The sequence below is a fragment of the Ictidomys tridecemlineatus genome, chromosome 2 (genome assembly GCF_052094955.1).
Source record: "Ictidomys tridecemlineatus isolate mIctTri1 chromosome 2, mIctTri1.hap1, whole genome shotgun sequence".
NCBI lineage: Eukaryota > Metazoa > Chordata > Mammalia > Rodentia > Sciuridae > Ictidomys > Ictidomys tridecemlineatus.
The window spans coordinates 225,501,481-225,645,659 of NC_135478.1; the positions used below are offsets into that span (position 1 = coordinate 225,501,481).

Below are 144,179 nucleotides of genomic sequence, written 5' to 3' on the forward strand. Positions count from 1 at the left end.
CACGACCCCCCTTGCCCGCAAGGAAGACGCGACTCAGGAATCTTCTTTCAGCAGTTTATTCAGGCCCTTGATATTCTTTTAATAATTCTTCTACTCCTACTTCTACTCTCTCGGATGCCCCTCCCAGCCTTAATAAAGCACCGCGAACCCCAATGCAAAGCTGCCACGTGTACCCTTCTCACAGGGTGCTAGAAAATGACACGCCAACTTTCTCTGATAAGGAGCTGGGAACACGCCAACTCTCTTTGATATGGAGTTGTCCTTCACAGACCACAGTGGAGCCAGCGCCATCATGTAATGGCGACCACAGTCTGCAGGAACGGCTCACCACAATAGGTGGAGCTGTTGGCTGGACACTTACGCCTTCTGGTGATAGAAGGGTGTTAGTAGCAGCCTCCCATTGTAATTTCTCTCCTGATGGCTTTTTCTGCTCTAAACTTTCTTCCCCTTTCTGACTATCTCAAGAGACCTCCTCTTTTTCCTGATCTAATATGTCTTCTACCATAATCTGAACCGAAAGCTTTGGACTAGGCAAAAAAAATCATATCATCATCCACAATGGCAATGTGCAACTGGCAAAGTTCCTGGGTTTTTCTTTTCCCTCTTCCTTAAGTCTTCACCATGATGGTCCCATTGTGATATATTCAACAACTCCTCCTTAAAAAGCCATGGGCTACATTTTTGTATCGTATCAACATATGCCCTGACTGTTCTTGATTTATTGGGGTGCCTCTTTCCTCTAACAATTTACTTAAATTCTTTTGGTTTGTTTTTTGCTACTTTCTGACCCCATATTTCTGCTACAAGGATAACACAACCCAACAAGATAATACAAAACAAAACTGAAACAGAATGAAACAAAAACGGAACAAAAATTTGTTGTATCAGTTTTTCTATTTTCTTGATATGTGTATCCATGTTTTATCTCTATCTCTTCCTCAGGGCCAAACAACTTCAAACCCTGAGCCAACCACTTTCCCCAGTTTGCCTGAGAAAGTTCTAGGGACAGGCAACTTGAAATAAAAACAAAATAAATCAAAACAAGAACACATTGTTTTTTGAAATGGTCACCCATTCTCTCGCCCTCCCTCAGGGGCAAGCAATTTCACTTACCCCCAAGCTTTAGGCATTCCCCGCACGGGCCATCAAATGCTGCCGTCTGGCTGGGTACAAATTAACTGAGCTGCCACGAGGTACTTGTAGGTTCAAACAGAAACTCCTTTATTCCATGAAATCCACCAGCACTCCACGCGCACTCCCAGGGAACTCTCTCACCTCTTCATGGGGCTTCGCGCGAACTCAAAGGGAACTCCAAAGTTGCGGACAACCATGGCAGCAGGAGCCGCCCTATTCCCAGAGCCGCCCAATTACCAGACAGCAGGGTCCATATACAACTCAATACACAGCCTGTTTCAATCCAGCATCATCCAGTTACAGCAATTATAATTATCATCATCTTAATGGCTCGCTGGCGTCACCTCTTAACCATTCCTTCTGGTGCCATCCTGACTAAGCTGTGGCTCTCAACAACACAGTAGAACAGAGATCTAGCTTTCTTGGAAGGCCACTTGGGATCCTGCCCAGCTGCTCCTTAGAGACCAATCACCCCTCATTCAAGGAACATACACACGCACACACACTCAGGCATACACATATGCACACACATACTCTGGCACACACAAACAGAGCATGGTGGCTAGATACCAAGTTTATTCCCAGCTTCTCCTAGTTACAAGTCTTGTTCTTCTAGTTACAAGACCTTTATAAAGACTTTGCTTTATTTAATCTGAAGAATAGCAAGGATTCTCTCATTTTTGGAGAGATGGAGATTACAGGTGCAGGTGGCGGTGGGTGAAAGGCCCCCTCGCCTGCAAGCATGACCCACTGGCCTTGAGCCATTTCCACACTGCGATGGGGATTTGAACTTCTACCAAGAGGATAATACTGATGATAATTGAAGGTATGAACTCCAAAAGTCCTCATTCTACTGCATTAACACAAGTGGGGACTTTCCTCTAACATTGTCATCTCCTCTCCTTCTTACTAATGCATTAGTCCTTATCGACTCTGGGTGTGTGGTGATTATGACTGGGTTCCTGTTGTTGGGACCCATCCATTAGCACAGTGGCTCTTTTTCCACTGTGGGCCCATCAGCTCTGACTTCCCCCATCAGCACCTCAGCACTTTGTTTGCCTTTAGTGCAGAGCAGAGTGGAATGGACAGCCAGAAGACGCAGGTTGTGGGCTTGATTCTGCCTCACATTATGTCCTTGGGCAAGGCATGTACAGCCTCTGAGCTTCACTTGTTTTATGGTTAAAGTGAGGATTATGGTATTTGACCTCTCTTCCTCTTTCAACATCTGAAGTCTTCCAGTATTTTTGGCCATCCCACAGGAGCATGAATCTCCTGCTCACCCATGACACAGTGGGCCCACCAACCCATCATCCTGACCCAATGCTCAGAGAGCTGGTGTAACACAGCTCCTCGGGCCTTCTCTCAAGAACTGGTGATCACAATGGAGACCAGGGTAGTGACCAGGCCAGGGAGAGACAAGAACACTGTTGGGAGAGCAGTGTTAGAAACAGCTGTGTAGTCCTGGGGGTTTGACCCCAAGGGGTCATCACAGAAATGCTGATTTGGAGGCAATGGCAGGTCATTAAGTCAGCTTTGTCCCTACCCCATCCCCAGCCCACCTACCCCACTTAGCATAAAATACCCAAGGAGGCAGGTTGAGCTGGAAGACATGGGTACTCAGCCCCTTCGTCCTGGTGGGCCAAGTATCTCTGCACCCCACCCAGACCACACCATGTCCTCTCACAGCCCCTGGCTTCGTACCTAGCCCTGGACACTGTGGAGGGAGCAGAAGTGGGACAGGACGAGAAGCAGTGCAGCAACTGCAGCACCCACACGGTAAGCTTCCTCCTGAGGCTGCAGAAGGCTTCCGCCATTTTTCTCTTGTACTTTCACACCTTCTATTTACCCCTTTGTTGCACGTTATGTGGGTTTTGTTCATGGGCGTCTCAACATGTCCCAGGAAGTCTGTGGTCTACAGGTGATATCAGCCCGTCTTCCACAACCGTCTCAAACCATGAAAACAGAACTTGTTTCTTGTCAACTTACTTGTGTGCAAGGCCACACTTCCTGTCATCTCTGCCACAGCCACTGCCTGCCTTGCCTCCTTCATCTGTAGTCTAGCTAGTCACAGAATATTATGGCGCCCACAGGACAGAGTTAAAGTGGGGCCACTCTCCCCTCCTCTGTTCTTGGGATGGTGCTCAGGATGGGTCAGGGGGCAGGCTCGGACAGAGAGGGAGCTTACTGTGGAGGGACAGTTCACTGGGCTGGGGTCAGGCTCTGCAGACCCCACCTCAGGCTGGTGCTGGCCTGGGGTGCAGCGAGGGTCTTCTCCTGAGTGTCCAGCAGGGCCTCGCTCGGGAGGGAGCAGCAGGAGCACCCTGGCTCCCTGGGGGTGCAGCATGTTCTTCCGCCTCTACCTGGCCCCTGAGCTGAGCTCTGGGAGCCTGAACTGCTGTCATTTTCATTTTTTAGGTTAACTGTTTATTTTGAAGCAATTCCAACTAGAAATTCATAAGAAAAATTATTTCAAAATTGGGGACATCCACAACGATTGTGTGTGAATATAGACAGAGAGGCATGGCCCTGTGTGTAGGTATGAATCATTTCTTCACAGTTAAGTGGAGGTTGGGGAGAGCAGGGTCAGCTCCTCTGCTTCCAGGAGCAGGACTAAGTTAATAGCAGTGAGGCAGAAGCTCTTACAACACAGAGACAACGAAAACCAGGCATCAATGACAAGGGATTCACCCAAATTTCTGAAAGACAGAGAGAAGCGAGGATGCATGGGGCAGAGCCTCCACATCTACCTGTGCCCAGAGAGGCTGCAGCTGAGGTGGCCATAGGGGGGTTTGTGGGGGCTGGGGGCTGAAAGTGGATCCCATGACCCTCCCTCCTTCCAAGTCAGGACCCCACACTTCTCAGCATCTCTAAGGTAGACATTAGGGGGTTCTGCTCTGAAGGCGAGAAAACCTCTGGAAACCCCGTGCATTCTGATAGTTCTCAAGACTTGTCCTTGTGACCACATCCTAGTCCTGGCACCTGTGGCCATGTTTCATGGCATGGCAAGGAGCAGTTAAGGGCTGATAAGTGACCTGGAGGCAGGAAATAAGGCTGGACTGGGCAGAGAGACCAGGGCAGTCCCAGGGTCCTTAGAGATGGAAGTTCCTATTCCACATAGGCCAAGGGCACTCTCACCAGACGTGCCCCGGGCTGGGCTTTGAGGTTGAAGTATGAAGCACCAGAGCCACCTTTAATTTTAGAAGGGAACACAGAGGTGTGGAGATGAGGGAGAGTCCTCCATATTTTTTATTAGAGATTTGATTTTATCCAAAATGGAAGCATAAATGGATATTTAAAATATTTATTACTAAGTTGCTCATACTCAGACAAATATTGCTTTCACCTGTTGAATCTTATGATGCTATCAGTTTCAAAGCAAGAAATTCCAGTTATTCCAAAAATAAAAACATTGACCACACATGGAAGACCACATTAAGAACTGCAAACAAATTCATGTGACACCTTCAGCCAGGAAATAATAGCACAGTAGGCTTCTGCGGTGTGAGTGGAGGGCAGGGTGCCGGAGGGCCAGGGGAGCAGGGCACGCTGCCTGGCCCCGCGCTGACCACGGATGTGGCCTGTGGAGAACTGGGGTAGGACTTCTGTGAGAGGCTCTGAGTTCGCAGCCCCTGGTGGACACGCTAGGAGTTTAGCTCAGCATCCAGGCAGCCTGCATTTCACTAGCTCCAGCAGCCGGACAGCACAACATCAAGGATCCTTGGCTCCTGATTGGCTCCCAGAGCCCCCAGGGTGCTGCAGAGGTGGCAGGTGGATGGAGAAAGGGACAAGCAAGACTTCGGCTTCAGAAATACACTCTTAATTCTAAATGGTTTCCCTCACTGTTGCCGTCAAACTAACCCTTCCAACAAACACTGCTCTTCGTACTCCTATTATTCTAAGGAAATGCCACTGGGACCAGAAAGCAGAATCCAAAGCCGCCCACAGATGTCCTCCGTGTCGGGTAACTGGGGGCTGCGGGGCGCCCTCTTCCCCACTCAGCATCTCGCCTCACCCTCAGGCCCCCAGTTGTGGGCTGGGGGAGGGCAAGGCCGCTGCGCACTGTCTCCCAGCCCCCTCCTTTCGCCCTCTCCTGGGCCCTGCCAGCTTAGCCTCTCGGTACCCAGCCCCATGAGCGCCAAGCCAGGCCTGTCTGGGGTCAGAATCAATGAGACCCTTGGCATGAACGCAGGAGGGGATCCCTGGAGGAAATACTCGGGGGTGAAGGCGGCAAATTTAAAAATGTGGCTCTGGAATCCTGAATGGAAGTCCCTCTTTTTTGTCCTGATATGACCACTGGCCTGCTGTTAGACCGCAGTGAGAATGATAAACCCGTAGGCAGGAGAGGACGTGGGCCCTCGCTGCCTGCTCTCTCTGTCCTTGGTTGAAAGCCCCAAGCTTCACAGTTAAAAGCATCAAGCTGGGAGCGTGCGCAGAGTCCATGGGGGCGCCGGCCCTGCGCAGCCCGGGGTCGCCATGGCCGAGGTCCAGCAGCTCCAGGTGCAGGAGGCAGCGGACTCTGTGGTGAAGAGTGTGGAGACGGAGAACATCCGCGAGAGGCAGGGCCTCAGGATTCTGCTGCTGTGAGGACAGCCAGGCTATGTCACAGGACGGCTCCAGGGCACCGAGTCCTGCCATGCACCTCCGGCCCAAGCCCAGGCCCTGGTGACCACTGAGCTCGAGAATTCCAGGACCGCCTGACCCCCTGTACCATGCACCGCTACGACACAGCCAAAGATTCAATAGATGCTCCGAGTAAGGAGCTTTAGGTGAAGTGGGTGCTGGACAGTTGTATGACCAAGGGTGTGGATGACCACGTGCACCTCATCCCAACTGTGACCGAGAAGATGAAAGAGTCTCTCTCATCCACTGGGAAATAAAAGTCCTTGCCAGTGGCCACTGGGGCTGAGAGCAGGAATCTATTTTAACAGAGGAATGGGAATTTTAGTCTCTGAAGCAAAGTTTATGAATGAAGAAGCCAAGGATGGCAGCAAGTTTAAGGCACGTATTACTCTGGACACTGGTTCCTTTATGTTTTGATCCAAGAAAGTGAAATGGAAAAAAAATAGTGCTAAAATATGAGTAAAAAACAGCAGAGCCTTTTAAGAGCCTAAATTTCACGTGGCCAGTGGTTGTCCTGACAGCAGGGAACTCCCTTGTACCAAGCCAGAGCTCTCCAAGGTACAATTCCTACAACATAGGCACCTACAGGATGGCGGGCTCTTCCAGGATGGCGGGCTCTTCCAGGATGGCGGGCTCTTCCAGCCTGCCAGGGTCCTGTGGAGTTGGAGGAGAGGAGTTTCTGCTTGTTGCCAACCTCCTATATACCCGAGGTATCATCATACCATCTTCCATAGACTGTAAACAACATCCAGGCGATCACTAGTCCTGAAGGGGGAAAAGTTTCCAGGTCTTTGTTTTGTTTTTTATATACAAGGCATGAAGTGGATTGAAGAAGTGAATTTGAGAGGGGAGTAGTTTGAATAAGAACTTGGAAAGCTTCCTTGTGTATATTCTTTATGGCCATCAAGATATGGATTTCTTGGGGCTGGGTTGTAGCTCAGTGTTAGAGTGCTTGCTTCGCATGCATGGGGCACTGCGTTCGATCCTCAGCACCACATAAAAATCAATAAATAAAAATAAAGATATTGTGACCATCTACAGCTAAAAAAACTGAAAAAAAAAGATATGGATTTCTTGAAATTCTTATTGCATCTCTCAGCTGGGAGATCACTGCAAAAACATGAGAGGCAATGTCACATTAAGTATGGAAAGCAGGGCTTCCTCCACCAGCATAGGAGCCCTGAGGCTTTCTGCAGCAAAGTGACAGGATAATCCTTCTGCTTTGAAGAGAAAGGAATTTTGATTGTGATACCTATACCAGTATCTGGAAATAAACAGTAAAATAGTGAAAGTTCACTCGCTAAGAGAGTTGTAATGTACTGTCCTTGGAAGAGAAAAAAAAAACACCTTGTTTTCAAGGAACAGAATGGAACAGAAGCCTTGCTAACTTAGTTCCCTGAATGAACAGAGCCTTATTAAGATAATATCTGGGCAACAGGAAGGTTACAAAGTAAACAGCTTGGGCTAGGACAAGCTCCAACACTACCCTCCCTCTGAGAGCAAATGAAGGGCCCCCCACACAGAACCCTTTATCAAACACCATTTTTGCCTGGGGCCTTTGCACGGTGCAATGTTCCTGCCCCAGCCTGGTACCTTATCTTCTGGATAAGGAGCTCCTTGTCTTTTAATCAGTTTATTACTTGAAATGATGATGTAGCCTGTCTGTGTGCTCTGTCAAGGCCATGATATATTTTCCTAGTGGTTTGGTTTTACAATAAATACAATAAATAGTTTCATTCTCTCCCCCCCAAAAGTATCAGGCTTTATAAGGCTCTTTGTTGGATCCCAGTGGCTGTTTCTGGGCGCCCTTCAAGGATTTCCTTATGTGGTGAGGAAGTCAGCATCCTGCGCCATGGAGCAGGTGTCGGTTTTCTGCTTTGCATTTCATTGGGTAGCAGATTTCTTCACTCAGCATCTGCTCCCTGCAGCCCTTGAGTTTGTTCACTGTTGTCTGTGTAATAATCTCACACGGGCCTCAGCCTTCTTTGCTTCACCCCCCGGGATGCTCCAGCTTATCAATACTTTCCAAAGACTAGTCCCTGGAGTGGCTGTGTTTTTATGTGGCCTGGCAACACTGAGAGAGTTGGGGGTATTATTTCTAGGAAATAATAACTTTTTTTTTTTTTCATGACTGGTTCCTATTGAGTTTTAGCTTAACCAAATACTCCAGGTCATTTCTACTGAAATCGCCCTCTTTAGAATGCCTCCTGACTACCTCTCTAATATTTAATTTGGGGAAACACTATCACTAAAGGATTTTCAAAATCATCATCCCTATGGTGTTAGTTTAGTGTTTAAGCTAGTCTAGGTTATTTTGTTTCTTGTTTTTAGTATGTCTCATGCAAATATTATTAATAATTTTTTTCTGGATAATTAAGGAGAACATATCAAATCCATAACTAATGGCATGATTTTAATAGATCTTTTGATACTGTTTCCCAACATTTTAAAAACAAACCTTATATTTGTTTGGAATATATCATGGTGATGCTGGAAGAACAATTAAACAATAGAGACAAAATTCTCAAAAAATGTAAATTGTACAAGCAGAAAAGTGGAAGATGGTCCCGCCGATGACCTTGCTGACATTCACTAAACCGGCATCTGCAAAGTGGTTCTGTGTGGATTCCGAACCCCAGAGAAGCAATCCAGTTTGGAAAACATTAACATAATAAACATAGTTTTAGGAACCTGTCCCTTCTTGGGGACCAGCACTGTAGACTCTCCCCTGGCTCTGTGCTGAGAAGCCCACATTTCCCCCGAGTGCAGGAACAGCCCTGGGAGACTGTGTGAGCGCCCGGCTTGTCTTTTCCACTAAGACTCACAAGTGCCCTTTTCTCATCCTGGCTCCCCAGGGGGAAGGGGGGAACCAGGCAGCCGGTTAGCTGGGTCACCTGAGCTTGTCTGTGAGCAGGCAGGTGGCACAGGAAGGGGGAGGAGCTTGGCCTGAGGTGGAGCTCTGTCAGGAAGCCCTGGGCATCCAGGACCTGAGGGGGGTGAAGGTGAGCGTCCTGGGGGACCGCCATGAGCACAAGGGGACTCAGGTGACGTGTTCCAGGGATGGGTGCTGAGCAGACGGCCTGCGAGGACTGGGGTGGATGCAGTGGGGGTAGCCAGAAAATGAGAGTCCCTGCTTGGGAGCAGTGCTCCTCCCAGACTGCTCTTGCCCTCTGTCTGTGACTCGTGTCTCCCTAAGGAAGCTGAGGATCCTGTGCCCAGCGTAGAAACAACCCCATGAGCACGTTGCTCCCTCCACCGTCAGCAGGAAACCTGGCCTTTGTTCTCCTGGACAGGCTGGGCCTGTCCTCCACCCCTTCCCGTCTTACCCCATTTCCTCTCATCTTCGGGGTGCACGGCCTGTGTTCAGCTCTGGCAAGTGTTGACAAGAAATGATCTCAATCTGGTTGGAAGGACGAGACTTACCCTTGTGACCTAATGAGGGATAGAATGAGTCAGGACCGGCTTTTAGGGCCCACAATGAATGGGACAGAAGTCAGTGCCAAGGGGGTTGTGGGAGGAACCAGGTAGGGGGCCCTGTTGCAGTGGAGTGGGGAGGGGGAGGGGTGGGTGGTCCCAAGGGGTGGGGGGCATTGTTACTATCGCTCACCTTGCCTCCCCTCAATCTGAGGTGCTCACTCTCACACTCTTGTCCCTTCTCAATATCCGGGCATCTCTTCCCATGGCATTGCTCTGGGACTTGCGAGCCCCAAAGGAAAACCAGTCTCTGTATCTTATGGCAAAATCTTATAATTCATCAGTTTACCTAACCACCAAATTGGGGCTCTACAGAGAAATAAAATTGGATGTCAGAGCAAAGTGTGATCCTTGAAAACAATAAAATTTTTTGACACAGACATCCCCCTAATGCTTCCAATCCGAGGGCCACTGATGCCTGTGGCTGGCCTTGGGTTGAGAGTGGCAGCAGGTCAGCTCTGCAGGCCCAGTTGCACAATCAGGACCATAGGGTGGGGCCCTGGGCAGGAGTGGAGGACACGCCAACTGACCTCCTGCAGGTGGTGTCCAGGCTCCCGCCTTGGGGTGTCGGCATGGAAAGCAATCTCCCCTTCCATTGCCTGGATGCTTCCGGCAGGTCTTGGTAACAGTGTGGGCGGCAATTTTGGAAACAAGTTTATTTTCTCCAGGGACAGTGCTTGCTGTGGCCCTTCACCCACTTCCAGTGTTCCCCCCCAGAATGATCCTCAGATCATAGGCAGTTTTCTTGGGGCCTTCACATCAGAAATTTCCAAGGGAGGTGTCTCCACTGTCCAGGAGAGTTCAAAGCAATGATTCATTCACCGCTCCCCACACTCTCTCACTCTAAGAAGTTACCTACCGACCTTTTTTTTAAAAAAATAAAAAATGTTGAATCCCCTTGATATCTCCACCAATCCACACTCAGGATTTATTCTACCTTCCCTACTTCCTCATGTGTAACTTGTTTGTCCAGTGTTATTTGTGATATATTTACACATTTGTTCAATTCTTATACATATTATTAACCCATATACACATGAGAAACAGATTTGCCAAACAGAGCACAATATTTGTACAGTTTGTTCTACAGCTTTGAAAACACATTATGTCTTTGCTTCTAATTTCTTTTTGTTGTTGTTGTTACCTGCATTGACAAATTTCTCAAATGCCCTTAGTAAGTGAGGTGGAGATATTAGGATTTTAGTACAAAACTGTTTCCCCATTACATAAATTGCTGGCTTTGGTGCTTAGTAGATGAAAGAAAGAGAGAGACAAAGAGACAGAGAGAGGGAGAAGGAGGAGGAAATAGATGGAAAAATATGTTTCATTTCATATTTTACAGAATGTTCCTCACCTGGGCAGTTGTTGGTGGATTATATTAATAATATTTCTCTTGGTGAACCTCCTACCTTACTCTAGATTTCTAAAATAAATCCCATTTGGTCATGATGTATCATTTAAAAAAAAGTTGTAGGATCCACTTTGATATAATTTTATATTAAACTTGGCACTGGTATCATACATGAGATTCATCTGTAGTTTTCTTCTTTTTTGCCTTCTATTTTTTAATTAAAAATCACATTTACTTAGAAGCACTCAGAATATCAATAAGATGATTGTAGCTTGTTTTTGGTTTTGCTTTTGTTTCTTTGCAATTAGAATTGTATTCGTTTAATAAAATAATTTTATATAAGCTACATCTGAGACAACTGAAGATGAAAACCTACAAACCTCATATGTAGCCAATTTGTGCTGGGCCCCAATATGAGCCTGCTTTAAGTTTCCATGCCAGTTTTAATCTTCAAACTATACCAGTCCAGGTTAGTGGCTACCAAGACTGGACTGTTTAAAAAGACATGTTATGTTGCATTGACTATACAAAAAAAAAAAAAAAAAAGACAAAGCACAGTTTTAAAATAAATCTTTTTTGTTGTTGTTTTTAGAGAGAGAGAGAGGGAGAGGGAGAGAGAGAGGGAGAATTTCAATATTTATTTTTCAGTTTTTGGCGGACACAACATCTTTGTTTATATGTGGTGTTGAGGATTTGACCCGGGCCGAAGGCATGCCAGGCGAGCGCACTACCGCTTGAGCCACATCCCCAGCCCCATTAAAATAAATCTTTCACAGCCTTACATTTCAATATTTTTTTCTTTAAAAGGAATGAAGTATGAATGAAATTATGGCATTTGCCAGTAAATGGATGGAGCTGGAGAATATCATGTAAGTGAAACAGCCAGTTCCCCCAAACCAAAAGCTGCATGTTTTCTCTAATATGTAGTTACTAATTCTCAATAAGGTGTGGGGGGTGCTAGGGAAGAATAGATTTACTTTGGATAAGGTAGAGGGGCATGTTGGGAAGGGAGGGGGCCCAAAGACACTGACAAAAATATAAAAATAGAGTGTAAAAGTCTATTTCCAAGGCTATTATTTATAAAAGCCAAAGGAGAGGAGGATCCTATCACCATCCTCAAGGATGGGTAGAATAAGCTCATCACAGGCTCCTGAGTTGTGCGAGCTGATCACAGCTCACCAGGAGCAATGCTGCACACGACTGGAACATCTCCAGGTTACACTGTGGAGCAAAGCCTGCGAGGCAAATAAAGTCATGCCTCAGATGCCACCACCCAGCTAATAAGGGGTACAAGAAAAGTTCTTACTGTGTCTGGAGGAAGGGGACGAGGTGACAATCACAAGGACAGAAGCCAAACTTCTCCCAACTGACTTTTGTAGATTTAGAACAATACAAATGTTGTATATGATTTCATGGAAAATTATATTGAAATTAATTCTCCAAAATAAAAAATAAAAAGAGACAAGTGGCCATAACTGTTACCCATGTGTAACACACTCATTTCACTGACCATCCCTAGCACAATACCCAGAGATGAAAAAGAACTAAAAAATGCCTTTAAATTCTTCATTGTCATAATGTTGGCAATGACATTGGTCTCACTATCCTCAAAGCATCATGTGGTGTCTGTGTTGGACACACACACACACACACACACACACACACACACTGAAAAGGCCGAGGGCAAAGCAAGCCACACCCAGTTGCCTAACTAGCTCCTGTGCTCAGAGTGGTCATCAGCACTGCTTCCCTACAAAAGAAGTCAAGGATTCCTGGGGAATTGACCAACTCAAAGCCTCTCATGACGTGGGACCATCTTATTGGAGTTTCGCTGCATCCTGATTCAAACAGAATAAACTGAATACAACATGAATAATCCCGAGATCCATTTCAGAACCTAAGCCCAAGTTCCTAGGCTGGCGGTAGTGCTGATGGCCAACAGCTTTCAGCTGACCCTGTCCCCTCCCTTGGCCATCTCCTGAAGGTTGCCTTCAGATGCACAGGGTCGCCTCATCCAAGGTCATGCCGATGCTCAGGACAGCTCAAATCCCATGTCTGGTCAGTACAGAGGTACAGAGGCCTGCCCTGGCCCTGGTGTGGGATTCTCCAAGGGCCACCTTGGCTCCTGGGTCTCAGTGAGCTGGTTCAGGGGCCTGTGAATCATCACAGCCTGGTGCCCCCCGCTTCCTTCACTTCCTTCTGTGATCCTTGTGATTTTATACTTGTATATCATTGCAGAATCTGCCCCCTGCTGCACTCAGCCTGAGACTCCCAGAAAGTGCCTAATTGTCCTCCCTGAGCTAGCGGGAAGCTGTGGGGTCAGCTGGGGAGGAGGGGTTCAGGCGGGCATCTCTGGGGCTGAGGAGGTGGAGAGAGCCTGGGGGTGCTCTCCAGTGGCTGTGTCGTGTGGTCAATGATTTCCCTCATAAGGAGCTGCTTTCACCGGCAGGGGATTTAAACCTCTCCAGATTAAAACCATTCCAGAGGCTTTGAAAGTGCAGACTCTGAATTAAATTCATAGATGCACTTATGAAGAATTTATGGACATTTTTATGCTATCGAGTTTTCCTTTAGGTATTGTGTACTACTTTGAATTTTTTTTTCTGTAATTTTTGTTGGGGAGATACAGTTGCACATAATGATGGAATTTGTGGTCACATATTAATGCATGCACACAATGTAACAATATAATTTAGCCAGTATCATTCCCCTGTGTCTCTCCCCTCCAACCCGCCCTCCCTCCCACTGGTGTCTTTCCTCTACTGATTTTCATGAGATATCCTCACCTTTCCTTAACTTTCTTTTTGCCACTTTGGCTTCCACATATGAGGAAAACACATGCCCCTTGACTTTCTGAGTTGGGCTTATTTCACTTAACACAGTGTTCTCAAGTTCCATTCATTTTCCTGCAATTGATATAATTTCATTCTTCTTTATGGCTGAATACAATTCCATTAGGTACATATAGCACACTTTCTTTTTCTGTTCATCCATTGACAGACACTTGGGCTGGTTTGATAGTTTGGCTATTGTAAATTATGCTGCTATAAACATGAGTATACATGTATCACAGTAGTTAGATGACTTTAATTCTTTGGGACAAATACCGAGGAGCGATAGAGCTGGGTCATAAGCATAATCTTTTGGGGAGACTGTACTGATTCGTAGTGGTTGTACTAACTTACAATCCCGCCCACAGTGTAACAGTGTTCTTTTTCCTCCACATCCTCTCCAGCATTTATTATTGTTGGTATTCTGATGACTGCCATTCTCACTGGTGTGAGATGAAATCTCAGTGTAGTTTTGATTTGCATTTCCCTAATTGCTAATGATGTTGAACATTTTTTCATGTATTTGTCAGCCATTTATATTTCTTCTTTTGAGAAATATCTGTTTAGTTCATTTGCCCACTTATTAATCAGGTTATGTGGTTTTTAGGTGTTAAGTTTTTTGAATTCTATATATATACTAGATATTAATTCTCTGTCAGGAGAGTAGCTAGGTTCATTGCTACTTCTCCTATTCTGGAGGTTCTCATTTTATATTCTTCTTTCCTTTGTTGTGCAGAAGCTTTTTGATTTTATGTCACTCATTTATTAACTTCTGACATTACTTCCTGAGCTTTAGCGTCCTATTGAGAGTGACGTTGCCTGTGTCTACATAAAGGATTGTTGATCTTCTGTTTTCTTCTGCAAGTTGCATAGGTTCTGGTCTAATTCTGAGGTCTTTGGACCATTCTGAATTGATCTTTATGTAGCATGAGCAATAAAGGTCGAGTCTCATTCTTCTACATGTGCATAACAAGTTGTCCCAGCACCATTTGTCTCCAATGTATGTTTTTGGCATCGATGACTGTAGATGTGTGAGTTTGTCTGTCTTCTGTTCTATACCTTTTGTCTGTGTATCTTTTCATGCCAGTACCATGCAATTTTTGTTACAATAACTCTGGGGTATAATTTGAAATCAGGTATTGGGATGCCTCCAGCATTGCTCTTTTGGCTTAGAATTGCTTTGGCTATTCTGCGTTTATTATTATTATTCCAGGGATTGAACCCAGGGGTGCTTAACCACTGATCCATAGTCCCAGCCCTTTTTTATATTTTATTTTAGAGACAGGGTCTTTCTGAGTTGTTAGGGCCTTGCTAAGTTGCAGATCATGGCTTTGAACTCATGATCCTCCCGCCTCAGCCTCCTTAGCTGCTGGGATTCAGGCATGCACCACTGAACCCAATTGGTCTTTTAGTATTCAAAAGAATTTTAGGACTGTTTTCCCTAGTTCTGTGAAGAATGTCATTGGTATTTTGATGGGGACTGCATTGAATCTGTATATTGCGTTTGGTGGCATGGCCACTGTAACAATATTAATTCTGCCCATCTGTGAACATAGGAGGTCTTTTCATCTTCTTGTGTCTTCTTCCATTTCTTTCTCTCAGAGTTTTAATAAAGAGGGCCTGAGAGCAGATGCCATCACAGTGAAGGGAGTGCAGGGAGGGAGAGATTGGATGGCAAGATAAGACTACATGAGGATTCAGTCCTACTCCTTATAACAAGTCAATTTGGGAGACCCATCTCAGGGTTGCAGGTGACCCACCTTAGTCTCTTCTGAGGACATGTCCCCCCTTAGCTGAGGGATCCCCCACTAGACCCCACCTCTTACCTGTCCCACATCTCTTAACATCATCATGGGGAGGACCAATTTTCCATATAGGGAAGTGATGTCTACTGCATGAACCTTGGGGCACACATTTAAACTAAGCCGTGGCAGTTCCAAGCAGATGTTCAAGCTGTGCTCCTTTTGGATATGTTATCACCATGAATTGTATTTATAAATGTCCTAATATCCAACTATCTTTGCAATTTTACTTAGTAATTCAGGGTTAGTCTTTTAAATGACTGTTGTTTGATATTTGTTTATCATTTTTATAAATATTCATAAGTGAACCCACCTTTGCTAGTTAATAGCACTTCAAAAATTTGTTTGTTTGTCCTAGCCTCTGCTGACCCATGTTCTCAGAGTCCCACCTTCATGAAAAATGATAGACATGGCAGTAGCCTGTATTTTGACGTAGTATCATACAGACACGGAGTGTAACTTGCCATTCTTGTGGTTGTACATGGCATGGAGTTACTGGTTGTGTATTCATATAGGAACATAGGAAAGTGATGTCTGATTCATCCTACTGCCTTTCCCATTCCCATCCCTCCTTCCTTCCCCCCATTCCCTGTTCCAATATTCTAATGTCTTCTTCAGTTTCTCTCTGTAGCCTTCTGTAGTTTTCATTGTAGAGGTCTTCACCTCTTGTTAGATTGATTCTCAATATTTTTTTTTAGGTGGTTGTGAATGGGATAGCTTTCTTAACTTCTCTTTCAGCTCATTCATTGTTGGTGTAGAGGAACATGATTATTTATGTGTGTCAATTCTATATCCTGCTACTTTGATGAATTCATTTATGAGTTCTACAAGTTTTCTGGTAGAGTGTTTTGGGTCTTCTAAATATAGAGTCATGGCATTGGCAAATAGGTATAGCTTGAGTTCTTCTTTTCCTTTTCGTATCCTTTTAATTTCTTTCTTTTGCCTAATGCTCTGGATAGAGTTTCAAGGACTATATTTAGTAGGACTAGTGAAAGAAGGCATCCCTAATTGTTCTAATTTTTAGAGGGAATGCTTTCAATTTTTCTCCATTTAGAATGATGCTGGCCTTGAGTTTAACATACATTGCTTTTACAATGTTGAGGTTTACTGCTACTGTCCCTAATTTTTCTAGTGTTTTCAAAATGAATGCATGCTGTATTTTGTCTAGTGCTTTTCCTGCATCTGTGGAGATAATCATGTGATCCTTGATTTTAAGTCTGTTGAGTGGTGAATTATATTTATTTATTTCCATATGTTGAACCAACTTTGCATCCCTGGGATGAGCCCCACTTGGTCATGGAGAACTATCTTTTTAATATGTTTTTGGATGTGATTTGCCAGCATTTTATTAAGAATTTTTGCATCTATGTTCATCAGGGATATTGGTCTGAAGTTTTCATTCCTTGATGTGTCTTTGTCTGGTTTTGGTATCAGGGTCATATTAAATTCACAGAATGTTTGGAAGGTTCTGAGGAAGGTTTTTGGGAGACAGTTAGTATTAGTTGAGGTCAGGAGGATGGGTCTCCACATGGTATAAGTGACCTCCTTTGGGGGCCATATCAGATCCAAATCATAACAGTATTTAAGTACAATCCATTTTCATCATGGATATTTATTAACTTTCATGAGTGTGTTTGATGGGCATGAATGACTCAGGCTTTCTGATGAGTTTAGAAGCTACTGAGGGAGTCTGTGCCTGTAAAACCCCACATTGGCACATGTGACCACTGTTGTTGTATGAATAATGAACTATTTTTTGTGTCTGATCCAGAAGTCTGATGTCTTCTAACAGAATTCATGGAACTGTCAGCAGGCCAACTTGTTGGCTTACAAGTGGCATAAGTCATACCCTTCACTGTTCCTGACAGTCCTTAGTCTGATACAATGTAGATGGATGTCTCAGCAGTGGGTCCATGACACTGTGATCCCTCAAGATAGTATATTACTGAGACTCCACAGGGAGAAGAGGCAGGTGAGAGAGTAAACCTCATTACATTTCTAAATCTAGTTGGTGTGGGGCCAATAAACTATAGCAGTGGTTAACTGCACAGATAGTCCCCCAAATATGGGTATGCTACTTCTAATTTTTAAGATGCAGGTCACTGTCTTCTGTATAGGTTATAACTTTGACACATAAACTAGATAACTATTACACACACACATACACACAAAAGAAAATGCAGCTGGTAGGGTGGTGTACATCTATAATCCCAGCAGCTTGAGAGGCTGAGGCAGGAGGATCACAAGTTCAAAACCAGCCTCAGCAACTTAGCAAGACCCTAAGCAACTCTTGAGACCCTGTCTTTAATAAAATATAAAAAGGACTGGGGGTATAACTCAGTGGTATGGCACCCCTGGATTCAATCCCTGGTACCAAAAAAAAAAAAAAAAGAAAGAAAGAAAGAAAAAGAAAATGCATCTGATTTCACTTCTAAGTATGAATGGAAATTGAACAAATATCAGAAATGAAATTCAACAATGTAATAAAAAGTGATATATCAGGACCAATAAAGTTTCTTTTAATGAAAACATGGATTAAACTATTGGGGAACCTATACAGTTCATTGTATTAATAAAGATAAGGACAAAATCATTTGGTTATCTTTCATTGATGAAAGACATCAAGCAAAATTCAAACAGTGTTTTATGTCAAGATAATTAAATAGGGGTTCGTGGTATATTTATTATCTTTAGCCACAATAATGCTTCCAAATCAATGACTGGCTCCCCTGTCTGTCACTTGCATGTTTGTGTTTGGTTGGGTTTCAGTGGACTGAAGCTGGCCCAGCTCAGCAGCTCTGGACCTCTCTGTGGCTCTCTTGGGTATTAGTCAGAGTTAGAGAAACAGAATCAATTGCATCCATCTATATTTTCTCTGTATCTGTGTCTACATTTAGATACATACAGCCTTCCTCTGTGTCCACAGGTTCCACAGCAACAGATTCAGTTAATTGCAGATCAGAAACGCAATAGGCACACATTGTTGCCTCTGAGCCTTTTCCTTGTGCTTATTCTCTACAAAACAACAATGGACACACAGTTACAATTGTATTAGGTATCATAAGTAATGAAAAGATTTCTTAAAGTGAAGGGATCATGTGTGCAGGTTATACTGAAATGCAATGCCATTTTATATAAAGGTCTGAACACCTACAGAAAATTTTCGGCAGAAACCAAGGAACAATTTTTTTTCTGGTTTATTTATTTTTATTCTTATCTGTATTGAAAGAGAGAGAGAGACAGGAAGATGAAGAGAAAGAAGGGAGAGAAAGAGAGACACTTATTTAAAGGAATTAGCTCACACAATGGTGGGGACTGGCAAGTACAAAGTCCAACCGGCAAGCTGTCAAGTGTCAGGCTGGAAAGCCTGCTCAGAGTTAAGGTCTTGAGTCCACAGTCCACAGGGCAAGCCAGCAGTCTTAATCTCAGGCAAGGCTTTTACTTTGCAGTCTTGAGGCTGAATTCCTTGTTCTTTGGGAAACTTCAGTCTCTGATCTTAAGACTTTCAACGGATTGGATGATGCCCACCCACATCATGGAGGGTGACGTGCTTTGCCCAAAGCCTCCTGGCTTCTTGTCGATTGCAGCTAACAGAGCTTCATAGGAGCATCTGGGGAGTATTTGACCCAATACCTGAGTGCAGCAGCCTAGGCAAGTTGGCACACTAAGCCGACCATCACATCACATGTGGGCTGTCTGGGGTCCCTCTGCTCTGTGTCATTTGTCCTCTTCCTGACAAATGACAGACTGTTCCCACTCCCACAGAAGTAACACGCATGTGAAAAAAGAACAGAGAATCTTGTCCAGTAAGCAAGGGCCTGTAGGAAATGTCTGGGTGAAGGACTTTTGCAGCATCGCAAATTAAAGACTGCACCTTGCTGCTGCTCAGCTCTTACTATTGCTTTGGACAGAGTAGGTGAGGGCGGGGAGGACTCTGCTGTGACATCGGGTGCTGTGAACTTGGGGTCATTCTTTCTGAACCACAGGGTGCTCCTGGTGGGACCCGTGCACTGTGTTCAGCACTTCAGACTGTTCAGATTTGGGCTGTGGGTTCAAATCCCAGGAGGACGGCCTGCAGTTCTGCCTTGGCTAAGAAGTGTGACCGTCCACTGCCTCCAGTCCTCCACTTCAAAAACCAAGGATAGGGTGTGCTCCCCTCCCAGGACGCCTACGTGGTTTAAGTGAGTTAACTTATGTAAAGTTCTTAAAGCAGTGCCTGGTACACAGAAAGTGCTCTTTGCATATTAGTCATTATTGATCATCATTCTTTCTGTAAACCACATTTTTGTTTTTCTGTAGCTATTTCTCTGTAACTGGGACTGACCTTTTCTTGCAAAAATCCAAGGTTGGATGGTGAATCCAAAGCTGTGGGTGTTGACCTAAAACCATGTGTTCCTCCAGTCCTCACTGCTCTTGCAGTCAGTTGGGCCAGGTATCCGGGTTGTGGTCAAGAGATGTGGTTTAAGAAGCAGCAATGAGAAAGGCCACAGCTCAGGTTCTGTGTAGATGTGTTCTGTTTAAGAGCTTAGCACACAGGGGTGCTTCCTCAACAAAACAACATGACTTGGATGGCAGGAAATGAGGGCCAAATACAAAAAGAAATCAATAACACAACAGAACGTAAAGTGAAATGGGACCTGTGAGCCATAAACTTGAAGTGAAGGCTAGTTGCAAATCAAATGTCTGCCGTGCCCTCTGGGACCTAAGTTGCAGATGGAGCCAGAGATCCCAGGATGGGGCTAATGTGGCCTCGCTACAATAGCACCAGCACCTGCCTCTTACTTATGCAAACCCTCCCCGGAGTAAAGTCATTTGATTTCAGTCCCTGGAATTTCCATATTGAACTTACAATAAGATCTTCCAGAAAAAAAATCACCAAAAGTGAGAGTCTGAGCTGGGCCTGGTGGTTCACTCCTGTATCTGGGAGGTTGAGGCAGGAGGATCGTGAGTTCAAAGCCAGCCTCAGCAACTTAGAAAGGCCCTAAACAACTCAGTGAGACCCTGTATTTAAATAAAATACCCCAAACAACAGCTGGGTATGTGCCTTAGTGGTTGAGTGCCCCTGGGTTCAATCCCCGGTGCCAAAGAGAAGAAAGAAAAATAAGTGACAAGCTGGAAAAACATTCAACATTAGGTTTACATTCTGCATCAGTCAGGTTAGGTCCAATTATGCTGCAGTAATAAATACTTCCAAAATCTCAGTGTCTGAATGCTAGCCTGATCTTTGCACTGCTCTGCTGCAGGTCTGGGTAACTCCAAGTTCAGCTTGCAGAAAATGCCAAATATTGGAATTAAAATTAGATGACTGTTTCAATTATGGGCTAAGCAACAACATTTTCATTACTTAGGCAATGGAAGACATGGTAAATAGCTACATAATACCTTTAAGAATTGACCAAGTGAAGGCATTTGCAGAATAATTTAAATTAGATGATTAGAAGATTTATATACTGTGTAATGATTGTGGCAAACACTTTGTTCAATCAGAAGAGGACAAGAAAATTAGAACCACCGTCTTAGACTAACATTTTGGAGAGAATCTTCACAACCTAAATTACATGGTAGCTGTATCACTACCTATGGTCAGAGGGTCTCAGGTCCGTCCTGCAATGGCCTCCTGTTAATCACTGTGGTCACATCTGTGGGGAATGTCTTAGAAAACATATTTTTGATTATTTCTTTTGCTGAGAAGAAACTTTTTAGTTTGAATCCCTCCCATTTATTGATTTTTGATTTTATTTCCTGTGGTTAGGAATCTTGTTAAGGAAGTCAGAGCCTAATCCAACATGATGAAGATTTGGGCCTACTTGTTCTTCAATTGGGCATAGGGTCTCTGGTCTAATTCCTAGGTCCTTGAGCCACTTTGAGTTCCAGTTTCCCCGGCAACATTTGTTGAAGAGGCTAGCTTTTCTCCAATGTAGGGCTTTGGCGCCTTTGTCTAGTATGAGATAACTATTTGTTAACTATATTTGTCTCTGTGTCCTCTATTCTGTACCATTGGTCTACATGCCTATTTTGGTGCTGATACCATGCTGTTTTTGTTACTGTTTCTCTGTAGTATAGTTTAAGGTCTGGTACTGTGATGCCTCCTGCTTCACTCTTCTTGCTAAGGATTCCTTTGGCTATTCTAGGTCTCTTATTTTTTCAAATGAATTTTTGGACTGATTTTTCTATTTGTATAAGGAATGAAATTGGAATCTCATTGGATCTGTATAACACTTTGGGTAGTATGGCCATTTTTTACAATACTAATTCTTCTCAGCAAAAGAAGCAATGATTGAGGAGAAGAAAGCCTACATTTTGGGAGCACATTTTTGCCAAATGCACATCAAATAGAGAACTAATCTCCAGGATATATAAAGAACTCAAAAAAATAACACCAAAAAACCCCACAAACAACCCAGTCAACAAATGGGTTAAGAAGCTGAACAGATACTTCTCAGAAGAAGATATACAATCAATCAATAAATATATGAAAAAATGATCAACTTCTCTAGTAAATTAGAGAAGTTTAATTGATTTGTGTTAAACAAATCAAAAGTACTCTAAGATTTCATCTCAATCCAGTCAGAATGGCAAACAACAATAAGGATACAAACAACAGTAAGTGTTGGCGAGGATGTGGGAGGAAAGGTGCACTTATACATTGCTGGTGGGAGTGCAAATGGGTGCGACCAATCTGGAAAGCAACATGGAGAATCCTTGGGAAACTGCGAATGGGACCACCATTGGACCCAGCTATCCCACTCCTAGGTTTATTCCCAAAGGACTTAAACATGGCATACTGCAGGGACACAGCCACATCAATGTTTATAGCAGCACAATTCACAATAGCTAAACTGTGGAACTAACCTAGATAGATGAACCAGCCCTTCAATAGCTGAATGGATAAAGAAACTGTGGTGTATCTATACACAATGGAATATTGCTCAGCATTAAAAGAGAGTAGAATTATGGTATTTTCAGGAGAATTGATGGAATTGGAAAATATCATGCTAAGTGAAATAAGCCAATCCAAAAAGCAAGGACCGAATGTTTTCTCTAATCCATAATGGGGGGGGCATGGAATGAGTGGAGAAACTTTGGATGGGGCAAGGGGAGGGGGGTAGGAAAGACGGTGGAATGAGATGGACAACATTGCCCTAGGTACCTGTATGATTGCACAAATGGTGTGACTCTACTTCCTGAACAACCAGAGAAGTGAAAAAGTCTGCTCCATCTTTACAATGAATCAAAGAGCTTTCTACTGTCATGTATAACTGATTAAAACGAATAAAAAATAAATGAAAAAATCATACAAAAACATATCTTTGAAGTTCCTAGGTTTTTTCTTCCTTAGTTTGTCTCTAAAGCACTGTCCTTCCTCATAACATTGTTCTCCACAAGCCTACTGCAGTTTTCCTCTTGTCAGAGCAACATAAAGATTCTTCCCAGACACTTAAGCCTTAGAAGGAATGAGAAGCGGGTCTTTCCTGCAAGAAGGTCTCTAGGGAAGAAGCGACCCGGGAAAGAACAGAAACAGGGAACATCTGCCCAGGCCTGAAGCAGGAGCCCTGGACGTGGACAAGCCTCCAGAAGGACAGGCCAGTCATTGTGTCTCTGGCACAGACTTTTCTGAGCGACCCACTGCTCCTCCAGCCTCTGGGCTCCTTATCCCAGGTCAGGGTTCAATGGCTCCAGCAGGGGAATTCTGGTTTGTTCCATTTCCGAGGTTTCAAGTACAAGCGCCTGGTTTCCTGCCGTGGCCTCCTGCCCACTTCCTGCTCTGGGCCTCACAGCTGATGCAGCCCTTTCAGGGTGTGCGGGAGTTGGCTAGCATTGTGCTGAAAAGTGAACAGCAGAGTTCTCCATGAATTCCCTCATCTTTGCACTTTCCCGCTTCCTTGATTTACTCTCCCAAGGAGATGGCCACGTGTGGACCCCAGCAGAAGAGATAGAGAGGAGTGCACAGGGCTGTGTGGCCACAGAAGACCAGAAAGGAGGCCATTCCTCTTGTCTGTTGGCCAGCCTGGCGGTGAGTCTGCTTGTGTGTACATTCTTGTGTATGCCTGCATTTTGTTTGTGTGTATGTGTGTGTTATGGGCGGGTGTGTGTATCCATTTCCGTATTTGTGTATGTTGTGTGTGAGAGCTGTTTGTGTATGTGTGTTAGGAATCTTTGTGTGTTTGTGGTTGTGTGTACCCTTCTCTGTGTGTATGTGTGCAGGTGTGTGGGAGTGGTTCGTGTGTTGTGTGTGCCTTTGTGTTTCTGTGTGTGTTCCATGTGTGTTTGAGGTATTATAGGAAGAACTGTGACTCAGAAGTTAGGAGCACTGTGTGCCCTGTGACCGGCTCCCTGCTTAGTGTGTGTCAAGCTGCTTCTGTGAGTTTCTCTTTCTTCCTGAGCAGCACAACAAGCTGGTGACATCTGCTCCATCTTCTGGAGACAATAAACACAGTGGGACCAGCAGGGTGGGTGCTGCTCAGAGCGGGGCCCTGGGAGGCTGCCTGGTTCAGAGGGTGAGTACCCGTCCTCGGGCTGTGCTGGACACGGTGCAAACACAAGTCCCGCTCGCAGTGCCTCAGGTGCTCCTCACCCCCTCCGCTCTGTCCTGCTGGCCACAGGCCGCTGCTAAGCTGCCTGTGTCCTTAAAGTGGAATGAGGTTGCATTGGCACAGAGCTGCTTCAGTTTCCACTGGACGTAGGGAAGCTGGGGACAAAGCGCCTGGGAGGTCTACAGTTAGCCGGCCACGTTCTCAGGGGGAGGATGCAGTGGCCTGCTTGTCCCCTGGGGCCCGCTGACTGGTGGAGGACTCTGTTCTTGCCACCGTGGGGCTGGCCATGACCGAGTGTGGCTGTCCACCTGTCCAGCTTCCTCTCTCCTTGAAGTCACCAAATCTTCCTGGGCCACCTCCATCCCAGCCTAGCCTGTGAGAGCTGGCCTTCACTAAATGAAGTCACTGCTACAAAGCCCTGTCCACAGTGGTCCTCCCCTGGCCAGGCCTTGGGATTTGCCTGAGGACTAAGTAATCTGCCAGGTGAACAGAGCAGGAGAGACAGCCCACAGTGCTGTGTGGATACAAAGCTGTGTCGGTCAAGGTCTCTGTATCTGGGCTTCCACGGTTCCCCTAGATTAACGGGGCTGTGCCGATGCTCCCATGTTCTGGAAAAGCAGTCATGAGCCTTGTAATCTCCTCAATCCAGAGAAAATGACCCAGACACAGCACCTGGGCTCTTGTCACACAGGACCCCATTCAGCCCTGCAGAAGTGCACAGCGCCTCCCCGTGTGGCTGATGGAAGTCCTGGTTGACATAATGTGACTCTCATTTTCAAAGAGGTCTAGGAGTTAAAAGGTTATAAATATGTTGGGACCATGTGGGGAGGGGCCTTCATGGTATCTTCCATGTCAGGCCCAACCTTCACCGTGAAGGGACCTTGAGGCACAGGCTGTGAACTGATGGCCACATCACTGACACTGAGGTGTCTGGCTCACAGCAGGGCATTGTGAAGGTCCCATAGCTGTCTTCTGGGCCAGCTCTCAGCCCTCCCAACCTTCACTGTTGCGCCTTCTCCAAAGATCATGCCCAGATGGCTCTGTCTGTCCCCAAGAGTCAGCCCCTCCCCACAGCTTCCTGCCCAAGCCCTGCAGGCCACTGAGCCATGGGAACCTACCTGCCACTCCAGGACACACAGGGTTAGGGTCACGCCTGCCTCTGTGTCTCTTCCCCCCTCCTCTCTCCCTGCACAAAGGCTCCTGGACCCTGTCCACCCACCCTTTCAGGCTCCAGGCCAGCAGCCCTTTTCTCTGGGAAATCTCTTCAACTCATGATGGAGACCACCATGAGTCGGGCAGGGCAGGGGCTAGGCCTCTTCTCATGCAGTCCTCCCCCACCCTAAACCAACGCAGACATCTTCTGTCTGGCAAAGGAAGGCAAAAGGCAGGGTCCCTTGAAATGCAATTGAAAAATCAGTCCAATGGATCATTGCTTTCTCTAGGTGGAGGAAGACTATGTCCAGATTACCAGAGAGATTTCTCCAAAAGAGCTGTGCCAGGAACCTACAGCAGAGCTGTCAGGAGGTAAAGCCCCTTTCCCAGCAGAGGGGGGCGTGTGGTGTGCAGGTGGGACATGCTCACCTCCCTGACCTTGGCTAAGGCCAGCAAGCCCTCGGTCCTCATGTCAGTGCTTATCTGCTGTGAGTGACTGCTGCCAGGGCCATCAGGTGACAGTACCCTATGAACAAGCAGAATGGACTCCCTGGCTGCTGCCCATAACAGGGTTCAACCCTCTCCAAGCTCAGCTTGTCATGTCACCTGGGAGGGCGGAACTTAGGAATGCTGAACACTCCAGAGGAGATCCCTCATGGTGTTTTAATGTGCTGTACCAAGATGATTTTTTTACTTTATGAACTTGAAGAGCCTGGGCCATCAAGAAAAAGTCTATCACATAGCTCTGTGATCTGAATCCATCAATGCCTTTCATGGGGACCAGACTTGGAAACTAACTAATATTCGCCACTTCTTTATGTGCATTTGGCCTTGGTGCCTTGCAGTCAGGAGAGGAGATTTCCCACCTGGCTCCAGCCCCAGTGGTACTAAACATCTAGGTCCAAATTCCCAGGGTTAGGTGCACATCTCCAAGTCTCCCCTCTTGACCGATGGACCTGACATTCTACTGGAGGAGAATGTTCAGCCCCACCTTCAAGGACACGGGTTAAGCATGAGAGTCCAGGACAGGTCGCAGAGAGAGATCTCAGCCTGTGTCTCTCCCACCCCAACCTGGGACCTCCTGCCCTGTGGGATGGAGTGCACCTACGGGCGTGGCTCATGATAAGTGGAGAGGATGGGCCCTAACCCTGTTTCCTGTGTTTTTATGAATTTGTTTAATGCTTCTAGGTCTGAGGGATACAGAGCCTACTCCAAGGAAACTGGGGCTCATCCTGGTGGGGAAATCGGGAAGTGGGAAGAGTGCGACAGGAAACAGCATCCTTGGCAGGAAAGAATTTGAGTCTAAACTCAGCAGCAGACCAGTGACCACAACCTTCCAGAGAGGCTGCCGAGAGTGGGCAGGGATGGAACTGGAGGTGATCGACACCCCCGACATTTTGTCTCCTGGGGTCCAGCCAGGAGCGGAGGCTGCAGAGGTCTGTCAGGCCTGCACCTTCTCCTCCCTGAGGCCTCACGCGGTGCTCCTCGTGACACAGCTGGGCCGGTTCACCAGGGAGGATCAGCAGGTCGTCAGGCGCCTCCAGGAGGTCTTCGGAGGGGGGGTCCTGGCTTACACCGTCCTGGTGTTCACCCGGAAGGAAGACCTGGCGGGGGGCTCCTTGAAGGAATATGTGCGAGAGACCGACAACCGAAGCCTGGCCTCGCTGGGTGTGCTGTGTGAGCAGCGCCACTGCGGCTTCAACAACAGGGCAGAGGGCCCGGAGCAGGAGGCCCAGCTGCAGGAGCTCATGCAGCAAGTGGAAGGCATCCAGTGGGAGAACGACGGCTGTCCTTACAGCAACAGGCTTCCCAATACCACCAGCAGAGCGCTGCTCAGAGAGGCACAGAAGGACTAATGACCCCAGAGCAGGGTTCTCAGGAGGCGATCAGCGAGGGGTCCCGGCTGGAAGTGCTTCCCAAGTGCAGAAAACACTGAGAAGACTGACAGGTGCCTCCTGAGGGCAGGCCCATTCTGCCCTGCTGGACGGGAGCAGGAGATTTGCTCAGCCCTCCGTGCCCCTGTGTCCAGCAGGGCTACTTGCTCTATTCATGGAGCACCGCCTGGTCCAGGTCACAGCATCTGGTGGTTCTAGGTGGTGGAGCCTTGTTCCAGGGGAGCTGCTCAGAGCCTTCCCTCCTCTCCATCCCAAAGCCCACTGTCCTCATAGGGAACCTTCCATCCCATTAGCGTTTCCTGGGGCCCCTTGTCTGCACCCTAATACAGCCAAAGCATCTTGAGGGCAGGCTTGTTGCTCTTTGCCTTCGCAGGCTTCCTGGCCATTGGAGTCGGTTAGCATGGCCACCACCCAGTGTAGCTGTTGGCCTGGTGACTTCCATCTCCTGGGTTTGCTCTGGTGTCCAGCAGGGGTGGGTAGAATGGCTGTTAAGTCACCTGCTGTGTGGAGGGAGGAAGGGACAGTGGCTCTGACACATGGGGAGGGATGGGCCTGGGTCCAGGGAGGAGAGTGAGCAGGAGCAGAGAGGGAGAAAGTTTCTCTTGGGCTCTAACAAGTGAAGTCAGGGTCAGAGTATTGAGAAGCTGGCCTTGGGCAAGTGTGTGGGCCCTAGCCCTGGCTGCAGGGTGTGGTGGCCCTCGAGGGGCCAGGTGGGCAGAGTGGGCAGGCAGCCCGACTCCCCCAAGGTGGGCTTAGACTGGGGGTTACAGGTTTCTTCCCTCTTCCCTCGGGTCCCATGCCCTTCGTTAGCTCTGCCCTGTGCACTGGAGGCTGAAGGCAGTTTTCAGCCCTGTGCCCAGCTTCTCCCTTGACAGTGGGGAGGGTCTGCAGGTGAAGGGGCTCCCCAGCAAGGTGTCTGTGGTGGGTTGACTGGAGGGAGGCAGGGGAGAAAGGGAACCTGCAAAGGAAGGTGATGGGTGCCCTAGACATCTTGGGAGCACCGTCTGGTTATAGGAGAACTCCCAATGCACGGGTGTCTTCCTGGGTGAGCCCCCTCGAGGCTGTCCTGCACACAGGCTGTCAGGAGTGACAGCAGGCATGCTGAGGAGGGAGGGGGATGTTAGCCTGCCTCTGGCTTCTGATAGGAAGCCGTTCAACCACCTAAGCAAGCAGAGCTGTCTCAGAGGCACCTCGAATTCTTTGAGGCTCAAGGTATTCCTGGGGGTTTTCACCAACTGAAGGGAAGCCACAGGGAAAAGATCTCCCAACACAGTCCCCTTCTCCATTCTTGGAGCCACGGGGCAGAGGGCTCTGGTGCCTTCCTCTGGAAGGGCGGGAAGTGGAGGTGCTGGTGACCCTGCTGAGGACCGTGGGAGGTCACAGACACAGCCTCATCTGCCTGGTGGCTCCTCTGCTGGTGGAGGTCCTCACAGACCCCAGGACCTGCACCTACCACTCAGGCCTGCCTCCCCAGGCTCTCCCAGAGGGGCAGCCTCCAAGAAAGTGTAAATGTGTCCTTGGCTCTTTCAGAGCAGAGCAGAGTCATTTTGGTGGACGGTTGAGAGAGTCTTTGTGCCAGAGCATTTGTTGACTCGGCCTTCCACTTCCTGGTGGACCTACTGTGCAGCACTTATCACCGATTCAGTTCTCACAGTTCCTAAGACTTCTGTCAAAGTTTTTATTTCTGTCCACATCTTCTACTTTTCCTTTTTGAATAAAATATCGATTTGATGAAAGTAGCCTTGATTTATGATGGTGAGCCAATTTCCTCCTCAGACTACATTGTTGTTTTTTTGTGTGGGGGGGTTAGGGTTACCAGGCTACCAGGGATTGATCTCAGGGGCACATCCCAGCCCTGTTTTTGTATTTTATTTAGAGACAGGGTCTCACTGAGTTGCTTAGTGCCTCACGGTAACCGGTGCGGAGAAGTGGTCCTGACCCTAGGGTGCCTCACGGGACCCCATGGGGTCGACTGTTAGGGCTGCGTCTGGGGGAAAGGCTGTTTCTCCTTGTGACAGGCACTCAGCTGAACCTCCAGCCAAAGAGGTTCCCGGCTTCGCAGCCTTTGGCCCGGTTCAGAGCTCAGCATGCCCATGGCACTGTCTCGTGCCCAGGTAGAGTTCCCTTTCCCGGGAAGCCCTTGTCATGTGTGCAGAGCCCAATCCCTTAATGGCCTCCCAACTCCATTTAAAATGAGCTCTGGAAGCATTTTTATTGACATATTTTTTGGGGGGATTTCTCAAAAAAACAAGGGACTCAAAGCCATCTTGTTTCCGAGTCAACGGGCTCTCCACCCATGGCAGCTTCACAGTGAAAGCCAACACCATGTGCATTTGCATTAGGATAGGAGGTGCATTCCTTTAATTTAGATGATGAACTGAAAACTCCAAACCTGGGAGCTGTCCCCCTTTAAAAGTGGATTCCTAGTTATTTTGTTATAGTAACAGAAGCTGCCTCACACGGTAACTAAATGGCAAGTCACTCAAAATATGACATTCATTAAAAATTTTTTAATTACCTCAAATATATATATTTTTCTCTTTGTTTACTAAATAGTAAGGAAGACACTGCCCACATTTCAGAAAGAAAGATAAATGTTACTCATTGCTATCACTTCTTCGGCCTCAAAGAAGCCTGGGGAAGGTCTATGTATGTTCTAGAAAATCCACAGTGTGTCTCAGAAGAAAGGGGAGGTGGATGAGAAAGGGTTGACTAGGCCAAGGGTGTGGTCATAGCAACCTTTAAGAGATGTTATTTCTCTAAGGGGAGTGAAAGAGGAAAAGCAGGGATTGTGCTTGCGGTCGAGTCAGCTCAGCCTCAAGGGAAGTCTCCAGGCCTCCTGTGATAATGTCTGTAAACTATATAGAAAACGCAAAAGAACCACTCAAAAAATAACTCTGGAGTCTCTGGGGAGTGACCCAAGGCATGCAGACACACTTGGGGACTGGGCACCTCAGGTGAGGAGACCACACAGGTCAGCACTGAGGCAGCTTTTCCTGAGGGCACTGCCCAGTCCTGCTGAGCACAGGCAGCACTCAGGCCAAAGTTCAGGGCCCTGGAGAGCAAGAAGATGGAGTTTGGGGGTGACCAGAGGAGGCAGGAAATGGTGCAGAAGCCCCCTTCCCCAAAATGTCCAGAGGTGGAGATGGGGAAAGGTGACTGAAGATTCTGTATTTGAAGTAGATTCAAATCCTTGGCTGGCCCCGGACAAGCCCAGGGCAACCTCAGAGGATCCAGAGGAAAACCAGGTGGAGAGAGAAAGAGCTGATCCCAGGCCTCAGCAGCGGCCCCCGGCAACGGGAATTTGAAGTTCCAGTTCCCCAAGTGAGAGGTCTCAGGAAACGTGGAGATCTCCACTGGACACCAAGGGGTCCTACCTCGCAAGGAAGACATGTTTGCCTTCACCTGGACGGATCCAGAAACTAGACATTCCCGACAGTTAACCTGGACTGTCCTGCCCCAGGGGTTTTGAGATAGCCCATATATTTTTGGACAAGTCCTCCATGGAGATCTTGAGGATTTTTTCCCTCTATGCCCCACCTCAACCCTCCTACAATAGGTTGATGACCTCCTCCTCTGTAGTCCCTCATTAGAAACCTCAAAGACTGACACAGCCACCCTTCTGAATTTTCCTGCTCACCGAGGATATAGGGTTTCTCCGCAAAAGGTGCAGCTCTCTCTCTCTCTCTGAAGTTGTTTACTTAGGGTTCCACATTTCCCCAGGAAAGGAAGCTATCACAACCAATAGAAAAGGCCTTATTGAAAGCCTTCCAGTACCAAAAACTAAGGAGGAGATTCCTTCGTTCCTGGGTCTGGCAGGCTATGTTAGGGCATGGGTACCAAATGACTCATTACTTGCCAGACCATTATAGGATCTAGCAAAGGGGAACAAGCATGAGCCCTTGTTACTTTCAGCTGCACCACATTGCAGAACCTTCCAGAAGGCCCTCTTACAAGCACCGGCTCTACACCTGCCAGATGATATAGGCCTTTTACTCTCTATGTTCATGAACTCAAAGGGCACCTCTACAACCAAGTCCAACACATCACCCAGCTACTACAAGCCGCCCTCCCCGCTTCCTAAAAACCTTGGAGTTGTCCATTGCAGATCACACCAGAATGACTCCTCCCCGTCACACAGGGGAATTCAAAAGCAGATCAGGCAGCCAGGTCAGCCGCCCTTTCAGAACCCACTGGATCTCTCATTGCCACGTGCTCTCCATCATTACCCAATAACAGAGACCCAACAAACCTGCCCTCTTTACTTACCTCCACTCCATTTTCCACCCAGTCCACAGACTCTCAAAGCCTTTCTCCACTCTTTCTTTACTCTGACTCCCCAGGATAAAGAAGTGACATAGCAAATCACAGCCTCATGCCAGATATGCAAAAGAGTGAATTCCTATACATCTTTAAAACCCGGAACCTTCCCTTCTCATCAGGCTAGGGGCCATATTCCCAGGGCAGATTGGCAAATTGACTTTACCAAATGCCCAGAGTAAAAATCTTCAAATACATACTAGTTTTAATAGACACATTCTCGGGTTGGGACAGGCCTTCCCCACTTCAAATAAGCGGGCTACCACAGTTGCTAACGTCCTCCTAACGGAAGTCATCCCTCCGTTTGGGATGTCCGCTTCAATCCAATCTGACAACGGGCCTGAGTTTGTCTCTCAAGTAACCCAGAATGTGGCAAAGACATTGTCCACCCCATGGCACTTTCATTGTCCCTATCGCCCCCAAGCCTCAGGTAAGGTTGAGCGAGCCAACCGCACAGTGAAAGACATCATAACGAAACTATCTTTAGAGACTCATTTAGATTGGGCTAAACTCCTGCCTCTGGCCCTACTACGACTGTGGGCTTTACCAAAAAAGCCATCCCTTGCCTCCCCCTTTGAGATACTGTGTGGTGGTCCCCTTCTCCCCCCGGGAATCTCACCAGAGCCTTGGCCCTCCCCGACCAATATGCTCTTCCCGTCCTCTTCCCTATTCGCTCTGAGCTATGGAAGCAACAAGATTTGTTGATTCTGGATCCAGAGAACTCAGCTGCCTCCTTTCCACTCAAACCAGGAGAATGGGTCTACTTTTCTTCCCCAGGGGAAAGATCCCCCCAACCCCAAAATGGGAAGGGCCATCACAGGTAGTGCTGTGTACACCCAATGCGCAAAACTCCAACAGCAAGGAAAGAACCTCACCCCCTGGATTCATATTTCTACGTTAAAAACAGCAGCGAGCCCTCCAGAGGACAATCCCACCCCAGCTCCCAACCTTGCAGGACCCCCACAATTGCCCAGAGCTACCTGTGAGATATCCCCAGATAATCCTGGAAAGCTCCATTTTTCAGACATGCACCACCCTTCATCCCATTCTGCAGAAGAACATACATAAGAATGGGCCTCCTGATAGGATCTAGGAACACAGGGCAACACAGTACAGCCACACCCTTTTTAGAAATCAGCAACTGGCACAACAGTCCTATTGGGACCTCTTCATAAACCCCATCAGCTGCTGGATTCTCCCGATTCTGGGACCTCTAGTTGGAGTCTCTTTATTCTGTGCCTTCCTTCCTTGCATTTTAAAATTCCTTCAAGGACAAATTAACAAAATCTCTAACCGAACTTTCAGTCAGCTCCTCCTCAGGGATTACCAGCTACTTGCCATCGAGCCGGCGACATGCACATGCAGTCATCCCAAGAAACCTCCACCGCGTGCTGAAAGATGAAGATACCCAATGACAACGCCACCGAGGGGGCATCTCTACCCACCATGCCAAAGAAATAAGCCCTTGGTTTTCAGCTTTATGTTCTCATCTGCCTTCTCCTGGGCACAGGCTTTTCTCCCAGCCCTACAGACTGGATGACATTAGTGCTGTTTCTTCTCATAGCCGCAGGGCACATTCATGGACTTCTCCCAGAGGAAATCCATGCCTTCAGTGCATGGATATGGGGCCTCCTGGCTCTGCTTCTCCAACCAACTGACCTCCCTCCCTCCCTCCCTCTAATCCATGCCCCTACTCAGCAGGAAGTAGCCCCATTGAGTATGATGCCCCCAAACCAAAACAAAAAAGGGAGGAATGTTGGTAAAGATGGCGCCGGGAGCGCTTCTCGTCGGGGAGTTGAGGTCCATGATGCACTGAATGGTGCACGAACCATCACCTCCAATCCCTGTGAATGGCGAGAACTGAAGAAGTAGCAGCCCACTTGCCCTGCTCCTCCTCATCCTGTGTTATGCCCATAAATATCAACACCCTGTTCGGGTTCGCTCTCTTACTCTCTCCTCTCTTACTCTCTCTTACTCTCCCTCTCCATCTTACTCTCCCTCTCTCTCTTACTCTCCCTCTCTCTCTTACTCTCCCTCTCCCTCTTACTCTCTCTCTCTCTCTCTCTCTCTCTCTCTCTCTCTCTTACTCTCCCTCAACCTCTTCTCTCCCCCACTTCTCCCCCCTGCATTCAAATGGCTGCGATGGTCCTGCTAATAAAATCTCAGACAGGTTAAAAAAAAAAAAGAAAAAGAAAAGGAGAAACAGAGGTGCCATGAGGGTAGGCCTAGTCTAGCTCCAAAATCATCTTGAACTATTACCAAAAAACTGAAAATCATCTCTGTTTTATTAGAAGTAGCAGTGGTATCTTCCAAGACAAAACAGAGTCCAATGCTGTACAAACATGTGAGAACTGAGAAGTTTCATTAGAAGTACAGATAACCTGCCAAGCGTTAAGTGCTCAAGGTGTGATATGAAGGCGTGGGGTGGCAACAGTTAGTTGTTTCTGAAGAAAAGGACAGATCTGGTTACTCATCAAGTTGGTTAAGAAGGGATGGACAGAGAGTCTACAGACACACCTGAGCATATCAAACACTGTGCACTTATTTGTTGAAATGCTGTCTTTCTCTCTTTCTGGCTTTTGGGGATCACTACATAGTTGAGTTCTGAGAGAACTGTTTTCTAAACAACTCCTTGTTCCTCAAAGAGCAGATGATAAGGAACAATTCTAGTCCTTTTATGAATCATAATTATATAATTTGATGTTCACTGAGAAAGAATCGTCTCCAGCTACAAGACTGCCTAATGCAAACAAAGAATTATGCTTTCTAACAAACTATGCAGGTAGCTTATTGTTAGCACCCTAAAGGCAAAGATAAGTGTGTAGGAGCTATGGACGGAGAATATCTACCAATCTAAAAGAATTTGGGGGAGAAAGTTTTACTAGAAACTAGTGGATACAGCTTGGGGTCATGTTCTTTGGTCTCCTGCATCCCTCTCTCCGTGTCTCTAAGGAAGAATTCCCTGGCGGCAAGCATCATTACTTTTTGCTTTTGAGCTTCACAACTTGAGGATTTGCCCCTCTCCTGCTAGGTCAAACATCTGCCTATTGCCAAGGGTGAACTTTCCTGCACCCCCTGGTCCTGAGAGCCTGAGAGACAGAAACTAGAGCACTCAGACTGCGGGGAACAAGTCACATGGGGAGGGTCATCAGGTAATATGCAGAAAATATAAATGCATTTTTCTTTTTTTAACATTTTTTAAAATTTTTTAGTTGTAGTTGGACACACTACCTTTATTTTATTTATTTATTTTTATGTGGTGCTGAGGATTGAACCCAGTGCCTGGCACGTGCTAGTTGAGCACTCTATCGCTAAGTCACAACCCCAGCCCCAAGTGCGTTTTTCTTTAAGTCTAGTCATCCGTAAACAGATGGAAGAACAAGGAAACCACATCCAAGGCTTTCAAGATTAATTCAATTATCCAACTCTGGTTCTCGACCTCCACTCTGGCATTCTGCTGCCTCAAGGCATAGACAGACTCCGTTTCCTCTAGTGTCCTCTCCATTTGGCCCTTTTACCTTCTACTTTTCCTATTTGAATAAAATATCGATTTGATGAAAGTAGCCTTGATTTATGATGGTGAGCCAATTTCCTCCTCAGACTACATTGTTGTTTTTTTGTGTGTGGGGGGGAGTGGTACCAGGCTACCAGGGATTGATCTCAGGGGCACCTGACCACTGAGCCACATCCCAGCCCTGTTTTTGTATTTTATTTAGAGACAGGGTCTCACTGAGTTGCTTAGTGCCTCACCATTGCTGAGGTGGCTTTGAATTGTGATCTTCCTGTCTCATCTTCCTGAGTTGCTGGGATTATGGGTGTGCACCAGACTAAGATTTTATGTATTTTTTTTTAATTCTCAGGCATTTATTTTTCTACATGGAAGTTAAAATCACTTGTCTAATTTAAAAAGAAAAAGAAGAAAAGTCCTACTGGAATTCTAGTTGGAATCATCTTCCATTTACCTATTAAGTCTGAGAGAATTGGCAAATACCTCAAGCTCAGAAACTGTAAACACAAAAGAGCTTCATTCAGCATCTGAGACCTGCAGTTTGGGAAAACAAAGATTCAGACATTTAGAGTCAGTGCTAAGTGCTGCCGGGTCGCTGAGATTGTCCGACCTTCCCCAGGCTTCTTTGAGGCCGAAGAAGTGATAGCAATGAGTAACATTTATCTTTCTTTCTGAAATGTGGGCAGTGTGTTCCTTACTATTTAGTAAACAAACATAAAAAAATATATATTTGAGGTAATTTAAAAATTTTTAATGAATGTCATATTTTGAGTGACTTGCCATTTAGTTACCGTGTGAGGCAGCTTCTGTTACTATAACAAAATAACTAGGAATCCACTTTTAAAGAGGGACAGCTTATCCTGGCTCCCAGGTTTGGAGTTTTCAGCTCATCATCTAAATTAAAGGAATGCACCTCCTATCCTAATGCAAATGCACATGGTGTTGGCTTTCACTGTGAAGCTGCCCGTTGACTCGGAAACAAGATGGCTTTGAGTCTTTGTTTCCTTGTGAAATCCCCCCAAAAAATACTACGATAAAAATGCTTCCAGAGCTCATTTTAAATGGAGTTGGGAGGCCATTAAGGGATTGGGCTCTGCACACATGACAAGGGCTTCCCGGGAAAGGGAACTCTACCTGGGCACGAGACAGTGCCATGGGCATGCTGAGCTCTGAACCGGGCCAAAGGCTGCGAAGCCGGGAACCTCTTTGGCTGGAGGTTCAGCTGAGTGCCTGTCACAAGGAGAAACAGCCTTTCCCCCAGACGCAGCCCTAACAGTCAACCCCGTGGGGTCCCGTGAGGCACATAGGGTCAGGACCGCTTCTCCGCACCGGTTACCATGCTTCTCGGCTTTTCCTTCCCTTTCCAAGTTCTAGAAAATGCAAGTTCTAGAAAAGCTTCTCGGCTTTTCCTTCCCTTTCCATGTTCTAGGAAATCCACAGTCTGTCTCAGAAGAAAGGGGAGGTGGATGAGAAAGGGTTGACTAGGCCAAGGGTGTGGTCATAGCAACCTTTAAGAGATGTTATTTCTCTAAGGGGAGTGAAAGAGGAAAAGCAGGGATTGTGCTTGCGGTCGAGTCAGCTCAGCCTCAAGGGAAGTCTCCAGGCCTCCTGTGATAATGTCTGTAAACTATATAGAAAACGCAAAAGAACCACTCAAAAAATAAGTCTGGAGTCCTTGGGGAGTGACCCAAGGCATGCAGACACACTTGGGGACTGGGCACCTCAGGTGAGGGGACCACGCAGGTCAGCACTGAGGCAGCTTCTCCTGAGGGCACTGCCCCGTCCTGCTGAGCACAGGCAGCACTCAGGCCAAAGTTCAGGGCCCTGGAGAGCAAGAAGATGGAGTTTGGGGGTGACCAGAGGAGGCAGGAAATGGTGCAGAAGCCCCCCTTCTCCAAGATGTCCAGAGGTGGAGATGGGGAAAGGTGACTGAAGATTCTGTATTTGAAGTAGGTTCAAATCCTTGGCTGGCCCCGGACAAGCCCAGGGCAACCTCAGAGGATCCAGAGGAAAACCAGGTGGAGAGAGAAAGAGCTGATCCCAGGCCTCAGCAGCGGCCCCCGGCAACGGGAATTTGAAGTTCCAGTTCCCCAAGTGAGAGGTCTCAGGAAACGTGGAGATCTCCACTGGACACCAAGGGGTCCTACCTCGCAAGGAAGAGGTCTGCACCAGGGAAGAGCACAATGAAAGCAGGCCCTTGCTAAAGACAGGGAAACCAGGTCGGTCCTCCGGGTCAAGGGGATCCAGGAGTTTAGGTGCCTGCTAGCACAATCTGAGAAGAAAGCAGTATCCAGAGTCCACAATACGTTACCAACAACATCTTCAACACTACTAAAAATTCTTCTTTTATAACACAGAGATATAAAGCTGTAAAATTTCCCCTCCACGCATAACTCACAAATTTTTGTATATTCTGTTTTCATTATCATTCCATTTAAAGTATGTTCTATACTCCCTATGATATCTTTTTTTTACTCATGGATTATTTAGAAGTGTGTATGTTTAAGTTCTAAATGTTTATTTTCTGGAAACTACAGCATTCAACACAGTGGCCATGATTCACCTGGTTACTGAGCACCTACAGAGCTGGTGCACCTGAGAAGCTACAGTACTATGCAGAAGTTTTGTAGTTATAATTAATTTAAAATTTAAAATGCAACTTCACTGGGTTGGTGGAAACATATCTCACTCTAGCTGTTGTGTCACTAAAGAGAGAGCTATTCAGCGCTGCAGGTATGTTACCCCATGCATGGAGTCTGGTCTCACCTGCAAACAATGGAAGCAATTCACTGAACAACTCAGTGTCAATGGATTGCTTCATTCTGAATGATCTTTAAAGCACTAAATAATGTCTTTGAATGTTTGTAAATATCTAAATATTTTATCTAGATAGCACAAGTCACATTATACCTAGCTACATGGAAACTGAAAATTAAATTTAAATACTAATTATAATTTTATTTATAATATAATACAATTGATATTAGTTTAAAAATAAGTATGAAAACATTTTAAATTTAAAAATGAAAACATATTACAAATACAGAAAGTAGCTAGTATTTATGATGGAATAGAGAAAGACATACAGGCTGGAAGATCTGTTTCAAATTTCACCATGAATAACAATTGCAATATTCTGGTGTACAGAAAAAAAAAAACCCTATCTATAGTGATTTTTTTTGTTTGGTTTTGGGGTTTTTTTTTGGGGGGGATACTGGGGATTGAACTTAGGAGCGCTTGACCACTGAGCCACATCCACAGTCCTGTTTTGTATTTTATTTCGAGACAGAGTCTCACTGAGTTGCTTAGGCCTTGCTAAATTGCTGAGGCTGGCTTTGAACTCATAATTCTCCTGTCTCAGCCACCCCACCCACACTAGTTGCTGGGATTACAGGAATGTGCCACTGTGCCCAGCCCTATCTGTAGTTTTAATAAATGGAAAGGTAGTCAAGCATACCATAGCAAGAGATTTTTGTGTGTGCGCATCGTACTGGAGATTGAACCCAGGCTGTGGTCTTTGGTCAGTAGAAAGGTTGAGGATATAGCACTAATCTTTCAGGGAAAAGGAGAAACAGAGCTTTTACTCCCTCCTCTCTTAACTCTCTCTTACTCTTACTCTCTCTTACTCTTCCTCTCCCTCTTCCTCTCCCCCTCTTCTTTCTCTCTCTCTCCCCTTCTCTTCTGCGTCTGGCCACTAGGGCCCTGCTACTAAAATCTCGGACAGGTAAAGGCTTGTTTTGGCTTGTCGAGTTTACGGAGCTTTTCCATCGTCCTTTACATTGGTGCCGAAACCTGGACGGGGATCCCGGTCGCTCAGGGGGAACCCCGTTCCCAAACTCTGAGCACAACCATTCCTGTCGTAGTCTACTCCTCTGATCGCCTGCCTGACATCCACCAACGGCCTGCAGATTGGTGAGTTCCCCATCCCATGAGCGCCTGAACCTAACTCACCAGAACGAGGGAATTGGCCTCTGAGTGTCCAGCAATCCCTCAGGGTGTTTTAGGGGAGAAATGCACCCCACCCAGACCCATCAGGTTTGCGATGGACCCTGGGCGCTCTGCTAGGACACCCCTGGGAATTGACCACCTGGGACGTAGGGTTAATTCTCTCTTTCTAACTCCTCCATCTCCTTCACTCTTATCTCCCAAGGACGGGGTAGCGTAATTGCTTGGAAGGGATATATTATCCATCTTGAAGGCCTCCATAACCTTACTCTTATTGTCCTTCCCTACTTATATCTTCATCATGGCTTTACTCCCCAACGAAGAAGAGACATTACCCCTTTGTCTGGTGTGGAGACCCCAGCGGCCACTAGAACACACACTTTCCCCTCCCCTGTAAAATGGTAGATCCAATTGTATGGGACACTGAAACCCCGTCCTCTGCAAATTGCTCTCCCGTGGAAGTGCATCTTAAAGACCCTAAGCACTTCCCAAACCAGGCTCCATATCCACTGCCAACTGCCAGTCATAAGGGCCTAAAGCCAATCATTGAGAGCTTACTAAGAAAGGGGTTCCTCCGTCCCACACACCCTCCATTCAATACCCCAATTTTAGCAGTAAAAAAGCCTAATGGAACATACTGTTTGGTGCAGGACTTAAGGTTAATAAATTCTTCAACCAGGCCCATACATCCCCTGGTTCCAAACCCTTATACTATCCTTTCCTCCATTCCTGCAAACTCCACCTGTTTTCCAGTTATTGATCTTAAAGGTGCCTTCCTTTCAATTCCACTATCTGTCTCTTCCCAAGACATGTTTGCCTTCACCTGGATGGATCCAGAAACTAGACATTCCTGACAGTTAACCTGGACTGTCCTGCCCCAGGGGTTTTGAGACAGCCCACATATTTTTGGACAAGTCCTCCATGGAGATCTTGAGGATTTTTTCCCTCTATGCCCCTCCTCAACCCTCCTACAATATGTTGATGACCTCCTCCTCTGTAGTCCCTCATTAGAAACCTCAAAGTCAGACACAGCCACCCTTCTGAATTTTCCTGCTCACCGAGGATATAGGGTTTCTCTGCAAAAGGTGCAGCTCTCTCTCTCTGAAGTTGTTTACTTAGGGTTCCACATTTCCCCAGGGAAGAAAGCTATCACAACTTATAGAAAAGGCCTTATTGAAAGCCTTCCAGTACCAAAAACTAAGGAGGAGATTCCTTCGTTCCTGGGTCTGGCAGGCTATTTTAGGGCATGGGTACCAAATGACTCATTACTTGCCAGACCATTATAGGATCTAGCAAAGGTGAACAAGCATGAGCCCTTGTTACTTTCAGCGGCACCACATTGCAGAACCTTCCAGAAGGCCCTCTTACAAGCACCGGCTCCACACCTGCCAGATGTTATAGGCCTTTTACTCTCTATGTTCATGAACTCAAAGGGCACCTCTACAACCAAGTCCAATACATCCCCCAGCTACTACAAGCCGCCCTCCCAGCTTCCTAAAAACCTTGGAGTTGTCCATTGCAGATCACACCAGAAGGACTCCTCCCCGTCACACAGGGGAATTCAAAAGCAGATCAGGCAGCCAGGTCAGCCGCCCTTTCAGAACCCACTGGATCTCTCATTGCCACGTGCTCTCCATCATTACCCAATAACAGAGACCCAACAAACCTGCCCTCTTTACTTACCTCCACTCCATTTTCCACCCAGTCCACAGACTCTCAAAGCCTTTCTCCACTCTTTCTTTACTCTGACTCCCCAGGATAAAGAAGTGATACAGCAAATCACAGCCTCATGCCAGATATGCAAGAGAGTGAATTCCTATACATCTTTAAAACCCGGAACCTTCCCTTCTCATCAGGCTAGGGGCCATATTCCCGGGGCAGATTGGCAAATCGACTTTACCAAATGCCCAGAGTAAAAATCTTCAAATACATACTAGTTTTAATAGACACATTCTCGGGTTGGGAGAGGCCTTCCCCACTTCAAATAAGCGGGCTACCACAGTTGCTAACGTCCTCCTAACGGAAGTCATCCCTCCGTTTGGGATGTCCGCTTCAATCCAATCTGACAACGGGCCTGAGTTTGTCTCTCAAGTAACCCAGAATGTGGCAAAGACATTGTCCACCCCATGGCTCTTTCATTGTCCCTATCGCCCCCAGCCTCAGGTAAGGTTGAGCGAGCCAACCGCACAGTGAAAGACATCATAACGAAGCTATCTTTAGAGACTCATTTAGATTGGGCTAAACTCCTGCCTCTTGCCCTACTACGACTGTGGGCTTTACCAAAAAAGCCATCCCTTGCCTCCCCCTTTGAGATACTGTGTGGTGGTCCCCTTCTCCCCCCGGGAATCTCACCAGAGCCTTGGCACTCCCCGACCAATATGCTCTTCCCGTCCTCTTCCCTATTCGCTCTGAGCTATGGAAGCAACAAGATTTGTTGATTCCGGATCCAGAGAACTCAGCTGCCTCCTTTCCGCTCAAACCAGGAGAATGGGTCTACTTTTCTTCCCCAGGGGAAAGATACCCCCAACCCCAAAATGGGAAGGGCCATCACAGGTAGTCCTGTGTACACCCAATGCGCAAAACTCCAACAGCAAGGAAAGAACCTCACCCCCTGGATTCATATTTCAACGTTAAAAACAGCGGCAAGCCCTCCAAAGGACAATCCCACCCCAGCTCCCAACCTTGCAGGACCCCCACAATTGCCCAGAGCTACCTGTGAGATATCCCCAGATAACCCTGGAAAGCTCCGTTTTTCAGACATGCACCACCCTTCATCCCATTCTGCAGAAGAACATACATAAGAATGGGCCTCCTGATAGGATCTAGGAACACAGGGCAACACAGTACAGCCACACCCTTTTTAGAAATCAGCAACTGGCACAACAGTCCTATTGGGACCTCTTCATAAACCCCATCAGCTGCTGGATTCTCCCGATTCTGGGACCTCTAGTTGGAGTCTCTTTATTCTGTGCCTTCCTTCCTTGCATTTTAAAATTCCTTCAAGGACAAATTAACAAAATCTCTAACTAAACTTTCAATCAGCTCCTCTTTAGGGATTACCAGCTACTTGCCATCGAGCCGGACGACATGCACATCCAGTCATCCCAAGCAACCTCCACCACGTGCTGAAAGATGAAGATACCGAATGACAACGCCACCGAAGGGCCATCTCTACCCACCATGGCAAAGAAATAAGCCCTTGGTTTTCAGCTTTATGTTCTCATCTGCCTTCCCTGGGCACAGGCTTTTCTCCCAGCCCTACAGACTGGACGACATTAATGCTGTTTCTTCTCATAGCCGCAGGGCTCATTCATGGACTTCTCCCAGAGGAAATCCATGCCTTCAGTGCATGGATATGGGGCCTCCTGGACCTTCTTCTCCAACCAACTCACCTCCCTCCCTCCCTCCCTCTAATCCATGCCCCTACTCACCAGGAAGTAGCCCCATTGAGTACGATGCCCCCAAACCAAAACAAAAAAGGGAGGAATGTTGGTAAAGATGGCGCCTGGAGCGCTTCTCGTCCGGGAGTTGAGGTCCATGATGCACTGAATGGTGCACGAACCATCACCTCCAATCCCTGTGAATGGCGAGAACTGAAGAAGTAGCAGCCCACTTGCCCTGCTCCTCCTCATCCTGCGTTAAACCCATAAATATCAACACCCTGTTCGTGTTCGCTCTCTTACTCTCTCCTCTCTTACTCTCTCTTACTCTCCCTCTCCATCTTACTCTCCCTCTCTCTCTTACTCTCCCTCTCCCTCTTACTCTCTCTCTCTCTCTCTCTCTCTCTCTCTTACTCTCCCTCAACCTCTTCTCTCCCCCACTTCTCCCCCCTGCATTCAACTGGCTGCGATGGTCCTGCTAATAAAATCTCAGACAGGTTAAAAAAAAAAGAAAAAGAAAAGGAGAAACAGAGGTGCCATGAGGGTAGGCCTAGTCTAGCTCCAAAATCATCTTGAACTATTACCAAAAAACTGAAAATCATCTCTGTTTTATTAGAAGTAGCAGTGGTATCTTCCAAGACAAAACAGAGTCCAATGCTGTACAAACAGGTGAGAACTGAGAAGTTTTATTAGAAGTACAGATAACCTGTCAAGCGTTAAGTACTCAAGGTGTGATGTGAAGGCGTGGGGTGGCAACAGTTAGTTGTTTCTCAAAAAAAGGACAGATCTGGTTACTCATCAAGTTGGTTAAGAAGGGATGGACAGAGAGTCTACAGACACACCTGATCATATCAAACACTGTGCACTTATTTGTTGAAATGCTGTCTTTCACTCTTTCTGGCTTTTGGGGATCACTACATAGTTGAGTTCTGAGAGAACTGTTTTCTAAACAACTCCTTGTTCCTCAAAGAGCAGATGATAAGGAACAATTCTAGTCCTTTTATGAATCATAATTATATAATTTGATGTTCACTGAGAAAGAATCGTCTCCAGCTATAAGACTGCCTAATGCAAACAAAGAATTATGCTTTCTAACAAACTATGCAGGTAGCTTATTGTTAGCACCCTAAAGGCAAAGATAAGTGTGTAGGAGCTATGGACGGAGAATATCTACCAATCTAAAAGAATTTGGGGGAGAAAGTTTTACTAGAAACTAGTGGATACAGCTTGGGGTCATGTTCTTTGGTCTCCTGCATCCCTCTCTCCGTGTCTCTAAGGAAGAATTCCCTGGCAGCAAGCATCATTACTTTTTGCTTTTGAGCTTCACAACTTGAGGATTTGCCCCTCTCCTGCTAGGTCAAACATCTGCCTATTGCCAAGGGTGAACTTTCCTGCACCCCCTGGTCCTGAGAGCCTGAGAGACAGAAACTAGAGCTCAGACTGCGGGGAACAAGTCACATGGGGAGGGTCATCAGGTAATATGCAGAAAATATAAATGCATTTTTCTTTTTTTAACATTTTTTAAAATTTTTTAGTTGTAGTTGGACACACTACCTTTATTTTACTTATTTATTTTTATGTGGTGCTGAGGATTGAACCCAGTGCCTCGCACGTGCTAGTTGAGCACTGTATCGCTAAGTCACAACCCCAGCCCCAAGTGCATTTTTCTTTAAGTCTAGTCATCCGTAAACAGATGGAAGAACAAGGAAACAACATCCAAGGCTTTCAAGATTAATTCAATTATCCAACTCTGGTTCTCGACCTCCACTCTGGCATTCTGCTGCCTCAAGGTGTAGACAGACTCCGTTTCCTCTAGTGTCCTCTCCATTTGGCCCTTTCTCCTTTCCCGCTCCAACTCATTTTTCAGGTGTCTGATTTGCCTTTCGTACTCCTCTCTTATCTGTGCTTTCTCTCTCTCCAACTCTGCTCTGTACCGTTCTTGGACTGCTAGGACTTGATGCTGAATTTCCTCCTCAGCCCTCCGGTACATCTTATTGGTGAAGTATCTTCCCCCGTTCTCCCTCACCACCTGCTGGACCAGGGTCATCAGCTCCACCCTCTGTGCCTCCTGCTCGGCTCCTGTCGACTTGTTGTTGAATGCACAGTATCGATGATGGAACTTGGCCACCAGCTCTCGAATGCCTTCCGGACCTTGCCTTAAGTAATCCTGGAAATCGGTGCTGTCCAAGTCATCTTTCCTAGTGAACAAGAGAATCATGAAACTTCGAGCGCTGTCTCCAAACATTTGCAGGATCTTCCTTGTGGCCTTTTGCTCTTCCACAGTGTAACGGCCTAATGGGACCACCAGGACCAGAACATGAGGCCCTGGGGAGGTCAGGAGGACACAGCGAGCAATCTCCTTCTGTGTGTCAGCATCCTGTGCCTCGGTGTCAAAAATGCCAGGAGTGTCAACAACGACGAGTTCACTTCCCTTCCACACACTGCACTTTTTCTCGCAGGACTTAATAACGGATTTTGCTGAAATGCCAGATTTAAATGCTTTCTCTCCAAGGATGCTGTTCCCTGTGGCACTTTTTCCTACTCCAGTTTTACCAATTAATACAATTCTCAATTGGGAAATTCTGTGATCTTGGTGTCCGGGCCCTGGGACATCAAGGAAATAGACACAGAGTTAGAATCTACCTCCGATGGTTTCCCATGCTCTCTCTGTTGAGGCCAGCCTGTCCTCCCAGGGTCTATAGATGGCCTTCTGGGCCGTTTCCATCCTGGACAACGGGCATATCCCTTGATCTCCCATTTTCACTCGCTTTTCAGGATTCCCTTGAGCTCCTTACTGTGACCACATGTGGCTTCCCAGCCCATGGAGGAAGACATAAATGGTTTCAGAAGAGAACTATGAACCCTGCTGAGAGCTATCCCAGCACAGTAATTTAGGAAAGAACACAAAACTTGGCTTTGGCGCTTCTGCAGTGGGAGATTGATTTCCCAATTTATATTCCAAATGGAGCTCCCAGTACGGAACCAGTAGCAGGTTACAGAACTCATCACTATTTTATGGCGAAGTTTCCTATGTTTGAGATCCAGAATTGGGAGATGAAAGAAATATATTTCCAAAAGTTCTATGTGTGAGAACACAGGATAAAGGAAGGCAAAAGTTATCTAAGGAGAAACGTGGGTGGACATTCACATTGTTACTTAGTTAGCATCAGGGAGGAAGTCACCCTCCTTGGAATCTCCTGGGAGCACTGGCCTGCTGGCCATGGGCAAGGGGAGCAGGAAAATCACGGCAGGTGGAATTTAAGGGCACCAGAGCCCAGCTCCCACACTGCCCCAGTCTGCCAGTGTTGACAGTGTATGAATGGCAATCCATGGCTGATTGCCCCACGTCATTCCCATCCCTGTGTGCACGCCTGTCTGGGATATGGATTTGTAGCTCCTCCCACTAAAAAGCAACTGATGAATCAAGATGGTCCAAGTGACATGCTTTGGACAATGCCACAATGGAATGCATAATTCAAGCAGAGACTCCCAAAGTGCTCCTGTACTATGGTTCACCTTCTCTGTGCTCTTCCTGCAACTGCTGTGTGAAGACGCCTGGACCGGCCTACTTGAAGACACCTTGGCCTGCCCGAGAGCTAGTTAACCCCACACAGGTCCATGAAGCTATCAAGGCCGAGACCCAGAAGCTGGCTCAGACCGGAGAGCTGTCTGCCTGACCTTCAGAACGAACTCAATAGTTGGTGTTTTAAGCTACTAAATTGTGGGCTAGGTTGATAAATCAGTTCAACTGACATAATCAATTTCTATGGGTAAAAGAGTAAAGAGGGGGTTTGTGATGTGCTGAGTCAGCCTGTTGACTTTGTTGGTCGTAGGGGACCCCAGCAACAGGCAAATCAGGGACCTGGATGAAGGATTGATTACTCCCACATTTCTCCTTCTCAATCCCCCTCCAGGCTGAGGAAAGGAGCAGAAGAGCAACAGAGAGGCCTCCCCGCTGTTGTGCAGTGTCTGTGCTGTGGGAAGCAGGGAGCAAGAAGTGGTGCTGAGCCCTGGATCTATGGGGGCCCCTTTCTGTTTCTCCCCGAAGTAGCTGTTATGGCCATCTCGGGAGGAAATGGAGAGGGTGGAGGGAAGGAAAAGATGTGGGTCAATGGAGAGAAATGAGGAGCAAGGCTAGGGACATTGCTCTCCTGCTGAAGTGGGGACTGGCCGTCAGAACCAGAGGGGTCCCCACCGCCCAGCCCTCTTCCCAGCGGACAGGCCTGGGGCCCTGCGCACGTCTCACCATAGCTGGTCCCTGGTTTGCTGTGGTAGAAATCCACATCATGGTACTGGGCTGACATTATGGTTTGGATTCCTGTAGATAAAGAAGAAAATCGCACAGTGTGGGGAAGGCAGAGGGACTGCAGCGTCTGATCTGGCTGTCAGTGTTTTCTCCTGCTGTAAACCTCTCCTCTGAGGGCTCCTGCCTCATTTCCCAAAACCTCACCTCAACCCTCTGCTCTCAGTTTCACTTCTAGGTCTTTCCATCACCTCCCCCCCCAACACACACACACACACAAACCTCAGCGCTTCCTGGGTGCGGGCTCCAGCCAGGCCCCTCTCTCCCTGGTGGGCTGCTCTCACCAGCCTCTGCAGGCTACAGACCCCCTGCTGCGTGTTCCAAACCTCTGCCCTGCACTTTGGCCTCATTTGGCTCTTGCATGGGCTTCTCAGACAGAAGCTGGCCAAAAGGGAGCCCGGGTCCTCCACCTCCCACAGGATTCCTCTTCAGCCAGGGGCTCCCGCCAGACCCAGGGTCATGTCCTGCTCTTCTTTCCTCACCTGCATCCGCCCGCCCCGCATCCTGTTGATTCTGGCCCCCCAGATCTCAGAACTATTCGTGTCTCTCCGTCTCCCTGCTCCTCCTCTGCCACTGGTTTGCACGTATCACTTTCCTGACTGATCACCTTGTCTTCCTTCCCTTTCCAATTCCACCAGTCTTTAAAACTAAAATTTTACTTTTTTCTTTTCTTGCTTCAATCCCCGAGTTGCTGCCTACTGCCTTTAGAAAGCAGTTTAGATCCTCAGAATGACCCGGAAAGCCCTGCGCCATAACTTCCTTCTCCCATAGCTTTAGCCACAGCGGCTCCTTCAACGTTCCCAGAACCCTCTGGATTCCTTCAACTCTTAGCCCTTTGCAGACTCTTTTTTCTCCCAATTCAGACCAGTGCCCAGCTCATGCCCGCGCAGCCCTCAGGCCTCAGAGGTCTTCCACACCTCACCCAGCGCCATGGCTGACCACAGGCCAGCGCTGGTGAGCTCCCTGGCTGTGGGCTCTAACAGGGCCTCTTCATGTCAGAAGAGGAAGCTATTTGTAGGATGTTCTACTGGCCCCCCATAAGCTTTGTGATGGGAAGACCATATGTCACCCCCCTTTTCTCTGGGGACAAGCATAATACTGGACAAAGGGTGGTCTCGATAAATGTTTGCTAAATAAATGAATTGATCAATAATCCCTCAGCTTCTGGCCCCTGTCTGATCACTATATCCAACCCTCGTCTACTCTGTAAAAATGACAATTCCTTCCTTGATGGTCAGCTCTTGGTGGCATAGAAGCTTGGTGGTCTTTTTTAAATGTTATCCTTCATTGCTACCTCTGAGCATTTTGAAAAAATGTCACAGGTGCAGACTTGAGCCAGGACAGTTTGAAAATGCTCTTGTTAAGGACAAGGTCACCAGGCAGGGAGCCATAAATTATAGATTTGAAACAGAAAGTCAAGCACTTCTTTTTGAAAAAGGAAAAAGGGGGTAAGTATACCTTTATTCTTTAGGAATAGAGAGGAAAAAGTTTCCTGTAAACCTGGAAGAGAAATCATAGAACTTTTAAAAATAAGCTGAAACCACAGAGTTGATCTTGGTGATTGGTATCAGGAGTGGATACAGGAGGCCAGCATTAGGAAAACAGAGGGTTTCTGGCTGTTTGTGTTTTGTTTTGGGTACCGGGTTGAACTCAGGGCCTAGAGTCACTTAACCACTGAGCCATATCCTCAGCCTTTTTAAAAAAATTTTTGTATTTTATTTCAAGGCAGCACCTCACTGAGTTGCCGAGGCTGGCTTTGAACTCCTGATCTTCCTGTCTCAAGCCTCCCAATTGGCTTTTCCACATTTGGGATTATAGGTGTGTGCCACCACATCTGGCCTGGGTGTTTCTTAAGGTCCTGCGCTCCACACATGGGCTCTCTAATGCTGCTCTACTGACCCTCATCTAAATGCAAAACTAGGGGAAAGTGCTTTTGTGAGTCTGATCTTGGGTAGCTAAGTTCTCCTACTCTGCCTAAGGAATAAACACCCATCAGTCCCAGCTTCTCCTGAACTGCGAGTCATACAGGAAAGCATACCCCTTCTCCCCGCTCCTAGGGAGAGCTCATTTCTGGCTGAACCCAGGAAGGGACTGTCTCTGAGGCGGCAGGTCCCTAGCAGGCAGCTCTGAGCAGACAGTTAGTGGGGTCACAAGGCCTCCGACTACACAGCCTCTGAGCCTGACCTACGGGTCAGTTCTGGGGAGCTGCACACCAAGCTCTGCCCTTTACAGGTATCAGTGTTCTTCCCACCAGCCCCTCAGGGCTAATTGGGTCCACTCACCCGACTCTAACCCTGGAACAGCCAAGTTTATTCATAAATTCTACAACCAGGGCAGGAATAATTTATTTGTATGAAAAGTATCCTCTAAACAGTAACCCCTGAAAAAGACATCAATTGTAAGGCTCAGCCTTCAAAACAGATTACAACCTCAAATCAGCAAAGACAGGAAACAAGAAATATATTCTGAAAACAAGTTTGCCAAGAGGTTTAGGACAAAGAGCCAATAGAGAGGTCCCCTCCCCACCAAATTTAACATTTTCTTCCCCAAAACAGACAAGCATTCCCTTACCTGGAAAATCTGGGTCTTGTACCCTTTTCTGATTTTGCAGGCAATGCTGAGCCAGAATATTGAGGAGGAGGAGGAGGAGGAGCAGAAAGGAAGTGAGGGGAGGAGCTATCTAAACTTGCTTGTGCAAGGGACCTGCACACCTTATTCCTCAATTGCACCAACAGAATTTTCTGTAATGATGGGATTGTCCTGTGTTGTCCAGTCCAGAAACCATGAGCCACATCTAGGTACTGAGTACTTAAAATGTGAAAAGTTGTGATTGCAGGGCTGAACTTGAAATTTTGTTTCACTTTCATTCATTAATTTCAATAGTCACATATGCCTGGTGGCTATATGCTGAACCTCCCAAAGACTCTGCATGGGTCATGTTGAACAATTCTGGAAAAATCTAGATCAAAACCAGAGAGTTGCTAGTTATTCTGAAGGACCCCTGGGTCCCTGGATCTGCTGCTCAGAACAGCAGGCCTCCGAGCCAGCATTTGCTCCTAGTACCTCAGTCCTAAGCACTGATGTGAGAGAAGGAACAAAATCCTGTTTTCAGCCAGGCATGGTGGGGCACGCTGTAATCCTAGCTACTCAGGAGCCTAGGCAGGAGGGTTGCAAGTTCAAGGCCAGCTTCCAAAACTTAGCAAAGCCCTAAGCAACTTAGTAAGACCCTGTCTCAAAATATAAAAGAGCTGGGGATGTGGCTAAGTGGTTAAGCACCCCTTGGTTCAATCCGAGTACCAAAAAATTTTATATATATCTATATCTTTTTCCATCCTTTTACTTTTCTTTTATGTTGGCTTTATATTTAGAGTGGGTTCCTTGTAGGTAGCACATAGTTGAATCTTCTTTTAACTTGGGCAATTAGATCTTTTTTTTTTTTTTTCATACCAGGGATTGAACCCAGGGGTGCTGAATCACTGAGCACATCCCCAGCCCTTTTTATATTTTACTTAGAGACAGGGTCTTGCTAAGTTGCTTAGGGCCTCACTAAGTTGCTGAGGCTGGCTTTGAACTTATGATGCTCTTGCCTCAGCCTCCTGAGCCGCTGGGATTATAGGCGTGTGCCACCACACCTGGCATAATTATCACATACTTTATGTGATTCGTGATAAATCTGTCATTTTACTATTTATTTTCTATTTGTCCTATGTAGTCTTTTCCCTTTTTCCTATTTTTCTTCCTTATTTTGGATCGAATTTGTATGATTTCATTTTTATTTCTTTTTGCTGGCTTGTTAGCTACAAGTCTTTGTTTTGTTCTCTTCTCGGCGGGGGCTTTGGGGTTTAACTCCCCAAGTGCACCTTTGAGCACTCTCAAACCTCTTCATGTATGTAGCAGCAAAGGAGACCCATTGCTTCAGTGACTTTGATTGTCTAGTTTCTCTGGAGAAGTGCTGAACTGGGGACCTCTGTGGGTAATTTTGGCAGTCTTATTCATCAGCTGGTGCAGAATAATCGAGAAACCACACGTGTTGGGACACAGGCACTGCTTGCCATAGCCATCCACAGTCCCTCAGCTGTGGGTCTCCCAGGCCCTCCTCTCCCCTCTTGTCACCAGGCCCCAGGGTGTGGCCCTTCAGGGATTCAGACGATGAAAACAGAATCTTCTATTTCCCTGGAATCTGGCAGGTATTTTAAAAACGTCCTGTTGAGGAACACCGCCCTCCCCCCAAAGAGTTCCAGTTTGTTTTTCTACAAGTTCTTCACAATTTGATGTCTTTCTTTGGAACCCATACTTTCCTTCTTCACACATATGTGAATATCTGCACCACTTTATTGAGACATCATTGCCAAACAGACCAGGGACAAGTTTACAGCAGAAGCAAGTGTCCAGACTATGTCTCCTCTCGGCTGTGGGGGGAAACACAACCTGTGCCCCTGTGGGGCTAATATCAGCCACAAAGTTGATGGCCACCTCCAGGACAGGTGCCAGCCACTTCCTGTCTCATCTCCTTCACACACAGTTGTGGCCACCTCACAGGACAGAAAGTTGGGGTGCAGGGGCCACACCACGTATGCAGCAAGGTGCTCAGAACAGACTGGAGAGAAATACTGCGAGAGGGAAATTTAATCCCAGGGAGGTCTCGGAATTCTGAACTGGGCTCAGCATCCGTCTGGGGTGACCCTTTGGGCTGATCTTAGCCACAGGGGAACGGTTGTGTCTCCCACAGGAGAGGAGACCTAGTCATGGACACTTGCTTCTCTGTCTTGCACTGAGTGGAAGGACTGTACAATAAAGTGGTGCCAGCTGTATTTTATTTAGAATCCTGAGAATGGAGCTTTTTAAAGCCTCAATTGCATTTAGAAAATGTAGCAGGTTTATTATCAAACTCATCAAGATAATTTTTGATTATTGCTTATTTTGAAACAACTGCAACTTGAAAAGTGCATGAGGATGTGTGAATGGCCACCATGGTTCTGTGTGAATGAGAAGACAGAAAGCATTGTGCATGTTTTCTCTGGCTCTGTCTTACTTCCGTTAAACAAGAGTTCAGGGATTGCAGAGGCAAGGCAATGTATGGGCACATGCTGACCAATCTGTAAAATGGGTTAACGTCTATCTTAGATCACAGGCAGCCTCTTTCTGCAAACCCTCTTCAGGTGAGAATGGAGTGAAGGTTACAAAGCCCTGGTGTTAACGAGGACTTGGGTGTATGAGCATCACTGGTATGAGATTTAACCAGATTTCTAGAAGGCAGAGAGAGGTGAGGATGCGTGGGGCAGAACCTCCACATCAACATGAGCCCAGAGAACCTGGAGCTGAGGTGGCCACAGAAGCTGAGTGCCCAGAGAGGTCCAGGTCTGCTGGCTGGCAGTGGGGATTAGTGGAAGATCTGCACATGAAACAGTGGGCCCCATGGTTCTCCCCCTCCCCCTAATTCAGGACCCCACATTCCAAGGTACCTTTTCCCAAGTAAATCCTCAGAAGGTTCTTTTCTAAAGACTAAACCCTCCCCGGGAAATCCTCACCTTCTGGGACTCAGGGCTGCCTTCCCATGGCTGCCTGCACCTGTGCTATGGCCTCAGTAAAGTCTGCAGTGCACCCCTGCCCGCTGCGGAGCTTCCAGTTAGCTTCTCCAGTGATCTATTCTAAATATGAAAAGATGACCAACCAGAGCTGACATGTGAAGACATATTCCAGCATGAAAGAGAGAGAAGAGGTGAATTAAAGGGAAAAAATAACCCTGAAGAGAACTTCTAATTCAGGACCCAAAACCAGGAAAAACCAAACATGCAACCTTAACTATGAATCCTCCCCTGGAGTTAGCTAAAAATATTGCCTTGGTGAGCAGAAAGGAAAATGGGCCCTTACAGGCCTGGAGCTCAGGCAAGGTGGATCCAGCAGGCAGAGGGAGGAAGCAGTAGCTGTCACTCCCAGATGTTTCAGCAACCTGGGGGAGTTCAGCTTCGCTTTTCTAAGCCATATGGATGAAAATAAGAGACACAGGAAAGAGCTCTCAAGGCGAGCATCTAAAAGGGGTGTCCCTACCATAAAACCCAAAGGCCACTTCCTCGGTGAAGGGTGAGCAGAAAACCAGTGACTTCCGGTTAATAAAGGATGACTGAGTTTTTACAATGTTCAGAATGCAATTTAAAGACGCAAAATATGCTGCTGGGTGCAGTGGCTCATGCCAGGAATCTTAGTAAGAGGATGAGACAGGAGGATCCCAAGTTCAAGGCCAGTTTAGCAATTTAGTGAGCTGCTCAACAACTTAGTGAGAGCTGTCTCAAAATTAAAGGGACAAACAGATCCTGGGGGTGCAGCTCAGTGGTAAAGTGCCCCGGGATAAATCCCCAGTGCTTGAATAAATAAATAGGAAAAGAAAATGACGAGTAGAAAACAGAGAACAATAGGAAGGTGAAATCTTTAAAGTGATAACGGTTCTCAGTTTTTCTCCCTTAACTGGTGAGATTCACCAATGTACAAATTCTAGAAATCTAACAAACACCAAAGAAGAAAACTAAGGGAACTGCAGAACATCACAGCAGGGAAAACATCTTAAAAGCTGGGAGAAGGAACAAATCAGACCTTGGGGGGAGGTGTGGCTTCCACTACTCTGGTTTCTTCACAGTAACAAAGGAAGAGACAACAACAGTGAACCTGAAAGTAATGGAAGGGGAGGCCACAAGGGGTGGACTGTCCAATGCAGGAGCAGGAGGGAAATAAACACCTTTCAGACAACAAAGATTGAAAGCTACCAACACAACCTCATTAAAGGAACTTCACACTCCAGGCAAGAGGAAAGTAGTCAGAGAGTCACCTGGAGAGAGTGAAGAGGGACAGAGACCAATCTAGACCACATGAACTGTCCCAGGATTAAGAAATAAATAAATGAATAGAGTTCAAATACACAACAGCAATATATAGTTTGGGGAGGCAGTGGGAAAGGGATCAAAATTCCTAATTCAAAATTCCTGGATGAAAAGAGGATAAAAATATAGATTTCTTTTAGGTTTTCATTAAAAATGTGCATTCTAATCACAAGGAGACCACTAAATAATCAGGAAGAATGTGTATAACTTCTCAACTAGTAGACAAAAAGTAGCATGTGAAAAAAAAAAACACACAAACAATTCAAATTAAGGCTAAGGAAAAAAAGAAGGAAGCATTAAATCGTTTGGCTATGTAGAATGCAAAAAAATAAAGTTTCATATGTGCATCAAATAGAAACTATACTGTAAATGCACCAATCCTCCAGTCTAAAAAAATAAATAAATAAAGATTTTCAGAGTATGTAAAAAATCTTGAAACTTAAAAATTGAGAAAATTGAAAGCAAAGTACTGAAAACTAGAGCAACCAAATGCTAACAAACCAAAAAAATCAAGCGAATTAGACCTTTCATTTAATATTGATTGATAGCCTTCTATGAACCAGGCACTGTTCTAGGCAACTGAACACACCAGCAAATAATAGCACATGAGAATCTTGCCCTATTGGATCTTTAGTGTTTAGTGAGGAGACAGAAAATAAACAAAAGAAAATGCTTGTAAATTATTAAATGTATTAGATGTTGACTTACATAAGCAAGAAGATAATAAAGTATGGTAAATAAGACTAAGAGTCAGAGAAGGCAAGTTAGACTTTTAGATAGTGTGGACAGGGACTAACCCTAATGATTTTATATTTACAGGTACCACTAAAGAGTTGTCACCTACATAAATAAAGGGAACAACTGAATGACTACAGCAAACTGATCTTCATAAATGTACATTAGTGATGACAGATTTTAGCACATATCTCTCAGTCATTGCTAGAACAAGCAGATAAACTAATCAAAAACTACCTAGAAGAATCAATAAATGCAGTTCATCAACTTGACCTAATGAACATACAATAATCCCCTTCATCTCAGAAGATGCCCCCCAAGACCTCAGATGGGTGCCTGAAATTCCAGAGTACCAAACCTGTATACCCTAGGTTCTTCCTACACACACACACACACACACACACACACACACACACACACACACACATACACACCCCTATGATAAAATTTAATTTACAGATTGGGCAGAGTAAGAGATTAACAACAATAACTAATCATATAATAGAGTAATTATATCCTTATGCTATAAAAATTACACAAATGTGGTCTCTCTCTAAAATCTGATTCCACCTTTCTCACTCCTCCTCCTCCTCCTCTTCTTCCCTGAGATGACTACAGGAAACTTAAACCAAGAACAGTGAAACTACGGACGGAGGACATCACTATGTGTAAAATATTTCATAAAACTTCCATCAGTGGTTTTCAAGAGCACAGGGAACACCTGTGAACAGTGGTCTTATGTTTTTCCATGAGGTAATGCTCTAAAAATGTCATAGGATTAGGAATGAAATATCACCGGTCAAATTTCCTGACCACAATGTAATTAAACGACAAACAAATGTTTAGAAATTAGAGAACATAGTTCTAATAATTCATGAATGATATAAAATATGATAGTAGAATTGATAAATACATAGAACTAAAGGAGAATTAAAATACAGCATATCAAAATGTCTGAGATGCAGCCACAGAAGTAAGTACAGATTAAGTCTTAGCTTTAGGTGTATATATTAGAAAATGAATAAAAATAAATCTTTAAAATATATACTTTAAGAAAAGAAGAAAGGAATAATAAAAATCAGAGTAAGTCACAAAGTGGGATAAAATGTTGCAAATCATAAATCTAATGAAGAACTTAATGAAAAAGAACGAAATATATAAAGACCCTTCCTGGGAGATCCAAGATGGCGGGCCACAGGGAGGCTGCATTCTGTGTCACTCCAGGACCTGGGATTCAAGTAGTGGGAATATTGTTTCTCTGAGAGTGATTAGAGGACCCCCGACAGCTGCTTCCACGCAGGACTCCCAGGCACTTGCTCACGCAGGACCTCTGGGTGCACGAGCAGGACCACCAGCATCAACACCCACACAGGACTCCTGGCCCCAGCTCCTGTGCAGGAATCCTGGCTGCTGCTCCCATGCAGGACACCCATCTGCTGCCCATGTGCAGGAACTCCAGCCACCACTCCCTTGTGGACCCCCACCCACCAACATGGGGCTCCTCCACCCCCATTGCCTCCATCTTGAGACACTGAAACCACTGCCATAGTCCCCTACACATGGCAGCCTGCACCTGGGGACACTGCACAGGGGCTGAAGACAGCCGTCAGCCATAACATGTCATGCCACAGAGCTGCATCTCTGAACACACCGCTCAAGGCCACCACCCAGCCCCATCCTACCCAAAACCCCATCCCAGAAAGTACCCACCTCTATCTTGGGACGCCATCTTTAGTTGGGACAACTCCCAGCTGGGGCTTAGAAGCAATTTCAAGGTAAATTTAGTCCCCAACTGAACCCTCTCCTGGCAGCCACTAACCCAGCACAGAGCTTGTGGCTACACGGCCGGTCTATAGCTTGCAAAACCTGGTCCTGAGCTGCCCAATACAAAACTGCTCTCCACAACAGCGCGCTGCCCCCAGAGTGCAGCCAACAAGACCTCTGGAATGAAAAGTTCCTGTTTAGGAAATAAAAAGGGGTGGGGGGCAGTGGGTGAGATACAGTTTAGAGACTAACTTAGAGACCAAGAATTGTGAGGTTTACAGGAGATATAAGGAGGTAAGACCGGGGCCTCACATCACACAAGCAGGACTGGCAAGTGCTATACCCCACATACACGAGCTCTACCCCCAAGACCAACCCTCCCACCCTAATAACTTTCACCTTCCTGAGGGTGGAGATGCCAGCAAACAACAGACAACTCCACCTGTTGGATGGGAAGGCAAGCAGGGAAGACACTGAACTCCAACAAAAACAGTCCTGTACCTTCCTTGGAGATCTCTATCTCTCTCTCTCTCTCTCTCTCTCTCTCTCTCTCTCTCTCTTTTCTCTGTACATCCCCAACATTTTTAAAACCAAGTACTTTTCATGACTTAGGCTGCTGAGGGCTGGGATGTGAATAGTACATTACAGTTATGTTGTATATTCGTTTATCTTCTATTTTTAAATTTTATATTTTTCTTAACATTTCTATTTGTTTGTTTTTTGTATTCTATTGTCTTCCCACTTTTTGTCTCTCCAAAATCACTTTCTCTCTCTTCTCCTGCTACTAATCAATCTCTTTAGATTCCTCTTTCATGCTAAAATCTAATGACACTTTATCCTCACCTCTACCCCCTTAACATCTCATCCTACACCTCACTCCCAGTTCTTTGTCCACCATCAGAAACTGTAGACCTTTTTGCAAACCTACTGTTTATATTGTAGATAATAAGTGAACTCAACATTTCTGCATATTGTGACAAAACCGTAAATGTCTTAATAGGAGCTATTTGGTATAAGGCTGTATACTGTTTGTGTTGGGATCTGTTCACATTGTTCTCCCCCTTAAAGGAAAGATATTGAAACCGTGCAGGGACACTATAAGCCTATAGGGTAAAAAATGTAATGCCTCAGATCTGCAGTGGTAGAAAGAAAGACACATAACAACATGAAAAAACAAGGGAAGAAAGTGTCCCAAACAAACCAAGATACTACATTATTAGAACCCATGGCCAGAAAAACAGAAGAAATTACAGAGAAGGAGTTCAGGATGTACATAATTAAAATCTTCTGTGAATTACAGGATGATATAAGAGCAAGTGCAGGCAGCAAAAGATCATTTCAATAAAGAGCTACATAAGCAAATACAGGAAGAAAAAGATTACTTCAGTAAGGAGACAGAGGTAGGTTCTGAAAAGAAAATCAAACAGAAATACTTGAAATGAAAGAAACAATAAATCAGAAATAAAAACTTGATAAAAAGCATCACCAACAGAGTAGATCATTTTGAAGACAAGACCTCAGACAATGAAGAAGAAATACATATAATTTTGAAAAGAATGTTGACCACACAGTGAAGATGGTAAGAAACCATGAACAGCACATTCAAGAATTATGGGATAGCATAAACACACCAAATTTAAGAATTATTGGGATAGAGGAAAGCATAGAATTCCACACCAGAGGAATGAACAATCTATTCAATGAAATACTATCAGAAAACTTTCCAAACATTAAGAATGAACTGGAAAATCAAATACAAGAGGTCTTCACGACACCAAATGTACAAAATCACACCAAGACATATTATAATGAAAATGCCTAACATACAGAATAAGGAGCGAATTTTAAAAGTCACAAGAGACAGGAATCAGATTACATATAGGGGGAAACCAATTAGGATATATGAAGATTTTTCAACCCAGACCCTGAAAGCTAGAAGACCCTGGAACAACGTATACCAAGCTCTGAAGGAAAATGGATGACAACCAAGAATCTTATAACCAGCAAACTTAAGTTTTAGATGTGATGATAAGTAAAAATCTTCTGTGATAAACAAAAGTTAAAAAATTTACAGTGAGAAAGCCTGCACTATGGAACATCCTCAGCAACATATTCCATGAGGAGGAAATGAAAAACAGCAATGAAAATCAGCAAAGGGGGGTGTTACATTGAAGGAAAAACCCACTCAAAGGAGAAACCAAGTCAAGTTAAACAACAAAAATAAACAAAAATGATAAGGAAAACAAATCATGTCTTAATAGTAACCTTAAATGTTAATGGCCAAAACTCACCAATCAAAAGACATAGACTGGCAGATTGGGTTTAAAAAAAACCATCAATACGCTGCCTTCAAGTGATTCATCTCATAGGAAAAGACATCCACACACTGAGGTGAAAGGTTAAGAAAAAACAAACCACTCACATGGACTGCAAAAGCAAGCAGGGGTTTCCATCCTCAAATCAAATGAAATAGACTTCAAGCCAAAGTTAATCAAAAGGGATAAAAAAGGACATTTCATACATCAACAAGACACAACAATTATAAATATACATGCTCCAAACAATAGAGCATCTAAATTCATTAAACAAACTCAAGTTTAAGAGTCAAATAGACTACAACACAATAATTCTGGGTGACTTTAACACACCTTTTATACCACTAGATACATCTTCCAAACAAAAGCTGAACAAAGAAACTATAGAACTCTATTGAGTTCAATACAATCAATAACTTGGACTTAACTCACATATATAGAACATTTCATCCTTCAACAAGTGAATATACTTTCTTCTCAGCAGCACATGGATCCTTTTCTAAAATAGACCATATATTAGGCCACAAAGCAACTCTTAGCAAACACAAAAAAATAGAGATACTACCCTGCATTCTACCAGATCATAATGGAACGAAATTAGGTATTAATGATAAAATTAAAAAATGGAAGCTACTCCAACACCTGGAGACTACATAACATGCTATTGAATGAACAATAGGTTGCAAAAGACATCAAGAAGGAGATTAAAAATCCTTAGAGGTCAATGAGAAAACTGATACATCATATCAAAATTTCTGGGACACTATGAGGCAGTGCTAAGAGGAAAGTTCATTGCATGGAGTTCATTTCTTAAAAGAAGAAAAAGTCAACAAATAAATGACTTAACATTACATCTCAAAGCTCTAGAAAAAGAAGAACAAATCAACACCAAAAGCAGTAGAAGACAGGAAAACATTGAAATCAGAGCTGAAATTAATGAAATTGAAATAAAAGAAACAACTGAAAAAGTTGACAAAACAAAAATCTGATTCTTTGAAAAAGTGAATAAAAATTATAAACCTTTATCCATGCTAATGAAGAGAAGGAGAGAGAAACCTCAAGTCACTAACACCTATGATGACAAAGGAAATATTATGGTGGACACAACAGAAATACAGAATATAATTAGAAATTATTTTGAAAATTTATACTCCAATAAAATAGAAAATATCAAAGTCATTGACAAATTTCTAGAGTCATAGGATTTGCCAAACTGAATCAGGGTGATATACACAATTTAAACAGATCAACTTCAAGCAATGAAATAGAAGATGCCATCAGAAGCCTACCAACCAAGAAGAGCCCAGGACAGACGTATCCACAGCTGAGTTCTACAAGACCTTCAAAGAAGAACTAATACCAATTCTCCTCAAGTTACTCCATGAAATAGAAAAAGAAGGAACACTTCCAAACTCACTCTATGATCCTGATTCCAAAATCAGACAAAGACACAACAAAGAAAGAAAATTTCAGACCAATATCTCTGATGAACATAGATGCAAAAGTTCTCAGTAAAATTCTGGCAAATTGAATTAAAAAGCATAAAAAAGATAGTGCTCCATGATCGAGTCAGATTCATCTCAGGGATGTAAGGTTGGTTCAGCATATGGAAATCAGTAAATGTAATTCATCACATCAGTAGACTTAAAGATAAGAATCATCGGCCTGGGGTTTTAGCTCAGTGATAGAGTGCTCGCCTAGCACATGCGGGGTGCTAGGTTTGATTCTCAGCACCACATGAAAATAAAATAAAGGTATTGTGTCCAACTACAACTAAAACAAAATATAAAAATGACAAGAATCATATGATCATCTCAATATAGAAGAAGCATTTGACAAAATACAGCACCCCTTCATGTTCAAAACTCTAGAATAACTAGGGATATAAGGAATATATCTCAACATTGTAAAAGCTATGTATGCTAAGCCCCAGGCCAATATAATTCTACACGGAGAAAAATTGAAAGCATTCCCTCTAAAAACTGGAACAAGACAGGAATGCCCTCTTTTACCACTTCTATTTAAAATAGTTCTTGAAGCTCTAGCCAGAGCAATTAGACGAAAGAAATTAAAGTGATATGAATAGGAAAAAAAGAATTCAAACTAACAATATTTGCCGATGACATGATTCCATACCTGGAAGACCCAAAAAATTCTACTGGAAAACTTCTAGAACTAATAAATGAATTCAGCAAAGTAGCAGGATATAAAATCAACACTCATAAATCAAAGGCATTTCTGTATATCAGTGACAAATTCTCTGAAAGGGAAATGAGGAAAACTACCCCATTTACAATAGCCTCAAAAAAAAAAATCTTGGTAATGAACTTAACAAAAAGGTGAAAGACCTCAACAATGAAAACTACAGAACACTAAAGAAAGAAATTACAGAAGACCTTAGAAGATGGAAAGATCTCTTTTGTTCTTGGATAGGCAGAATTAATATTGTCAAAATGACCCTACTACCAAAATCACTATACAGATTTAATGCAATTCCAATCAAAATCCCAATGACTTTACTCATAGAAATAGAAAAAGCAGTTATGAGACACTCAGAATAGTTAAAGCAATCCTCAGCAAGAAGAGTGAAGCAGGTGGCATTACTATACCAGATCTTAAGCTATATTACAGAGCCATAGTAAAAAAAAAAAAAAACAGCATAGTATTGGCACCAAAATAGACAGGTAGACCAATGGTACAGAATAGATGACACAGAGACTAACCCACATAATTACAGTTAGCTCATTAGACAAAGGCACCAAAAACATGTATCAGAGAAAAGATAGCTTCTTCAACAAATGGTGCTAGAAAATCTAGAAATCCATATGCAGCAAAATGAAGTTAAACCCCTGTCTCTCACCATACACAAAACTGAACTCAAAGTGGGTCAAGGATCTAGGAATTAAACCAGAGACCCTGCACCTAATCCATCCAACTTCTTTATCAAGACTCCTATAGCCTTGATAGAATCTAGAATCAATAAATGGGATGGAATCAAACTAAAAAGCTTCTACACAGCAAAAGAAACAATCACTGAGGTGAATAGAGAGCCTACAGAATGGGGGAAATTTCTACCACACACACATCGGATAGAGCACTAATCTTTAGGATATATAAAGAACTCAAAAACCTTAACATCAAAAAAAAACCAAATAATCCAATCAATAAATAAACCAAGGAACTGAACAGACCTTTCTCAGAAGATGATATACAATCAATCAATAAATATATAAAATTTTTCAACATCTCTAGCAGTTAGAGAAATGCAAATCAATACTCTTCTAACATATCAACTCACTTCAGTCAGAGTGGCAGCTATTAAGAATACAAACAAAGGTTGGCAAGGATACGAAGAAATTGGCACACTCATACATTGCTGGTGGGACTGCAAATTGGTACAACCAATATGAAAAGTGATATGGAGATCCCTTGGAAAACTTGGAAAGGAACCACCATATGAACCAGCTATCCCTCTCCCCAGTTTATACCCAAATGACTTAAAAACAGCATACTATAGTGATGCAGCCCTATCAATGTTTATAGAAGCACAATTCACAGTAGCTAAATTGTGGAACCAACCTAGATGCCCTTCAGTAGATGAATGGATAAAGAAACTGTGGCATATATACACAATGAAATATTGCTCAGCATTAGAAGAGAACAAAATCATGGCGTTTGCAGATAAATGGATGGCATTGGAGATATTATGTTAAGTGAAGTAAGCCAATCTTAAAAGCCAAATGTTTTCTCTGATATGTGGATGCTGACCATAATGAGGATGGGGGTAGCATGGGAAGAATGGAGGAACTCTAGATAGGGCAAGGGGAGGGAGGAAAAGGGAGGGGGTATGGGGGTAGGAAAGACGGTGGAATGAGATGGACACCGTTACCCTAAGTACATGTATGAAGACATGAATGGTGTGAAAATACTTTGTGTACAACCAGAGAAATGGAAAGTTGTGTTCTATATGTGTATTATGAATTGAAAAACATTCTGCTGTCATGTATAACAAAACAGAATAAATAAATAAATTTTAAAAATAAATCATCATTACACATTAAAGAACCCTTACAACTTAATAAGAAAGGCAAATAATTTCATTGTAAAATAAGAAAACTGAATAAGTGTTTCTGACATTCAGTAAACTACAGGATGGCGCAATGGATAAGTTTTAACAGATGTATGTCAGAGTGAAATGGCAGCATGGTCAAGATGACACACATGCCTGTCCGTCCCCATAGCTTCCTTATGCCCTCTGTGACCCATCTCTACTCACCCCAGCAGCCTCCGACAGCCATGCACTGACGTCCCTAATGACCGTTCCTTGCTGTGGACATGGGAAGGGCTTAGGCCCGCTGCAAACCTGAGACCTCAGATCTGTCTCGGAGGAGGAGACGATTTTCATCACCATCGTCAACACATTCCACAACAGGGCTTTTGTTGGTTCCAAATTCAGAGAATGGAAGCCAATTTAGAAGGAATTTTGGGTTGTCAAGACACTACTTTAGCAGGAACAAAGAAAATCACATTTGGGGCTAAGCAAGGTGTGGGATCTCTCAAGTCCTGGGACTGGGTGAAAAGCTCACTCTCCCTGTGCTGGCGGGCAGGACCAGCCCTAGAGGAATTATCTGGGATGTGAGGTTTAGCATCTCAAGTCCCCACCGCGCCCTTCTCCCCGGCCAGTGCGTCTTCCCCACTGGACACCCCATCCTGCCTCATCCACTCTGCGTTCCTCCCCAGGCCACTACTGTGTGTTTGCCAGAGAGGCTCTTGGTTGTGTTGGAAGCGTGAAATTTGCCAACCTGACACAGGCAGAAACAGGTGGAGGATGATACAGCGAGAGACAGAATTGAAGGCCTGTGCACAGCAAGGTGCTCAGCAGGGTCCCTTGGCCTGCATCCACCAGATGCCAGAAGCAGCACCCCAGCTGTGCCAACAAAATGTGCCTCTAGAGTTTGTTCAATGTCCTCTGGTGGCCAAAATTGCCCCCACTGGAGAACCACTGCCTTCGATATTTCATATGAAATGTGGATTCCATACACAATGGGGCTTCACTCAGCCGTAGAGAGAGTGAGATCACGGCATTTCAGGAGTGGAGAACATCATGCCAGTGAAGTAAGCCAGGCTCAGAAGGTCAAGGATGGAATGTTTTCTCCCACATGTGCAAGCTAGAGCAAAGTAAGGGGATCAAGGGGAAATAGAAGGGAGAGCAGGGGAGCAGTGGAAGGGATTGGGGAGGAGGGAAGACGGCAGGAAGAGAGAGCAATGGTGGGATGAAGTTGACCAACATACACCTATGGTGGGATTCACTGGTGTGTGTGTGTGTGTGTGTGTGTGTGTGTGTGTGTGTGTGTATCAGATATATATGTATGATATAAAAATCTGCAAGTAAATAGAGAAGACCAGTAGGGTACAGCAAAGGGGGAGGAGGATGGAGGGAGGGAAAAGGAAAGTACGTGAACTGAAGGGAAGCAAATTATATTCCATAGATTCCATTTCTATTTCATAGAATTATGTCAAAATGAACCCCATATTGTGAATAATGATCATGCACTACTAAAATAATTTTTTTAAAACAACACAGACCTATGTGTTGATGAGACCATTTTTCTAAAAAGCATTTGCACCCATAATCAGCGAATCTTTTCCCATAAGAACTCCTGGTTGTTATTCATGGACTATATACACAGCATTTTGGCAAATGACCACTTCCTCTAGAAGTCAGTCCTGCCATCTTGGGAGGCTCAATATTCCCAGTTTTTCTGGTACTCCTCTGGTGGAGTTGTCTTCAGGGTTATCAGCACAATGGAAGACAAGTCTCTAGAACAATAGTTGCAGTTTATTTTTAACCATAAGCACACTTTCAAGTTTGGTGATATGCTACCGACCAGATAGAAGTTCTGTCTAAAAAGGAAGTGCATTCTCAAGAAGTTACACTGTGGTCTCTAGGAATGGGGAAGGTCCACGGTCCTTCACTGCAGATCCCTTCACTGCCTGTCCCCTCTTCTCCGCCTATGAGGACATGGAGGACTCCTCAGCATGGGGTATTAGCTCATCAGGGCACATCCCTGACTGGCCTTAAGAAAACAGGATTCAAGTTTCATAAGGGACACTTTTCCCACATCAGATATTGCAGCCCACCACGTAAGCAGAGCACTGCTCTGAAACCTGCCCCTCACAGGGACTCCTGCTAACCCCACTCACTTGAAACTTCTCAATTATAGGAAGGATGACCCTTAAGATTGGCACGTTCTCAGGTCCTCCCTGGAATAATCTCCAAAGGGAAAAAAACTGAATGGAATTGATATATAACAGTGCAATTAAGTAAGAGGGCTCTGCAGTCAAGGGGAGACGAAATTTATTATTTTCCTCTCGTCTCTTCAAACTTGCCCCCTAGAGCTAGCTGTTCCCTGCCTCGTGAAGGAAATCTTGGACAGATTCTTCTCAGAAAAAAAAATATCCAGTCACCACTAGTCACCTTTGCATCATCAAAACATCCAGGGGTCCAACGCTGACCTTCACTTCAGGGCAAACCTTCCCCAGTTGTGCCTGCTCAGGTTCAAGGGCCGCAGTGTGTCCAGGTCTCCTTAACCCTCTCCCAACGCTGGATGCTTCTCCTGATCCAGCCACTAGAGTCAATGTGAGGGGTGCAGTCTGGCCCTGTTGGGGACAGAGGCACATTTAGTGGCTTTTCTTGGGGGGCATTGTTGTTCCAAGTTCCAGCACCCCGGGACAGCAAGGTGGCAGTCCATGATATTCCTCCATCCTAAGCTTGAAGACACATGGTGTCCCTGCAACCATCCTGGGTTTTTCAGGACACTCACAGAAGCCCACCCAGTTTCAAAGGAGGAGACACAGACACCATAACTCAATGAAAATAGGGAGAGGGTCAAATGTTAAGAAGATTGTCACAGGTGAGACTTTCAAGATGACTAAATAGAGAGGTCGCTTTCCTGGCTGCTGCATGAAACCAAGAGAGCACACAGGCAGCTTCTAACAAGGTGAGTGAACACAAAAATGGGCTGGGGGCTTTAGTGGAATCTCAAAGTGGACACTCAGAGCAGATCAGGACTCAGGTGGTTGGATATAATAAAATAAGGAAGAAATAAGGGAATTAAAGAAAACTTCATTTTTTAGGTGTGAGGCATGTCTGTGTCTAGAGTTTAGAGATCAAAGACACTTCCGGACTAAACTGAAAGGCCACTGCAGGATCTCCTTGTGCGGGGAAGGAGCTCCATCTCTTCAGGCAGTTTAAGAAAGACAAAGGGAGGAACCGTTTTGCGGCTGTGGCCCAGGGCTGGCAGTGGAGGGAGCTGATTCCTGGCAAACCAGAGTTGGCCCAAAATACAGGCCTGGCAAACCCACACCGCATGACCTAGAGTGTGCCCAAAAGACCAGGAGAACATCAAACACCGAGAGACGTTGACAGAGGGAAAAGCTGGCTGTGGAAACCACCTGGCTCTCCCCCTCCCCCTCTAATCTGGCTGCTTGGAGGACTGGCTGGGAGAGATGTGTCTGGCTGAGCCTGACCCCAGGGGTCTGTGAAAAAGCACCAGAGAGCACATGCTGAACCCTTTTATTGAGGAGAAGCCATTCAAATGAGGCAAGGGGTCAGGTTTCAAGGGGCTGAGTCTAGCTTCATGATGTCCACTGTCAGCAGGTTGACTGACATCTAGGAAGGCCACACCCAAAGGCAGAGCAAGAGAAGGGGACACACAAAGGGCATTTCCATGGAACATTCTATCCCAAACAGGGCAAAGGGGTAATATCACAAAGGAACAGGTGAGTGTAGCTCGACCCCAGGGGTATGCCTGCTCAGAAGACCGGCCTTGCTATCTGAGCAGGGGTGGGGGGTACCGAGTCATGAGTCACCAGACTACAGTGATCTTTCAGATCCCCGTGGTGCATCAGGACTGGAAGGCCTGGTGACTCAGTGTGGCTCCCTGCAGCTGGGCGTTCAAAAGGGGAGGGGTTGGAGATTGAATCCCAGACCAGGGAATGTAAGGTTCGCAGGGTTCCCTAGTGGACAAAGTATCGGCTCCTCACCATGAGTGGAACCCAGGGGAGACCTCTGGGGTACTGTCTTCCAGCAGTGACTGGCAATTTCTGGGCCTGGAGGGGTGCTGATCTAAATCCCCAGGTGAACTGGCATCCAGCAAAGAGCCTGGAGCCCACTGAAGCCTAAACCCTGTCTCAGGATTTCCATCTTGGGAATTGCCTCTCTCCCTCCAGCAATCCAGAGAGTGGAGCATGAATCTCCAGATGACCCTACCTAAACTGCTGAGAAGCTGTTTTAACTTTTAACTCCAATGGAAATGATTCTTTAACTTTTTATCCAGATATTCATTCTCTCTCGTTCTCCCTCTCTCTTTCCCTCTCTCTTTTTCTTTTCTGTGTTTAATCATGACCTTAATGTTTTGAGTACATTTATGCATACTCATACATACTCATTTAGCCCGAGGCCAGCACAGGCTTCATAAATGAAGGTTCTGCCATGTGAGAAATCCTCAGGGAGTTTGAATTAAAGAGACAGGCTCTACTGACCTTTAAACCAGCCCCAGGTTTAGACAGGCTCTAATGACCTTTCAACCTAGCTCCAGCCTCCCGCTACCTATTATGGTATGAGGTTTACTGAAGAGGAGAGAGAGAGAGAGAGAGAGAGAGAGAGAGAGAGAGAGAGAGAGAGGGAGGGAAAGAGAACACGCAGGGAATGGACTTTTATTGAAGAACAAAAAATAATTCTGGGGAAAAAAACCCTCCAATGGGGATTAAGGGGGCAGTGTCCCAAGGACAGGTGCAACAATTGGGTCTTGGGCAGTGGCCAGACACGCCTACACATGGACCTGAGAAGGGTGGGGAAAGCTCTGGACACAAAGATGTGTCTAAGCGCCTCTCACCCAGCCAGGGAGGTAACTCAAATCACTTACAAGGATGGCCTCCCACATACTCATATTTATTTTTTTCCCCAATTTGTAGCATTTTTGAAGCCAGTTATTTTTCATGGATCAGTTTTTTGATGACTAGGATGTTTGATTAACATATTTCAGTTTTGTTTTATACTCTTTGATTTTTACACTTTAAAAATTTTACTTTATGGGGCTGGGGATGTGGCTCAAGCAGTAGTGCGCTTGCCTGGCATGCCTGCGACCTGGGTTCAATCCTCAGCACCACATACCAACAAAGATGTTGTGTCCACCGAAAACTAAAAAATAAATAAATAAATAAATAATAAAAAATACTCTCTCTTTAAAAAAAATTACTCTCTCTCTATTTTTTTCTCTCACTGGTTTCCCTCAATTCTCTTTCTCTCTTCTCTTCTGCTAATTATTAATCACTTTTGTTCTCTCTTTCACTCTCCCATTAATTTTTTACTTCTAACATCTCTCTTCTCCCATTATCCTCACATCCTATATCACTTCCGTTCTCTTTTTGTTCACTCTTCAAAATTGTAAACTCTTCTCAAAGCTTCTGTTTTTATTGTAGGCAATAACCCATCATATCATTTCTGTTTATTGTGACAATTAACATTGTAGACATCATAGCAGGAATATTTAATTTTATGCTTTACATCGTTTGAACTGGCTTTTGTCATTATTTGTCTTCCCCTAAATGATGAGGCACTGAAAACCTTCATAGATGCTATAAGTCCACAGGGTAGGGCTGCCTGTGCCTTCCAAACCTAGATGCTACAAAACAGGAGACATGAATGCCCAGAGAGGCCTCATATTGAAGGCTGTGCTCCTCATGAGCCACAGCTGTGCTCTGGGCTGCCCCATGTGCAGCCCCATTACGCTACAGCATGGTGTGTGCTGCCCCAGCAGAAAGTACTGACAAAAATCTCTGTAGGGGTGAGGCTTTCCAAAGCTGGGCAGTGGCAAATCTTCAGAGGCAGGGCTGCTGATATTAAGGGTCCAAAAGACAGGACCCTGGGGGGAAGGTGGCTCAGTCGTGAGCACTTGTCTGGCCTGCGTGAGGCCCTGGGTTCCATCCCGGTACTGCAAAAAAACCAAAAAACAATCAAACAATCCTCCATGTCAGTGGGCTTGAGGGGCAAGGTATCAAATCAGAGGAAATAATTCTTGGGATTTAAGATTTTGAACTTGCTTGAGAATGATTACACTTTTCCTTTTTTCCAGAATGGGAATGTCTATCCCATGCCTGCCCACGGTTATATTTTGGATGTGCGTGACATATATGATTTCACAAGTTCCCAACTGGAAAGCAGTTTACCTCAGAATTAATTGTAACTTCTCACACCCAGATCTGATTTACATAAGAATTACCTAACACTTTGCGTTTAGTTTTTAAAATTGATGCTGAAACAAGCTAAAACTTTGGGGTGAGGCTATTGGAATGGAATCGATGTTGTGTTATGAAAGGACATGTATTTGGGAAGCCAGGACCTGCACTATGGTTGAATGTTTACATCCCCCTCCAAATTCATATGTTGAAATTCTCCCTCCCAAGGAGGAGGTTGGTTCTCAGGGAGGTGATCAGGTCCTGGAGGCAGAGCACTAATGAATGAGATTGGTTCCCTTAAAAAAGAGTTACGAGGGGGCTGGGGATGTGGCTCAAGCGGCTCAAGCAGTAGCATGCTCTCCTGGCATGCGAGGGGCGCTGGGTTCTATCCTCAGCACCACATAAAATAAAATAAAGATTTACGAGGGACTCTGTGTTCCTTCTTCCGAGTGAGGCTAGTGAGGTGGATGTCTAGGAGGAAGCAGGACCTCACCAGATCTGAATGTTCCAGTGCCTGGATCTCACACTTCCCACCCTTGACGTTTGTGAGAAATAACTCTGTTGTTTATAAGCTGCATCATTCATGGAATGTTGTCAAAGCAGCCCAAATGGACTGAGACAACAGTCAGAAGAAACGTACTAGGCATCGAAGACACATCTGCACTCCCAAGTTCATTGCAGCATTTAGACCAGACAAGTGCATGCATTCAAATGAATGGAAAGGGTGATGTGGCATGCATATGTGTCTGTGCACACTCCCATACAATATTATTTAGAATTTTAAAAGGATATTTTTTTAAAAGATAGAGAGAGGAGGTAGAGAAAGAGAGAAGTTTTAATATTTATTTATTTTAGTTTTCGGCAGACCCAACATCTTTGTTTGTATGTGATGCTGAGGATCGAACCCGCACACATGCCAGGTGAGTGCGCTACCGCTTGAGCCACATCCTCAGCCCTAAAAGGATATTTTTTTTTTAACTCAGTGTTCCTAAAGGAAGAGAACCAACAGGAGGTATGATCATAAAAAACGGATTTATTAGATAGGCTTATACAACTAGAAGCTGGATAGTTCACAATGGCCATCTGCAGGCTGGCAAGCTAGAGGAACCAGTAGCTGCGCAATCTAAAGCCTCACAACAAAGGTGTCAACAATGCTACCCCAGTCCAAGACCGAAGGCTTCTGGAGAATCAGTGGCAGAGTCCACTTTGGAAGAGTGAAGGAGCAAGACTCTGATATCCTCAGATGATCGCAGCAGCAATCGAGAACCTAGAAGAACATAAGAAGAACAGAGCTTGCATCTGCTGCTGCTTCCATATTCTTCCAACCTTTATTCCACCCAAGTCTCCAGCCTATTGGATGATGCTGCCCATCTGAAGGAGGGTCTCCTCTTTAGTTTGGTATGCCACATGCCAATCATTCCTAGACACACCCTCATTTGACACACACAGAAGCCTCTTAATCTTCCACATCTATTAATCCAATCAAGTTGACAATTCAAATCAACTGTTGCAGATATCCTGTCATTTGCAGCAATATGGATAAACTAGAGGACATTATGCCAAGTGAATTGAGTTAAACACAAACACTGCATGGTCTCACATATACATGGCATCTGAAAAGTCAAAATCATAGAGGCCAAGAGTACAATGTTAGGTTCCAGGGACTAGAGATTTGTGGAAATGGGGAGATGATCATCAAAGAGCACACATGTTCAATTATGCAGGAGGAATCAGTTCAGGAGATCTAAAGTACAACACAGTTACTATAGTTATGATGCAATCTTGGTGTTTTTTTTTAATTTGCTAAGAAAATAGACTTTAGATTGTTTTCACTAAAAAGAAGACCTACATGAGGTGACAGGTGTATTACTTGCCTTGAATCAATAATTTCACAAGGTATACATATGTCAAAACATCACACTGTACACAGTAAATATATGCAATTTTTATTTGTCAACTATATCTCCATAAATCAGGAGATGGGAAATATTTTCGTAGTCAACTTTGGAAACATACAGTAATTCACTACAGTAACAAATGGTACTAAATTAAAAGGAAAGAATGAAAATTACATTACTTCCAAAACGTATGCCATACTCTTGAAATTGTCTTCCAAATCACATCTAACACATCTTTGAATATATTCTTCTCAGCTTCTGCCCTTATATTTCTAATTTTTTCTTCATATCTCCTCTTTGTTAATTTTATTTGTTCCTCCTTTTCTTCCTCTAGCTTAGTAGCACATTCCTGTTCTATTAGTCGGATTTCATTATCTCGTTCTTCAGCATAAATTTTCTTCAGAATCTCTCCACGCTTTTGCAGCTTTTCCTCTATGTTCTCATATACGCGGTCAGAAAAGTAAGCCCTTCCATTGTTCTCCACCATCTTATCTATCAGCTCCACCAGCATCCGCACTTGAACTTCCTTCTGCACCTTGTCTGCTTTGTTGCTAATGGCAAAACAGCGGTTCCCGCACTCCTTGATGATGCTTTTTAGGTTCGCATCCGCATTTTTCAGGAATCTATCGAGGCTACCATCCTCCAACTCTTCCTTGCGAGTGAACAAGACTATCATGTTCTTTGTGACTTCCGTCCCAAAGACTGTCTTGATCAATGCAACGGTGTTCTGCTCTTCCACTGTGTAGCGGCCCAGCTGCATGACCATGATGATGGCGTGAGGTCCTGGGCAGGAGTAAAGGACACATCGACTGATCTCTTCACACGTGGTCTTCAGACTCTCCTTGGTGTCAAAGAGCCCTGGAGTATCCACAACAAGAAGCTGTCCTCCCTTCCATGCTCGGGTTGCTCTTTGACAGGTCTTGGTCACAGCTTGGGCAGAAATCTTAGATTCAAACTTCTCTTCCCCAAGGATGGTGTTTGCCGAGGCACTTTTCCCACTTCCAGTTTTCCCGACCAGAACAATTCTCAGAGTGTCATTTTGGTGGTCAGCCATCTTCCTGGAGAGAGGCCCTGGAGCTTGGGCACACACCGAGCTGAAAGAGTGAAAGGAGAGGAAAACGCCAGTTTAGCTCTATGGGGACGATTCCCAAGTAACACGATTCCCTCCCAGGAACACATTGACTCTTCAGTCAGAGACCCCACGGAATGATATTGATGAAATGCCTGATAAAGAATTTGAAAGAGCTGGGTTCGCTTGCGCACCTCAGTAATCCCAGCTGCTCGGGAGACTGAGACCAGAGAATTGCGAGTTCAAAGCCAGCCTCAGCAATGGCGGGGTGCTAAGCAACTCAGTGAGATCCAGTCTCTAAATAAAATACAAAACAGGGCTGGGGATGTGGCTCAGTGGTCCAGCACTCCTGAGTTCAATCCCTGGTACCAAAAAAAAAAAAAAAGAATATGAAAAGAATGGTTATGATGAAATTCAATGAGATATAGGAGAATACCTACAGTCAGTTCAGTAAATTTAAGGAATTTAGCAAAGAGATGGGAATCTTGAAAAAGAACCAAGCAGAAATATTGGAAATGAAGAGCTCAGCAAGTTGCAAAATACAACTGAAAGCCTCAGCAACACACTACGTCAATCAGGAGAATTTATGTAATCCCAACTACTCAGGAGTCCGAGGCAGGAGGATCACAAGTTCAAGACCAGCTCTGGCGATTAAATGAGACAGGTCTCAAAAGAAATCATAAATAAAAAATGTCTAAACTTGAAATCAGGTATTTTGAAATAGCCCAACCAGACAAAAAAGAAAGAAAAATCATAAATAATGAATACATCCTCCAAGCCTTGGGACACCATTAAGCAAATCGTCACATGTTGAGAGTTCCTAAATGGGAAGAAAAGGAGAAAGGCATAGAAAATCTATTCAATGAAATAATAGTTGTAACGTTCCCTCATCTTGTGAAAGATATGGACATCCATGTACCAAAGACCCATAGGACTCCAAATAGACATGACCAGAAAAGATTCTCAATATGGCACACAGTCATAGTCAGCCCGTCAAAAGTACAAGACAAAGAAAGAATTCTAAAAGCTGCAAGAGGAAACAGCAAGTTCACCTTACAGGCTCAGAGGGAAATAAAATGACATATTCCAACTTCTGAAAGAAAATCACTGTCAACCAAAAGCACTATACCCAGAAAATCTAGGTTTGGGAAATGAAGGAGCAACAAAGATGTTTCAAGACAAGCAAAACTGAAGGAAATCAACACCACAAGACCAGTTTAATAAAAGAAGCTGAAGGGAATCCTGTGTCTAGAAGCAAAAGAAAAGGAACTAACAGCATTAGTTAGTTCCTACAGAAGTATTAAAACCACTGAAAGAGCAGATGACAGAAGGGGAAGAGAAAAGAACCAGAAGTTATCAATAAAACAGACCACCAAGCCACCTAGTTGAGTAAGGGGCAAGAACAGAACAAAGTGTATTCAAAACCATTAAGCCCTTACCTGTCAGTAATGACCTTGAGTGTAAACAGAGTAAACTCCTCAAGTAAAAGACACTAGCTTCATAAAGGGGTACAGAATCAACAACCAGATATATGCTGCCTGTAAGAAACCCTTTCCACCAGTAAAGACACACAGACTAAACGGGATAGATAGAAAAATATATTCCCATGCAAACAAGAACCAAAAACGAATAGTAGAAGCTAATTTTATATCAGGCAAAATAAAGAAGACAACGATAAAGAGGCAACAGAGGTGATTCACCATGATCAAGTGGAATTTATCCCAGGATTCAAGAATTACTCAACATACAGAAATCAATAAATGTTTTACAGCACATCAATAAATAAAAAACAATATGTAAGGAACTAAAATAACAAAGGAACAATCTGATTCTAAATGGGCAAATGATCTGACTAGACTTATATAAAAAAAGAAATACAAATGACGAACAAATAGATGAAAAAATGCTCAATATCCTTATTCACCAGGGAAATGCAAACAAAAACCACAATGCAAAATTATTATTTCCCTCCAGTTACAGTGACTACTATCAATTAGACAAAAAGAACAAGTGTTGGTAAGGATGTGGAGAAAAAGGAACTCTCACAGGCTGTTGGTGGAAATGTAAATTAATACAGCCATTGTGGAGAAGAGTAGGAGGGTCCTCATAAAACTAGAATAGTCCACCATATGATCCAGATGTTGTATTTCTGGGTATGTATCTAAATAACATAAAATCAATATACAAAAGAAATTCCAGCACTATCATGTTTCTTGCACCACAGGTCACAATAGCCAAGATTAAAAACCCAATGTAGCCAGGTGTGGTGGTGCACACCTGTAATCCCAGCAGCTCGGGAGACTGAGGCAAGAGGATCACAAGTTCAAAGTCAGCCTCAGCAATTTAGTGAGGCCCTAAGCAACTTAGCAAGACCCTGTCTAAAAATAAAACAATAAAAAAGGGCTGGGAATGTGGCTCAGTGTTTAAGCAATGCTGGGTTCAACCACTAGTATGAGGAGAGAAAGGAAGGAAGGAAGGAAGGAAGGAAGGAAGGAAGGAAGGAAGGAAGGAAGGAAGGAAAGAAGGAACAAACGAACGAAGAGGGGTGGGGGAGGGAGAGGGAGGAAGGGAGGGAGAAAGAAAGAAAAAAAGGGAGAAAGACAATAAGGAAAACACCGAGGTCCCTATGAATGGATAAATGAATGAAGAGAATGTGGTATAGATGTACAATGAAATATTACTCAGTCATAAAAAGGGGGAAACCTGACATTTGCATGAAAATGGATAGACCTGGAGGACGTTGTTAAGTGAAATAAGTCAGACCCAGAAAGATAAGTGCTGCATGTCCTCTCTCATAGGTGAGAAATTAACAGTCAGCCTGAATGTGGACTAGTGATCCCTAAGGCTGGGGAGGTTGGGGGCACAGAGCATAAAGAGAGGATACAGAGTGGGGCCACCGAGGTGGACAGGAGGAATGAGTTCTAGTATTCTGCAGCACAGTGGGATGACTGTCGCTCCCCAAACCTCTTATACATTTTAAGAGGAAATAGAAGAGAGGAGTTCCAAGGCTCCAAGAAATGACAAGGAAGCCAGGCACAATGGTGCTCAAGCCTGTGATCCAAGCTCCCAGGCAGGCTGGACAACTTAGGGAGCCCAGTCTGGACAACTTAGGGAGCCCCTGAATTTAAAAACAAAACACTAAAAACTGGTAGGAGGTGGCTGGGGATGAAGCTCAGTGGTAGAAAGCTTACCTAACATGAGGAAGGCCCTGGGCTCTATCTCCACTACCAGGAAAAATAAATAATAAAATAAAACAAAAAGGAGTTGGTGGTGTAGCTCAGTGGCAGAGCAAAAGGAAATGATAAGGATTTGATAAGTACACATTGTATACATGTGTTGCAATATCATGCTGAACCCCAAAATGTATACCATTATTTCATGTTAATCAAAAATACAAAGAAAGAAAAAATTTAATTCCTTCCACGAGGCTAGTATACTATTGATTCTAAGAGCTGGTAAAGATTTTACCAATAAAGAAGGCTACAGTTGTATCTCATTTAATACTGATGTAAAAATCCTAAATGAGTTATTAGATGCCAAAAAATAATATACCATGGTTGTGATTCAATGCAAAAATACTAGAATGGTTACTTATAAGACAATTGGCTGTTATAATACATCCCATAAATAGATTCAGAAGAAAATTACCTAGATGCAGAAAAGATATTTGACCAAATTTCACATTGATTCATGTTTAAAGCATTTTACCTAATAGTAAATTTGCAATTAATAGGCACTTCTTTTAATATGACTTAACATACATACAAATTTCAAAAATTTTATTATCATTTTTTTCTTCTGGAGGTTAAAAAATTCATTATAAAGTTCATTTGGATGAAGAAAAGTGAGTTATCCTGAACATCAGAAAAGAAAAGTATGTCTATCTGACAGAAAATGATTCCAGTCTCTGTAATTCCAGCAGGAGGACGCTCGGGCAAGAAGAGTCACAGAGAAAATTGTCCGTCTGGTTTTCTTTTATATTGGTCTAACCATACTAAGCTACATGTATATTCCATAAGGCAGCATCTCTTTTCAAGATAAACAATTTTATAAGCAACACTGGGGTACCTATATAATCTTGCAGAAAATGATTAAATTGCATTCATTTTCTCACACCACAGGACTTCCAAATAGGTTAGAAATGTAAAAATGTTAACTTGTTTTTCCCAAAGTGCCTTTTGAGAGATTCAAGATGGCAGAGTAGAGAAAGCCGCATTCCTAGTTGCTCAGTGACTGGGTATTCAAGCAGCAGAGTGCAGCTTCTCAGTGAGGTGGGTGAAGGAGGGGTTTCACTAAAATTTAATCCTGGACAGTCAGAATGTCTTGGAGACTCAGAAATTCAGGTGCGTTGAACAAAGAAGAAGGTTCACTGGAGCCAGGCTGGTTGTGGCAGTGGCAGGGCAGCTGTGGTGGCACTGGGTCACCAGGGAGGGGAGGGAGAACAGAGAGAGAAACACAGGGATCAGAGTCGGCATGGGAACCCCAGATCAGAAAAGCAGCAGGCACTTAGCTGAACCAGAGGCTGCACCTCAAGCTGGTGTCTGAACACTGCAGAGTTGCTCAGCTGCTGTGGAGAGCTGAGGCTGGGCCATCCTGAGGCGGCCATGCTGCAGCTGCTGCTGTGGGAACCCTGGAGATCAGAGCAAACAGCCCCACAGTGCCCCACAGTGCCCCACAGTGCCCCACAGTGCTCCACCAGGGCCCCAGCAGTGCCCCCCGTCCCCGTGGGGCCCAGGGTGTACCTAGCAGAATGAGAGTGAAGCAGGGAGACAGAAGAGTTCATCCAACAACAGCAGAATACACTTTCTTCTCACCTCTTCATCTCTCTGGGAACCTTCTCCAAGATATTTTAGACCTCAAGGCAACGCTTAACAAATACAAAATAACTGTTATAATTCCTTGTATCTTATCAGATCAACAAAATTAGAAATTAACACCAAAAACCCTATGGGAAACTATATGAATTCATGAAGATTGAACAATACACTTTGGGGTTTTGTTTGTTTGCTTGTTTTGCTTTTCATACTGGAGATTGATTGAACCCGGGGGCATGGCACCACTGAGCAACATCCCCACCCCTTTTTAGTTTTTATTTTGAGACAGTATCTCATTAAGTTTCTTAGAGCCTCACTAATTTGCTGAGGCTGGTCTCAAATTTGCAGTCCCCCTGTCTCAACCTCCCAAATCACTGGGATTACAGGTGTGCACCAAAACATCTAGTTAGAATAATGCACTTTTGAGTGATGAATGGATAATAGAACAAACTGGGAAAATCCAAAAATTCTTACACTCAAATGAGAATAGCGACACAACATACTAGAACCTCTTGGTCATTCTAAAGGCAATTCTTTTTTTAAAAAATGTTTATTTTTTAGATATAGGTGGACACAATATTTTTATTTTTATTTTATTTTTATGTGGTGCTGAGAATCGAACCCAGTGCCTCGTACATGCTAAGCAAGAGCTCTACCTCTGAAGTTCTAAAAGGAAATTTATAGCTATGAACACCTACATAAGAAAAATCAGAAACATCCCAAATAAACAGCCTAATGATACATCTCAAGGTCCTCAAAAAAGAGAATGAAACTACTTCACAACCAGTAAAACAAAAAAAAAGGAAATAATTAAAATCATAGCCAAAATCTATGAAATTGAGTAAAAAATTACAAAGAATCAATGAAACAAAGAATTGGTTCTTTGAAAAGATAAACAAGATTGATAAAAACCTTAGCTAAAAGAGCAGAAGGAAAAAGAGAGGTGACCCAAACTATTAAAATGAAAGATGTAAAAAAGGAAATCACCACAGACATCACAGAAATCCAGTGGATCATTAGGGACTAAATTGAAAAAACTCCAAGAAATTAGAAAATCTAGAAGAAATGGATACATTTTAGTGCACATTCAATTTGCCAAGATTTAATTAAGAGGACATAAAAATGGAATAACTAGTAATGAGAAGCAGTAATAAAAAGTCTTCCAACAAAGAAAAACTCCAGACCAGATAGGTTCTCAGCTGAAGTCTACCAGACCATTAAAGAACTAATGTCAACACTCCTCAAATTATTGTGTGGAATAGAAAGGAATGGAACACACCTGAATTCATTGTATGAAGCCACATTGACACTCATACCCAAACCAGTCAAGAACACATCAAGGGAAGAATACTACAGACCAAAACTTAGACTCTGATGACCTTGAATGCAAAAATACTTAATAAAATATTAGCAAAAAAATTCAACAACATCTAAGAAGGTTTTGCATTCTGATCAAGTTGGTTGTATCCCAGAGACACAAGAATGTTTTAACATATGCAAGTCAGTCAATGCAATTCATCAACTAAATAGAATTAAGAACAAAAAACTCAGTCACCTCAAATGCAGAGAAAACCTTTGACCAAATCCATCAATCATTCATGATAAAAGCACTGAAGAAACTGGGATAGAGGTGACCTACCTCAACATCATAAGACAAAACCCAAAGTGGGAGAAAACTGAAAGTATTTCCTTTAAAATCCAGGGCAAGATAAGCATGTCTCCTCTTACCACCCCTATTTAATATAGTGCTAGAAATCAAGTCAGAACAATTAGGCAAAAGAAGGAAAGAAAAGGAATAAAAATGGGAAAGGAAGAAGTCAAATTATCACTGTTTGCAAATAATATGATCCTTTAATGGGAAGATCCAAAAAATTCCCCAGAAGATGACTGGAGCTAATAAACAAATGAGCAATGTAGCCGGTTACAAAAGCAACAATACAAATATCAATAAGCTCTCCTATTTGCCAACTATGAATCTGCTGAGAAAGAAATAAGGAAAACAATCCCATTCACAGTAGCCTTAGGGAAAATATAAAACTAGGAATAAATCTAACCAAGGAGGTGAGAGAACTCTACAATGAAAACTATAGAATACTGAAGAAATTTAAGAAGACCCAAGAAGATGGAAAGACCTCCCACGTCCATTAATAGGCAAAATTAATGTTTTTAAATGTCTTCATTAAATGTTTTTAATGTTTTTATTACCAAAAGCAGTTTACACATTCAATGCAGTCCTCACCAAAGTATCAATGACATTCTTTACAGAACTAGAAAAAAGAGTCCTGAACCTCATTTGAAAAAATAAAAGACCCAGAATAGCCAAAGTAATTCTTGTTTGTTTGGTGCTGGGGATTGAACCCAGGGCCTTGGGCACCGGAGGCAAGCACTCTACCAACTGAGCTATCTCCCTAGCCCAAGCCAAGCTAATTCTAAGCCAAAAAAGCAATCTGGAGAAATCACAAGACCTGCCTTCAAATCATACTACAGCATTACAATACAAAAACTACATGGCACTGGCATAAAAACAGACGCCTGGATCAATGGCCAAGAACTGATAGAGACGAACGTAATACAGATAGGGTCATCTGATCTTTGACAAAGGTGCCAAAAGCATACACTGGAGAAAAGACATCCCTTTTAACAAATGGTGCTGGGAAAACCCATGATCCCTGTGCAGAAGAATGAAACTAGAGCCTTATCTCTCCCCCTGCAAAAGGGGGATCAACTCAAAATGCATCAAATGCCCAGGAATTAGACCAGAACCCATGCAACTCCAAGAAGAAAACACAGATCAACACTCCAAAATGTAGGCACAGGCAATGACTCTCATGGGACCCCTGAAGCTCAGGAGAGAATGCTAAGAGTTAGTAAATGGAAAGGAATCAAATTAAAATCTTCTGCACAGCAAACAAACAAAAAATAGTTAAGAATGTGAAGAGAGACGCTACAGAATGGGAGAAAATCTTTGCTAGCTACTCTTCTGACAGAGGATTAATAGCTAGAATATATACAGAGCTCAAAAAACTTTACCCCCAAAAGTCAAGCAACTCAATTAATAAATGGGCAAATGAACTAAACAGACACTTCTCAAAAGAAGAAACATAAATGGTCAGCAAATACATAAGAAAGTGTTCAACATCAACAGCAATTACGGAAATGCAAATCAAAACCACCCTGAGATTTCATTTCACTCCACTCAGAATGGCAGTCATCAGAATACAAACAATAATAATTGCTCAAAGGGATGTGAAGAAAAAGGAAGACTCTAACACTGCTGGAGACCGTAAATTATCACAAACACTATGGAATTAGGATGGAGGCTCCTCAAAACACTAGGTATGGAACCACCACATGGCCCAGCTAGGCCACTTCTGGGTATTTACCCTGAAGCATTAAACTCCTCTCACCACAGTGATATCATGCATATCCATGTTTATGGCAGCACGATTCACAATAGCTGAATTACGGAAGCAGCCCAGGTGTCCATCAATGCATGAATGGGTAAGGAAACTGTGGTCCATAGGCACGATGGAATTTTATTCAGCCATAAAGAAAAGTGAAATTAAGTTATTTACAGGAAAATGGATGGAACTAGAGAGCATTATGTTAAGTAAGCCAAGCTCAGAAGGTCAATGGTTGTATGTTTTCTCTCATATGTGAAAGCTAGAGGGGAAAAAAGGAAAGAAGGAGTTGGAGGAGAGGGATGCAGGGGACCTCATGAAAAAACAAAAGACCCAACAACTTAATGAGATCGTTTCTCAAATTAAAAAAAAAAAATGTTACAGGCTAGCGCAGAGTGGCTCAGAGGTAGAAAATGAAAAGGAAATCAGTTGAAGAAAGGGACCAAGGAGTAGGTGGGAGGGAGTGGGGGAGTGCTGGGAAAGGATGTTGGCGGAATTACATTGTTACATTGTGTACATATTCTCACATGTAAGAGCATATTATCATGTGTAAGAACTATACTGCACCAATTGAAAAAATGTGGAGAAGAAAGTTAACTCAGATTCTTTGCAACCTGGGGATGATGAAAATGTTTGTAATGTAAGACTTAAAATTGTATAAGGAAACACTGATAAATTGTTTACATAAAAATAAAAAAAAATAATAATGTACGGCCAAAAAAAAGCAGACAAATTAAAATACAAATGTAAAACTACAAAAAAAATCTTCCTAAATTATATCAAAGAGATTTAATTTTACTAATACACAAAGAATATCTAAACGCAGAGAAAGAAAACATCAACAACTTGATTTTAAAAAATGGACAAGAAACTGCCAGTGAGGTGGCATACAATTGTAATCCCAGCTACTGGAGAGGCTGAGGCAGGAGTATCACAAATTGGAGGCCAGCCTCAGCAACTTAATGAGATCCTTTCTCAAAATTAAACAAAAGAAAAAATGTTAAAGGCTAGGGCAGAGTGGCTCAGAGGTAGGGTACTTGCCTAGATTGTATGAAGCTGTGGGTTCACTCCTTAGTATAAAAGAAAGAAAAAAGCAAACAAGAAAGGAAGGAAGGAGAGAGGAAATAAAAATAAAAATTGAGCAAGTGATATCAGTAAATTTTAAAAGATTCCAAATGCATAGAAAATGCATAAACAGAGCAAAGCGACTCTCCTGGGTCCTGCTATTTCTTCAGAACAGCTAATTCTCCGTCCACAGCAGCCCTCCCCCACCCACAGGTCACACTGCTAGGACACAGCTTCCATCTGTTGAGTGCTGGGAAAGAGTCTGAGTGACTCACGGAGGGTCACCAAACTTGCTGGGATCCTGGTTCTTTTTCAGTAAAAAGAAGGATTTCAATAGACAGTGTCTAAATGGACTTCCAGTCCCCAAATTCTACCTTGAGCACAGGGAACCTCCTGGGGAGAAAAACCAGGCAGGCTGTGTGGAGCGCACCCTGCTGCCCGGAGCCTGCCCCGCCCAGCAAAAGTTGGCCCTGTGAATGTCTGGATGAAGGACACCACGCCAATAAATCTCCTTGCCTCCCCCGACCCCTGCCGGCCACCACCACCGGGAAGCACACTCCTGGGGTGCTGCTGGCGCTCAGTAGGGGGGAGCCCGACCTTGCCCCTCTGCAGACCAGAGCCCACCCTGTGCAGACGCCCCTGACTGCCCCTCTCAGCTCCTTGGCTCCGGGTCCCCTTCACAGGCAGCCTCACCTTAGAGTGTGTTGACAAGTTCTCAGGTTTTCTCCAAGACAGTTGCTTGAGTGGATGCCTCTGCTTCACCGGTGACAGAAATGCTTGCTCCCCCAAACCTCGGGGTCAGGAAACCCAATTGGGTGGAGCCAGTGAAAACACTCTTGCCTTTAAGGAAACAGAAATACTCTCTAAAATTGAGTGGGAGCTTCCGTTTTGCCAAGTTGAAATATTGTGTCCCGGTGCCTGCTATAACACCAAGATTTTCAAAGTTCTATTATTTGTTTGAGGTCACATTGATTTTGCCCAACTGTAGACAAATGTCAGTGTCCTCAGCAGGTAGGCTAGGCTAGGCTGTGACACTCAGGGGCTGTGTGCATTTTCAACTTATGGTGTTTTCAACATGAGATGAGTTTGTCAGACATAACCGTACTGTAAGTTGAGGAGCATGTGTGTGTGTGTGTAAACCCACATATCCATATATAACATATATATATTAAAAACTCAGAGCTTTTTCTGATGCTTGTTAGGTGCAGGACAGGCTGAGTAAGCTGTCTGCAGGGCATGCCAAACAAAGTTAGCCGCAGGATGACCTGGCCACTCAAACCCTCTGTCTGGTTCTTTATGGACTATTTGCTTCAAGCCCAAAGGCCCAAGCCCCGGCTCAAGGCTGAACACTTAACCCCCCTTGTGCCAACAGGCAGCTTGCAGACCAGAGACCTCATTAGATTTGGGCTATAAAAACTCCCTCCTGCCGGGCCCTTCTCTCTCTTGCTTCCTCTGTCTCTCTTGCGCCCGCTTTCCCCCATCCCCTCTCTCTCTCTTTCTCTCTTTTCTCCTCTGTTGCACTGCTGCAATAAAGCTCTCTTGGTCACTCTGAGTGTTGTGGTCACTTTTCTTTCAATGCTATGATGTAAGACAAATTCAAGTTTAACTTATTAAGACATTGCAAAAATAATACCAGGAGATGAAAAGAATAGCATCCTGACTCTTACACAAATGCATTCAACTGTCAGGAAAAACGACTTAGGATATATTAAAAAATAGAAAATGTAAAAAAACAAGTAAAGTAGTTATTGCGGTCAGCCTCAGGGTCACAGCTTCCTCTTCTGAAGTTCACATATTGTGCACTTACATCACGGGTGCCCCAATATGTAAATAGAACCAAATAGCCTTCTAAAGAGGCAAAGGTGGAAAGCTTGTCAAATCTTTACTTCATGTCACCACACACTGCAGACAGCTTTGCCCTCCATCTCTGGAAAGCACTGCATCTTACTAAAACAAATATGAAATTTCTCGGTCACTGTTGGCTCCTGGTCCAGCAGCTCTTCCCCTGTGTGTCTAAAGACACTTCCCCCATAAGTCTGAAAAAAGGCACAAGCCACCAGCTTCTCCCAGGAAACTCCTCCCTTCAGTCAAGCGTCGGTGTGGGGACAGACACTGCCCCTGGCCCTGCCTGTCTTCGCAGGACTGGCAGATCTCGGGTGATGAAAGCAGTGGGGGATCAGCGGGGACACCCAACCTGCCACCTAACACGGCGGCCTTAGTTCATTCCATGTTCAGCACAGCTTCCTTCCGGTTTCCTGCTCTGCTTTGGGGTATTGCTCAGGCTTCCTGGATTGTCCCTCTCCTTTCTCACCCAAATAGGGTCTGCATGAATAGGAAGATCTGGTGCCTGCACCCCTGGGACTATGACAAGGAATCTAGAGAGTTTGTAGCTCCACACCCATTGGTTTTTGATGAAGTAGTCTTTGGCTTCCCAGGTGCTCAGGAAAACTGTCTTCTGCAGCTGGGGTGGGGCAGACTGTAAGGAAAGAAAACGGGTGCGAAAGCACTCCTGAAGCTGGATCCCCCAAAGAAGCACTGACCCAACTCTCAACAGAGTTGAACGCCATGCCCAAAAGAGACCTTCACTGTCCTCCCCTCTGGTTCTTGTTGCTGTAGTAAGACAGCCACAGACATTCAGTCTTTTTTATTGCTTGCCTGAAGACTCCGCTATAAGCTTCCAGACAGGACTGTGCCGTCAATAGAGAAGGACTCTCTTGGAGCTTCATGCAGAGAATTGTACTAGGTCCTGTACTAGTCTTGGTCCTCTAGAGGAACAGGATTTTGTGATTTATTAGGTTGGCTTACAGGATCAGAAGACAGTTCCACATGGCCAACTGCAGGCTGAGATGCCAAGAAACCCGTGACAGCTCAGTCCGAGAAGCTGGAGCCTCAGAGAAAGAGGGACCAATGAGGCAGCCCCAGTCTGACTGAAGGCCTGCAGACCCCCTGGAGAACCGCTGATCCGAGTGGGCTTTGGAGAGAAGGGCCTGGAACCTGATGTGATCGCAGCGGCCATCCAAGCACCCTTTCAAGAAGCATCAAGCTTGGGTCTGCGTCAGCTTTCTCCTTCCTCCACATTGTGTCCCATCCAACCCCCTAGCCTACTGGACAGGGCCACCCACATTCAGGAAGGGTCTCCTCCCTCAGTTGGCTGTCCCATATGTCAATCATTTCTGAAAACACCCTGCATCTACAGTTCCAGAAGTGTCTCCGTCTTGGGCATCCATTGATCCAATGAAGCCCACAATCCAGATGAAGCCTCACAGTTATCCTCAGCTATTGTTCCTTCACAGATATCCTGAACTATGGGTTCTCCAGGGGGTCTGCAGGCCATCATTGGTCTCTCTCTTTCTGAGGCCCCAGCTTCTTGGACTGAGCTGCTGCTGACTCCTTGGCATCTCCAGCCTGCAGTTGGCCATGTGGAAGTGTCTAGGGACAGGTTTCCAAGACCGCAACACTTAGCCAACTTTCACGCTGTGCCAGTGAACTCAGCCTGGATTTCCAGGATTCTTTCCATCTGAAAGCAGATGTTCTTGAAATCAGATTACTGACCCAAGATCTGGTAGAATAAGAATTAATAACAAAGTATTGAATGAAACATTTAAGAAATATTCTTGTGGTTAGTTGTTTGGAATACTATTGGTATTATTTCTAGCAGTCTATCTCTCACAATTAAGTAGACTATGTACTCAGAAACATACTTTATATACAACCAGAGATATGAAACATTGTGCTGTATATGTGTAATAAGTTGTAATGCATTCTGCTATCATTTGTTTTTTTAAAAAATCAATAAAAACGAAACTACTTATTATTGTGTGTTTTCCACTAGCTCTCAAAATTCAAAAACAAATACTTGTGCTGAGTCTTCTTATTTTTCAAGGTTATATAATCATATGTTCGGTATCAGATGGGCACAATGGTGCCCACCTGTAATCCCAGTTACTCAAGAGGCTGAGGCAGAAACATCACAAATTCAAGGCCAGCTTCAGGGACTTAGTGAGACCCTGTCTCAAGATAAAAAGACCTGTGGAGGTAGCTCAGTGGTAAAACATCTCTGGGTTCAACCCCCAGTACCAAAAAAAAAAAAATCTATACTGTTTTAAGTGAAGATATAACCACACAAAGCAATTTTGCATCAACACTGTATCTAGAGTGTGATATTTGATGGACACTATGCCTATAATCTGAGTGGTTCAGGAGGCTGAGGCAGGATAATTGCATGTTCAAAATCTGTCTCAGCAACACAGCAAAGCCCTAAGCAACTCAGTGAGACCCTCTCTCAAAATAAAATGTAAAATATAAAAGTTATGGGGATATAGCTCAGGGGCTAAGTGCCTTTGGCTTCAATCCCTGGTACCATAAAAAAAAAAAATCACTCCTAAGGAACAGTGGTGATGTTACTGGTGGAGCTAATGTCTCCAAACCCCCATCACAATATCAATGAGGCACCTGGCTTCCAGGGTCCCAGTCTATCAGGCATTAAGTCCACTCCAAGGCAGACCTCAAGAAAAGGGAAATTCATGCAGATTTATCGAAACTGCATGCCAAATTTACTGGGGGAAAATAGTTTCTTTCCTATATTGTGATAGAAGAACAAATAATAGAGTTTTTAAAAGCCTAATTCTAGATTTTGGAAATTTTGGAAAATCTCCAAATAGAAGTTAATTCTTTGTGCTTGGTAGTTACCTAATATTCTTTGTCGGGGAATAGCACCCACACGTCTGGCCAGATGCAACTTGAAATCTCAATGATGAGAGAGGCAACTCTGGCTTTCTCAGGAGGTCATTTGAGACCCTGCCAGAGGCTGTGCCTTAGGGACCTTGCCTTTCCCAGGTTTTCTACTCTGTAGTTGCCGCCATCCCTCTTGTTTGACCTTGACTTCCTCCTATAAATAAAGCATTCTCGGCTTTCTTACAACTGAAGGATGCTATAGATCAAAACTTAGCAAGGGATAAAGGAACCATTGCAGCCTACATCTCAGCATAACATGGCATGAAAACTTTTATTTCCTATAAACCTTCATATCTTCAAGAAATGAACCACAAATGGTTTATTGTGAATTCGTTTGTACATAGAAAAACATGTATCTTAGCTCGGCCACAATCATTTCCTGCCTCACCTCCTCCTCATTCTGTCTCCTCTGTCACTCACGTTTGTGGTCAGACCACAGGAAGAAAGGCCAGGTAATAGGGCCCATGTCCCCTTCCTTGTACTGCTAACGCATTCAGCAGAACTGGAGGAGGAGGGTTGGGCCAAGAAGAAATACCACCATGAAGGTCCAACCCACACAGTGGCCTCATTCAGAGCAAGCACAACAGTTGAACTTCTGACTCTGACTCAAGTGCTTAATAGGTTTGGATGCCTTTCTAGGTCCTACCAATTCTATTCTCAAAACCAAGTAGCTAGTAACCAGCTGAGCAGACTCATTATTTTTGACTACTGTTTATTGTGGGAAAAAAATGACTTGAGGCCAGATGCAGTGGCACTGGCCTGCAATACCAGCAGTTTGGGAGGCGGAGGCAGGAGGATCACAAGTTCAAAACCAGACTCAGCAAGTTAGCAAGGCCCTGTCTCAAAAATAAAAAGGGCTGGGGATGGGGAGCACACCCCTGCCACCTGAAATTGAGCCCTGGACTCCCTCTCATTACCTTGATCTTTCAACCACCTTTTCCAATGAGAGAGCCACAATGACTAGATAGGCCACCAGCCTCAGAGTGACCCAGGTCTACTGTGCTATTGGTCATGGAGCTGCTGATGTCCTCTACCAGTTTGTCCATAATCGTCACAAAGGTTTTGAAGATGGCATTAGTGGGTTCGGACCAAGTGATCACTCTCACAACAATTCTCTTCTGAGATGTTGACAGGTGCACCACTCTCCCGGGCATCTTCTTAACTCACTCTGCTTTCCTTCCAACAATACTGCCAACTTCCTTTCCACACATAAGTAGTCGAATGGTGACAGTGACATTTATTCACCTTCAGTCACACCTGTGTCCATGTCAAGCAGGGTTATGGGGAGCAGGACTTTGAGTGGTCAAGGCTTTGGTCACTGTTGTGGGTGGAAATCAAAATCTGCAGGGGTGAGGCAACTGAGGGGGGGAGGAGGGGGGAGGGGAAGGATGGGAGTCGGGAAAGGAACAATGGGGCAGGCGGAAGGCGAGAGGGGGCCTTTGGGCAGGTGGAAGAAGAGGGGTTGGAGGAGGAGGAGGAGGAGGAAGGGGAAAGAGCCCCGGGGCTCACTGCAACTGCTTCAGCTGCTGGCTCTGCTGGTCTGGGCTGCAGCTCTTTTATTTTGGCTCCTGTTCCAGAGCTTTCGGTCCATTGTCAGCCCATGGCCCTGTGGCTTTGGGCTGTGATGGCACAGTACACGGTGGCAGGAACACATGGCAGAGAAGGCCTGTTCACCTCTGGTGGCCAGGAAGCAGAGAGAGAAACATCTCCTCACGCTCCCCACGACCTAACTTCTTCCTTCCAGTAGGCCCCCACCTCCCAGCAGCACTGGGGACCGGATCTTCAACACGTAAGTCTCTGGGGGACACTTTTCCAAACTATAGTATTCTTCCTCTGACCCTGAAAAATCTCATGCCCATTACATAATGCAAAGTGCATTTAATCCCTCTCCAAGAATTCCCAAAGTCTTCATAATTCCAGCATTGCTCACACCTCCAATTTTAAGGTCTCCTCTGAGACTCAAAGCAAACTCAGTTACAAGTCCCTCTAAAACCAAAAGAACAAATTAAATATTTCCAAGATATATTTGCACAGGAAAACAGTCCACTCCCAAAAGGGAGCAAAAGGAAAATAATGCATAATAGATCAAAACAAGACCAAAACCCAGCAGGGCATGTATTAACTCCTATGGCTTCCTGTCTGGCACCCGGGGAACACAGTGCTGTGACATCTACTTCCACAGGCTTGGGCAGCCCCACCAGCCTGACTGCCTGAAGCTCATATGGCCACTCTCCTGGGCTGGCTCTGCTGGCTGCCTGCAGCTTCCCTTGGCAGATCTTCCACATTCCTAACATCTCCAACCTCCTGAGGCCTCCACTGTAGCTTCAGTTTCACACATCACCCTGTCTACGGGATTCTGACCCTAACATATATTACTGCCCTCTAGGCTTTCCTTTAATCTTGGAGGCAGTCTCTACGACCCCATAACTCTTGATTCTGTATGCCTGCAAAACCAGCATCACATAGACAATGCTAAGCTTTGTCACCTGTGTGAACTGTCCCTGGATCTGCTCTCACTATGGCTGTAGTGGCTTTTCTCAGCCCTGATGGCTGAGCATGGAGAAATAAACCTGGGGAAATAATGACCTAGGCAGCCCTGTGCGAGCAGGGTTCCCTGGCACTCTCTTCTCACATCAAGTCTTTGAAATAATGTACACTTTTACATCCTTGGCCCTGTGATGGGGGGTTTGCTGATTCCTGAGATGCCCTCAAGATATATTTCCGATTGTCCTGGTGCAAAGTCATTGGCTTTTTATTCTTTCTCCTGCCTCTGGTTTATTTGTACAGATATTATAGGATGACATCAGCCCCTGCAGATAGGGGGCTGGGGGTCACATCAGTCCTTCTGCCCTCTCATTCACAGACAGAGGCCTTTACTATGGAGACTTTACGGGGATCTGGGCACCTTTGGAAGCCTGAGCTGGAGCCTAGGCCTTGATCCTTGAGTGGCAGAGCTTGCAGCCCTTAGTAGTGTGGGCACAAGCATGCTTCCTGAGCTTGGGGTGGGCAGTGCATGCCAGTTTCTTGAATTATTTATATATTATGGACATGAATCCTTTACCAGATGAACCGTTTGCAAATATTTTTTCCCATTCTGTGGGCTTTCTCTTCATTCTGTCATTTGCTGTGCAGAAGCTTTTTGGTTGGATGTTATCTCATTTGTCAAGTTTTCCTTTTGTTTGCTTTGCTTAGGAGTCATATCCAAAAAATCATAGTCTGTGCCAATGTCTTCAAGTGTTTCCCATAAGCTTTCTTCTAATAGTTGTGGAATTTCAGGTCTTTGATCCAATAGGTCTAACCACTGACTACTTAGGTCTTTGATCCATTTTGATTTGATTTTTTGTACAGGGTGAGAGATAGGGGTCAAATTCCAATCTTCTCCATGTTGTCCTACCAAGAAACCTGTACTTTCCTAAATGCATGCTTTTCGTGTCTTTGTTGGAAACCAGTTGACTATAGGTTCTTGGGTTTATTTCTGGGGTTTCTATACTGTTCCACTAAACTGTGTGCCTGTTTTATGCAAATACCATGCTGTTTGGATTACTATGATTTTATAGTATGTCTTAAAATTAGGTTTTGTGATACCTTCAGCTTTCTTCTTTCTGTTCAAGATTATTTTGATTATTCAGGGCCTTTTGTGCTTCCATATGAATTTTAGGATTTTTTTTTAGTTCTGTGAAGCATGTAATTGATGCTTTGATGGGAATTTATTGAATCAATAAATGGATTTGGGTGGTATGGACACTTTCACAATATTAATTCTTCCAATCCATGAACACGTTAAGCATCTCCATCTTTTGAGGGACCTTCCTTTCCTTTCACATTCTTTCACTTCTATAGTTAAACTTATTTCTAGATATTTTGGGTACCTCCTTGGGACACAATTTCTTTCATTTTAATGGATGATATAGTCAATCCCTAGACCTTGGATAGAGGTTATTCTAGCCCAGGATCTGTAGTGGTAGGACTTCAGAGCTTATATCTTTTACAAAATACTGACCATTCAAGAGGAATGGGCTGCAGATTGCAGCAGAAAGCCTCCCAGAGGACACCCAGTATTTAAGGATTTGAATGGGTAACGCTTCTGCCCAGCTACTTTGGTCTTTTTCAGTTCCTTTGACCTCTTCTACGTGTGCCGTTTCCTCTGCCTGACTACTCTCCTGGTGGAAAATGTTTACTCATGAGAGAGGATGGATATTTCAGGGTGAGTGGGCAGCAGGCACATGTTTTGTCAGAGAGGAATTTCAGCATCATCAGGTCATACAGGGTAAGACAGTTAGTTCTCTGCTCTCCCCGAGGACAGATCTTGCCTCAGTAGCAGCCCTGGATTGTGAGGTTTCCCTTTAAATTCTAAATTCAAAACAGTTATTTTTCACACTTGGCAAAACACCCCAAACCAAGATCTTCTCAAGACATAGCTGAACTCAGAGAGAATAAAAATAAAAATGAAAGAAACTTTCTTGTAGAGTGGTTGGAGGGGAAAAAGGTTTTTGTTTTGTTTGTTTTATAATTACAGACCCAGAATTTATTTTATACCTTGTTTTTTTTATTTTTTTACTTTTATGTGGTGCCAGGGATTGAACCCAGTGCCTCATGCATGCTAGGCTAGCACTCTACCACTGAGCCACAACCCTGGCCGGAAAAAGGTTTTGACAAGGTTCTGAGAAGAAGAAAGAGAGTGGGTGAGAACCCAGTGAAATCACCTCAAAGGGTCAAGCCAGGGCTCCTCTCTAGGTCAGTTTGACCACAATTGCTCTGTTTGCATGCACTAAAAGGATGAGGTGGATGGAGAGGCAGAGGAAGCAGAGGGCCCCAATAAAGCAAGCAGAATTCACCTCATGTAAGGCACATGAGGGAGAAGGCTTTTTATTCCATAATTCACATAACACACATAACCCATCTCTGACTGCTGAGAGCCATAGCCAAGTAGGAATGATGCATGGTTGAAAGGTGACACCAGCAAGCCATTTAGATGATATGATTATGTTAAGATCGGCATTCAAATGGATATTAGACCCCTGCTGTCCACCTCTGCCTGCTACTTTGGAGCTCTAGCAGGACTCCCTGAGAGTTCCCATTGGTTGGGGAAGTGCGGTAGGAGGGATTTCCGGAAGAGGGATTTGTCTGTTGGTGTAGTGTGGCCCAGGAGAACGCTGCCTGTGTGGTTTGGATATTTCCCAGGAGAGTGCATGGCATTGGCGGGAGTTTTGGAAATAAAGTTTGTTCCTGCTTGAGTGGCTGGTGATTTTGTGCCAAGCCAATCTGCGGCATCTGACCATGACATAGCTCAGTCCAACCCTGCATCAAATTTCCATTTTTAATAAGAAAAATTTCAGGATCCAAACATAAAAATAAGACCCTGTACAAATCATCTACCTATATCTGCAATATTACTTCTGTACAATCTGACTTGTACAGAAGTCCAATTTAGGAGCTAGCCATCCTTGACTTCCTTTAGGATCCAGCCATCCTGGACCTCCTTTTGTTACTTGTGAGCTCCCTGCCATCACATTGTATATTCTGTTTCTTCTTCCTGGAAACACTTGTAATTCCACACAGAAGCTGGAGCTGAACAACTAGAAACTGGCTGCTGTGGTTTATTTAAGGGGGTACATCAAAGGCAGGAATAAGGTATCAGGGGTGGAATCTTGCTTCATGGTGTCTTGCAGTCAGCAGGCTGACTGGCATCTTGGCAGGTCACCCCCTTCTCAGAGGGGCTGTGTGGGACCTGGGACAGAGCCTGAATAGGGTTCACAATGTCTCTGGGCAGTCCACCAGAGGAAATGTCCATGGGAACTTCCCAGACACCAGATTCTCCTATTCATTAGGCTGTGACGCCGATGTGGTCCACACATGGATGGCTCTCGACAGGGGTATATATTTTGTATCTGGCAAGTGGAGTCTCTCTCTCTCTGCTTCCTTATTATCATGAGAGCCACCTCCCTCCACCACTGTCTTCCACATGATGTTCTGCCTCACCTTGAGCCCCTAGGAATGGAGCCTGCTGCCTATGGATTGAGACCTCTGAAACTGTGACCCCCACGTACACTTTTCCTCCTCTACAGCTGTTCTGGTTGGGTCTTTTAGTCACAGCAGTGAAAAGGCTGACTAAAACGGTATATTTGAAAAAAGGCATGAAATTTTTATACATCAAATTATAATGAATAAAAATCTTTAAAATCATGGTGAGAAGTGAACTGATTATATAAACTTTCCTGTGGGAGAATTATAAAAACTTGGAAAAAATTATATCTATATAAAGATACTGAAAGCATGTAAAAGGAGACAAATGAAGAGAGTTTTTCTTTAAAAAAAACAAAACAAAACAAAACAACAACAACAAAAAAAAAACCCTGCAGGTATTTCTATTAATATTGGGCAAAAAGGAGACTTGCTTCTATTTAGTATTTAGTGAGCTCCTAACTAACATGGTAAGGAAAAAAAACACAAGTTTGAGCATTGATAAAAAAGAAAAATAATTTTCAGACAGATTATCATAAATAAAAGTAGAGCAATGGGTCTCAATACAAAAATCAACATTTTAAAAAGCTATGGCACTTCTATAGTCTGACAACAAATAACAAACAGAAAATTAAAATTAAATAATAAATGCCAGAAAGCTTCCTTGTGAAATCTAAATGGCAAAACAAGGAGCAGAATTACACCCTCCTTGCCCCATGTGAAACAACCCAGAAAACAGGCAAGATGTGTAAGATAACCGTGCTCAACACACTGAACATCAGGTAACAAAAGAATCATCACTGAGAGTCAAAAACAAGGCAAGACCACAGCTGCCCAGGTTCCGCCTTGAGTTTCCCAGCCACAGCACAGAGACAGTGAGTCTCAGGCCATGTACCGACTGCCAAGGCCTCCTGACTCCTGGTGCTCCTGCTTTCATAGACACTCCTCACTGGAATGTGGAAGGGACCCACAGCCCACTTCTGACCTGCAGGCCGTGGCGGACTTGAAGGAATGCCACTCCAGTCCAAGTCCACCTGGCTTCAAGACCTGCTCCCTCTCCTGCTGGAGGGGAAGCATCTCCACACTGAAAACTTCCTGTGGACAGGGCCAGTTGGTAGGAACTGTAGGTGGTCTCTAAAACTTGAGTGTCACCTCCAGCTAACAGCCAGTGAAACAGCAGAGTCCTGTGTCCTAGAGTCACACAGAAGTGAATTCTGCCCCTAACCGGAGGGTGCAGCTCTTTTCCCAGCCATGCCATGCATAAGGCTTCAGCCTGGCCGCAGCCTGGGAAAACACGGAAGCAGAAAATGCAGCTGAGCTGAGCTAAACTGCGGACCCACAGAGATTGTGAGATAAAGTATGCTGTTTGGGGTTGCTCTGTTTGTGGTGGTTTGTTCTGCGGTACTAAAAACTAACGTGTAAAGGGGAGAGTCCAGCAGAGTTTATGATTTGAGATGATGCTGCTGGGATTCTGGAAAGACAGAAGTGGCCAGAGTGTACAGAGCAGAGTATGAGGAGAGGAGAGCACTGCACAGAAAGAGAACTCCAGACACCTGTGGAGAGGGCCTTGAGTCTTCAGTGCAGTATGATCAGCATGTGCATGTGATAAAACTCCCTGTGGTCAAGGAAAGAACCACCCCAGGATGCTAAACCATGAGAACAGACAGTACACCCCATCTTAACCACAAGGCAGAGAGGCAAGCACTCAAGAGTGTTAGAGGAAATAGTGTCCTGAACTTATGTGGGAGCAGGAAAGACTTCTGTCTTACCAAACGTAAACGCTTATGATTTATGGGGCATTGAGTACAGTGCACAGAAGACCCGTGCCTCAGACAGGGAATAGTGAGTCCAAAATTGAAAATTTCTCAGGTCTGCCTAAAAATCTTGAAAGCAAGGCCTAAAACATCAAACTCTTTCCACATGACTCAATACATTCCAGGAAAAAAGTCCAAGAATATTTATAAAAGTAAAAAAATATTTAGCACATATCACGGTTGAAACCAGATGCCTGGCATTAAATAAAATTACCAAACATGAAAAATAACACCGGTTAATCAATAGAACGTGATATCAACCAAGATCTAGCATAAATGTTAAAATAAGCAGACAAAGGTATTGAAACAATTAATACAGGTGTGAAATATATGGTCAAACCATTAGGTAGGGAAACTCAAGACATAAAAAGACTCAAATTTAACTTCTGGAAATGAAAACATGATATAGATGTGAAAAGGACACTGCATAGAACTACTAGACTACTAGAAAAACAAAAACTTAGTGAATTTGAAGACAGAGCAATGCAAACATTTCAACAGAGAAAACATAGAGGAAAAAACAGCCTCAATGGGACAACCCCAAGTAGACCATGTTCAAAAAACTGGACTCACTAAAAAGAAAATGTATTAACAGAAGAAATGTCCATTAAAAACAATGGCCAAAATATATAAATTAGAAAAGAACTATAAACTACACTCCCAAAAGGGTCAAAACACCTCAAGCAAATAAAACACAAAGAAATCTATGTAGAGGTACATTGTAATAGCTTGCTAGAAAATTAGAGATAAAGGGAAAATCTTTAAAGAAGCCAGGGATAATATATATCTTGCATTCAGAAGAAAAAGACAAACTTGGCAGCATTTTTTTTTTTTGCAGAATTAATGTGAGAGAGGAGACCTGAAAAAATATCTTTAAAATATTGGAAGAAAATCTGTCAAAATTAAATGATCTTACAAAATTATTTTTCAAAAATGAAAGCAGATATCTTTGCAGATTTACTAGAGCTAAAAGAATCCATCACTAGCAAAGATGAACTATTAAAAAATATTCAAGAATGAGAATGATATCAGAGAGAACTTTGGATCTATACAAAGGAATTAAGATAATCAGAAATGGTAACAACATGGATAAATATTTAGGGTAGTTTTCTTATTAGTTAAATTCCTTTAAATATAATTGACTTGAAGCTATAATAATAATATAAAGTGAGATTTAAAATATACATAAAAATAAATTATATGCAATGATAGGACATAAATCAGAAAAGGACAAATTATACTATTTAAATATTTATACCTCCACCATCTGGATTGCCTTGGGTAAAAAAAAAAAATCTATCTTCTCTCAATCTGTTTTCTCACCTGGAGAAGATAGACAATGAAATTATTATTTCAGAATTAAATGAGGTCATCAATGTAAAAGAAAATTATGCTCCATGTTCAGCAGTATATCACTTAAAAGTAGACTGAGGCCAGTTGAAAGTATTTTCTGCCAGCCCTAAGCCTACAGCTTCTCCCTGAAAGGAGTCTGTCTACATATCAAGCACCCCAACTTCTACAGCTCCTTGTTTAATGGAATTCACTGGTAAAGCGCTGGGATCTGGAGTTTTATTTGTGGAATGCTCTTTCATTACAAATTCAGTTTTTAAACAACACATATTAAGGCTGTTCTGATTTTTAGTATTTTCTCTTATGCTCATTTTGATAAGTTGTTCCTATAAAGGAATTTGCCTTCTATATTAAAGTTATTAGATTTTTTTGCATGAATTAATAAAATCTAATTATCCCCTTAATAGATACAAGAACTACAATATCTTTCCTCTTTGATTCTGATATTGGTGATTTGTGCTTATCTATTTTGGGCTTGATCAACCTAACTGGAGCTTTATCAATTTTTTAAAAACTTTACCGAGATCTAACTTTGATATTCCTGTGTTGTATTTTCTGTATCCTACTTTTTCTGTGTGTTCTTTTTTTAAAATAATATTTTAGTTGTTGATGGACATAATACCTTTATTTTATTTATTTATTTTTATGTGGTGCTGAGGATTGAACCCAGTGCCTCATGCACTCCAGGAAAGCACTCTGCCACTGAGCCACAATCCCAGCCCTACTGTGTGTTTTTAACAGTGTTTTTGCAGAAGTTTTTATTTTTATGAAATCCAACTTATCGATTTTAATCTCATGAACTTGCTGTTGGTGTTGTCTTTGAAAAGTTATTGCAAAATCCAAGGTTACCTAGATTTTCCCCAGTATTATCCTCTGGGAGTTTTGTAGTTTTGCATTTTACATGTACATCTATGATCCATTTTGAGTTAATGGTCTGGAATCACTTGTTGCAAAGACCATCCTTTCTCCATTAAATTACCTTTGCTCCTTTGTCAAAAATCAGTTGTATATAACATAATTATAGTTACAGGTGGATTTAAGTCTATCATCTTGCTCCTCATTTTCATTACCTAGTCTTTTCTCTGTTCCTCTTTATCTCATTCTTTGGTATTAATTGAGTTCTAAAAAATTATTTCCTTTTATCTCTTTCGGCTCCTTTTTTTAAAAGTGGTTTCTATAGCACCTGAAGTATTTATTTTTAACTTATTACTCTCTCCCTAGAATATAAAGCACACCACTTCAAATGAAACAGAATCTGATATCAGCGTGCTTTCGTTGCAACCCCTACCCTTCTCATTTCATACTGACATTTTCACTTTTTTTTTTTTAAAGAGAGAGAGAGAATTTTTTTAAATATTTATTTTTTTTTAGTTCTCGGCGGAGACAACATCTTTGTTGGTATGTGGTGCTGAGGATCGAACCCAGGCCGCACACATGTCAGGCGAGCGCACTACCGCTTGAGCCACATCCCCAGCCCACATTTTCACTTCTTCTTGTGTTAAAAACCTCATAATAACAGATGTCCGTATGTAGAATAATAAATTTGACCCCTATCTCTCACCCTGCACAAAGTCAACTCAAAGTGAATCAAAGACCTAGGAATTAGACCAGAAACTCTGCAACTGTGAGATGAAAATGTGGCCCAACACTCCAACATATTGGTACAGGAACCAACTTCCTTAATAAGACACTTAAAGCACATGAAATAAAACCAAAAATCAATCAGTGGGATGGTATCAAATTAAAAAAGATTCTGCACAGAACCTTTATTTATTCATAAATAACTAGAGCCTTCCTTCTATTTATTCATAGTTTTTTAAATTAGTGATATGTATATATGCAAAATTCAATATGGTAACTTCATATATGTATATCGATAGTTTGATCAATTTCATTCCTGCCTCCCTGCCTCTTCCTATCCCTACTCCCTCCCCCTCTCTTCCTTTCTTTCTACTCCTCTGATCTCTCCTTTATTTTCATGGGGTTACCTACCCCCACCCCCTACCTTATTTTGGCCTAGCTTCCACAAATAAGAGAAAACACTTGGCTCCTGATTTTCTAAGCCTGGTTTTTTTCTCTTAGCATGATATTCTCCAGTTCCATCCATTTACCAGCAAATGCCACAATTTTATTCTTCCTTTTGGCTGAGTAAAACTCCATTATATATACATACCACATTGTCTTAATGTTTTCTCTATTGATGGGCATCTGGTTCCATAACTTGGCTATTGTGAATTACATTGCTATAAACATTGATGTGGCTGCACCGTTATAGTATACAGATCTTAAAATGTCTTTTAAAAAATATTTTTTAGGTGTAGATATCTTTTTAAAAATTATTTTTCAAGGTTAATTTTGCTGAATATAGAAATATTTGTGGATCCATTATTTTTCTTCATCCCTTTAAACATATTTTAATGATTTCTGGCTTGCATTTTTTTTCTTACAAAAAAAGCAGCCATTATTTTTATATTGTTCCCTTTTGTGTAATGTGTCATTTTTTCTCTGCTTAATTTTAAATTTTTCTTTCTTTCTTACTTTTTTGGTTTTCAGAAGTTTGACTGTAAAATGCCTGTGTTTATTTTTATTTGTTTGTTTTTCTACTTTAGATTCATGAATTTTTTTGAATTCACAATTGAGGATATTCATCAAATTTAAAAATTTTTGTTTCTTTGATGTTCAAATATTTCTATCCCATCCATTCTTTTCCAGTGACTGCTTGATATTATTCCAGTGATTTTTGGTGCCATGTAAATTATTTCAATTGTTTTCCTTTTTGTGCTTCAGTTTGAATAATTTCCCTTGATCTCTCTTCAAATTTATGCATCCTTTCTTCATTGTCCAACGTGCTACTAGGCCCATCCACTTAGGTTTAATTTAGATAGTATATATATTTCCTAGTTCAGAATTAATTCTTTGGGGTTTATATTCTGTCCCGAAATTCTTCATTTCTTAGCCCATTATATTTATTTTTCTGTGAATTTTTTTATCATATTTATTATGATTTTTAAGTCCTTATCTGGTAATCACACTGAATGGATCATCTGTGAATCTCATTGTACTAGTTAATATTCTGATTCTTTTTTCCTGATTCTTCATATGTCATATAAGCTTTTCTTGTATTTCAGACAATAACACTGATCCCTGAAGAATGTGCTGCTCTCTTCAGGTTATGTCTGGGGAAAGCAAGTTCATTTATCTGATGATCAGAGTAATCACCCATTTGCTCTAAAATTTGAGCTGAAACAGTCAAGGCCATGCCTAGGTTAGGGCAAGATATTTGATATCCCTACCTTAGTCACAGCTGGAGGTAGATTTGTAGGAGAAACACTGCAGACTCAGCAGTGGATGGGAAATGCTTCTGTCTCTTTAAGTTTTCATCATCAGGCCCTCCCTACCTTCCTGAGCTCTGGGGTCTGAGTGACTTCTTCTGTGAGCTAGGCCAAAGGAGCTTCCTGTGCTCACATCAGAAGGGAAAGCAGGAGGTCCTGCTTCTCAGAGCCACTCCAGAGCCTGTCACCAGGAAAGGTGAGCCTAAGTCTAGAGCTGGAGGGAGGAAGGAAGGACTGATCCCTGGGGAGGGTTCCTGCTGTGCTCCTGACTCTACTAAGCACTGTGCAGCCCACAAGGGCCATGTTTTGTCACTGTGCAGAGCAGCCAAGGCCGTGCTCCCAGGTTTTAATAGATGCTCCGAATTCCAAATAGAGCAAGTTCAGAGAAGGTTGGGGAGCATCTTCCCCAAGCACACACATTATGGGAATTATGGGAACTAAAACCTGTCTCTTCACCCGGTGAGTGCTGGATCTGCTTCCAAGAACAAAGCACAATTTAAAAGACATGAAACATCCCCAGGTTGTATATTCAGCAAAGGCAAAGGATATTTCTGTGGCCCATGAGCAATCTCACCTTGGGGCAGCGAGTTACTATGTGGAAACCTGGGTACACCTGAACTCTCCACCTCATGACCACAGCAGGGGCCTTCAGGAGACATCTAAATCAGGACCTTGGTCTCCTACCCCTCACCCTCAATGTCCCTTAATCATCTGTTCCCTAATTCAAGCTTTTCCCACTCCAGCTGCAGAGACACCTCAATTTCCTCATCTATACAATGAAAGGATTTGAAAGATAACTGATTTCCAACTCTGAGTTATGGACTGACTACATCAGAAGGATCCCATTCTTTGAATCAGAATCTCTAATGGTGGGTGGGAGAAATGTGTATTTTGACAGAACACTAAGGTCATTTGAAAAACAAGTTTGGGAGGAAAGAAAATAATGAATTTTGACGTCTCCTCAAGTATTAAGAATATAGATTTGCACGTTTTATATTTGTGAATAATTAAGAACCACTTTCACCTCAGATGTCAGTGCGGCTTATCTCTCTCTTAAAAACTATTTAAAATAATATCAACCCCATTTGAAACTCTGTGAAAGTCCCACTGGCCTGGGTCCCCTCCAACATGCTCTACCACTTTCAGCTTTATCAGAGACTTCATCATCAGCTAAATTCTTCATCTTGTTCTATAATCTTGTGGCTGTTTCTTCATTTCCTGTTCATCACAGGAGTTTGTGGATTTCTATATGCAATACAATCAGCCACACAAATCCTGTGGGCTGAACTTCAGGGGAGAACTTGGGGAGATGGCCAAGGAGCTCCTGCAGCCTAGAACACCTTAGGGTTGAACGCAGCAAATCCATTCTCATAGACCCTCAGCCAGAGGCAAGCTGTTCAGCCCTCTCTCTCTCTGCTCTCCTTTGTGTTGATGCCCAGTCCAACCACCCTAAAGTAGGTGTGTAAGTCCCTTGGTAAACTTCCCAGTTCCCAGTAACCAGGGTGGCAGGCATAAGGAGGCAGAATTTGAAACCATGGGGAAATGTAGATAGGAACTCTGAAAGAAACATGGGAGAGGATGGCTGGTCATAGGGGTGAGAGCACAGAGGGGGTTGGAACTGCGCTAAAGTCAGCTCTTTGTGGAGTAGCTGAATGAGCAGGGATTAGCTGGAAATGAGGCTGGAGATACAGACTAAGGGAAGACCATGCATTTGTGCTCAGGGATTTGTGGAATCATGGAAACGTGACCAGAGTGTCCACTGTATGAAATAATGCTAGACTCGGGCATATCCCTTTACTGAGAAAACCTCACAACTAGTGATTGAGGGCAGGTCCCAGGCCCCCCAGCCACGGAGCACAGGTAGATGTGTTTGGACAAGGCAGGGCTTTGCCTGGAAGACAGCAGAAGCTGAATCTGCAGGTAGGCTTGGGAGGTGACTGTCTTCCAGTTTCCAAAAGAAGGCTTCCCATTTTCTTCTTGCTCCTTCTCCAGTCCAACCAAAATAGGTCTGTAAGTCCCTTGGTAAACTTCCCAGTCCTCAGGATTTAACTAAGTGTCTTCTGGCTGCTGAATCCTCTGAGAATTTTTTATATCAGGAGCTCATGACATTGACCTTGAATTATTATCTGGGAAAATTAATACCTGAGGCTTAGTATAAATTACACAGAGTAAATGTGAAAACTTGCCTTTGGCTGTTTGCATTTGAGTCCCTGAAAAGAAAAACCCACTGAATGTTCTCATGGGTCTAAGCCACCCAGGTGCTGGCCCTTCTGCTGTTATTCTCCAAAAAGCACTAGCACAGTTTACTATAACTCACAAAATGTACCTGCCTCCTCTCTGGACACCTGCCCCTCCCCAAAGCACACACCTGTATGCTCCCACCCTCACAAGCAAGGGCCATGTCTTGTAACAGTGACATCCTCAGTTCGTTGGACTTTACCTGGCAAAACGAAAAGGTGGTTATGCTATTCAGAGGGATGACACGTGAATGAGCAAATCGTGTTTGGGACTTTCAGGGACACCTGAGAGGATAGAAGATGGCAAGAGATGAAGAAGACCCCTATGGTAAGAACAGATCCCATCAATGCATCTTGTGGTTCAGCTCAGGGTAAGAGGGGAGTGGGCTCACTCGTGACCAAATACACGTAATTCCCAGAGGGGTCTCCAGCCTGGGGTGAACTGGCAAGACCCTTGGCTGGAAAGCAGAGGAGCTGCCCAGTGGAAGTTGGTTGAACTGATGTCGGATTCTAACCCTTGGTCCTCCAGCTTCAGAAGAGGATACCGGGTCCCGGCAGGAGCCTGAGCTGAGGCTCATCCTGGTGGGCAGGACGGGAGCCGGCAAGAGCGCCACCGGGAACAGCGTCCTGGGCCACAGGCACTTCCTGTCCAGGCTGGGAGCCACGACGGTGACCAGAGCCTGCGCTGCTGCCAGCGGGCGCTGGGACAGGTGGCGCGTGCACGTCATCGACACCCCCGACCTCTTCGGCTCCGACGTGCACAACACAGACCCCGAGTGCTTGCAGAGAGCGCGCTGCTACCTGCTGTCGGCGCCCGGGCCCCACGCGCTGCTGCTGGTCACCCAGCTGGGCCGCTTCACCGCCCAGGACCAGCAGGCGCTGCGCAAGGTGAAGGAGCTGTTCGGCCAGGCCGTGGTGGCGCGAGTCGTCCTCGTCTTCACCCACAAGGAGGACCTGGCCGGCGACTCTGTGCAGGACTACGTGCGCTGCACGGAGAACCGGGCCCTGCGGGAGCTGGTGGCCGAGTGCGAGGGCCGAGTCTGCGCCCTCAACAACCGTGCCACGGGCAGCGAGCGCCAGGCGCAGGTGGAGCAGCTGCTGGGCCTGGTCGAGGGCCTGGTGCGCATGCGCGGGGGCGCACACTACACCAACCAGGTGTACGACCTGGCGCAGGCGCTGCACGGCGCCGACCCGGAGGAGAGGCTCCACAGGGTGGCCGCGATGCTGGTGGCTCGCGTGCGGAGGCCCCTGGGGATGAGGCTGCTGGAGGGGCTATGGCAATGGCGGAAGTCCCCAAGGACCTGCTGGAGACTGGGCCTGGCCCTCCTGCTGGGGAGCGCCCTCCTGGTCTATGCACTGCTCTTCCGGAGTTCATGAATGACCTGAGTGACAGAGATTGCAAGTCTTAAAATTTGTGGTAACTTAGCAATAAAGGAACCCAATGCTTAAGAGTTCAAGGGGAATATTAAAACTTCATTCCAAAGGAATCCTGTCGTTTTCATACTCAGAAATTTAGTGACATGAAAACAACTTTGATCACTATCAACTTTGCAAAGGCTCAAATCTCACTTGAAGTCTCCTTTTTAACAATATGTATGAAAATTTTAAAAATAAAGTTTTCTAACTGAAAATCTTCCTTAAGACATTTTCTTCATCTTGCTGAATTTTTCTTGTCTTAGAAAATAGTGAAATGACCCATAGCTTGCACAGGGGACAAATGCAATGCCCTGGGAAAACAGGATTTTTAATTGGGGATTTTAGTTTGTTTGTTTGTTTGTTTGTTTTCAGTGCTTTCGCCTTAGAGTTGGTCCGTTTTGACCTCTTTTCTTCCCAAGAAATAACTTGCCTAAAACTGTGCTTCTTACATATTTTTTACCATAATGCATTTTAAAAGCTTTACCAACACTTCCACATACTCATATTTAACGTGGTTAATGTTGACAGCCTCTATTTCATTTTTTAATGTCCATAATGAGGCAAATGAAATACCCTGGTCTAAAGAATGCATTTGGGGGCACTTACTCATTGTCTTTCATTTGCATATGGCTTGTCCCTCTAATATTGTGGATGCCTTAAAGGAAAGGTTTTTGGTCTGCTTCTGGCAAGTTCTATCTGGACTTCCACTCACCAGGCCTCTTATGGTGTATAGCCTTAGAAGAAAATGGTAAGTTTAGGACATATCAGATATTTAGCATATGATATATGGCATCTCTAATTCTCCCTCCACCCTTGGGTCTGCTATGGGCTCAAACAGCTGCCCAGTGTCTTGACCTGGGCATTTCTGAACCCTCAGCTCCACCTCTTGGATTTACCCTCAGAGGACCTCTGCTCCTGCTATGGAGCTTCTTGGGCACGTGTGGCCTCTTTGACACATCCTGAGCCAGAAAACTCTTTGCTCACCCTCATGTGATTCCTCTTAAACCTAAAAAGAGTAGCCTATGACCTTGCCCAGACACAAAGGAAACAATGACACTGATAAAACAGAAATGCCTGTGTTTTATACTGGGCCTGCTCTTTAATTTTTAGAAGAGCACGCTGAGCTGGTCAGGGCATGGATTTCCTTCCCTTCCCATTGTCCAAACTAGAAGACCAAAGTGCATCTATTGATAGCAAAACTGACAGAAGAAAGACGGCCCACCTAATACAGAATGTCTTCACCTGACCTCTTTGGGTTTAACTTATTTACCTGTAAGCCCAGGCATTTGATTTGCAGAACATCTATTTCTTTAAAAGGATTATTTATACCCCACACACTGGGCCCACTCAAGAACTTCTGCAAGGAAAAAAAAATTTTTAGAGTGAATGTAGACGAGGAAAAGAAACCAGACTTCAGTATTTTGCTTCAGCCCTTCCTAACTCTGATTGGAAGTTCCAGGTCCACATTTCCTTCTAGTCTTGTTCAGGGGGACTTCCTATCCCAGGGCCAGAAGAGGCACGAAGGGGCAGAGGGACATGATGGGGGAGAACACGCATGAACAACGTGTTCAGGGACCACAAGTGACTCATTTGACTGGTCTAAGGGTTTTCCCAGGATGTTGGACTTTTAGTGGTAAATCCAGTTGTGTTCTGGGTAAGTTGGGAGGGTGGGTCCTCCTAGGACCCCAGCACAATGGCTCAGGAGAAAACATTAAATGCTGCACTTCCTCTCTGCCTGGCTTCACCTCTTCCTCTATCAGAAGAAAACCATTATCAATCATTTTCATCCTAACTTCTGTCTTGAATGGGAGATACAAGGCATAAACCGAGGGCCCCTTGGATCACTCTAAGTGGGTAGGGAAGATGGCTGCTCAAAATGTCCCAGAGATGTGGCTGTGATTCCCTGAGCTCAGGAAAGCTGATTCTCACCTGGCCAGCAGTCATCCACCCTGAATGCCTACTGCACTCAGGCCTTCGGAACTCTGTCAAGTGCCCAGAGCATGCTGACAACTGAGCATGTTCCGTGCTTTCCACCCAGAGAGTCACATGAGGAGCACTGGTGGCCAGCATGGGGTAAAGACCTTCTGCCATGACTGAAGGAGGCTTGGTAGAGGAGAACATGGAACACAAAGAAGCAGGTAGAGAGTGATTCTCTCTCTGTTCAGGCTGAAAGGGGATTGACTTTAGTGTCACACAGAACAATTGTTGGGAAAACGGTCATTTCCTAGGTGTCCAGGGTTTCCCGTAGTTTGTTGCAGATCTGAATAGATGAATGTCAGGAAGGTGTGGAAAAGAACACAATGTCTCCTCCTGGAACCTTCATGTCTGGATAGCTGCATGCACCTGTCTAAGTCTCTATCCTAAGAGTAGCCTGCTAAGATTGCTCTTCTAGAACTAACTACAGAAGGAAGTGAAGGAACTGTTGGAGCATTTACTAGTAGGTTTCATTCATTTATTCAATAAGTGTTTTTGAGCACTTTTTAGGGCTAAGCACCTTGACTTAAAGATAGTCACTGACCTCAAAGGAACCCGTGGTTCATCTGGGAGACTGCTAGCAGTCAGTTAGTACATTTCCTCATTGACTCTCTGGGGCTCTCTGAGTTAGGAGCCCAGGAACTGCTAGAAAGGAACACTGAAGACTTCTAGAGAATAGGAAAACAAAACAAAAAAAAAAGAACAATGATAATTCCTCCTGATGGAAGAAACAGCAGAGAAGAATTACCTCCTCCCTTCTTAGAGCATTGTTTAAAAATAAAACTTGTAATTAACTGTTGATTCTTCCTCTTTCTCTGCCCCTTTGATATAAAAAAAAAAAAAAAAGTTTTTTTCCCCTGTAGTAGGGATTGAATCTGGGGGTCTGCATCACTGTACTACATTCCCAGGCCTTGGTAGCTTAATCTTTTTAAATTTTGAAACATCTCGCTAAATTGCCTAGTCTGGCCTCAAACTTGCCATCCTCCCACTCAGCCTTCCTAATCACTAGTATTTTGGGTGCCTGTCACCAATCCTGGCCTTTTAAAAGTTTTTGCCAATTTGAAGAACTAGCACCTGGGAGGCATCTCTGTGAAGGCAAGTGTTGAGGAAGGTGGCATACCCCAGTCTCCCTCTCTCCCTGGGAAAGTAGGAGCCAACTTAACTTAGGTGGGGGCCTAACTTGCCCAGTTTCCTCTCTCCAGCTTGTCATAGGGGTAGAAATTTATTTTCCTCTGGATAAAGGCAATTAGCCAACACACAAGATCACCAGGTGACTTCATTAGTGTTAAAGGATGCTGCCACACTCTCCCTTGAGGATTATTTACAGCTTATCTTGAGAACACACTCCTCATGGGTGGTATCTGCTTGGCTATGTGACCAGGTAATATCTGTGACCAATCTCTCAGTGGATTACCTGTGATATGCATCACATTCTGGCTTAATGCTTATGTGTAATAAAGCTATTCTCTTTCTCGCCCACTTTCATGGGGATGTTTTCTGGGTTGACACTTGGATAATGATCATGATGTGACTCTAAACCTAATTTCAAAAGCCAACAGAAAGGAAGGAAGGTGGGGATTCTCTGGCATATGACAGCCTCCACCTAAATCCATTTTGTATTCTCAACCCCACTGTGTGAGGTCATTGCTTTATGATAGTTGCTTAAACTTTAAACATGCAATCATTTGGAAAATAGACACTCTAGAGCCCTGCTATCAGCCCTGCCCAAATAAACGCACAGATACACTGGAGCCTGTGCCTAGGGTTGGCTCTGTCACGTGGCAGAGAAGAGGCTGCCAACCCACGTGGTTTGCTGTCAGGGGCTCACCCAGGTTCTCCAGGACTAGCAGTGTCTTTCTGCTCCTGGATAGCAGGAAGATTCCAGAAATTAGAGCCAATGAGAAGGGGCCCAGGGGTGTGAGAAGGCAGAGGCCCAAGTGCTCACCATGGATGCTGGGGTGCTGGGGGGTAGGGCTGTAGCCCCAGTACTTCCCAGACGTCAGGGCGGGGGTGCTTTTCTGAACCTGGGGGAGGGGAAAGGCTGTGTCATTCCCTCCAAGACCTCTTTGCTCCGAATACTGTTCACTTTAAGAGTCACAAAGGGGAAATGGGAGGGGTGGACGGCGGGTGGCCCGTGGGCAGGAAGTGCGGGGTCAAGTCACTCATTGGCTGGTCCCAGAGACCTGCTTTCACTGGGTCTCCAACAACCCCAGCGAGTCTGCTGGGAGCCCGAGCGCGCCATCCTCCCGGTGTTCCTGCAGCAGGGGGAGGGTTCCGCTCGCCCGGGCTGCTCCCTACCCAAGGCGTCTGGCTCAGCGCAGCAGGTGCCCTGGCTCTGCTGTCCTTCGCCTTCCTGAGAGGAACCTCGCGCTCGCTGACCGCCGCCCGCGGTAAGGAGGCAGGTTTACGCTCAGGGATGCTCTGGGGGCTGAAGGACATGGATAAGTTCTAACTTAGAACGCGAATTTGCAAAAGCCCTCGTCCTTCTGGGTCCCCTGGCCAACGGAGCAGTGCAATGGAGTGGGCATCTGGACAACGGCAGCTGTGGGACACCAGCCTAAACCTCCCCCTTGTCCACAGGCCGCCTAGGTCCGTGGCGTTTGCTCAGGCTAGCTGCTCGTTCCCTAGCCCACTCCTTCTCCTGAAACCCGGGGAACAAAGCTGGGCAGTCCCCTCATCCTGCCTGACACGTGAGATAATGGAAGCTCCCAGAGGGCCTGGAGCTTCCCGGGCTTCCTTAGGGGTGGAGGTTTAGTTCAGCAGTTCAGCCTCCCACTTCTCAGCCCACCCCGACCTGGCAGGCACCTCCTTCCAGGAGTCAGATGGCTTCTTAGGGCTCCGCGGAGCACACAAGACTCTTCAGTGGACTTGACCTTGCTCTTCTCAAAACCTTGACCTTGATCTTCTCAATACCACCTCATTGCCCTCTCCCATCCCAAGTCCCTACACCTTTGCTATGATACTGTACTGTGTGAATCTAGGACAACGGTCCCAGATTCAGGGCACATGTGAAGAGTCCCTTGGTCAGCTAACCTGTGCGAGAAAGGCCTCTTGGAATCACAGTGACAGACCTGTCAACCAGTGATTCTCCTAGTGGAAACTGTAAGGATCAGGCAAGTTCATACTAATGAAGCAGGAAGAAAATAACAGTTGTTTTGAATCTTTCTCAAAATAGCACTATTTGATAAATTGTTTGCATTATTTGATAAATGGGTATCATGGTGATAAAATCAGGACCATGCAATTTTCAATTCAGAATGTACATTATGATCATTTGCTTCAACCTCCTCCCTAAGCTGGACCCTCCTGCTGCCCCTTATCAGTTGCTGCTACTATTTTGCCCACATACTACCTGCCAATCTCCATGTGTCCTTGTCCATTGTTAGGAAAAAATCTGTAGGATTTTTATTGGGGGGAAGAAGTCTCTCTATTCTCAAACCCCCCCACACACACACACCCCACACACACTCACTTTTGTCTCCTCTGCTGACCAATAGGCTTCACATTCCTTCAGGTCTACCATATGTCCACAGATTTCTCCTAAACTTGACTCGATTCCTTTCCTTCTTCTCTATGTCTCCTTTAACATCTCCATCAGTATCCCTCCTGACTCACCTCTGGACACTTGTTACTCTGTGCCAAAACTATTCCCCCACGGGACACACATCTCCCCTAGCAACCTGATCCACTCAAAAGCAGGCACAAGAGAACCACTTTTGCTGCACTTTGAATGATGTTACATTTTATTGGATTTCGTGACACCCTCAGGACACCATTTGGGTCACACTGAGAAATACATCTAGAAAAAATACCAGATTGTTTCAAACTAAAATGTTTCAACGCAGAACAACTCCTGTCCCTGAATTTTTTTCTTTGAATTATTTTAATTCAAATTACTTTAATGATTAGTTTTGATTATTTTAATGATTTTTATTTAGTTAGCTTTGTAAACACATACAGTGAACATTCTGCAATACAATTCTGTGTTGGTTTTAGGACAGGCTGGAAGCCTGTCGATATCAATTTGTGTCCTGACCTTGCATGGTGGTATTACATCCAGGAGGCTGCTGACTCTTCTGGAATTTGTTCATCCTCTTCTTCTCCCTCCCCACCTCTGCTCCTTTCTCTCCACTAAGAAATCATAAAGAATACACAGGTAAAGGAGTCACTTTGAGGATTTAGTTTCATGATAAATATGCGGTCATTTGATGCTTTTTCCTAAGATTTTAATAGAAATTTTAATATGAACCTTAGTCACATCACAGGGAACATAGGAGAACAATTTTTACAATGGACATGAAAGGAGTCTGAACATTACAAATGGCCACCCAGAGATGAATCAGGATGATGAAGTTCATCATCAACATCACCTCCACAATCAGTGTCAGAGAATTGGGGCATTTTTAGCAAAAGCCAGGATATAACTTACCAGAAAGGAGAACAGTATGTGTAGGAGAGGGTGATGAGGAGAAGGCTCTTCTCTGGGTGCAAAGGAAGAAAGGAAGGGAGGAGAGGGGAAAGGAGAATGTGGGGAAGGGATCAGAGATCGTTCAATGGCTCTAATGTATTTGATAACAGAAAAATGAATGGTTTCCTCTAATGAGGGACAAGAAAATCCACTGAGTGAATAGTATAATATGTAAAAGATAAAATAACAGAAGTAACTTAAATATAAAATCAACTATGAAAATTGTTTTGAATTCAACAGTAATCAGTAAAAGACAAATTTCAACCAATTGAGACATCCTTATTTCTGCTCAGAAGGGTGATAAAAATTAAGTGTAACATCACTAATTGGGGAAAAGTTGGGGAATTTTTCATGTGACTGAAATAAACATGAATTAGCACAACTAACCCAGAGTCATATTTAGCAATATCTACCCAGTTGAAAAGGTATACCCCATATAAATTGTTAACACCCATGTGCAAAGAGTGTCTATGCAAATTCTTTTGCAGCATCATTTGTGGTAGCAAGCAAATATTTCTGAACAGCCTAAGTGTTTGTTAACAAAGAATTGGATAAAATGTTACCAAAAATCTGTAAAAGTATAAAATACAAAACCAGTATTGTGAGTTCTCGATAGATGCATATGTATAAAGAAGTGTAAATATACAAATAAGAAAGACTTATAAAGACCTTGGAGAGGTCTGATGGTATGACTCAGTGGTAGAGCATTTGCCTAGCATGCCTGAGGCCCTGGGTTTGTTGCCAGCATTGGAAAAAAAAAAAAATCCCAGAATATTGATTGCCTCTGAAAGACAGAAGGAGGAGGAAAGAATGATTAAAGATTAAAAAAGAAAAAGAAATGGGAAATATATCTATGATGTTTTAATTTCTCAACCAAACAGAATAGCCGATGTAAAATTTATTCATTGCAAATGGTGAATATTTGTTTTATTATTCTGTGTATTTCCCCACTCAAAAAGTTTGTTTCACAACTCAGCCATCTTTAAAACTGAGCAAATAAAACATAAGATAAGAGTTGACCCTCCTAGTAGCATCTCACCATCCATCCTTCTAATGTGTGCTTACTTTTCCCTAACATGAAAAATGTCAGTGTTATGCCTCATTTGAATGAAGAATTTATGCCAGTGCTTATGCCAATTTCTGGTTAAGCCTATTGGGTTCCAAAATAGTAATTATTAGGAGACCAATCAGGAAAGACATTTGACTAAAAATTAAGTGGGAAATATTTTGAATTGGTCTCTAATGTTGATTCTTCCCCTTCAGCCACAGCCCCATCATCTCTCCATCTGTCGCTGGGGGGAGCCCTCATGCTCCCTCCCTTAGAATCCCTCATCTCTCATGGGTCCTTGGAGAAGTGCCCAGTCCCCAGGGCCACCCTCCCACTGGAAAGTGCCTTTCATGTGCCCCTTTCTCACGGGAATATTCATCTAATGGAGTTTCCGGGATTGAAAATTCCCAGTATTCAAACACATCAGTGTTAGTTGCATTGTTTTGTCTGGTCTGCAAGTTTGCCCACATTGGTACCAGTAAAAAAAAAAAAAAAAAAAAAAAAAAAAAAAATGATGCCCCACTCCTCATTCACTGAAGAATGCTTTCTTCATTTTGTGGCTTTCAATTTTGAGAGAGATAATCACCTGATTAGCTTTTAAAAACATTTCCTGTTTTGCTGCAAGCTAAGGAGAAAAGCCACAGAGCACTGTGTTAGAATAACCCAGCATTGGCTCCTGTGTACAAAGCACTTATAGATGCTTTCGAGTAAATATAAGATAGAAAATTAGCAATGGAAAGCACTATCTAAGGATAATAATTCTTAAGTTAATAATTGTTCAGAATTGAGGTGCTTACCAGCTCATATATGGACACCACCTTTTATTCCTTTCTTGTTTTTGTTCCAGAAAAGAATGGAAGAGTTTCAGAAAAGCAGATATGGGACTATGAATAAAGGTAAGAAAGTCTGGAAGCTCTAAAGAGCATCAGTCTTTGGGAGAGTTGCTCTTGCCTCCCTACCCATAGCCCACCCCCCAAACAGGGATGGAAACCGCGTTACTCTAGACTGAAGAAGAAAAGGGCAACTATCCTTTATTCCCTACCTCTCTAGCCCTCTTGTGCCTGGCCCACCATTGTCACCAATCACACACTACATGGTGTGACGCTGTCCCTGCACAGCCTGTGGAAGAAATGAAGTTCAGGCCAGAGGTTAGAGGTTGGGAACTGAAGAACATGGTTTCTCTTGCCCTGGTTCCTCTCACTGGAAAAAAGTTCCCCACAGAGACTTAGTGATTGATTGATTGAAACACCCCCAGAATACATAACAAAAGGAAGACTCAACATGGCATAGAAAGAACGGAATAATCAATTTTAGGTGCCTAAAAAAGAGGTTGAGTTCATTTGGGTCTAAAGAACTCTAGACATCTCCAGATTCTCAACCCCTCCAATATTGAAGATGTAGCTCTTGGCTCAGAGCCATCATCTCCTACACTACTTTTGTTATAATTTCCTGCACTTCAATGAACCAAATAGATGGTCTTTCTAGCACATGTGCTTCTGATGGTCTTCTTTAGCCACCCATTCTAGTGTCATCTCCCAGATTTTGCACTAACATTAACTGTGACCCAGGAGGTCACAATTTGAGATGAGGAATCATATCAAATTCAAGAACCCCACTCCCCCCAACAAAGAGACACAGGGATGTTCATCTGGCAGTGGTGGTGGTCACTACAGCTCAGCCATGTGAGACCTTTTTTATTCTTAAGGTCCAGGTGAGGGCACTGAGCTCATCTACGCGGTATACCTGGAAACTTGTGCATGAGAGAAGTATACTTGGGCTTCTCATCTCTGCATCCTTCTAGACTCACATTTATTTAATAGCCAATGCCCTCTGGCCTGCCCTAAGCACCATTCAGATAAAAGCATAGGGACCACTTCCCCCCCCCCAAGAAAAATCATCCAGATGAAGTGCGTGAAGCAGCTCCTTAGTGTGGCACTTCTGGCCCCTGGCTACGGATCAAGCCAGAGCCCCAGCTGGGCATCTTACAATCAAGAACCGGTTAACATTGTAGGCACATATTTGGATGCATTTAAATATGCCTATGTGTCTGCGAAGGAGGTCCTGAGCTTGTGAGAGAGTCCCATGAGGGTCCATGGTCTGAAAATCACAACTTGGTAGAGCACAGCTCCCTGTTTTTCACAGGTGAAGTAGAAGAGATCTGCTTTGCAACAGCGGCCTCATTGAGGATCCTCCTGGTGGGCAGAACAGGCAGCGGGAAAAGCGCCACAGGAAACAGCATCCTCTGCCGGCCAGCCTTTGAGTCCAGGCTGGCCGCCCAGCCGGTGACCAAGGCCTGCCAGGGGGAGAGGGGCACGTGGAATGGGAGGGACATCCTGGTGGTCGACACGCCCTCCATCTTCGAGGCAAAGGCCCACTCCCAGGAGATGTACAAGGACATCGCGGACTGCTACCTGCTGTCTGCCCCAGGGCCCCACGTGCTGCTCCTGGTCACCCAGCTGGGGCGCTTCACGGCCCAGGACGCGGTGGCAGTGAGGAGGGTGAAGGAGGTGTTTGGGACCCAAGCCATGAGGCACACGATCGTGCTCTTCACCCACCGGGAAGACTTGGGCGACGAGTCCCTGGACCATTACGTGGTCAGCACGGACAACCTGGGCCTGCGCCGGCTGCTGGCCGAGTGCGGCCGGAGGTACTGCGCCTTCAACAACCGCGCGGCGGGCGAGCAGCAGCGCGCGCAGCTGGCCGAGCTCATGGCGGTGGTGGAGCAGCTGGAGCGCGAGCGCTGCCACCAGGGCGACCACCTCTTCCTCCCCGCGCCGCGGCTGCAGCCAGGCGGGGGCGCCGGCGGCCCGGAAGCCTATGCGCACTACCTGGCCGAGGTGAGGGCGCAGGTGGACAGGCAGAAGCAGGCGCTGCGGAAGGAGGAGAGGACCTGCAAGGTCAAGGCGATCCTCAGAGCCGAAAACTGCATGATTCCTCGCTACGTAATATCTGCCCTTTTGATTTTATGCGGTGTGCTTACTTTTGTCATTTTAATGACCTTTTATATTAATCGCGGGAACTGATTGCCCCCAGAGCCACCATCATGGTGTGGCATTTTCTTGCATATGGTAATTAATGTTGGAGAACAGACAGCTGCAAATGGTGGGAAGGGGAAATTAACAGAATAATTCTGTTAAATGGGCCCACTGTGCTGCCCCCCGCCCCCACCACATGCTTTTCCAAGAAGCAATTTACCTGAAGCTCTGCCTGGCCTAAGTAGACAGGCTATGTCACATTTCTCAGCAAACTACCTGCCATCTGCGGAGAAATGCAGGTGATAAACCTAGCCTAATTCCCTCTTAAGATCAGGAGCCCTCTTGTCCCCATTTATAAAGGATTCATTTCTGTTTTCTGTAAAACAGAATTTCTGTAAAATAGGATTTCTACATAGCCTGGCCATAATTTGATGTTGTAAAGCTGCTTGGAGTGCCTGCCTGTGCCTTGAACTCACCCATTTAGGAGGCACCACTAAACTTTAGTGGTGCCTCCTAAATCTTGGCCTTCTCTGGCCAGATACCGACCCTCTCTGAGGCTCTAATGACGTTCATAAATTCTGATGGCTGTCGGGCCAGCAAAATATGAACTAGCCTTTGTGTTATGCTTGTCATAATTTTGTTATCTGTAAGTTCTCAAACCCCCTTTGTGTAACTTTCTGTGCTATAAAGCTGTACTCTTGGAGAGCTGGGGGGTTGTCTCTGGTTCCACAGTTTTTGGGCGAGACAGCCTGACTGGTCAAAATAATAAGCTTACTTTCATTTGATTTTAATTGGAGTCGGTGGTCTTTTCTTTGTGTCATGGTCTAATGCAGGCCTGAAATAATGTCTATAAGAGGAACACAAGTTAACCTGAAGGGGGAGACTTTTGTGATCTTTTTCACAGACCAGATCGCACAACTTAGGGAGATAGGATCATTTCTCCTAACCATAAAATCTGTGAGAATTTATGGCTAAGAATACAATTAGAACCCTAAGTACGTGTATGAAAACACACATGGTGTAACTGTACTTTGTGTTCAACCAGAGACATGAAAAATTGTGCTGTATTTGTGTATTATCAATACAATTGCATTCTGCTGCCGTATCTAGCTAATTAGAATAAATAAAATAAGAATGTTTTTTTAAAAAAAGAATCCAATTAGAACCAGTCAGCAGGGCTCTAGCCATGACCTAGAGCTGTCATGGATGTGGGGACTTGAAAGTTTGATGTCTTCCTGCTGTCTGTCAAAAGTGAAGAGGTGGATCTGGGTGGGACTCTCTGGAAATGTCTCTGGGATCCTCAATAAAACTAGGGTGCAGGAGAAGCATGTTGTCCCTCTCCTCTCTAAGAGGATCCACTCTCTCCCTTGAGAGTGTTCCCTTCCCCTTTTCCTGTCCCTTCTATAAACCCATGCCTGTTTCTTTGAGCAATATGTCTGAAATCTTTCCAACTTGATGGCAAGAATCATGGTTTCAAAGGTGGGGGTCTTTGCACTGCCTCAGTTTCCCAGAAGGCCCAGCAGTTTTAGGTAATTGAAACTCAAAGGAGTGTTGTTTTTGTTTTGTTTTGTTTTGAGAGAGGAGTTGGTTAAAGATCATGAGGGTAAATGATGAACTATCTGGAAGCCATCATGAAATACCTGCGGGCTTGAAGGAAGGAAGGTGCCTGGACTGTGAGCCTGTGGGAATGCCTCGTTCCTGGGCTCCAGTTTCTATAGTTGTGATGTCAGGAGGAGAAGCATGTTATTACTTGTTTTATTCACAATCATATCCCAAGATCATTACCAGCTGTAAAAGTTGATGATTGTCACCTCTCTGCACCCCTGAGTGAGGAGACGATGAGGGCAGTCTGCAGAACAAACCAGGGGGTTCTGGAGATGTGGAAGGGGCTGGAGAAAGGGGGCAGGATCAGGAAGTAGAGTGAAGGATCACAGCAGCGGGATGGAGCTCACCAGGGAAAGTAATTCACAGCAGGAAATACAGGCACTGGAATATCCCAGAGCAGGGGCTGTGATGGTCCAGAGAGAAAGTGTCTTGGGCTCAGTGGGCTATATGGTAGATATTACAACTACTCAAGTGTCCTGGTATGCAAAATCCACTGTGAACAAGAGGCTGCATGCCATAAAACCAATGAACACTGAATTTTGAACTTCATGCAATTTTCATGTATGAAGAACAAGCAGTATTCTTCTGATTTCTTCAACCGTTTAAAAATGTAGTTGGATGTGATGTCACACACCTGTAATCCCAGCTACTCAGGAGACTGAGGCAGGAGAATTGTAAGTTCAAGGCCATCCTGGGCAATAGTGATACCCTGTCTCAAAAAAAAGGGGAAGGGGAAGGTTCTGGGGATGTAGCTCAGAGGTAAAGCACTTGCCTAGTATGTTCAAGGGCCTGCGTTAGATCCCCAGCAGATTAAAATGCCAAAGCACTTCTTATATTACAACTGCACAAAGAGGCAGTAGCCCTGGTTTGGCCCAGGGCCTGCCTTGTCATAGAGTAAATTTCCCAATATTGCCTGGGATGCATGGGTACATGGCATCTTTAACTTCAAATCAGTAAATCCTGGACAACTGTGTGACACCTGTGGGGATTTGGGGAAAGTGTGGATCCACATTTCAGTGGTAGCAAGGAGCAGGCAGACACTGGGGTGCAATACAAGCAGAAGGTGGAATTCAGTGGAAACAGGGAAACCGATGAAACCGTGTGGTCGGATATATAAGATGACAGAGATTATATTTAGAGGAAAGGTTTCCCTAGAGGTAGTCAGGACCTGGGCTGTACCACTAGCAACAAGGATAGAGAGCAGGAGGTATGGGAGACACTGAGGGTGGGGTCAATGCAAGATGGTCACTGACAGCATTAGGGGATGAACCAGGATCTGTCTTGGCAACCCCTAAAATGCAGCTCCATCTGCAGCAGTGCCCTTTGGAGTAACAATGGGTTGAGGAGAAGAAGGTGAAGACTTTGGATCTGGATATGCTGAGGGCTTTGGTCCAATAGACAAGGGATGGTCTCATCCTCCCTCCAGGGAAGGCAGTCTGGTTCCAAGAAAGTATCAGAGAGTGGGGCTTCAGGAGGTTGGCCCCCCTCCATGTGTGTGGATGGCTCATTCCCAGGCTTCCCAGTCAAGACTCAGCCCACCACTTTCCCCTGAGCAGTGTTGCCTGGTCCCCAGCTGACATGCCCTTGTGAACTTCCAGGGGACCAGACCGTGTATTAACCCAGGGCATCTACAGGAGGAGTGAGGCTTTCCCTCGCCCTTCCTCCCACAGGAATGTTTGCTACACAGATTCCTTGGAGCATGCAGATGTGAGCTCTGTTCTCTCAGATTTCCCTCTAACTGGTGAAGAAGCACAGAGGAGCACTGCCTAGAAATAGTATTTCCTCTGCTCCCATTTGTCAAAATAATCCAACTAGAAGTGTTTTGCTAATTTCCTAATTCTAAGAACAAGAAAAAACAAACCTTTTCATTTACTCTGGATGTCACTGCCTCAAAGGAAGAACAGGGAAATTCTGACAGATTTCAAGGATAAAAAAGGAATGTGGAGAACTCTTCATCAGTCCAAATGCTTTTAAGTGCAGGTGAAAAAAGACCTGAAACCCAAATAGCTTGCCCTATTGGAAATGTGTTGGTTAACATAACTGGAAAATCAGAGACAGAGTAGGCTTCCAGGGTGGAGGACCCGGGGTCTGGGTTTTATTCCATCTCTCTATTCTACTTGGAAGCATTGTCTTCAAGTCTGAGTTAGTAGCAAGATGGCTATTGCAGTGCCAGGACCACAACCAGACCCAACTAGGTCAAAAGGAAGAAGAGAGGCTGGTTCCTGCTATGGTTCTCCCCTGGGAAGGAAAAACCTCTTGCTCCACCTACCAAGACTTTTACTCACTTTTCATTGGTTGGCATGGTGTCTCATGAGCATTTCTGAACCAATCATTGTCAAAGAGAATGGCACTGTATGTACCTATGTGTATGTATCTATGTATTTAGTTGATGATAGTTTTTTTAAAACATTTTCCACATTTTATTGTTATATTATAGTTGTACATATTGAGGGGATTTGTTGTTACATATTCATATTGCACACAATATATCAACACTCAAAAACTAAATATTTGCCTAAATTTTTAAAAACAGGACTAACGATGAAAACTACAAAACACTGGTTAAAGAAAGGAGATATTTCATAGATTGAAAGAATCTACTGGTTAAAGATGTTGACTCTTGTCAAATTGATATAAAAATTTGGTAAACAATTCTTATCAAAATCCTAGCAAAAATTTTATAAATAAGATTACTTGGGAATTTATATGGAAATACACACAAAAAAAAATATTCCTTAAAATCCCCAGCATTTTCCCCCTTCTTCCCTTCCTCCTATCTCTAGGTCCCTTTCCTCTACTGATCTCCCCTTGATTTTTAGGACATCCATCCTAACCTTTCTTTTTCTCTTTCCTCTCTAACTTCCACATATGAGAGAAAATAAATGACCCTTGACCTTCTGAGTTTGACCTGTTATAGATGGTTTCTAGTTACATCTATTTTCCTACAAGTACCATCATTTCGTTTTTCTTAATGGTGGAAGAAAACTCTTATGTGTATATACCATATTTTCTTTACCCACTCATCCATTGATGGATACCTGCCTAGGAAGTTTCCATAGTTTTGCTATTGTGACTTGTGCTGCTATAAACATAGGTATGCATGTGTCATTGTAGTAAGATGACTTTAATTCTTCAGGATAAATACCAACGACCTGCAGGATAAACACCATAGGACCACCTGGGTTGTACTTAGACAAAACATCCCTGGAACTGAGGGCGGAGCTCTGAACCAAACCGGAAGTCTGTTAAGAAAGAAGGGGAAACGGAGCTGCCTAGACCTGCAGCCCTCCACAGACCAGGGGGGGCCTCTTTCTGATGGAGGATACTTAGAGCAGTGGCTGCGGTAATTGATATATTTTGAAATCCCTAAAACACAAAGCATCAGACCTGATAATATATGATCAGCGCAATAACAGTAAGAATTAAGCTGCACCAGATAATAATGGCACAAATTTCAAAAAAAGTGCACTTTTCGGCTCTGCGGGTCGCCATGACCTGGCGGTTCCTCTCCTCCTTCCGCAGCGCCTGCTTCTGCCTGTCCACCTGCGCCCTCACCTCGGCCAGGTAGTGCGCATAGGCTTCCGGGCCGCCGGCGCCCCCGCCTGGCTGCAGCCGCGGCGCGGGGAGGAAGAGGTGGTCGCCCTGGTAGCAGCGCTCGCGCTCCAGCTGCTCCACCACCGCCATGAGCTCCGCCAGCTGCGCGCGCTGCTGCTCGCCCGCCGCGCGGTTGTTGAAGGCGCAGTACCTCCGGCCGCACTCGGCCAGCAGCCGGCGCAGGCCCAGGTTGTCCGTGTTGACCACGTAATGGTCCAGGGACTCGTCGCCCAAGTCTTCCCGGTGGGTGAAGAGCACGATCGTGTGCCTCATGGCCTGGGTCCCAAACACCTCCTTCACCCTCCTCACTGCCACCGCGTCCTGGGCCGTGAAGCGCCCCAGCTGGGTGACCAGGAGCAGCACGTGGGGCCCTGGGGCAGACAGCAGGTAGCAGTCCGCGATGTCCTTGTACATCTCCTGGGAGTGGGCCTTTGCCTCGAAGATGGAGGGCGTGTCGACCACCAGGATGTCCCTCCCATTCCACGTGCCCCTCTCCCCCTGGCAGGCCTTGGTCACCGGCTGGGCGGCCAGCCTGGACTCAAAGGCTGGCCGGCAGAGGATGCTGTTTCCTGTGGCACTTTTCCCGCTGCCTGTTCTGCCCACCAGGAGGATCCTCAGCGGCAGTGCTTCTGGGAGGAAGACATCACGAAAAGTTAATATGTAAGAAATACTTTTGGAGGAGGAAAAACAGAAGGGCAAGACCCAGAGGAACGCTCACCCTACGCCAATTAGGAGGCCATCTGCTCCCATCACCTCACACCCACGTGTAGTGAAAAAAGGAGACTGGCGCAAAAACCGTGGAATCAGTGAACCGAGCTGGTCGGAGTCCCAGACATTATTTCTTTGGGAACTGCTGCTTTTGCCACCCTTTCCAGGGCTTCCCTGTGCTCAGGCCTGAGGCCCCCAGACGCTCTCAGGAGGCCCTGAGCTATTCATCCTTCACTTCTGCTCCTCCCCTCCCTGCCTGGGCTCTGTTTTACAAGAGGCAGGGGAAGCTTGCCCTTGCTAAGGAGAGTATGCAAGCTAATAGCCTAATAGTTCAATGCCCTGGGAAACGCCTTTGCACCTGTTGGGGTGCACACAGTCTTGTGCCTGGGGAGGCTCGCCCCCAGCTCTGTTGAGAAAAGCTCCACCCCGAGCTCCACCTGCTGCCTCCTTACCTGCGGGGGAGGCACCTTCTCTGTCCTTCCAGAGCCCTTCTGCTTTTTCCTAGAGAGGAAAACAGACAGGGATGGCTCATGCTGGAGTTGGATGTAACATCTGACAGAAAACATCACATTTTATTGATGAGGACATGGAGGCAAAAAACAAAATCAAAACTTGCTGAGGTCACACACTATTTAACAGGTGCACTGACACTAAAACCCGCTGGCCCAACAGGCAAGCACAGGCATGTCCTCTTCCTGTGGCCCATCTTTAGTGAGAGTGGCCAAAAAAAAAGACCAAACAGAAGACCAAACAAGTCAGGCGTTTTCTACTGAGCATGCAGCTGTCTGGGGGCCTGGTCTGCCTTTAGGGTCTCAGTACTGTCACCAAACTGAAGTTTGTCTGGCTGTTGTCCCCACTCAAGAAACTCATAAAAGCAATTCTTTTCTGTTTCCATGGTGATGTAGCACATAGGGTGACTGCTTCCCTGATTTGCCCAGGATTGAGCAGAGTCCTCATCAAAGGTCTCTTTGTGCTGAAACTGGGGAAATTCCAGGCAAACCGGGAGGAGTTGTCCATCCAAGAAGTGGAGACTGGAGGGGTCCAAGTTGGGGGGAGGAATAGGGGGCATGTTTAGCATCAGAGGGAAAAGCTGGTGAATCAGCTCAGATCAGGGCTCCTGCCCTCAGCACAGTCTGGACCAGCAGCTGCCTCAGAGGTGTCTCTCCTCAAGCCCCCTCGCCTTCTTCCCGGCCCCTCAGACCCTTTCTCTTGAGGCTTCCTCTCCCACCCCCATCTCCTACTCCTGCACTCGGGAGGTCCACCCAGGCTGCATGGAAGAATGAGTTCTGGGGCTCACTGCACAGCCTACCAAAGTGCCCTCAGGACCTTGTTGATGCAAGACTTTCAGGTGTTTCCTTGTAACAGGTTTAAGAAGTTATTGCTCAAAATGAGCACCTAATTGCAGAATATCCGGCTCTGTCATGGGTCAATTGGGGGAAAAAAAAAAAGACTTTTTGGAATAAATGAGTTTTCCTGGAGCTCTATGGGATCACACCACAGAAGATTCCATCGAGCCCCTCTGCATAAGAAATTATGCAGCGATCACCTTGACAGGAAACAAAAATTAGTAACTCAATTTGGAATCATTTTAACTTAAATACTAAATGTCAAAATTTAGCTTCTATCAGACAATTCCCTCGCAACTTCTTTGTAACTCCTCTGAGGATAGAGAGTAGAGAAATGATAGCAACTTTCTGCCCTTGGCCTCGCTGTTCTTCACTTAGTCCCGTGGAAACTCCCAGTTGGGATACACAATTCAGGTCTGAGTTACCCAAGCTGAGGAGCCACAGTCTGATCACATGACTCAGGCCTGCTCTGACATCCAAGCATGTGCCAGCCTTTTGGGTGGAGTGTTTTCTGTCCCCTGCAGTCCAGGAGACTTTGGAACTGAGCGTGAAGGTCATCTGTGTTAGTTTGGCCCAGGCTGTGGCACAGGTGATCTGGTCAGGCATGAATGTAGGTGTTGCTGTGAGGGTGTTGTACAGATGAGACATTCAGCCTCCGGGACAGGGTAGAAAACTTAGTTGGGAAACTGAGGTTTCGCAGGGAAGGAACTCTGTATCCAGACTGCAGTGCCAGTTCCTGCCTGGGTCCAGCCTGCCAGCCTACCTACTGCCTTAGACTTTGCCAACCCCCACAGTCACAGGAGCCAGTTCCTGGAACTAAATCTCTGAATACATGTATCTTGTTGGTTCTGTTTCCCTGGAGAAGCTGAAGGATCATCAAAGCTAAATCTCTCTGGAAGCCCAGAGACAGAGCAAACCTGAACACAATTCTCAGCTTCCGCTGGTTCTTTTTGAGACAGGAAAGGGTAATGTATTGTGAGATGCAACTTCAGTGAGGGAGGGCAAGCAAAGAAAACAGTACTTCATAGGTGTCAGCTCATCTGCAATGCTGATGGTATGAAATCAAGACACTGCCCCACCACCACGCTGCCCCTGGATCCCCTTGAAGATGGACTCCAGGGGAGCAGTCAGGCAGGCTCCAGAGCATCAGAGGAAAGAGAAGACCATGTGGAGTGAGCTGCAGGAAGAAGGTGGAGGAAGGTTGGGGCTGAGAGTCCTAAACTCAGGAAGTTCTAAGGGACCTTGGTCTTGGGCTCTTCTCCACCCCTAACCGGGAAAACCAAGACTTCCCAGACTGCAGACAGCAGGGCTCCAAAAGAGTGACAGTAGATTCTTCACTGTGGTTCCCAGGCTCAAGGAGGGGTAGCCCTGTGCCCACTGCTCCTGGGTCCCTCTGGGTGTCAAGCAGAGCTACTTACATAATTCACATGACATGTTTGGTCAAGTGACTGGTAGCAGGCCATTTCCTCCAAAGGTGAGAAACTTCTGTCACTGCTCTCCCAGAATCCAGCCTGTGCAGAAAGAGAAGTAAAAACAGGTGTAAAGACGTCCAGGTTTTTCTCCTTTCCTCGTTTGTTTGTTTTTAAGGCTTCCCCCCACCCTCCGGTCACAGTGTTGCTTCTGGAGTCGGAACTGCCACACCTCCAGCCAATGTGACTGTCACCATTCCCTCACTGCACCCTTCCCCAACTATGTCCCCTACAGAGAATCGTGTCCAGGACACCGCCAGCCTGGATATCCCTATCACCCACAGCAGCATTCTTGGCCAGGCATCAGCCTGTTCACTCATTTTCTCCTCAGTCCTTTGATTCATTCATTTGAAACTGTTGTTCTTAAACACGGCTCCTGAGCAGACATTTCTTGCCCTGGGAGGATGGTCAGATGAGTTTGAAAGACAGCTCCCACCCCAGTCTGGGATAGAATCCCCTGAGCTAGCTGGGGGGAGGAAGATCCCTGGGCCCCTCAGGAAGCCGCTCCTCCTGCAGCTTCTCCAGTGCCCAGGCCTGGAAGAACCTTGGTGGGGATGGACATGGTGGGGATCGCCTTTGGGGGGAAAAGTTGACATGGTCTTAAACTGGTAGATTGGATCTTACTCTCATTTTTCAAAAGTAATAATAATAATACTCTCCCCCACTTCCCTCACTGGAGTCTCCTGAAGACAAACAGCACCTGGTTAGGGAAACACAATGTGCAGACATGTGCAGGGCGGAGTCAGGGCAACTCTCAGGAACAAAGCCCTTGCTGCTTGCAACTTCATCCTGAAGAGTTATTTTAACTAATTACCATTTTTATTTATTTATTTTGGGTACCTGGGATTGCACTCAGGGTCACTCAACCACTGAGCTATACCTCTAGCCCAGCCCTATTTTGTATTTTATCTAGAGACAGGGTCTCACTGAGTTGCTTAGCACCTCACTTTTGCTGAGGCTGGCAGGGAATTCACCATCCTCCTGCCTCAGCCTCCAGAAGTGCTGGGATTACAGGCGTGCACCATGGTGCCTGGCAAATTGTATTTTTTATCAGAAAATAAAGCAAATGCTTCATGTGAGCAGGTCACTTGAATCATACTCTTAAAATGTTTCTCCCTCTTTAGAATGGAAATTATTTCTCTGTATTTATCAATATAACAGGAAAAAATAATTAGAAACAAGTAAGATTACAATCAAAAGATAAATTTCCAGCCTGTTCTTCAAAGACTGAAAATGGCATGTGTGGGCAGGTCAGATGAGGGGTCAATTCTTCTCTCGCCCACATGTGCACCTAGATAGGGCCTCAGCAGCCACCGTGTGCACACATGAAAATGCGTTTGCACAAACACAAGAAGTAAGTTCATTCGTATTAAAATAGCACCACTGTCTGAGCTCACTCCCTTCAAAATTTTAGGTTCTGAAAAACATAACCTCAGTCATATTTGCAGCTTTCACCTATTTGGGATACTGGGGTATATAATTCTTTTTTTTTTCTTTAAGCGTGTATAATTCTTGATCCTTATTTGGAATAAAGAAAAGATTTAGAAAGATCAAGTGCCTTGTCCAGGTTGGCACGTATTGTTACTGGTAGGATGAAGGGAGAGAAAGAGAGGGGACACAGCAGGTGGGGTGGGCACTCGGGGAGATCAGAGCAAGCTCCTTACCTGGCCGATGTGACAAGTGCAGGTAGGGTCTTGCAAGGCCTGCAGAGTTCTTGGAGCAATCCCCTTCCTCTCCTAGGCAGCCTCTCTCATTGTTTTCTTGTCAATTCATAAAAACACAAGAGCGGTAAGAGATGAAAACTGGCTCACAAAGTCTTACTACCAGAGAGAGAAGAATCGTGTTAAAAAAAAAAAAAAAAAGGTGATATATGGGTGTGACCACTGGAAGAGAGCACTTTAAAAAAAAAAGTTTCATTTCCTTTCTCCACCACGTCTCTGCAAGGCTTTTCTCCAAACAGGTTCTCTGCAGAATTAAGCCAGGAGACAAGGTGCCTCTCCCAGGATTACCTTTTTTTTTTTTTTTTCCAAGTACTGGGGATTGAACTCAAGGCCTTGTGCATGCTAGGCAAGTGCTGTCCCACGAGCTACATCCCCAGTCCTTAGTATTTTATTTTGAGACAGAGTGTCACTGAGTTGTCCTGGCTGGCCCCAAACTTGCAATGCTTCCACCTTGTCCTGCTGAGTTTGTTTCTTACATGAAATTCTGGTTGGCAGAAAAGTTTCGACCCCAGGCAGCTCTTCAAGTAGCCTACATGAGGGTTAGACACTTAGCTTGAGACAGTCTATGGCTCCCTCTTATTTCTCTGCCAAATGTCCTGCCCTCAGTTTACCCCCACTACAAGGCTCAGCAGAGTTCCCTGCCCAGGCAGACTTCATTTCCACAAGCACCAGGGAGATAACCAGTCCCATCCATGATGTGCTAAGCAAAGTGACAGGCACCCAACCAGAGTGGCTGATACCACTGTCTGTACACTGTCTGCTGGGAGCTCTGTGTGTGGGCAGAGCTGAGGGACCTCTGGAGACTTTCTCAGGGGATTAGGGCAGAGCTTGACCAGTTAGATACCTGCATGTTTGAGTTCAGATTCATTTTTTCACAAACACACAAAAAAACTATAAGCAGGAAAATGGGATACACTTAACTCTTGGATCCCAGCTCAGTTCAGAGAGGAGGGCAGTTATAATGCAGATAACACACAAAACACGTTTTGCAAAGAAAGCCAGGCTGGACTTCCTGGCCTTCCATATCAGATGGTTATTTAAACTTCTCTGATAATAGCTATTTCACAGAATGAGCTGGATGCACACCCACCTGAGAGCAGAAAGAAAGTCAGGCATTTAACCTGCAGAAGATGTTATCTACTTGCTATTTAAAATGCTCTTATATCTCATTTTTGCCAGGGTGGTGGGGTGAGGGGAACAGAAGGCCAAAGATGATCTCTGCTAAAACAAAAACAATGATTTTGGTAGACATTTATTAGCTCTAGAAGAGGCTTGTCATAAATGATTTTATTCCTAAGGCCAACTCCTTAGGCCTTCTTAGCATCTATTTTATGAATATTGATATACAAGAAGGGGACGTTGCTCAAAGGTGTCAAAACCACAGTGATTAAGTGATTAAGCCTCCATGGTGGAGGGAAATGTGGAGTTTCACCCACCTTATGAATTGTAGGCTAGTAATCCTGAGTCCAGAAAACAGGGATCCAGATCCGCCACTTCACGTGCAGTAGAGAAGATGCAAATTGACCGTGGAACAAAGAATCTGGATTCCACCTTCAGTCCTCGCCTTCAGTGCTCTCTGGTCTGAGATGAGATGGCCATCCATTTAGGTCAAATGAGTACCTTTCTTCTAATCTGCTTTTCATAAGCTTAGTTGATTTTTTTATATTTAGTTATTTATATTTTTCTTGTTGATTCGAGAAAGCCCTGTGCATTAAAGATACAAATTACCTATACCATTACACACATGTATACCCCTTCTCTGCATCCTTTCCTTTCCCTATTCAGAGTTCCATGGCTATTTGGGGTTCTTTTTTTTCATTTGGTGTTAAATTGGCCATCAACTGGTCTTACAACAAAGGATTGTGTGATGGCTGGTGAAAGAACTGTCAGCAAAATAACCACAGGGGTAAATTATCCTTTTCTCCTACAGCTACAGAGAAAAACAGCAAATATTATTCCCACGAGATCTGTGAAATATCTAGCATTCAAAAGTCAAAGCTCTGTCCTGTGAAAATAACTCTGCCTATCTAAAAGTCTATAGATTACGATTGTTTTGCACTTCATGATATGTTTTCTAATAATGAGACACAAATCCAACTCTGATCATCCTTAGCAGGTCTAAATACTTATAAGATTTCTTGGACTTTTGAGATTTTAATATTATGATCTTATAATACTTTCAAGATTTGCAGAGAGATTTGCTGCTGTGTCCCTCTTCTACCACAGACATACCTGTAAAAAATAATACAAAATAGTCAAAGGACTTGATAATCTATCTAAGTTCATAATATACTAAGTAAAATAGAACGGTCAACTATTGTAAAATGTCTTTGCAAATACCGCCCCCTGCTGTTTTGCTCATAAATGTTATGTTTTTGTTTTTTCCCCCCTCAGTCTGGAAATTTTAATACATGTTTTCTTTAGTGTTTCTGTTGTTCTTAGAAATCTCTCCTTTTCCACACCTTATTTAAAAAATATATTACTGTGTCCAGACAAAAATCTATACATGAATGCTTATAGAAGATTTATTCATTATTGCAAAACCAATTGAAAGACCAAGGTGTCTTTGCATAGGTAAACAGAAAAGCTGTGGTCCATCCACACAACGGAACCAAGTTCAATGCTACAAAGAAATGAGCTAATGAATCATCACAAACAGAGAGGAATTTAAATGCATATTGCTAAGTGAAAGACAGTAATCCAAAAGGGCTCCGTTCTGTGTGATTCCAGTTTATGACGTTCTAGAGAAGGTGATGCTATGGAAATAGTAAAATGGTCAGTGATTGCCAAGGGTTCTGGGAAGGGAAGGAGAAATGAACAGATAGAGCAAAGGTCATTTATAGGGCAGTGAAATTATTGGGGATGATATTGTAATGGTGGGTACTGTCACTATACATATGTAGAATGTACATTACCAACAGTGACCCCCCCTAATGTCAGCTATGGGCTCTGATTAGTGATAGGTCAATATTGGTTCATCAATTTCAACAATGTTCCCCATGAATGCGAGACATTACTAATAGCAGATACTGAGGGGGCAGAGGCAAGGTGTGTATGGAAACTCTCTGAACTTTCCAAAGTTTTCTGTAAACCTAAAACTTAATAAAAATAGGCCTATTGATTTTTTTAAGAGGTGGGTGAAAGGAGGTATGGAGGGTGAAAAGAGGTGGCTAAGGAAAGAGGAGGTGAGAAGAGAAGAAAGGATAGGAAAACTGGGAAAAGGAGAAGAGAAAAATAGGAAAGGGAGGGGAAGAACAAGGGTAATTTACATATGGTAAATTCCCTCCCCTTTAAGAACTCACAATTGATTAGAGAGACAGCCAGGACAACTAAGGTGTCATCAAATAAAAATGGTATGAGTGCTGTGAAGATTCGAAGTAAGTCTGAGATCATTACAAGAGTCTTATTCCAATACAAGGTGCGGATGGCCCTTCCCAGGCTACCCTGAGTGACTTTTCTGGATCGGAGTGAAGGCTTCTGCTGCTCCCTCACGATTCACCTAGCACTGCTCTCCTTATCTGATTGCTTGGGTTTTTGCTTTGTTTTAAACCTGCGCCTGACTTCTCTTCATCTTTCTGTTGATTCATTAATACATACACATATACATAGATATGAATACAAAGAGTAGAAGGAATACTGATATAATACATGGTAAAATGTAGAGATATTTTACATACAAATATATTATGATTAATATATATAATAGCAGAGAAGTAGAACTATGATATTTAAAAGTCAAACTACTAGTGAGTAGGTAAAATATTATATAATGATACACTAATCAAAAATTTAGATTCCTATACCAATGGTTAAAAATTGTTTAAAGAGGTACAAATGATAACTCAATAGAGGAAAGAAAAATATAATCATAAAAAAATGTTCAACTAGAGCGCTGGGATTGTAGCTCAGTGGTAGAGAGCCTGCCTAGTATATGTGAGGCACTGGGTTCAATTCTCAGTGATTGATATATATACACATATATATATATATATATATATATATATATAAAATAAAGGTCCATAAACATCTAAAAATTTGTTTTTAAAACAGTTTAATTAATGAAAAATAAGGCAGAAAAATGAAAAAAATAACAGAATAAATAAAAAACAGCTACTAGTTGGAGATTTTAATTTAACCATATCAATAACTATGTTAAATTTGAATGACCAAATATATCAGTAAAAAGCCAGAAATAGTCAAGGCCCATTTATATAAAGACTTTTTAAACCCATTTTTAAAATAAAGTCATAAATATGTAAAAAATATGAGAATGCTGAAAATTATATACCATCGAACAATATCCAAAAGAAAACTGGAGTAGTTATAATAATATTAGAAAAAGAAACTTCAGAACAAGCACTATTTCAAGGATAGAAGGGAATATTACTTGACGATAAAGATGCCAGTCCACCAAGGTGATTAACAATCCAGAATGTACAGGCCCTTAACAAAACAGCACATCAAGAAACACTGGAAGTCAGACAGATGGATCTCTACAATTACAGAGGGAGGTTTCAACCTTTCCCTGTCAGTCATGAATAGACAAGTAGGCAGAAAACCCAAAGCGCAAGGATGACTGGAACAGCACTATGAACCAGCACTATTAACTATTAGCCTACGGGAGTTTGTAGGACAGGCCAACCAACAGCAGTGGGACACGTGTTCTCAAGTGCACGTGGGGCATCTGCCAACACAAGCCCTATTCTGGGCCATAAAGCAAACCTTAACAAATCTAAAAGAACATGTTTTCAGATCACTAGGCTAAGGGGTGAAATCTTACAGAGGTGGGCAAACTTCAGGGAGAACCTCAGGTCAGGAGGGGTGGGCTCATGAAGGGGTTGTAAGGTTCAACAGGTTTCCTTGGCACGTGCTGCCACCGTGATTCTTTTTAAGTGGATTATTTCTAGTATTATGTTTCGGTCATGGAAACACAGATGAGAAAGTAAGTGGAATTCTCATTTACTGCCAGCGGGACTACAAAATAGTACAGGCACTTTGGAAGTAGTTTTGCAGTTTCCTTTAAAGTTAAACATACACATTCCATGTGAACCAACAATGCACTCCTACTTGTTGACCCAAATAATTGAAAGCTTATCCTGACAGAAAAACCTGTTGTAAATATTTACAGAAAATTCATTCATTACCAAGAACTAAAAATGACTCAGATGTCTTTCAGCCAGGTGGTATAATACATAAGTTGGTGTAGAGTCACAAAATGGAACGCTACTCAGCAATGAAAGTTCTCTTGATTCACACAATATGGATGAAACTGCTCAGTGAAAGAAATAAGACTCCAAATGTTATTGAATAATCCCATTTGCACAACATTCTGGAAAAGGCAAACACTATGGAAACAAACCAGTGGTTTTCAGGAGTTGGGGGTCAGGCCTCAGAAATGATGTCCCACTGCAGGGCATCCTTGGGACACTCTATGTCCTTCTGCATCGTGACTGCATGCCCTGTCTGACCCACAGGCCTGGGCACCACAAAGTTCAAATTTTAGATTATGTGAATTTCTGAAAGGTCAACCAGGGTATTGATTTTTTTTCCACCCAAGATGGAAAGCAGACTGAGACAGACTGATTTAACTGTATTATAAATAAATAACAACCACACTGCAGTGGGCAGGGGAGGTTCCTTAGCTGATCTCAGTAACTTTGCAAGGCCGTGTTTTGACTGGAGATAGTAAGGCTGAAAACAAAAGGGTGTGCGAATCGAGCTCTATTCTCCGGTTGCTAAGGGGGTTTCTCACAAACCCTTATGAAACACACTGCAGTTCAACAAACAGGAAAGCCTGTGGTAGTTAATGGGATCCAGGTTTCTCACCGTCAGGGAAAGAGGTGAAAATAAACAAAGGGATCATGCTAGAATACATCCTGGGGCTGGACTAGGGTCAGAAATATCAACATGAACCTATGGCTGGTTCCTTTTAGAGAGGGAAATAAATATAAGTAAGTGCGTGATGGTTAATTTTGGTTGTCAACTTAACTGGATTAAGACACGCCAAGAAAATTGCTAAAGCATGCTTCTGGATGTGTCTGGAGGTGTTTCCAGGGAGGATGAGAGTGTGGGTCTGAGAAATGAGTGGACAAGACCTGTCCTGAGAGTGGGCAGCACCATCCGGGGGCCTGGAAGGAGCAAGGTGCACCAGTGGCAGGGGCTTGCGTGCACCCACACTGGACCTTCTTGCAGAGTGGGGGTCACTTTCACTGCTGTTGTCACCTGTGGACATCAGACTCCAGGCTCCTCAGCCTTTAAACGTGGACTTGGGCCAGCAGCTCTAGGGCCTTCCAGGCTGTCGTCACCGTGGCCCGGGGCTGCGTCATTGGTCCGTCTTGTTCTGAGCCTCTGGCTTCTTAGAGTAGCTCCTGGTTTCCTCAGCTCTCGAGCCTGCAGACCACCGTCTGGCACTCTGCAGCCTCTCATCCTATGAGGCAAACTAATAGGTCCCCTCCTGTGGTGATATAGGTTCTGTGGTTCTGTGGCTCTCGAGAACTCTGACTAGCCCCGTGGGTCAGCCGCACACACAGGGATTTCCTCGCTTGTCCAGCGAGAGAGACGACCAGGAGTGGCAGCTCGGGAGCAGCCGGCACAGCCCGCACTCCGATCCTGGGTTCCAAATTCCATTCTCCAATGAAAGGAACCAGGACTCCTCAGGGGAGCATGGAAGTGGGGACTCCGGGGCTAGAACAGGGAAAGTGACCGCAAGATGATCCCAGAGTATCTTATGGTGCCAGGAAATAATAAAGTCAAACAAATCAGTGAAATTTTTGAAAAGGATGGGGCCTGTCACACGGGCGGATGGTAGAGGCAGAACTTTACTTCTTAAGGTTTCTTTCCCAGCTCCCTCTGAGAGCTAAATTGACATAACGCAGGTCAATGGGAGAAAAAGATACCACGTTCCTTAATCCACACTCACAGGGTAGGAAAGCCTTCATAGGAAAGGAACCCACAGAAGCAGAGTCCAGAGACAAAGTACCGACTTGGACCAAGAGCGGTAGGTTGTGCAAAGGTGGTGAGGGAGGGCAAGGGGCTTGGGGGAGGGCTAAGTGGGTGGAGAAGTGACTGGAAGAGAAGGGCTGTGTGTTCGGATTTCCCTCAGCCCCAACCTTCTGAGTAAGATGTTGCCTCCTTTTAGTAAGGAGAACACGTGCCACGTGGGGAGTTCATCTCTGGCTTTTAGGAAACAGAGCAAAGGTCAGAATGATCTTCTTGCCCCTCCTGTTAAGTGCCTTCAGCTCAAAATAATCCTTAGCCCCATTGGCCTATCTTGGGCAGTGTGTTCTGAACTCCAGGCAGCAGAGGGACCTTAAAGCACTCCCAAGGGCCAAAGTTTTCTTTTTCTTTCTTTTTTCTTTTTCCAGCTAGTGACCACAGGAGGGTTGATATGCAGCCCCTGATAAATTGGAGGCCCTAGATGATAGCTCTCAGTGATTACTAAACATAACTCTCCACGGAAGTGCCTGCCCCACCTGCGCGGTGCAGTGTATGAACCTTATGAGGATCTGCACTCAAATAAACAAAATGTGAAGAAATTCATAAAGACAATTGGGGACCTGTGAACCTCACCTGGATGTTTCATGATATTAAATCTTTACTGGATTTTTTTATGTGGTAATAATAAAGGGCGAGTCCTACTCTGTTAGAGCTACGTGGTAAAATGCTTATGGAGGAAATTATATGGTATCTAGGACAGGCTTTCAAGTTATGTGTCCATCCGCCAAAACTCATGTGTGAGACAATACTAAAACATTCAGAGGCGAAATGATTGGGTTATGAGAGTCTTAACCTAATCAGTGTGTTAATCCTGATAGGAATTAACTTGTTGGGAACCATAGGCAGATAGGGTGTGGCTGGAGGGGTGGGTGTGCCTTTAGGGTTTAACTGTTCCTGGTGAGTGGAAGTGGAGCTCTCTCTCTGTGCTTCCTGGTGGCCAGGTCCTGAGCCGCTTCTTCCTCCACACCCTTCTGCTGTGCATGGGTCCAGAGCAAGAGAGTCAGCCATCTGTGGACTGAGACCTCTGAAACCAGGAAGGCCAAATAAACCTTTCCCTCTCTAAGATTATTCTTGTCAGGTCTTCTGGCCCCAGCAGGAGCCGGGGTTCAGATGGAACAAGGTCGCCCATGCGGGATCACTGTTGACATTAGTGCTAGACACACTGAGTTCAGTACACTATTTCCAAAAGTTTCTAGGTACAGTGAGTTAAGTGGGGATCTGTGAACCTCACTTCTCAAGCTCTCTGAAAAGTAAGACACACCACTTAGGGTCATTTGCTAGGTCCTGATAAAGCCTTTTTGGTACACTTCCCAGATATTGAGAAATCGAACGACTCTAATGACTGACTAATGAATATTTTTGCAAGTCAAGCGGTTTCCACTATTTGGGTTTCAACAAAAATGAAGGAAGACATATCCATTAGTGGATAATTAAAAATTAATGATAGATCACTATGTGGCTTTTAGCATTTCTCTTGTAAGGAGTATAAAGAATTGAGTAGCAATGCTATAACAAAATTGTTCCCATTTCTATTGATTTATTTATGTGAACAAGATTTCTTAGTGCTTGCACTGATCAGAACAAAATATTAGAATAGAGTCGGCACTGTTTCATTCCAGATGAGAATGGCATCATCTATGTACATATGAAATAAATGAAAAAAAAAATCCTTCCATCCATTGGGAGATGCATTTCCAAAATTAAAGTTACAGTTAAACTATTTTACAGAGGTGATGTATTCATGTTGCTTCAATCAGTTATGTACTAATATTACTTTAATAATAGGTAATCACAGAAAAAAATTTCACAAAGTCTTGTGGTCATAAACATTTTTTGTTCAATTTTCATATATATCTTTGTGGTAGAAATGGATGTGAAGGTAATGAAGATTTTTCATGCATAAAAATCCATTACAAGAAGATAAAATTCTGTAGGGAGATAAACGAACAGCCAAAGAGGCAAAGGAACAGAGTAAAATGTCTAACTATTTAGAAAAAAACTTGCTCATGTCTTTCTAGAATAGCTGATGGTTGATATACAATTACCACGTCATCTGTATTATATCAGACATATTTTTTAAAAGAAGGATCAATCTTTCATTAAAAAGTGTTTATATATACAATGTGCTATAAAGTACATTCTTTGCAAATAGTTATGATGAAGAAATTTTAGATGTTCAGTTTAAAATGCTCACAAGATGATTTATATTTTAAAAAGTTGCTTTAGTGAAAAAATAAGCAAAAGTTTGAAGAACATCAGAGAAACCTTTTTAGAACTGCATGAGGTTTTGTTTTGTTTTGTTTTGGGTACTGGGGATTGAAATCAGGTGCCTCAACCATCCCCAGCCCTATTTTGTATTAGATTGAGAAACAGGGTCTCACTGAGTTGTTTAGGGCCTCACTAAATTCCTGAGGCTGGCTTTGAACTCACCATCCTCCTGTCTCAGCCTCCTGTGTCGCTGAGATTACAGGCCTGTGCCACTGTGCCTGGCTAGGATATTTTTATAAGAAGACTCAGACAGCAAAAAGCCAAACATGACCCAAATATTCACAAACAGTGGAATGGTTAAACAAATGGTAGGATACCCAGACAATAGAGTGATGTGCAGAAGTAAAAATGAACAAATTGTAACTCTCTGCACTGACATGGATGAATCTGACCAAATAACCACTCTCTTCCCCAAAGAGAACAGTCTGATCTTGTTTTTTTCAAAGTTAACCATGAAGAATACTAAAAATAAATATTGTTCAGAGCAATCGATACAGGTGATAAAACTATAAAGAAAAACGAGGGCATAATCACCACAAGAGCAAGACAGTAAATCCCCCAGGTTAGAGGCAGGGAGACTGGGGAGCCATGGAGGTGAGGTGGAGGCATCCAGGGCAATGCTCTGTTTTAAACTGGGTGTTTGCTCCTTGGACCGTCTTGGTGGACCGTCTTGATGGACCGTCTTGATGGACCATCTTGGTGGACCGTCTTGATGGACCGTCTTGACGGTGTACAGATAGTCTCAAGCAGGTATGATACACTAGCTATAAAATTGCAACTGTATTGGAAAACACAAAGCAGCATCTGCACTCATGGAAAAGCACACAAGGTTCGTGTATGAAATATTACAATAAAACTATACTTCACCCAAAATCGATGTGTCCATGTACAATCCCATTTGTAATCTCCACTTTCCGTGTGTGGAATTGGCTCGCGCTTTCCTAAGGCTCCTATGGGACTGAACAATGTCTAAACGCAGCCAGGTCAGCCTGACCCCGGGACCTCAGAGCAGAAGAGCCAGGCAGCCCCAGCGCAGGACAGAAGGAAGCCAGGTGACGAGCTGACCTCACACGGGCAAAGGCAGCAGGCGTGGCTCAGGAGTGAGTGTCGTGAAGACCAAGCTGGGCCGCTTCCTCACACCGTGGAGATTCACGGATTCAGTTCACATCTGCGCAAACTGACACGATGAGAGCCTTGGATGAACCATAGGAAACTCTATCTACAGTTGGGTCAACTGCATTCACCAGGATGCAGCCAGGCCAGGTGCAGGGGCTGCCAGCCTGCAATCCCAGGGCCTTGTGAGGCTGAGGCAGGAGGATGCAGGTTCCAGACCTTCCTGGGCCACCTAGTGGTGAGACCCTGTCTCCAAAAAAAAAAAAAGGATCTGGGAATGTAGCTCATGAGTAGAGCACTCCTGCATTATACACCAAGTATTTGGGGAGGGGGGCGGAATTATAAAGCCAGAAATCATAAAAGACAGCTTTAAAATTTTTCATATAGCATTGATGCTGACAACAAAACAATAGATTTTTTTAAAAGAGAAAACTTTAAATCTGTTATAAATAGAGCTCACAAAAGTAAACATGTGCAACATCAGTGTAGACTGTTCAAAACCCTATGAGAAAAACCTCCACTTCCTAAATAGGTGAGGAAGTAAAAACTAAAATAACAATTTGAAAAAAATATTTTAAAGTGATAACATTGGCTACTGGGGAAAATTAGTGGTGAGGTTGGGAAGAAAGAGCAACGGATACTCTCTGCACTCATTGCTACTGAAATGCAAGTTATTATAGCCTTTTTGGAAAGCTCTCAGATGAAATTTATTTTATTTTAAAATATTTATATCCTTCAATGCAGCAATCCTATTCCAAGAGCCCATCTCCTAGCAATTAAAGGTCCTGTTGGTACAGACCAGCGCTGCAGCTTTGTTTCTAGAGGCCAAAGTACAGGAAGGGAGCTCATCAGTGGGGACGGCGCTGAGTAAATTCCAATACGCTCCTCTCACGGAAACATTATGCATCCATTAAAAAGGGCTATGAGATGGACGAAAATGAAGTAGGCTGAGCTCACCGAGTGCAGGTGGGGATGGCAGGGAAAGGTTGAGGTATAAAATGGTGTCCTCTGTGGAAACCAGGTAACCAGTTCCTAAAAAAGTAAATTCATGCCCACGGTAGGATTCAGCGATTCCCCTCCTAGGTACATTCCCAAGAGAGAAGAAAGTAAGTGTCCATAAAAACCTGCTCTTGACCTTCATAGAAGCTTTATTTGTAGCAGTCCAAGATTGGAAGCAACCCAAATGTTCATCAGCAGAAGAATGGACACCCAAGAGTTGTGTATCCGCACAACAGAACATCATGCTTGGATAAAAGAGAAACGAGCTACGGACAGCATGGATGACCTCAAAATTAGTATGCTGGGCAAAAAAACGACACCCACCGACAAAAGGAGTCTGCATTTGTGATCACACTTGTGTAACACTCCAGCAGATGCACCCCAGACTGAAAAGCAAGCTGGTGGCTGAGTGAGGGAGACGGAGGCCAAGGGCATGAGGGCACTTTGGGGGACAATGGATATGTGCCAGAGTATATCAAGTTGTGTACTTTCTATGCCGTGCAGGTCACAGTCTACCAACCATACTTCAAAACGTACAACTGCGTTAATTATACACAAACACACACGTGTGTAATTAAATACAAAGAAAACTACCACAGGCATAAGTTGCCATGAATATGGGTGTGAACATGAGTAAACATCTTCCCTACTTATCGTCCTTGCCGCTGCAGCCTCCTTCCATCTGCAAACTGAAGTCTTCCTTGAGTTTATGGGAATTTCTTTTCATTCGTTCCTCCCTTTCTCTCTGTTCTCTCAGAGACTCCTTCCACCTCTGGGATTGTCCTCTGCGCTTGCTACCTTTTGTCTCATATTTTATGCCTATTTCTCTTTTTCATTCTTTTTTATTTTCTTGCTTTCGTTTGGAATTGTTTTAACCTTCAACAATTATGGTTTTAATTCTTGGTGGAATCAAATTAAATGTCAGTTGCTGTACTGTTCTCTCTGACGGTCCCTCTATGCAGCATGTTCTTGCATTCACAGATTCGATACTGCAGCACAGTCCTATCCTAACATCACTGAACATGCTGTTTGGACTTTCCCAACCTCTGCTCCTCTTAGGGTCTGCCTTTCGATTGGATCATCTACCTTCCAGGGCCCTCGTGAACCTGGTGCCCAGGGCTTTGTGTTCATGCTTTCAAATGAAGGAGTTCGAGACACAGGACCAGCACCGCCTCTGCCCTTGTGTGTCTCTGCAGTGGGCTTCTCCCTTCTGGGTGGACTGGCTCAGGCCTGAGACTGTCAGACAGGGAATTACAACCAAAAAACATCCAAAAAGGGTTCTCTTTTCTACAGGGTCCAGCCCCACCTGAACCCTGACCCCTCCCTGGATAGATCATCACTCACCTTAGAGAAGGCTCTTGCCTTAGCCTGGAGTGCTCCACTGGGTGGATGCTGTGTTGTTAAAGAATCAAATGACCAAAGCAAGAGGTTTAATGACAAGGCCCGATTAGAGACAAGCGGAAGAAGGGAGAAGAGTCTTTCTTCAATTTAAAACATGTCTTGAATGATTTAGATCACCATCTTCATTAGGGAATATTCCAAACATACAAATAAGTATGCAATGAAAAGTCCTCTCTTGGAGGCAGTCAAGGTCACTAGCTTGGGAGTTTCCTTCTAAAATTATCTCATGCATACATAAACCCACAAATATACACAGTATTTAAATGTATGTGTATTTGCAGGCATCGCAAAGATTAAGCAATATGCTATGCTACACGTATGTTTTCGTAACCCAAAGTCTCTCACAGGGAGTGGCGACTTGGGGGAACGATGGTAGAGTATTGTGGAACTCGCCTTGGAGCCCCTGTGGATCACTACACGGGTTTATGCCACCTTGAAACCGCAAGCGAAAACGAAGCTCACGCTTCAGTCCTTACCAGCAGGTGGCGCACTCGGACAAAGTGTGCCGCCCTCTGCCTTGGATCGTCCTGATTTTTGGGCGTTTTACCCTTGACGCCACATCTCTGTAGACTTCGCTCTTCCTTACAGCACCTTCCATGAAGCTAATTTCAATTTATTTTTAAAAATAAAGAGGTTTTTTTTTAACGATGTCTTTTCTGTTTATAAGGAATCGACTTGTCTTTTTATTGTGCTAATATTTTTTAGCACAATTAAAAATTTCATTCTGTCCATGTACAATTCCAATTGAAATCTCCACTTTCCATGTGTGGAATTGGCTCGCGCTTTCCTAAGGCTCCTATGGGACCGAACAACGTCTAAACGCAGCCAGGTCAGCCTGACCCCGGGGCCTCAGAGCAGAGGAGCCAGGCAGCCCCAGCGCAGGACAGAGGGAAGCCAGGTGACGAGCTGACCTCACACGGGCAAAGCCACACAGCAGTGATACCCTGTCCAAAATAAATAAATAATAAATAAAATTAAAATAAATAAAGGGAGCTGGGTGTGTGGTCCACTTAAAGGAGAGCAAATATCAAGAAGCTTTAAGTAGCCAAAACAATATTAAAGAGGAAAAACGTTGAAGGAAGCACATTTCCCAATTTTAAAACTTAATACAAAGTTATAGTCAAACACGGTGATACTGACATAAAGACACACATGTAGACCAGTTTTACCAGCACATTTGATGAACATTGTTGTTTTCCATTTGGGTACCCTTGACTAGGCGTTAAAGGACGGTGTTAATGTAGTGAAAATTCAACCCACAGAATAAAATACTCACAAGTCAGACATCTGATGAGGGATTGATATCCAGATTATTTAAAGAACTAGTATAATTCAACAAAAAAAAATCAATTAAAGTTGGTGAAGGATTTGGATAAACATTCCCCAAAGAAGTTATGTGAATTGCAAATAAGCATCATTAAGCACCGGGGAAACGTGAATCAAAGCTACAGTAGACACCTCTTCACATATATGAGTTTGACTGTTATGGTTTGGAGTTGTGGTGTCCCCCAAAATTCCCTGTGCTGATGCAGAAGAGTTCAGAGGTGAAATGATTAGATTATGAGACGCGGAACCTAATCGGTTCATCCTACTTTAGAGTGGATTATAGCTGTCGGCAGGTGTGGCATGGCTGAAGGAGGTGAGTACTGGGGCCGCCTACAACCTCATCAGTGGATTGATCCATTGGATGGATTAAGAATTTGAATGGACTCCTGGGTGGTAACCGTAGGCAGGTGGAGCATGGCTGGAGGAGGTAGGTCACTGGGGTTGTGTCCTTATAAATTGCACGTCTTGTCCCTGGCAATTTGCTCTGTTTCCTGGCTGTCAAGAGCTGAGCAGCTTTCTGTGCCGTGCTCGTCTGCCGTGCTGCCCTGCCTCACCCTGGCCCAGGGCAATGGAGTCGGCTGACCACTGACCGAATCACTGAATCCATGAACCAAAATAAACTTCTCCTCCTCTAAGTTGCTCTTATCAGGTACTTTGGTCACAGGGAGAAAAAAAAAAAACTGACCAACACAACTGTTAGCAACAACAACGTGCACAGAGACACACAGAAGATAGCAAGTAACAGCAAGGACAGAGAAAGTGGAGCCCTCATCATTGCTAGTTAGAGGGAAACTGGTGGAGAGGAGCCTGGGATTCCTGTACCATCAGCAATTCCACACCCAAAAGAAAAGTCTCCAACAGATTCCTGGGTTTTCACAGTAACCTTATTCACAATAGCCAGGAGGTAGAAACAATTCAAGAGTCTATCAACAAAAGAATGGATGCACAAATGTGGGGCAGACATACAACGGAATATCATTCAGACTCAGAACTAAATTCTGATCTATGCTACCTTGAAGACACTGTGCTAAGTAAACAGCCAATCACCAGAGGATGAATATTCTGTGATTCCACTTGCATGAGTTACCTAGAATAGTAAAATCTAGAAAGCAGGATATAGCCGTTATCCAAGGGCTGGAGGGAAGGGGGACAAGAAGTTATTGCTTAATGTGGACAGAGTTCAGCTGCAGATAATGAAAAGGCTCTGGTGATGGACAGTGGTCAGGGCTGCCCAACAAAGTGCATGTACTTGATGCTACTGTGCAACCATTTTTTTGTACTTAGAAATCATTAAAATGGTGAATAACAAGATTAAAATAAAAACAAAGAAGTACAATATCATTAATGAGAGTTGGTATAAAAAATGCAAAGATGTCAAAATTGGAAGTTATTTCCTACAGAAAATAGTTAAGTTTAAAGAAATGAGATAGATTTTCAGTGGAATCAGAGAACTATTTGCAAACCAGATATCTGACAAGGGATTTATATTCAGAGTGTATAGAGAACCCTTTCAATCCAACAGCAACAAGAAATAAGAAGGAATAAGATAATATAAAAATAGAAAGCTTTGAGAAAGAAGGAAATTCAATATTTAGAAAAATTTAATGGGATTTAAAGTATAATAGAATGTTTAAAAACAGGTTACATATAACTGAGGCAGAAATAAGATAATCTGCAAAATAATTATGGAGAATAAAACAAGAATGTGGCAGGAAGAAATAAAGAGATGAAAAAAATATAAAAGTTTTTAGAAAGAAGGAAGCCAGAGTGAGAAAGTCTAACTTAGGACTAATCAGAATTTCCAGTGAGATAGTAAAGTGAATGTAGAAAAGGAACTAGCAAGAAGATAATAGAGTTGTACAGAATGGAAAAAGAAAACTGTAAATTCTGAGACTAAGAGTTCTTTAATTCCTCCTAAATAATTTTCAGGGGAAAAGAATCCACAAATACCTTCACATTTTGAAGTAACTTTCAAAACACCAGAGACAAGGAAAAACTCTTAAAACCAACCAGAGAGGGCTGCTGTTACAATGTTTGCCTGGCATGTGCAAAGGCCCTGGGCTCAATTCTCAGCATCACAAAAATAAACAAATAAACAAATGTGACCTGAGAGATTAATCTCTTACCAAAGAAGTTGAATCACAGTAAAGTAACATCCTTACAATGTGCATGGAAAATACTGTGGAGCTGGAATCGTACATCAAATGCTACTATTATGAGCCAGACATAATAAGGAATAGTCTACTAAATAAAACTGAGAAGGCTTCCCACCTAGCCCTCTATTTAAAAAAAAAAAAAATTAACAAAGTTTGTACTTTAGGGAAGAAGAAAACCAATGTGAATGACAGGAGATAAAGTATTTTTTTCTTAACATAATCATGGGTAATTCTTATGAAGCCTAGGGCCATGGTATCACTGAGCTACACCCTAAACTCTTTTTTTTTTTTTTTTGGATCATGTTCTCACTAAAGGTTGGCCTCCAACTTGCCATTATCCTGCCTTAGCCTCCCAAGTAGCTGGAATTACAGGCATGTGCCACCGCACCCAGTTCAATCATGGGTAAATCTAAATAAATGCTGAGTATATTAAAATATTTAATTTGTGGAATTAAAATAAATCAAGGTAGAATTAAAATTCAAAACAAGAATATCGTATTTTCTAATTGTACTGCATTTTCCAGACAGAGGAAAACCATATGAATTACCTGAAGAATTTATTTAACTAATGCACATATTTTCCAAATAGACATTTCAAAGAAAAACACTAAAAAATAGAAATCCTCCCGAATGGGGGGAGAGCAGAGGAAGGGGAGCGGGAGTCTGCTCTGTGGTTGGGAAGGGGGAATGGGGAGAGATCAAGTGGGGCCAGGCTGAGAAGCTCCCGGCAGCCCCTGGCGAAGACAGACAACTGCGATGTGTTCCTCCTACTCTGAAGGGATTGTCACAAAGCTGACAGTTTTCCTGAAACTCAGCTGCGATTTTTCCTGCAAGCCCCTCTCTGGGTCTGAGACTCCGCGGCCTTCTGTGCAGAACTGGAGGCAGCAGCGTTCCACACTTCACCGAGGGACACCTGCAAAGCCAGGAGACCCTCCCTGCCACTCCATCTTTCTCCCCTTTGGGAACACTATTCCGGCAGGTTCCCAGGCAGCTCGGGTACTAGGGGGCAGGGAAATTTCCAAGCACCTCCCAGACAGGAGAGACCCGACCCACGGCCCCCAGGTCACGTGAGCAGAAGCCGCAAACATCAGCTGGATGTAGGTTGAGGCAAGAAAGCTCACCCTGTCCCCGCAGCCTGCAGCCAGCTTAGGAAACCCTGCCCTTCTGTCCTCTCCCTGTTCTAGCTGGGCACGGAGAGGGAAGATCATGGGAAAGAAATGATGAGGCGTCTCCCCCGTGCCAGCACTCCTTCCCTGGCCCTCCCTGGCCAAGGGGCCTGGTCTACTTGTGGGGGTGCCAAGCACTGTTGGTTGCAGCTTTTGAAATGAGTATGAGTGGGCCTGGAACACCGAGTGGGGTCCATCCTAATGACCAAGTTGTGGAATCTGGAATCTAGTCCTAATACTGAAGAACCCAAAGCGCAATGGGGAAACGTCAGGCTGCCAACACAGAGTTAAAAGAGGTGGTTAAAAAAAAAAAAAATTCCTGTTTATGCTCTGGATGGTTTAAATGTGTCAACAACTACATCATGCATAAACAGGCTGGAGAATACTTGCTCAACCCACGTCAGGCCCTCCAAGTTATCCCCATTTGTATATATACAGTTTCATCACCAAGACTTGAGTTGTGCAAACAGACAAATGGCTGTTGGCTTTTCCAAGTAAACAAAAGATGGGGGGTGACCTCTGATGTTCTACCGAAAAGAAAAACAAAACTTTAGGAGAAGCTTCTAGGTAATTCTGGAGGCGTGTGGGTGGACAGCGAGGGTCAGCTGCAAAGGAGACCATCTTCCCTCCTTAGGAAACTTCGTGTCAGGGGAGAAGTTGCCAAAGGACACACAGACCATTTCCTGCAACAATGACAATTAAAAAGCAAAACAAGAGAGGAGCTGACTTTCGTTTGCCAGAATGAAAAAGGAGATTTCCCATCCCGTCCGACCATGAAAGGACTGGTGTGGACACGCTGAGCAGAGGAGGGAAGCACAGAGCCCTTTCTGACGTATGCCCTCAGCCCCGCTCTGCCTGTTTCTTACCAATCACTGAGATTCCTTTTTCAAACTCTGAGGTTAATGAATTTGTAAAATCATAAAATAAAATAAAAAGAATAAACTCAAGGAGCCTTGTTCCATATCTGGAATCTCCCCAGCAGGCCATCAAAAGTGATTCCTATGAACCAGACTTTCTTAAAATTTTCTGAGCACCCAAAGCACCTGAGACGTTGGGGCAAATCAGATTCTGACCCCACCTGTCCGGGGCGGTGTGGCCATTTTGCCTTCTAGCAAGCGCCCCCCCCCCCCGTTGCCCAGGTTACAGGACAATGAATTACATTTTAAACAGCAAGAATTGGGACCACCAAAATGTTTATTCCACTGAATATAAAAAGTGAAAAAAAAAAAGAATTAGCTATTCCCCTGTCACCTCTCCCCCAAATTCATTTGTTCATTAAGTGAATATGGATTAATACCCACCCCCAGGATCCCCCCAACCTGCAGAAAAGCAGAGAATTGTGTGTCAAAAATCGTCCCTCCTCATGGTCCCTCTCCCAGGCATGCTCCCCGACCACCTGCTTCTGTGCTAAGGGTCAGGATCATGCCATCCCTTGGGTTGGTGTGACCCACACAGAGAATCCTGTCCCCACCGGCAAAGGCGTCATGATTACAGAGGGAGGGCTTCGTCCTCGTCCTCGTGGCCACAGTTCCTCCCTCCACCACCCCATCTTCCCCAGAGACACCCCAAGGATTCAAAATGCCCAATTTGAGACTGGGTAGCTCCCAAAGAGCTGCTACCCCTCAGGGGTCTCAGAGTCATCTATTCTGAGTGGAACCAGAAAGGATCGAGTCTTAGGGGGCAGAGGCGGGGCCCTGCTCAGGGGAGGGAGGATACTCCGGAGGAATGGGGACCCCAGCAACCCAACATCAGCGTGATCGAAAAACTGACCAAGACATGATTGAGTCCTGCTTCCCAAGTGCCCGCAGCCTCTCTGACCACACAGGGCCCTTATGGAAAGGCGTTTCAGAAGCGTGCCTTGGCTTCTGAGTGTGGCTGAAATCTTAGGCTGCTCTTCCTGCCCTGTTAGCATCTGTGTTCCCCGAAGAGATGATACAGAAATGTTGGCGATTTACTGGGAATCATATTAAAGGAGATTGCACGAGAAATCCCAGTGGCTGTGCAGATTAGGATGAAAGAGCTTATCCTGGAAAAGCCGGTGAGGGGTGGGGGGGGTCCTAAGGCAGCACTGGGGGATGGTGGATTTCCTGGAGACAGTGAAGGTCAGACGCAGAGAGAGAGGAAAGGGCAGCCGCATGAAACTGTGTGACAGTGGCCTAGGACCTGAGGAGACCTGACAGGGGGTGCTCTGTGGTGCACCCAGGATCAGCAGCCCCAGAAGCTGTGGCTGGGAGAGCCAAGACGGGTGTGCGTGCAGCCCTGCTGCATCAGAGGCTGCCCTTGGGAGGCCTGTGGAAGGATCCCTGAGAAGGGAGTGTTGGGGTGCCCCTTGGGCCCACTCCCCAACTGCCCCATCTCCAAGGGGCAGACCTCTGAAACAAAACACCACATCCTGTGTGGCTTAAACAATAGAAGTGCATTTTCTCACAGTTCTGGAGGCAGAAGTCTAAGGTGTAGGTGTTGGCAGGTTTCTTCTGAGGCTTGCTGAGGCCTGTCTCTGTGCCCTCCCATCTTCCCTCTGTTTCCTAATCTCCTCTCCTTATAAGGAGGCCAGATATGTTGGATTAGGCCCATCCACTGACCTCATTTTAACTCGATTACCTCTATAAAGGTCCTGTCTCTAAACACAGTCCCATTCTGAGCCACTTGGGATTGAGAATTCAACATACAGATTTTGAGGGGGACATATCCAACCCATAGCATCCACTACATTCCACTCTATTCCAGAAAGGGCTGGGATGGTGCCCTTTCTCCCCCCAGGACTCTGGGTGCTTGTCAAGCCCGGAGGACACCCCTGCTGCCGTGCAGATTAGGATCGTTGTAGATGGAGTCCTGCGTGTCAACATGTGTGACGACTAATAAGCAACACTTCATACCGCCCTCGGTCACTGTTTCTTGAGATCAAGCTGGAGAATGAGCAAATGATTCAGCCCCATCAAATACACTCGTGAACACTGGGGTGTGAAAACCCCGACCATTCTGCCCTGTCAAGCCCGTTTGCGCACCCACCTCGGAACCCCCTCCCCCTGAGTGCCTTCTCCTTTATATCTTCCCTTCTTCTGTTCCTCATCTCCCTACACTGACCACCTTCCTGCCTAATGTGTCATTCATTTGACAGTAAAGGAATATTCATTCCATGCAGCCTAGGATTCACGTCTTGTCTCCTAACAAAATTGCCAACTCCTTGGTATCCACAGACCAAGTCTGTGTGTTATGGACCTTGCAGTCAGCAGCACACAAGAACAATGAAGTTCAACGTGTGAACCCGCCACGGTTTCATGGATTCTGGTAGAAGCACAAAACCCCTGAGTCAAAAGATAAAGAACCATTATTACCCACAGCAACGGCAGTAGCCATTGCTACCGGCATGCAGCCCTTCTGCACTGGTCCCAGAGCCCAATTCCCACGGCCAGGCCAAGAGGCACTGCAAGTGCCAGCTGCACATGTGGTCAGCTGGGTTCCAGGAGAAGACCTCTGAGCTTAAGGAACCTGACTCTTTTATTACAGGCAATACGCCTGCCTGTCCTTTGCTCCAGAAGGAGACACTAGTTTCCAGGGCTACTCCTGAGGAGGCACAAATATCTTTGGAAAGACAGACTGGAGCACAGGGGGTCAGGGCCACTGCTCCCAAGACATGCAGAAACCCCACAGACTCACAGTCAGGCAACAACAAACGTCTCTTTATGAATCTGCTTTTCTTGAAGGCTACCTAGGTGAGTCTCTACTAGGGTTTGGGCCATAAGTACCTCCCGAAGGTCCACATGGTAAAGGCCTGCTCCCCAGAGTGGTGCTATTGGAAGGTGCTGGAACCTTTGACATGGGGTCTGATGAGAGATCCTCAGGTCATTGGGGGTGTGCTCTTAAAAGAATGCAACCCAGTCCCCTTCTTTCCATGTTTTTGTTTGTTGTTTGGTGGAAGGGAGTTGTTTTTATTTTTTGCTCCCTGATCATCAGGTGAGTGGATTTGCTCCACCACCTGCTCCTGCCTTGTTGAGCTGTCTTGCCACAGGCCCACAACCAATAGGAACAGTGTATCATGGCCTAAACTTCTAAAGCCATGAGCTAAAATAATCTTTTTTTTTTTTTTTTGGTAAATTGATTATCTCTGGGATTTGCTATGGTGATGGGAAGCCGACCAATTCTGTCTCTTTGCTCAATATGCACCTCAACCCAGCTTGGCTTCTGGACTCTACTACGTTTGCATTTACTTATTTGGCAAAGAATGGGGGCGTCCCTTGCTCCATAGCTGGTATAAAGTAAATGCTGAGGTTCAGGCTCTGATTTCTTTCCTTGGGTTGCGGTTACCAGTGATCCTGGGCTCAGGTTTTCCTGAGGGATGGTTTGTGGATTTCAGACCTTGGGAGAGGAGTGAACCAGTTAAGCTCTGTGAGTCCTGATTGCCTAAGCGTTCTAGCCTGTTAGGGCACTGGCGTGGCCTGTGGAGGAAATGACTATCTACCCACACTCAGAGTTCAGTTTCTTGTGTCCTGTTCAGGTTTCCAGGCTGTTGGATGTGGTTTGTAATCAGTAAGAGATGGAAATAAAAATCGGAGTATGTTTTCTGCTTAAGTCGTTCAGTGG

General features: G+C 44.5%; 5 protein-coding genes and 1 pseudogene across 5 annotated transcripts; 3 read left to right on the top strand and 3 right to left on the bottom strand.

Moving 5' to 3' along the window:
• Window positions 1-5,607: 5,607 nt before the first annotated feature.
• Window positions 5,608-6,011, top strand: LOC101975224 (protein FAM136A pseudogene; annotated as a pseudogene).
• Window positions 6,012-22,986: 16,975 nt separating this feature from the next.
• On the top strand, window positions 22,987-28,529 carry Gimap6 (GTPase, IMAP family member 6). The gene is given in 4 exon segments (XM_078040813.1): window positions 22,987-23,226; window positions 25,189-25,270; window positions 26,087-26,698; window positions 26,701-28,529. Coding segments are annotated over 4 exon segments (993 nt in total). The 5' UTR covers window positions 22,987-23,061; the 3' UTR covers window positions 26,835-28,529.
• A 14,087-nt stretch (window positions 28,530-42,616) lies between these two features.
• On the bottom strand, window positions 42,617-48,876 carry Gimap4 (GTPase, IMAP family member 4). The gene is made up of 3 exons (XM_078040814.1): window positions 48,821-48,876; window positions 46,193-46,264; window positions 42,617-44,550 (listed from the first exon to the last, which is right to left on the bottom strand). The coding sequence occupies exons 2-3, from the start codon at window positions 46,248-46,250 to the stop codon at window positions 43,622-43,624; spliced, it is 987 nt and encodes a 328-aa protein (XP_077896940.1). The 5' UTR covers window positions 46,251-46,264; window positions 48,821-48,876; the 3' UTR covers window positions 42,617-43,621.
• Window positions 48,877-69,187: 20,311 nt separating this feature from the next.
• Gimap7 (GTPase, IMAP family member 7) lies at window positions 69,188-81,233 on the bottom strand. The gene is made up of 2 exons (XM_013359266.4): window positions 81,115-81,233; window positions 69,188-71,166 (listed from the first exon to the last, which is right to left on the bottom strand). The coding sequence occupies exon 2, from the start codon at window positions 71,124-71,126 to the stop codon at window positions 70,248-70,250; it is 879 nt and encodes a 292-aa protein (XP_013214720.2). The 5' UTR covers window positions 71,127-71,166; window positions 81,115-81,233; the 3' UTR covers window positions 69,188-70,247.
• Window positions 81,234-100,350: 19,117 nt separating this feature from the next.
• LOC106144927 (GTPase IMAP family member 8) lies at window positions 100,351-112,521 on the top strand (the record flags this gene model as incomplete). The annotated part of the gene is made up of 3 exons (XM_078027992.1): window positions 100,351-101,220; window positions 109,603-109,651; window positions 110,898-112,521. Coding segments are annotated over 3 exons (1,800 nt in total), but the record flags the coding sequence as incomplete, so codon positions are not given.
• A 3,919-nt stretch (window positions 112,522-116,440) lies between these two features.
• Window positions 116,441-117,679, bottom strand: LOC101974384 (GTPase IMAP family member 5). The gene is made up of 2 exons (XM_013359248.4): window positions 117,648-117,679; window positions 116,441-117,599 (listed from the first exon to the last, which is right to left on the bottom strand). The coding sequence occupies exons 1-2, from the start codon at window positions 117,677-117,679 to the stop codon at window positions 116,717-116,719; spliced, it is 915 nt and encodes a 304-aa protein (XP_013214702.3). The 3' UTR covers window positions 116,441-116,716.
• Window positions 117,680-144,179: the final 26,500 nt, after the last annotated feature.

What these genes read in the sequence shown, in the direction of transcription:
- Gimap4 (XM_078040814.1), bottom strand. Translation starts at nt 46,250, where the DNA reads ATGTCAGCCCAGTACCATGATGTGGATTTCTACCACAGCAAACCAGGG. An exon ending in CAAACCAGGGACCAGCTATG is followed by an intron (nt 44,551 to 46,192) that starts GTGAGACGTGCG and finishes TTGATGTCCCAG; the next exon opens with GGCCCGGACACCAAGATCAC.
- Gimap7 (XM_013359266.4), bottom strand. Translation starts at nt 71,126, where the DNA reads ATGGCTGACCACCAAAATGACACTCTGAGAATTGTTCTGGTCGGGAAA.
- LOC101974384 (XM_013359248.4), bottom strand. Translation starts at nt 117,679, where the DNA reads ATGGGAGCAGATGGCCTCCTAATTGGCGTAGG. An exon ending in GGCCTCCTAATTGGCGTAGG is followed by an intron (nt 117,600 to 117,647) that starts GTGAGCGTTCCT and finishes CTCCTCCAAAAG; the next exon opens with TATTTCTTACATATTAACTT.